This window comes from Salarias fasciatus, assembly GCF_902148845.1.
Source record: "Salarias fasciatus chromosome 23 unlocalized genomic scaffold, fSalaFa1.1 super_scaffold_20, whole genome shotgun sequence".
NCBI classification, from domain to species: Eukaryota; Metazoa; Chordata; class Actinopteri; order Blenniiformes; family Blenniidae; genus Salarias; species Salarias fasciatus.
This window is the reverse complement of record NW_021941230.1, coordinates 13,525,511-13,649,153: the sequence shown is the minus strand read 5'-3', so window position 1 is coordinate 13,649,153 and position 123,643 is coordinate 13,525,511. Positions and strand designations below refer to the sequence as shown.

The following is a 123,643-nucleotide window of genomic DNA, read 5'->3' as shown; positions in this document are numbered from 1 at the left end:
GCGAGACGAGCCGGAGGATCCGTCAATTATTTAGCCACGGGTCTGAAAATCAAGCGGAGGACAGGCGACGCCTCCGTATCAGCCCGTCATTATTGAAAATGACTAATATATTCTGAGGAGGAGGAAGTCGGGGCGGCGCAAAGCGAGATGGATGAGATATGGAATCCGATGGAGACCGACACTCGATCTTTCTGAATAGCAATCCAGTCGCGAGTCCTGAGTTTCCTCACGGCTAATCAATTGTGCCGCAGCGAAGAAACAAATCACCATATCGCCGAGTCAATAACCGTCAGTCACGGAAATACCTCGCCTCGACCGTCGCTGTTTATCAAGCCGGGCCGGGCGCCAGGGACGAGGGGAAGGGTGACGGCGGTATGCATTGCGTGCCCCCCCCCCCCCGAGGTGGCTGCCGGTTCAGATAACGATAAGCGGGAGATAGGGAGGCGCTGCGGAGCACGCCCTGACCGACAAACAAAGTTTATCAGCTGGCTTCACACCTCCATCACGCCAGGTATGTCCTGCAACTCGCCTATCTCAAACATCAGCTTCCCCCGCTCTCTCCCAGAAGTCTCGGGACCGTCTCGTCCGCGGATCTCACGTCTCTAAACATCACTCAACACTCGGCGGGTTCCGGCTGAAAGTGCCTCGTGGGACGGCAAACTCGGCGGGTGAAATGAGACTTCAGAATGAATTCAAGCGTTGGAGCCTGAACTGCTGAGTCAGCATTTAGAAAACAACCAGGAAGTGAATTGTTTACGTCGTGAAACAGAGACGGTTAGAGCAATCGGATCCTTGACTGAAGCAGAAGCACAGCTGAGGAAACTGACCAGAACGCGTTCCTTCATCTGAAGCCGCAGGCGAGTTTCAACTTCCGGAGAAAAATTGATTTTGCTCCCACTGGAAGGAAACGGCGAGCGCACTTTACAGTTGGCCGCGACTCTTTTTGGCCAACTCGGTTCCGCCCACGTCCGAACGAGCGCCTCTCCACCCAATCTGTCCGGTCTCCATCTTCACAACTCTCACTAAATCTGCTGAAGATGAAGAGGATGTTGATGTGTGGCGCCGCCGTCCTTCGCCCGGATGATGAACGTATCTGAAACGGAGGAGCTGCTCGCTCGCCGACTCGCTGACCCTTCATTGAAATTCAATAAACGCTCCGGCGAGGGGTCGGTAGAGGCGAAACTCTGCTTTAAACACTCGTGATTGAACAGCGTTACCTCTGGGTTGGCAGGAAGCGTCAAAAGGAAAAACTGGTGTTTCTAAAGCGAGGCTTTGTTAAGCAATGAGAGAAGAAGTGAAGCTCCTTTCTGTTCCCAGATTAACAGAATCCTTTCGAGCCGTAACACCACGTCTCCACAGCCTTTAATTATCAAATGTAATTAAGAGAGCTCAACTTTCTGACTTTCTGTCAGTCTTTTCTGGAAGTGACGGCGAAATCCAGCCTGACGGGAGGTTAATGGAGGGATGCTTCTGGTGTGTTTACAGTGATATTACAACCACGCAGATTTATTTCAAGGCCTGGCCTCTTGGATCAAGTTTTTATTCATATGTAAAAGGAACACCGACAGTCTGATCTGTAATAATGGAGCAAATCCAATTAAAGAGGTTTGAAAATATCATATTGATTGATGAAAATACAAAGCTTTAAGAGTATATTTTGATAAATAGTGTATACAACAAGAAATGTGTGTTTTGGAGATAATTCTTTTGTTTTAAATAAATCTCGTGGCAGTGGAAAGCCTGATTTTCCTTCTAAATGGCGTCCTCGCTGCTGCGCAGGCCGTGCATCAAAGCACTGCGGCAAATTGAACCACTGGGACCTTCACAGCGCGACTCAGGCAGTAATTCTGAAGTTTTGTTTTTTTTTTTTAATATATGCAATAAACAAGCAGGAATAGTCCCCGATCATGCAAACCAACACTACTAAATCCAGTTCAATAACACAGCGGCCTCTGATCAAACGGGTTGCATTATACTGAACAAGCGTTCCTAATAAAGTGGCTGAATGTCATCTCAACAAACTTTGAGGCAAGTTCAGACTGATGTGCGGGGTTACACCAAAAAACTGACATAATGGGAATCTGTCCTGAGGTCAAAAGTCTCCTGAAATAATAGTATTTGTTTCTTAATGAATTATCAATTAATTAGTAATTAAAGCGGCGTCCTCAGGCGGCGAGCTCTGATTGACTGACCTAATATCCAGTTCACTGAACTTTAAAGCGGACTAAAAGCGGAAAAGTTGAGCTTTCCTGCTCGGCTCGCCGTCGGGAAGTCGTCGAGGTTGAGCCCCGTCGTCTCTCCCCGCCACCGCCGCCCGTCTGCAAACGAGGCGTGGCGGCGGCGGCGGCGGGAGCTTTTCCCGCGATTCCTTTGTGATCGGAAACACCTCCGTCTGCTCCGCCGCGGCTTCTGACCACCGGGGAACGCCGCTCAAAACAGTCATTAAAAATGTTCTAAACTGTGTTTAGTTTCAGTGTTAGAAAAAAAAAAACTAAAAAAAAAAAAAAACCAGCAATTATTCCCCAGCAGCCCCTGTCTGGGCGCCGTGATGCTCCAACCTCACAGACAGGCGGCTGCCAATTAGCATCCTCATTAGTGCAAAGCTGCTAAATATACACTCGAAATCCGGCGAGAGGAGTCTGATATGTGTCAGTGTTCGCCGTGGATACTTCTGAGAGCGCTTGGAAGCTCCTCTGTTGGCTTGGCTGGCGTGCGTGTGCGTGCGCTCGTGCACACCATCTGCACGCGGATGGCGTGCGGCTCGGCGGTGTCGAGCCCAGTCGACCCACACACACACACACACACACGTGGAGCAGAGCCGCGAACCGGGCGGCCATCTTTGAAGGAGATAATGTCACCCGAGTGAAGAAAGTTGGTTTTGAAAGTCAACTGGATTCAGAAACCGGGAAGTGTGTGTGTGTGTGTGTGTATGTGTGTGTGTGTGTGTGTGTGTGTGGGGTGGCGTCGCCTAATTAGCTGAATATTTCAACTACTTTGAAAGTATGATTGGAGGCGACGCTGCCGGACCGAACGAAACACTTTAAATGGTTTGTTCTGGTGAGAGAGTGAGCTGCACCGCCACTTTCTCTCTGCTGATCACTTTGAAGGCAAAACAACAATGAAACAGCTGAGCGTGTGTGTGTGTGTGTGTGTGTGTGTGTGTGTGTGTGTGTGTGGAGGGGAGGGGCCCTGATGCGAATGGGCCTTTCAACAGACAGCGGTGGAGTGAAGGAGGAGTGCGAATGAGAAAAGAGGCATTTAGCCTTTCTCCGGTCCTTCAGCTCGTAAAACGCGACGGCGTGCTGCTGGGTCACGTTTCATGTTTCAGGATCCGCTTGAATGGTAAAAAAAAACAAAAAAAACAAACTTCAAAACATATGTATGTAATGTATCGTATAAGCAAGTAATAATCTGTCTCCAACATTAATCCAACATTACACACTGAAATCAGTGAAGAAACTCTAAATCGTCTGGTCAGATACGCAACATCTTTTTCCATTTTCACACAGAAAAGTGGATCACAAATTATATTGTTCAAAATAATACGTTCAGGTTAATGTTAAGGACAGTTTTCTTCTTCTGCAGTTTGGGAGGATCCAGACTTTTCCCTCTATAGGTGCTTTAAATAGTATTTCATCCACTCGGCTTTTTTTTAGCGGAGGAAAAAGTGCCTGACAATCATTTTGATTGCTATATGGTAAATACCCCAACTTCACACCCTCAGCTCTTGTCTCTCCATTAAGTTTAATTTCCCCAGTGCAGAAGCATCTCTTGTACTTTGTCAAGCAGTGTCAAAATCGCCCGGAGTCATCCGCCAACAAGCAAAGAGCTCTCAATAAAAGGTGAATAAGCTGTCAGTCATGCGGCGGCGGCGTCCATCAGAGACGGGAGGCGGCGCGCCGCAAAATACAGCGGGGCGTCCAGGAGCGCTGCTTTTTCAACGGGACAGCCGGCGGGGAGCCCGATCTGAGCCGGCAGCCTCGCAGGACAAACTCCGGAGTCCAGCGCGAGGAATTAAACCGGCGTTTTGTCGAAAAATGAAAAAGTAGACTTCGCCTGCTGAGACTTGGGCTGCAAGCGAACTCAGACATATTCAGATGAGTCTCTCCACGGGAAACACATCCAGAATGAATATATATTGTTTTTAGAGTTATGCTGATGATTCGTATCGCTCTGTGTGTGTGTGTGTGTGTGTGTGTGTGTGTGTGTGTGGAAGAGGAAGAACAGCAGTTAGATGATAGAAGAAAAAAAAATCGTACTGCAAGGAGGCCAGAAAGGAGGAGAGAGAAACTGTCATATCTCCGCTGTAATAGGGGAAAGAGAGCCTTTGCTGATTGGAGTTGCCATGGTGACAGTTGGCACCTAGTACATGTGTGCGTGATTGTATTTTGTGTGTGTGTGTGTGTGTGTGTGTGTGTGTGTGTGTGTGTAGGGGGGGTGTTCTTGATGTGAGTGTGTGGAGTCTGAGGTTTTGAAAAGGGGGGATCTTGTTGTGGGATTATCGGTGTTGTCAAAGGCAAATGAGGAAGAGAGCCAGACACACACACACACACACACACACACACACACACACACACACACACACACACACACACACACACACGGGAAGAGGAACGTGTGTGAGAAAGGGATGCGATAATGCACTTAACTTTCACTTGCTGGTCTGAATGAGTGAATTTAACTGGATGACGCCACCCGTCACACACACACACACACACACACACACACACACGAGCTGGAACCGGTGAGAAAACTCTTCTCCTGGAGGCTGACTCCAAACTCTAAAAGGCCCGTTTACACGACGACGTTTCAGGTGGGAACGTTTTCTGTCTTTCTGTTTCGGTGAAGTTGGGTGTCGGTGCACTGAAATCCACGCAGAGCGACTCCAAACTCAATCGCTCGTCAAACTTTAAAACATCTCCTCGTTTGTCTCTCCAAGGATGATAGATCTTCAGAATGTGAGCCTGTAAACAGATCGAGGTCCTCACAACAGTAATGAACACACACACACACACACACACACACACACACACACACACACACACACACACACACACACAGGTAATGACTGCAACACAGTCATTATTTTCAATTCCCCATTCCTGGGTGGCTCCCGTCTAAAGGTCACGGCAATAGCTTGTAAAGTGTTGCTGGGGGTCACGCGGCGGTTTGTGGAGACGGGGGCGCCGGCACCTCGCGTGTCACGCTCATTATCAGTAATGGCCGCGGTGCTGCGGCGCGTCACGGCCCGCTCGGGGTCAACGCCGTCCCGGGTGGCGGAAAAATAAACAACAAAAACCCTCAAAGACGCTTTAAAGGAGCGTCACAGGCGTGTTTCCACAGCAAACGCCGCTGCACAGAGTCTCGGCCAATGCAGAGTTATCACTATGATCACAACGGCCGTTCAACATGTGAGAGAAGAAGAAATAAGCGACGGCTGCAGATCCGCTTCCACTTTCCCCGAGGTGGAGTTCCGGCTGCGAGTTCCTGCTGAGTAAATACAATAATCTGGCCGAGCCCGCCGTCATTTCGCTTCAAAATCCGGAGAGCGGCGGCGGGAAAGCGCTCATAAATCATTCACTTGTTGTTCTGCAGCCCAGATTCGGAGGAGATGAAGACATCGCAGTCTGCAGCTTCCCGTCCCGCGTCACGGCCGCCGTCTCACGCTCGCCGAGCTCCTGAGAGAAAATCCCAGCGCAACTTTCCATCTTCCTGGAGAGGAAACTGCATCCATGTGGCCGAGGCAGGCTTCCTATATGACAGCTTCATGATGATTAGGCCCAGAGGCAGGCGAGAGGGTGTGTGAGAGTGTGTGTGTGTGTGTGTGTGTGTGTGTGTGTGTGGAGATGGAGAGGAGGACGAGGTAACCGAGCTGATCCACAGTACACAAAGAACCAGCAGCTGCTGTAAATGATAGCAAGGTCATCACTGCTGCAGCCGCTGCATCCAGAGTGTGTGTGTGTGTGTGTGTGTGTGTGTGTGTGTGTGTGTGTGTGTGTGTGTGTGTGTGTGTGTGTGTGTGCGTGCATGACGGGAAAGTTGGCAAGTGAGGGTGTGCAGATACATTCTCATCCCACTTTTTCTAACTTCCCAATAAAATGTAAACGGGGTGCATTTTGCGGCGACTGTGCTGCTGCGAGTGTGTGTGTGTGTGTGTGTGTGTGTGTGTGTGTGTGTGTGTGTGTGTGTGCGTGTGTGAGTGGCGGTGGGTAATCTGGGCGGACGAGCCGCTGCAGACAGCTGACGGCGCAGAAGACAGGAAGCAGAAAAGAGAGAGCGACTGTTTACACGGCGCGCAGCCGTCCAGTTGCCTCCCTCTTCGTATCATTTCATGTTGTGTGGAGACTGTTGGGATCTGGGATCAGAGCCAAAGCAGCTCATCAGTCATGTTCCGTGTGTGTGCGCGCGCGTGTGTGTGTGTGTGTGTGTGTGTCCACTGAAAGCTTTAACTCCTCAATAACAAAAGGAGAAAGAGAGTGGAGCGCTTCCCGGGTGAATACAGCTTTTCTAATGCAGCAGTGCAGACAGCCTGTACCTGCATGGGTGCTAGCGCGCCAACAGAAGCTAGCATGCTAATGGTGCCACATGCAGGAGTTGCTGCTGTCGATCTGAGGCTGTGCGCTTCTCAGACTTTCCGAGAAAACTAAGGTTAGAAATATTCCCGCCGCAGCGAGCGTAATCTGCATCGCGTTTTGAAAAGTGGAGCCCTACTTTCCAGCGATTTCTCGTCAGGGTTCCTTTGCTGACATGCTGGCTGCTGACGGGCGATGCTGCGTTCAGGTCCAGCATGGAAAACCCCCCTCCTCAGAAGAGCTGCTGTTCTGGAACATTCTGTTCATCCATCGATGTCCAGGTCCGCAAGAAGAATCTTAAAAGCATTTTTTGGGGGGAAAACACACATCATTCATTTCAATTTCACGATCCTGACGTTTGGCGACGGCTCATCTGGAGAGTTTCCTCCTCTTGGATCTGACCGTGTTGTATTTTTATCATTTCTGCAGCAGCAGCAGCAGCGAGACGATTTGGCTCCAGAGCAACGCCAGGAATGAAATCCTCCCATGTAAACAGAGTGGAGGTGCACTGAAAATGTCACATTAGCTATATTTATGAAAACCTTCCCGATCGGCCTCGCCGTACTCTAGATTTCCTCGCGGTGCGATAAGTTTTTTAATGAATTGGCCGCCGTCCAGCAGCACAATATCACCGCAGCGAGGCGAAGCATCTGATGGGCTCTGCTGATGTGAGCCGCTAAAAACGGCGATGCCATTAGTGTGGGCCGCGCGGTCCCCTGCCATTATCTTAGCAACGCCATCTTGACATAAACATTTTGGAGGCAATTAAAGATTATGTGTGTGTGTGTGTGTGTGTGCGTGTGTGAGGCTGTCAAAGAGCAATTACGGTGACAATGTCCTCAATGCCGCCGCAGACGTCTAATTTTCATATCAGAGGAGACTGTGATGTTTCCCAATTTGATTAATCTGTTTTCAGAAGGACGCATTCGGAAAAACCTACACACGAAAACACACGGAGCCACAAGCACACACACACACGCTCACGCGTGTGTGTGCAGATGAGATGGATGCGAAGCGGCAAATGGCTCTTAATTGATGCGCCACGTCCTTTGTTTCATTATTTACAGGCCTGCCTCATTATTCGAACATTCCTGACTCTCAGTTCTCCACGGAGCCGCTTCCGTGACACAAACAAACCAGAACCGGAGCCGCTCCGTCACGACGGGAGAGGGTGGTGTGTGTGTGTGTGTGTGTGTGTGTGTGTGTGTGTGTGTGTGTGTGCAATCCTTTACATATGAGCCGATTCTTCGTCGCGTCTGTTTCGTGAGCGTGTGCAACGTTCGGATAAATCCAGCGCAGGAGGGCGACGAGCGAAATTCAGATCTCACGGCTGTAGATCTTAAAAAGTTAAACCTTATTTCAGAAGTCTGGGAACGTCCCCAACTCTCACACTGCAAGTCCTCGTTTCTTCAGGTGTTTTTCACATTATATGATAGTACATATTAAATGCATCCAAAAAAAAAGCGATAAAGCACAAGAATTTTTCATAAAATAACAGTTTTCAAAATGAGTGACAAGAAAAAAAAGGAGTTAAATATCAGATATCAGTAAGGATCTGTTTAAACAGAAACATATGGATGTATTTAATGAGTCCTGAAGGATCTGGATCCACTGCTGCACCGCTCATTACCCATGCACGCTCAGGTAAAACATGCAAACCGCGCTCGGAGAGAGCTGCAGGTTTCTGCTCTTTGCTCCGTCCAACAGTGAAATTACATTTCTGCCTTTGGATAGAAAACAAAGTGGGAGTGAGATAAGTGGGCTCGGCCGCGCTGTGTATTTCTAACAGCAGTCTGCTCATTTCTTCCCCCACACACACACACACACACACACACACACACACAATTTCCACATCTGGGCTCTGCGCTATGCGATCAGCCGTGCTGACATTTAAAATGAAATCCTATTTATTACAGCGACACCTCTGAAAGCGAGCCAGCGGCGCCGGTATCTTTGTCTTCCAGGAGCAAAGTTTGCCGGCTGGCAGATTCAATGAGGTTGTTGTGCGTTTGGTGGGAAAAACTCACCGTTTCAACACATCAAAAAAAAAAAAAAAATAAATAAAAAAGCATCAGATGTTCTGCTGATCAGGACGGGAGTGAAGCCGAAGGTGTTAATACGTCTCAGGTTCCTCGTCATGACCTGCGAGATCGGTTTTTCCACATGATGTAAATGCCACTTCGGAAGCCAAAGCCTGGAAACACAAAGCGAGATATGTGGCAGATTTTACCGTAAACGCGATCACGTGTGTGTGTGTGTGTGTGTTTGTGTGTGTGTGTGAGTGAGATCACACTATTCGGGCCTTAATCGAAGCGGCGTGCGGCGCCAGAACGGCCATTACGGCCCCAATCTTGATCTAATCTGCAGAGTTAGTGGCCTTAAATAGATCATGCTCCCGTACCGGGGTCCGGTCGCAGAGGGGGGGAAGCCCGGCATATGCTGCATGTGTGTGTGTGTGTGTGTGTGTGTGTGTGTGTGTGTGTGTGAGAGAGAGAGCGAGCGAGAGCGCATGTGAGCGTACACGAACAGGAGCGGACAGCTGAAACCCGGCCAGAGGCGGAACGGCGTGCCTGCAGCATGAGCAGCAAACTTTCCAGAGAAACCGAGACCCGCAGCTGGTCCCCGCAGAGCGCCGGCCCTAACGCAAGGTGACACACACACACACACGCACACACACACGGTGGGAAGGTGGGGGAGGGAGCTGGAGGATGGGGGAAGAAATGTTGAGCAAACGCAGCGGATGAAAAACAAAACAAGCGTGAGAAACGCTCCGCAGAGGTAAAACACTACCTGCCAGAGCGGCAGACTGTCAATCACCCGGCCCTCGACGAGGCCAGCTGCAGCTGATACACACACACACACACACACACACACACACACACACACACACACACACCGATGGGTCAATTACAGGCCGGCCAGGCTGAATGTCACGGCCGCACGGACACTAAACCGAAGGCTTAACCTCCTCACACCGCATCAATACGCCTCAGCTGAGAGGAGGACACACACACACACACACACACACACACACACACACACACACACACACACACACACACACACACACACACACACACACACACACACACACACACACACTGACAGCACATGCATGAAGGGTTTTAGCCACTTTTTTTCAGGCGAACATGCGAGAGTAACCGTAGATCTGCACTCCGGAGAGAAGGAATGTGATCGAGTTTCAGCTCGGGTCCGTTCGCCTCTTCATCGCCGTCGGTTCGGGATAAAAATTTCATCGCTTACTTCAGCGTCAAAGTTCACGGCTCGGTGCTGGAAATGCACACACACACACACACATACACACACATACACGAGAACAGACGCTAAAGCACAAACAATGCCTGTTCCTCTGAGCAGTCACACCACAACGCGACCTGACAGATTGGGACGTCACGAACGCAAAGTTCCACCAATTAGGGCTGATTCAGCGGCGTTCCTGTAAATAGGAACAATGAGGCGGCGCTCGCTGGGGACGTGTGGGAGCGGGGAGCGCCGTAAACTCGGGAGGAGCGAGGAGAGGCTGTGAAAAAGTCGCTTTTTTAATCGTATTTACACAAATAGGACGTGGGTGTTTTCATTGTGTAATGAAGCAAAATTAGGAGCGGCTCGGAAAGCCTGGTGTGTGAAGCTTCTGCGCGGCGACACCAACATGAAGGGAGGCTTCGGGGAGCGTATCTAAGGTGAGAACGCACGACGAGGGTGACTCTCGACAGCCGCTACAACGACGGGACGGAGAAAATCTACATCATGAGGTCAAAAGAGGCGGACACCAGTCAGAAGTGAAGGCAGCCGAACGCAGCAAAGGTTGAAAAAAAAAAAAAAAAAAAAAAACTACAGCAACTTCTTCAGCTCAACAAAAGCACGCAACGTGTCTCCATCGTATTGTTTAAACTGACGCACGCGGCAAGAAGTCCCGAGAGGCCGTCTGAGGAGTACTCTAAATTCCTACAGTGTTTCTGCTCCTGAAGGCACCATTCCAGAAGCAGAACCACTTAAAATCCGACATATCACAAAAGCAGCGTGCTCACACACTTCCCCTGTGCAAGGACACACACACACACACACACACACACACACACACACACACACACACACACACACACTCCCTCCGCTGCGCTCTCAGGAGGAGCAGGAGGACGTGACTTGCCCTCATGGAAACCGACCGGCCTTCACCCCTCCAGGCCGCCTCTGCTATTCATGCTGTGTGTGTGTTTGTGTGTTTGTGTGTGTGTGTGTGTGTGTGTGTGTGTCCTTCATGAGTCAAACACCCAGTGGAGTCAGCCTCAGGCCCTTCATGTGTCCAGACCCTCACCTCTCTCACACACACACACTGAGGCCACAATGGCAACTCTATCTGGCTGAGGATGGCCTTGTGTGTATATAAGATTCTGTGTGTGTGTGTGTGTGTGTGTGTGAGAGAGAGCTGGGAATGAAACAGAGCACACAGGGAATCCCCCCCCGTTCTTCGCCCTCTGAAGTGGGGTGGGCTGAGATAAGGCGTGTTACCAAAACAGCGTCTCTCCGAGGGTGGTCGGAAAGGCCTGGCCGCAGATCCCCGCTGTTTACAGGGGAAGTCCACGATGTGGATGGGAGACACAGCCGGAGCGAGTGAGTGTGTGTGTGTGTGTGTGTGTGTGTGTGTGTGTGTGTGTGTGTGCGTGCGTGCATGCCGGACTGGGTGGCGGTCATCTTGTTGCATCTGATGGAAAGACTGTGCACCACTCAAGCCGGGGTCTCTGCCAGCGAGTGTGTATTTAAATCAGGGAAAAGGTCACACCAGTGCAGAGGGGCGATGAGAAACCCGCCCCCTGTCGGGCGGAGTGTGTGTGTGTGTGTATGTGTGTGTGTGTGTCGGTGCTGCACACACTAAAAAAAGAGCAGCGCCGACCTACATTTAAACTTTATTTGCACATCTTTTATTAACTTATTCTGCAGAGGGGCTTTACCTCAGTGACTTGTAACGAGATCGTGTGTGTGTGTGTGTGTGTGTGTGTGTGTGTGTGTCGCTCTCATTTCCTCCCTATCACAGAGCTTATCTCTGGACTGCGGAGAATTGGGGGAGAGTGACAGAATGGAAAGAGGAGACGGAGGAGCGGGAGAACGACACACCGGCGGCGGCGATGGAAAGTGGAGCTGCGGAGTGAGAAGGGCAGGCAGTTGCTCGACGTGTGTTTCGGTGTGGAGGTCTCGCTGTTATGTCTGCGGAGGAGCTATAATGAAAGGGGGGGTGGGGGGGGCGACACTTGAAAATGACTCTGCGAAAAATCTGCAAATCCGTCTCAGAAACGGAGAGAACACTCCGCGGCGAAGGAACCAACAATTACAGCGTGTTTTGCTCCTCTGCAGGAAAACCTGCTGCAGGAAAGAGTTTTGCATAAAAAAACTGAGAAGCTGCTGAATAAAAAACAAAAACAGCAAACTTCTCCCTGTGTTTCCTCCTTATCTCCCCCAGGCAGCAGCTCTGCAGCGAACAACTGCCTCCAGAAAATAAGCCAGAGGTGGAAACCAGATGTACCTGGTCAACACACACACACACACACACTCTCTGATTGAGACAAGCCGATGAAGCAAGTTTGTCTTCACTGCAAAAAGCTTCTCAATTAGCAGCTAATTGCCCGGCGTTAACGAGCAGGACATTTCTTAGCACTAATGAAGCTGGTGGCAGGCGCAGAGAAAAACACTGTGTGTGTGTGTGTGTGTGTGTGTGTGTGTGTGTGTGTGTGTGTGTGTGTGTGTGTGTGTGTGTGTGTGTGTGTTTCTGAACGACAGAAAGCGGGGGGAGAGAGCGATCTAATGGAGTCAGGTCGGCAGCTCATTTTCAGCGAGCTGTTTGGCATTCTCTGGAAGGAATGCGTGGATGGATTACACTGCTGGCTGCTGCAGCGACTTTCCAATGAGGCTCCACTTTGTCTTCAACCTTATCTAATCCGCGGTGGAACGGCCGCGTCTGCAAAAACCCAGAGCGGGCCGGAAATCCGACGACCTGCCTGCCCGTCGACCGCAGCCGCGTGGATCCGCATGTGACGCCGTCAGTCCCACCTGGTCCAGGACCACGGAGTGCGTCCAGGCGTCGCCGGCAGGTCTGTTATCCGACGTCAACAAGGCAGGAGGACCTGCTGGGGGCATCATGACAGAGCAAAGCATCATGGGATTTATTACTGACCGGACTGGACGATGTTCCAGATGTGTCTGGACCAGGGCCGGACTCTCTCTATTACATTAATTTGTTTTTTTTATTCGAAATGACATCCAAATATCACAATGACTCTTCAGATTTCTCCCAAAAAACTAATTTTAGTCTCATGAAACTTAAAGGTGTAATACAACATTTTGATTTCCGGGTGGATCACCTAAATAATTGGTGGGTCCGTTTGTCAATCATTCTGACGAGCTGCTTTCGTAAGGCGGTTCTCCGTGCTTGCGCCCAATCAGCTTCTCCCTTTTGCGCATGCGCATTCAGAGTGTTTATGTAGCCGGTGAGCTTCTGAGCTAGTACTGACCGATGGCGAGTCTGACATAATGAAACTGTAACTGTTTCGGAAAAAAAGCTTTATTTATGTGCGAGGCGGATCGCAGAAACTGTAAACAGAGCCGTGCACGCCGGAGAAGAGGAGATCGCGCTCGTACACTTCCGCGTTTCCTGGGAGAAGCAGGAGAGCCGGGCGGATGGTCTGGCGCATGCGCGTTGTTCAAAAAGTGAGTAACAGACTTGGGGCTTCGTCTTTTCGAGAAAAACGTGTATTTCACCTTTAACTTTGGTGAACTCTTCTTCTCCTGCTCATGTTTGTCTCACCCGGAGAATAAAAAAATAGTTATTTCCCCCTGTTTTAGTCTGTTTGTCTGAATCTATCCGACATTTCAAACTGAAATATTTCTCGAAAACAACACAGATCTTTAGCTCCGCTCACCTCCGTCGCCTCTTCCTCTCCGCGGCTGCGCTTCTTCTTCGTGGGTGTTTATCTTGACTGCCTCGTGCAGTGGCAGCGCCTCCTAGCGTTAACTGTTGGAACTGCTCCGAAAACTGAAGCATCGTTTTATTTCTTTCTTTATTTTTTTATGAGACACGCATAGTAAAATCTCATGAGTTAGAGTATCATAGATTAAAAATGAATTTTTTAATGTATTTTTTTTTTTTACATAAATAGTCACAGACAACCCATTTTTTTAAGGATGAAAACAAACAGAAAAAGAGATAAAAAAAATTAGAAGAAATGAGATTAAAGACTGAAATTGTGACAACGTTGCGCACAAAAATGAAAAATAAAAAAACATTCTTAAAAGAAGTGAAATCAAACAGGGTGAATTGATGGGCTGTAATACCACAGGTGACCACTAGTTGGACAGTGAATCCTCTGACAGAACAGAAAGCGATGCAAACTATTGATTATGGGGCAAAGATCAGATGAGGCTCAGGCATTACCTCTAAAATTCATATTTAAGTTGAATTTACATCAGAACTGATCTGCATGCAGCTGCTGCAACAGGAGACGAACGCCAGTCGGTCTCAAAACTGACTGCAGCACTTTGTAGCTTCATGTTTGACATCCAGGCGGAGAAATGAGTTAACCGGAGAATAACGTTGCCTCATCGCTTGAAGTTTTCATGGCATTTGGGAAACACCCCCAGTTTATAGCGAGGATGATTCATCGCCTTGGAGTTCGTACAGAAACCAAACGGTGTGTAATCCCCCGCCGCGCCTGGCAGCGCTCCATCTTCGCCGGGCGGCCGAGCTAACAGGGACACGTAACATATTAGCGCCATCTTTTTCCTGCCGCTCGTCGCGGCCCAACCCTCCCAACACCAGCTCGCCCCCTCCTGACCGAGCGTCCCCCGGCTGCCAAGCAAAACACCTGGCATCTGCATGAGAAGGGCGCCAATTTCACAGTGACTGCCAGGCGGTCAGCTGAGCCGCCGCCGCCGCCGCCGCCACACACATACTGCTGACATGTGTGTGAGGGCAGAGCGACGGAGGGGTGCTCTGCCACTGTGAAGACGATCCGTGTGTGTGTCGGAGCTGACAGCAGGTGTGTGTGTGTGTGTGTGTGTTGGGAAACCCACAGAATAAGAACTTAATACAGCAGGAGTGTGTGCATGACAGGCAGCTCGGTCTGGACGCCTGTAAAACTCTTTTTTTTTTTTTTTTGGCAACCTCAGAGCTTCTGGAAACAACTTTGCGTTCACATGCAGGGGCACACTTGTGTTTGTACAAAGTGCATGTGTGTGATTTTCTGTGGTTCCAGTGTCTCGCTGACGCTGATGCGTTTCCCAGTCGCGCGCCTCCCGTCCGCTGGCAGCGGTTCGGTGCGTGTCGGCGCTGAAAGGCTGACGGACGGGGTCCAGGGGTCACGGACTTCAGCCGTCGCTGGCCGCATCGCGGCCCCCGCGGACCGCGGCGCTTTCTGCCGTCTTTTCGGCCGAGAGGGAGACGGCAGATGCAGAAGTAACCCGGCCCCAAAGAGAGGAGCGGAACTCCTGCCTCCTTCCCCGTAATGGGATGTATGAACCTTTCATTGTTGCCACGACGATGTCATCAGCTCTGAAAGGGGGCTGCTGTGCCAGGAGCGGCGGCCGCGTTGCCATGGCGACGGCCGGTGTAGAAGATGGTGGTTGGTTGGTGGCTTGGCGGCGGTGTGTGGGCGAACAGGAGAGGCAGCCGGAGAGCCGGCGTCGCTTTTAGGGGTAAATATGGTCCAAATTAGCAGCGCGGCTGCGTCGCGTTCGCGAGGAGGAGGAGAAGAAGAAGAAGAAGGAGGGAAAAAAAAAAAAAAAGAAAGAGACGCATTAAGTAAAAAACGGAGGTCTTAAACACAACACAAGGTGAAACCAAGCAAGAATATTGCACAGGATATGAAATTATTTCCAATATCAGCCCAACTGTGGAAATTCAATTTCACAGTTGGTGAACAATATCAAACAAACACACTGGCTGAAAGAACACACTCCAGCTGGAGTGACGCTGAATGAAACGGCGGCGCCGAGGCGGGTGAAGGGCAGGCTAACGGCGAGCGCCAATCCATAACTGCACCGATCTCCATATTCGGGGCCGTTTAAACTGCACATTAGCCACCAGCTATTCCCATGGCCTGTCTCAGACCTGAGGGGGGGGGGGGGGGGGGGGGGGGGGGGCTTTGTAATGAACTGTATAATTAAATGAGGAGCTCCGCTCGGACTGCACTCCACTCCGAGAGCGTGACGCCTTAACGAGGGCCGGATTGAAACGGATGGCGGCGGGTGAAGGACGGAAGGACGGCGGGCTAATGCGCCGGAATGCGCCTTTAATGAAGAGGATGAGAGGGGAGGGGAAGGCGAGCGAGCCGGGGGTCACCGGGGGGGGGGGGGGGGGAGCTCGCCGTACCTCCATCCACTGTACGCCCCCCCACCCCACCCCCACCCCCCACGCCCCTCCATCTGCCTGTGCAGCAGAGAGATAACTGCGGCGCTTCTCCTCTTTGGCCTCCCCCGAGCTCGCCGTTTGATTGACACATGCTAACTAGCCGAGGTGTCGGACGGGGGCGCCGGCAGAATAGGTAATGCTAAGAGAACATAACCGGGGAATTCTCCCACAGCCCCGCGGTTCATGGGCAGTCCACCGGGGAACACATTTGGGTGCATGCATTCCTTTTTCCAGCGCTGCCTAAAAAAAAAAAAAAAAAAAAAAAAAAAGAAAAGAAAGAAAAACCTGGGCTTATGAAGTGTCACATTAATTCATAACAAACCACAGCAGGAAGATGTAAGAAGACCGTTTCCTCCAGCAGACACTTCAAGGAAGGATGCTTTAATAGCCTTTAACCCTTTTTTTGATTTTACGGTTGTAGAAGTGTCAAAAAATTGCGCGGCGGCTGAAGCGTCTGCCTCTTTTTTCAAACTTTAAATCTCTGGCAGCTGAAGCCGAGGCCTCGTTTCCACGACGACGGTCGCTGAAAACACTGCCCCTGCGCACGCCGTGCGGACAATAAGACGGGTGTTTGTTGTCGCGTAAACAACAGGAGAAGCCTCGCCTCCTGACAGCCGCTCCGCAGCTTTTGCTTAACGGACGTAAAACGCAATTAATTCTGGGATATTCGGCGGCGGTTGTTTATCGCCTCTGGCAGCGGACTGACCGCAAGCGCTCGAAGGAGGCTTGTTTACAGCGCCGTGCACTCCTCTAAGTACAGCGGACGGACGGCGAGGGCGGCTCCGAGTGCTGGCTCGGCGCGTGAACGAGAGAGGACACGAGCATCGCCGTTAAAACAGAGGAAGTGGAGCTCCCAGGCGGCCAGTCCCTTCGTCCAGCAGGAATGTGACTGAAACACAGCTAATTATGACGCCTGTGTATCTGGGAATTTCTTTTTTCCAAGCGTTTTTGGCAGAAACGTGTGATCTCGAAGCGGACTGGTTGAAACTGGGGGTTTATTTCGGCGCCCTGGCGCCTCGGCGGGACCTTCGTCTCCACAGGACGGTCTGCGGACAGCTGCCTCTTCCCACACACGTTTGTCCACCTTTTATCTCGCCCCTGTTATTGTTTCGAACAGGAACGTTTTTATAAAAAGCCTCCGATCGCCGACAGATTCCTGGGCAAGCGGATCCTCTGAAAAGATTGATCGCGGCTGCTCCGGGAGGTTTATTCGGACGGCGGCGGGTCAAGGCGATGCGGAGACCAGACGCGCCGGCGGAGGCCCGGTCCCCATTGGCCCCGGCGCTAATTAAACATTAACTGATAGAAAAAGCCTTCTCCACACTCTAATTATTCCCCATTTCAAGTCTAATTTCACCAATCAGTGCCATCTTTTACTTGGGAGAGCAAATTGGGCAGTAATCATTTTGCGGAGGAGATTTCCCTGCCTCTAATTGTTGAAGATGATTTAGTCATTATCAGAACGCCGGCGACTCTTATCAGTCATCTCACAGGGCGCGCTCATCCTCAGATTGAGCTGAACTCTGATGGATTTTTGAAGCGATGACTCACGTTGCCGAGGAAGACGGAGAGGAACCAGGCGGCGTGGCACGGGGGCGACATTCTGTTTTATTGCAAAAAAATAAACACAAGTGTATAAAAATTCATGCACTTTTCTTTGACAGCTTGTTTAAGCAAACCGCCGTTGACACGTTTAGTTTTCAGTGCAGTGACTCTGAGCGGCGATATGTTTCAGGGATCAAGGTAAACGCCTAATTAGCTGCGGAGTTGTCTTCTCTCCGGCGCGCAGATCAAGGATTACACATTTTATTCCAAAACACCACGAAAAACATCATTAACAAAGTGATTTGCGATGTACCTACACACACACACACACACGCACACACGCACAGTGAGTGTATCCGAACCATCAAAGACAAAAATACACAAAAAAAAAAAACAAACCGAACAAAAACCCAGCAGGACGTGGAGGAAGTCCCAGCGACAAAACATGAAGGTGGAGAAGACACTTTGATGGGGGGGGGGGGGGGGGGGGGGGGGAGCTTCCTGTGTCCTGTTTGTCCATCTTCCACGTCCGTCCTGTGTTAAAACAACCTGCCGGCTCAGGGCGATCCGTCCCTCTTTATTTCCTTCATTTTGATCAGATTGTGCAACAAAAAAAAAATCCAGTCAATCTATCCAATCCCCGGCGCCGGGTCGACTCTGTGGCTCTTCTGCTCATTTTTATCTATTCAGCTTTTAATCAGCTTTACAGTGAAGACTCGATCCCTCCTGCAGGTATTTACAAGCTGTACCAACATATACAGGAATCACTCACACACGTATTTTAAGTCGGGATGAGCTCGTCTCTCTTCGCTCGCCGTGTTCATAATCACATAAATTAACGTGGAAGAACCTGATTGGTCGGCAGCTCGGCTGTCCTCAGACCGCTCCGACCACCGGCTCCTTCCGCCTCGCCGCTCGTTCCTCGCCGTACCGCCCCGGGCTGGCCTGTCGCCGGTAGGCGTCCACCCGGCCCCCCGCCGCCTCGTAGAAGTGGCGCCCCCCCTGGCCGGCGCCGGGCGAGGGGGGGACGTCCTGCCTGGACGTGGCGCGGTGCTGCTGCGGGGGCTGCTGGGGGTGGTAGCGCGGGCTGGAGTGACCCGGGACCGGGGGGTCGTGGTAGCGGCCCGAGTAGGGGCTGGGGTCCCGAGGGCCGGCCCTGGAGTGGGTGGGGTAATCGTACGGATCCCTCCTGGAAGACAGAAGCCAGAAGAGGCTGAAATGTGAGATTTTTCTGTCTGAAGGACCCGTCAAACACCCCCGAGTCACACACAAACACAAGGATGCTTGGAGGCGTGGGACATGGCAGCGTGTCAAACTAGTTTCAACTGGTTTGGAGTGGAGGCCGTGCCAGAGCCCCCCCCCCCCCGTGTGGAAAGCCTCCTTCTGTTAGTCGGTTTACACGCTGAGGCAGTGGCCTTGGCAGGATCCAGCGATGGGGGGGGGGGGTCGAGGATGGAGAGATGCCAAGAGATAACAGCAAATGCCTTGGTAAGCATATATGAGGCTGTGTGTGTGTGTGTGTGTGTGTGTGTGGGGGTGTGTGTGTTTAGCCCGTGTGTGTAGGAATGCCAGTGTGTGTGTGTCCCCGGGGTCCGCAGTAACGAGGCAGCCAGCTGGAAGTCTCCGGTTCCCCCCCCCCCCCGAGCGGCGGGTGATTAGGGGCTAAACCCCGGGGTAAGGCGACACGCCGGCCTCGGGGAGACGCCGCGAGAGCGCAGGGGAGCGAGGAGCAAGAGGAGAGACGGGAGAGGGCTGCTCGCCTTTCATTCAGGCCCAAATGTTTTCCGTCTTGTGTTCAGTTTCCACCGTGGGCTGACACACAAGACCCTCCGGAGCAAGTCGGCGAATCAGCGGGAAGGAAACTCTCCTATTTTTAAAAGTGGTGATCTCTAAGAGTCATGTCAACATCATAAATGAGAACATTTGGCACATTCGAACGCTTCCCGACACACGTCTTCCCCTGCGGGCGATCCGCCTGGACCATGTAAGGCAGCGGCGTGGAACACGCTTCAGTTCAGAGGCCGCATGCAGGCCAGCGCCATCCTGAGCGGGTCGGACCGGCGGAACAAGAGACAGGATAACCTTTAAATTAAAGCTGCAAAGAGAATATGTACTGAAAATTACTCTGACCTTGGCGTAAAGTAGTTTTAATGATGCAAAATCCAGTGAAATGTCCAAAAAAAACTGTTGCATTCTGGGTGTTTTTCCAACCCTCCCAAATGCATCTGTAAATCAGGGGTTCCTTCATACGGCCCTGATCCTTCCATCCCAGATTACATGCAGTACTGCCACCAGCCACCAGGGGCGGGGGACATATTGAGTCGGGAAAACCTCAGAAAATACAGATTAGCGTTGGATATCAAATAATTTGAGGCTTTCCATGTCTCATCCTCAGTCCGATCGGGTTCTAAACACTAAAATACCTCACTGCATTGACTGTGATGCTTTTTCATTTCTACGTTTTCACATAATTGTTTTATTTCGTGACACAAAGCACGTGGAGAAGTGTCTTTAAAAAGCACGACGTCAAAAAGACTTCACTGCATTACGTCTAAATTCAATAATCCCTTCGAGGATCATGACTTCCTTGAATCAACTCCGCTGAATGCAGATGCTGACTGCTAATTAAAAGCACATGAGCGCATTTCCCTCTGCGGTCTCGTTGCGCGTCCGCCGCCGAAATATCAAGAGCGTCCAACCTCTGCAGTATATCAATCGGCGGCGCACATGTGGATGTTTACTTCCCGCCCTTCAACAATGGCTCCCACTGCAGCGGCGGCTCCACAGAAGCCTTGAGTTGAGCCTCTCCCCCGTTCGGTAATCATATCCTGCGTTCCCCCCCCCCCCCCCCCCCCCCCCCCCCCCCACCACGGCTCAGCACCTGTTGACTGGCCAATTAGAAGCTCTCACTCGCCACAGATTAGGTGGCGCAGAGCGTCGGTCTGTAGTCCGGCCTCCGCAGACGTCCCCCGAGGATATTCGCGGACCGGTGACGCACATTTCTATATGTGTGTGTGTGTGTGTGTGTGTGTGTGTGAGTGTGTGTGTGTGCGTGTGTGAGGCCTGACCACCCAAACAGAGCTGCAGGATACACAGGTGGTCCCAACAATGAACAGCAGCAGGAGGAAAATGACTGGAGGAAGCAAAAAAAAGAAATGGGGATTTGAGGGACGGAGAGAGAGAGAGAGAGAGAGAGAGAGGAGGGGAAGGTCAACTTCCTCATTAATCCAGATTAAATGGCGAAGGCCACCGAGGGAGGCAATGAGAGGGGGAGAAAGAGACGGGGTGATACGTGGGAACACCTGGGACCTCCGGCCGACTCGGAACACACGGGAGCCGTCTCTTCCTCCACATCCCTCCCAGCCAGCCGTTCATCTTCCCCCCTTCCTCCGCTCCACGCTCCGCTCGTCTCTCCGTCACCTCCGCGGCCCGGCTCCGCCGTCTCCCTCCGTCACCTCTTCACGCTCGCCCCGATTTTAAATGACTTCCTCTCCTCCTCTTGGAGGCCGGCTGACGCTGGAACGCACATCTCAAGCCTTCAGCTGCAGAATGCGAGTACGCGCGCGAGGGAGAGAGGCGGCGCTCCTCCAAACCGGTACGGAGAAGACCGTGTTGTGCAGTTTCGAACATCGGAGCCCGCGTGTCGCGTTCCCGAGGACGGCGGCGGAAGTTTCCCTCAACAGCTGCCGCCCGCGACGCCTCATAAACACGGCAAACATGGCAGATTAAAGCGCCGTTCGCCGTCGGTAATGACAATTAAAGGAGCTCCGCCGGCGCCGCTAATCTACTTTGAAAAGGGTTTATGACAACGAGAGACAAGCAGACAGTAGGTGTGTTTTCATTCAGCTGTCAGGCCGGTTTCACGTGCACTTTCTCAAACGTCAAAACAGAAAATAAAGTTGAAAACACTGCATGCAAATGAGCGGTTTAAATGAGAGATAAATAGGTTTGAAAGAGTGTCAGCAGAGGAGAATTAGTGTTTAGTCAGTTGTTATTTTTACTCTGTGTTGTTTTACTCGCTGACTCCAGCTATTATTAATAAAACCAGCGTTTGCCTCAGTGGGAGCCGCAGACGTTAGAAGAAAACATTTCGAAAACTCAGTTTGGATCTATTTTAAAATGAGTATTTTGGTGTCATTTTAATGAAGGGGCGGGTTTTAATCGTGATGGGGGCTTTAAAAGTGATGCGTTGTGGATTCAGAAAAGCCCTGAGAGGGAAAAAGGAGATGAACATATCCACAGCCACGCGTGTGTGTGTGTGTGTGTGTGTGTGTGTGTGTGTGTGTGTGTGATTACAGAGTGAAAGCAAAGTGTCCATCTGGGACTGTGTGTGTGCTGTTGTGTTAGAAGCTCATGACAGTGAAGAATTTAGTGTGTGTGGCGGTCCGGTGGAGGGTTATCCTGCACCTGCCCCCCAGGAAACGGAAGGAGGAAATGAGTAACACTCCCCCCCCCCCCCCATTAGAAAGCTCATGATTCCTTATTACCCCCCCCAACGCACCCCACAAATACCCCCGGTCCTCATAAGTGCTTCACGCTAACCAGCTGGAAAACAAGCATGTGTCTCTGTCAGACACACACTCACACACACACACACTCACACACACACACACACACACACACTGATTAAAGTGGGAAAACCAGGCTCAGACGGAGAAGTGGAGCTGTGAGGAGCTGGAAAACACGACACATGAACGCAACATGAAACAAGTTCAGTTCGTCAAGAGTTCTGACCGATCACTGCGGCTCTGATCAAATCTAAATATTCACACGGACAACGCAGTTCTCAGGTGGAGGCGTGGAGACGAACGAGCGGCGTTTGCGCCGAACTGCAGAGAAATCGGGGCAGGCGGCGGCGTGCACCGCGGACATTTAACTGACACGAATACCAATTAACAGCCATTTGCGGCCCGGATTCATTATTGCTGCTGCGATTGGCGAGACGAAGAAAACATGCAGACGCACATGTGGGCGCATCTGCCCGACGCGCGTTCACCTGTTAGCCGGCAGACACGCGTCGCATGCAAAATACATTAATTACACGGGGGTAGGAGAAAAAAAAAACCAAAAAAAAAACCCCCCAGCTGCTGCACCTTTCTGTCAGTGCTAATGGTGGCGTGCTCGCCCAGCGGCTCCGGAGGCTGCAGAGGAAGCCATTAGCCGTCCAGCCCGCTCCGCTAATCAGCGCCGCCTATGTCAACAGCGGCGGTGGAAACTGGCTCTCCCCCCCCCCCCCCCCCACCTCCTGACATTTCAATGACGCCACTGAGCATTTAACTTCCAGCCCTTCTCTTCATTCCTCTCCCCTGATTTCACGTTTCTCTTCCCGGACGGCCCACAAATCACCCGAGCAAAGGTGAAGCGGCACATTACGACGGGGGTGAAAGGTCGGGCGGGACCGCGTAACAGATCCGTGTCGAGGGAGACGCCGGGACGTGATGGCTGAACCAGATGCAGAAACGCCGAGGCCGTTTTCACTCGTACACGACAGTCCTCGTATTCCTGGCTGAGCTCTCCGGGAGCGCCGCGGCCTCCGAGTGGATCTCTTCTGTTTTATTTATAAAGCCGTGATTTCATTTTCAGGCACACAAGACGGGAGAGACGGGAGGCCGGGACGGAGCACGGCGAGACGACGTAAACACAAGCGACAGAGAAAGCGCCGACGAAAGGATTGAAGGAATCAGGGAAACCGGGGGGAGAAACGGCTACTGTAAACAGGCAGAGCCGCCGGCGCCTCGGCCGCGCATGAACGAGAGCCGGCTGAAGCCCCGCTCGTTTCCCGCCGCTGATTCCATCACATTCGGCCGTGTCTGAGCACAAACCCCGCTCGCTGGACAAACATGGCCGCCCGCCGTCGTCACCGGTCGCCTCGCCTCCGGGGAAATCAGAGCAACGCTCCACGTGGAGCGTCACATGCTCTCCTCCAGCTACTGTTCAGCGATGAAGAAGCGTCGCTTCAACTTTTAAAGCAATCATCTCCGATCCTGACGAGTTACCAGCTGCTGCGGCCCGAATTCAGGAAAAAAAAACTACCGCGGCAAGAACGCCCACCGAGCGCGCCAGAAATTAAATGACTTACGGAGACAATAAGTTTAGCCGAGTCGAGCAGAGTTGAGACTGAGTCATTCGACAGCTGGACAGCAGCGGGGGGGGGGGGGGACTTGATCACTTATGAAGCTGCCAGGAGCCGGATCGGGCTTTAATAAAGACGAGGCGAGCGCAGCGAAAATCTGATTTCTCCGCTGACCTTGAAAAAGCCATCTGAATTCATCCACGGCCCCAAAACAAAAGTCTTAACAATATTACCGCACGGAAAGCGGTAACAGAGCTCCGCAATAAACACAGAGGCTCAACCACCGGCGGCTTTTACCGACTTCAGTCCATCCATGGAAGAGCGTCAGTATTTCATGTTGCTTAGTCTTGAATTTCACGAGTTTTCAGGCTGATTAAGGCTGAACGATCGACCAGAGTGTTCAACTTGACTGTCCTGAATCTGAAGAAAGGACTGTTTTCCTCCTCCATCCTGAGTTTCTGGATGTCGCTCATTAGGACCGCGGTGAAAGGTTGGAGAACGCCGAGCGGCTGAGAAGTCCGGGACAAGTGAGCAAACACTTTTCAGGAAGGTCAACCGAGAGTCCCTGACGAGCTCTCGACATGCCGGGGACGGGAGCAAAGCCGCCTCTTGTTTTTTAAAGAGGGGGCTTTAAAGAGCGCTCCATGAAAACGAGTCCGTCAGACTTTAAAACCGCGAGAAGCTCCTCCGAGTGACTGACGGGCAAACAGAGCGGCAGTCCTGACGGAGGTCGTCGGAGGTCAGCCAACCGGCTCTTCAGAACTCTCAAAGAAGCGGGCGATCTGACCGTACTTGGGTCGGTGGAAGGAGCCAATCAGGACGGCCGTCCTCTGTCCGTCTCGGCGGGTCGTCCCCATTGTTCGCATGTGACAGAGCTTTGCGAGGCTCCCCGTCGCAGCGCCGAGCTCTTCGCCATCAGCTGCACGTTAATCAGCCAATTATCAGCCTCGGCCAGCGACGACTCCCAGCCAACCTGGCCCCCTAATCCAATCACCTTTGGGGAGCGGGTCACGGGGTCCCTCTGATTGGATAACCTGGGGCCGGGTCGCCGCGCCCCTGACCCGCTGCTTTGAATTGGTAATGACGTTAATTTTCTCCATATGGCCGAGTGTGTGTGTGTGTGTGTGTGTGTGTGTTTGTCCCGAAGCGGAAAGCCTATCCGGAGGCTGAGCTGCACCCCGGCGCTAATGGCTGCTGGAGAGAGAGGTAAGAGCCAAAGCAGCACTATCACCCTCCCTGGGGCAAACCCCCTCCAAAACCCTCGGCCGCTCTCTCCACCGTCTTTCCAAATCCCCTCTCTCTCTCTCTCTCTCTCTCTCTCTCACACTCCAGCTTGTTGGCTGCGGGACAGCTGCCTTCAGCGCTCGGCTCCACTCCTTCCCATCCAGCGCTTTGGACGGAGGGAGACAAACTCTCGACTGCAGAAGTGGCAGATCTTGATTTAATGCAGTTGCAGATTGCAAAACAAGACCGATTTTCCAAATCTGAACCGAGGGACGTTGACTTTCCGGCCGTTGCGGGAAGAGAGGAAGTATTACGTTTCTTTAACCTTGGAGGCTCAAGAAACAACGACCTCCTTCCCAGCTTTTCACGGGGAAAACTCTGATGTGTGTTGACATGCAGATGATTAGCGACCCAGTCCTGAGTGTGCAAAAGTCTGATTTCTCCCCGAACACTTTCTGATTCTGCCATGATATCATCCCCAACCCTCGGCCTCTTACCTCTGCCTCCATATGTTCCCATCTGTGAGATGCTAAAACTCCTGCACTATCCACACACACACACACACACACACACACACACACACTCACCTCCTTCACTCCAGCTGCAGCCTCAGCCGGCTCCACACAAAAGGCAGGCCAAATGTATGCTAATGAGAGCCAGGCCAATGGTGGAGCCGCACTCATTTTGAGAGGAAATGGCTTTCAATAATGGCGGCCCCCGGGGGGATTTTGCACAAAGTTCAGCTCCACTTTGAAAAATGCATTCAATTCACTGCTGTGTCTGCTCTCTCTCCTTTTCTCCTGTTCCTGCCCTCCTCCCAGTGAAAAAAAAAAAACATTCCCGGAATATATTTGTGCCCCCCCCACACACTCCTCCTCCTCCTCCTGCTTCAGTATTTATGCTGGAGATCGTTGGGAGTTTTGGTGATTTATCTTTGCAGAAACAAGAAGACAAACATGGGAGTGCGAGCGGGGCTCTCACTCTTTCTGCCTTCCTGCCGAGGCCGGCGTCCCCAGAAGCGTGTTAAACTGTGCCATATGCATTTCAAGTGGCTCTTATCCGCCGGGTCCGGGGCCTAAAAATACTTCAAAGAGGAGATGAAGAAGAGTTAAATAACAGCGCGGGGGATTTGTGGAGGTGAGGAGCATTCTTGGTGTCTCCTCACTGATGGCTGCTGCTTCAAAACATTTACGCTGTCGATATTATTTACATAATGGGAGACGCATTAGAGGAAGAGCTGGAAAACACTGCGGCCGAACTAATGCCTTCATTATGAATTTGTTTACTTGGATCTCTTGGAAATCCGTTGCCCAACTCGCAAGACTGCAGACAGGGGACCTCCTCTGAAATGGACGGAGCCGCAAACTAAAGACCGACGAAGAAAAACGCAAAACTTTTTGAAAACGGCGCCGTTAGCATGCCGGGCCCCAAGTCGGCGCTGTGAGGCTCAAACCGGGAGCCTTTCCCTCGCGAGGCGGCACCGCTCTGACCTTCTTATGTGACAAATTGAAACGATTAGTGGATTATCGGGGAAGACGGAGACGAGTGAGCGTAAAAGACGGAGAAGTCGGGGTCTGAGCTGTCGGAGGTCGTCCAGCTCTCCTTCATCCCGCCTGTCTGCATCTGCCTCCACAGCTGGATGAGCTCTCCGTCCCTCCATCAGTCCCCCCCCCCCCCACCCCCGTGAGCCGGTGCTGATGTCTGCGCTCCCTGGTGCCTGTCATATCAGGAGGGGCAATAACCCGTGAAATGACTCCTCTCTTTTTCTCACCCTCCTCCTCCTCCTCCTCCTCTCCTCCGGTGTCCCCTCTTTTCCTCATTCCCCTCCTCTCGCTTTCCACTCCACGCTCCACTTACCTGCTGGGCCGTGAACATCGCAAATGATGGCTGTGGATGTACGTGTGCTTTAGCGTTTGACAGGGAGGCCGGTTAAACAAACATGGGGTGGGGGGGGAAATGTGCAGTTTCATTAAACCCGCGGTGGAGGTTACACATCCTCCAGAGGAGCAAACCCGCCGCCGCGCGCAGCCACGGATCCCGCCGCTCTCCTGAGAGCCGATCAGTCCTATTCCTGGGATGAGTAGACACTCCCAAGGCAAACACTCCAGATTTAATTATAAGCTCCAAAGAGGATTAGTCTGTGTGTGTGTGTGTGTGTGTGAGAGAGAGAGAGAGAGTGAGTCAGTGGGGGAGACACAAAGCGAGGGAGTGGCGAGAAGGTACCCCTTCATTTCCTGCACATAAAACACGCCGGGCGGTCTCACCTGGGCTGCGTGTGGCGTGTCCGCTCCGCGTCGTCGTAGCGACGCTCGGCTCGAGGCTCGGCTCCCCTCGGCGCCGCCTGCGAGGAGAGACGGGACAAGAGGTCTGAGTGAACCGGGTCCGCCACGCCACCCTGGACTCAGGTGGACGAGAGAAGCGGCGAGATGAGCCGCCGGCAGCAGCTGAGAACACACACACACACTCACACACACACACACACACCCCGAGGCTACATGTTTAACCTCAGCAATATTTCCGGAGCCCGACGGAAACCGAAGCGGCTGGGTGAAGTATTTAAGGCACGCGTGTTTTCACATGTGCAGCCGTGTGGTTTCAGGAGAAACTGACGGAGGAGAGAGCGGCGTGAGCAAACCACGTGTGTGTGTGTGTGTGTGTGTGTGTGTGTGCTTTATGCAAACATGTTTTTTAAAAAAAAAAAAAAAAAAAAGGCTTCCAGAGCACGTTTCAGATGTGGGCTGGATGTTTTTTTTTTACCACAAACAACAAGTAATGAGAGACTGGAGCGGTGTGCACGCTCAGAGAGATCACACTTGAACACAGTCATCAATTAACCTCAAACACACTTCTGAAGACGTCCAGAAACGAGCCGGATTCCATCCCACTTGAACCACTGCGCCGCCGTGTCAAACGCCGTCTGCTTTTCATTTCGATAAATCCAACGTTCCACCTGAGAAACGTCGGAGAACTCTTGATGTTTAGAGTCTAAAAATAACTTCTCGTTTCCTTTGAAGAAACTAGGCTCGAATAATGGAAAGCAGCAAAGTTTTAGAGCCTGAGGCAATATTTGTACTCGTATTGTGCCAAACTTCTGAGGTGTCTAAGATGATTTCATCTTCACGTGTGTTTTATTGGTGTTTCGCATCAGAAATCCCGAGAAATTAGACTTGTAATGCAATTCTGTACCAGGAGGTGGTGTAGTGAGTCACTTTGGCCAGAACTGACCAAAATACTGAGAGCGAACTTCCAATATTAACTCGTACCCACAATGCATTGCACTCTTCTTATATTTGAAGAGAATCAACAGGCTCGAGGAAAAGCTGAAAGCGAGGACACGGTGGAAGCGTCCGCTGGAAACACTCGTCCCTCAGAGGCCGGAGGCTCGGGAGGCAACACGCAGCTACAATTATCTGTAATCTGGGTTTTCAAACACAAACACGGGCTGTTTGCCCAGCGGACGTTTCTACGGTCAGACGCGCCGCGCGTCACGCACACACCAGCCCACGCTGCTCAAACACACGGACAGCAGCCATTACACACACACACACACAAATAACGCACAATAACCGACATGTACACAGAAAGCAGTGGTCACAGCTATGACACACACACACACACTCAAAGAGGCAAACAGACATTTGATCCAGGCTATCAAAGAGATACAACCCAGCGAACGCCCACGTGCGCAGTGTTTAATATCACAAACGCATCAAGAGTCTGAACGACTCCACGCAGGACCAGTCGATTGCCGTGTTTTTCATGCACGTACGAGTTCGAGCTCATTGTGCACGTCAGCGCGGCGGCGGCGGCGGCGCATTAGCAGATATCATTAGCATGTCTCTGTAATGTCGGCGCTCTAATGCGAGCCTGAACGGGAGCCAGGAAGCGAAAGCACATCAGAGCCACGTCTGGGGCCAGGCTACCACTCTGCTCACTGGAGTGGACCAGTGCGTGTGTGTGTGTGTGTGTGTGTGTGCGTGTGTGCGTGTACAGTATACTTATGCTAATATTATGCCGGTCATGAGGGATGTGTGTCTTTGTGTGCAGTTTTATTATGATGTCAAAAAGTGAGTGCTCCATCTTTGGATGTTGGAGAAGAGGCCATTATGCAAAGAGATGCATAATGTGAGGTAAAGGAGGCATTAGCCTCAGCAAGGAGCTGGGACTCAGGTGGAGGACCGTGCGTGTGCACGTGTGTGTGTGTGTGTGTGTGTGTGTGTGTGTGTGTGTGTGTGTGTGTCTGTAATACATCTTCTGAGGTCGTGACTGAAAAAAACAAGGACAATGAGAATACATGTTTGGATAAAATGAGTGAAATCTTTTGTCCATTGATTGTATTAACATAACAGCCTGCAGCCAAAGGTCTGCGAGATCCCTTTATGAGGTTCACACACGCACGCACGTACGCACGCACACACGCACACACACACACACACACACACACACACACGTCACATGGAGGCCCATTTCCCCTAAATTGGACAGTCAGCTTTAGTGCCAGATGATGTGCCTTGAAATACTACTGTGGCTGCGCGCACACACACACACACACACACACACACACACACACGTACTCGGAACACATCTTGTTCTCACCATGGCAACTGGTAAAACAGCAATATGAAATGCATCCAGGTTCGAGTGGTGGGACGTGTGAGGAGGCGGACGGCGAGCAAAGAGCGCGGAGTGTGATGAGACGCTCTTCTTCACACCGAACGCGAGATCACGTCCTCGCCCTGATCCGGGCGACGACACCAAGACCGCCGGCGAGTGAGAGTGTGTGTGCAGAAGTGCCTTCTGCAGACAAGTAGCCGACAGAAAACCAGCACTGCGCACACACACACACACACCTGACGGGGAGTTTCCTCTGCTGGCGCGTCTCGTGGTAAAAGTGTGAAGCTGAAAGACTTTGTAAATCCTGGAGTTCTTCTCATCTTCGAGTTTTTTTTTTTTCTTTCTCATCAACGGAGCGTCGCCCTCGCACAACGATCTCTTTCACAAAAAAAAGCGCATAATTGTGTCGAGTCGGTGCGATCCGCCCGCTGACAGGCGCTCTGACAGGACGGCTGGCACGTGTGCCAGCGTGAATGAGCGGAATGTCACTTTCCCATTTTTCCAAACGAGAACGCTCTGCCTCGACAGTGCCAGATGATGCGCGCTCAAAACCCTCGCGCTCGCCACTCGGCTCTGGCAGCACAGCTGTCGCATTCATCACCCGGCGTTGCCAGAGCTCAGGAAATGAATTTCTTGGAGCGGTGCGCTGTAAACTCCTAATGCTCCTTACTGTATATGCAATAAGCCTGCGGTGAGAGGCTGAGAGTCTCCGACACAATGCCTGAGCTCATTCTCCCTCCGAGGTGCTGAGATTTACTCGCTTTACGCCGCCGTCGCTTTTCAAACGGCATAATTAGCCTCCTGCACTCCATCCATCCATCCATCCATCCATCCATCATTCAGCATGCGTCCCAAAATTGTTCTATTTGAATGTACTTCATCTGAATTCCCCACCCTGTTGCCGTGGTAACCATCAAGCAACCAACACCTACTCAAAAAGGTCAAAGCGCCTCTTTCACGTTAGTCAAGTTCGACCCGCTGGCACATGTGATTAGGAAGAATTAGTGTGTGTGTGTGAGAGTGTGTGTGTCAAACAGGAGGCTCCCTTGCCCCCCCCCCAAAGTGTACACTAAACACTCCCACACCTGGACCCTGCTCACTCTGAGCTCGTTAGCAGCAGATGGCGCACACACACACACTCACGGGGACCAAAGGTGACACACACTCAGACTGGAACGCGCTCTCTTTTGGTAATGGGCCAATCTGCTGGTAATTGTCTTCATTGTTCGTGTTTGTTTAGGCCTCGGCTCTTGACCCCGCAGTGGCCTCTTTACATCTACATACAGTTGGGCTCGCCCTTCGACTGGACGCGTGTGCACGTGCGTGCACGCTCACAGTTTAATCCCTGCGATGAAAACAGGTGGAGGGGAAAAAAGACTGTTTGCCTTCTGAGATACGAAGAGTTCACTGCCTGTGTTAAACTCTCAGACCGGCGCAGACGGACAGGAAGTTGCTGCAACGCTGAGATTGTTTTTTTTTTAAGGTTTATCAGGAGTCAAACTGCTCATCAGAGCCAAACTGTGACTCTTTAAACTCCTGGAAAACAGCCCTAAATGTCTGACCAGGAGCCTGCGTGAGTGCAATCTGTTATCTCACCAATCTGCAATCACTGAAACCTGTTCCATGTGTGCCAGCCTGTGTGTGTGTGTGTGTGTGTGTGTGTGTGTGTGTGGCCGTGGCAGTGGCCATGGGGTGCTGTTTATTTACTGGGGCCGTGTCCCTGTTCCCGTCTTCCTCGGCGAGTGTGTTTGCCTCCCCACTGTTCGCTGAAATAACATCCAAATGCCCCGGCGAGGGAGCCGATGTGCACGAGAGGCAGGCTGCATTCCTGCCGCTCCAGGCTGGGATGCCCCGAGAGCAGCCTCACGAGGTGTGCAGGCTTATTTCTTTACCAAGCTGTGTGTGTGTGTGTGTGTGTGTGGGCACAGCTTGGATGTCACGCTGCAAAGCAGAATCCAACTTCTTCTCGTTCTCTCTCTATTCCGAGTGTTTCAGGTTAAACAGTCCGCCGCCTTTAAGTCCCAGATTTGCGTACGTGGCGGTCGCCGCCGCCGCCTGCAATGGAGGCTTTGATGAGTGGCGAGCCCCGCTGCAAAATGTCGCGGGGCTCGTCTGCTTGACCTTCACGTGCTTTGACGAAACTCGGGCCAACTTCGGCAGCTCCCGGCGAGCCGCGGCCGCTTCCCAGGGTCAAGGCGAGCCGGCAACAACAGTTCCTTCTCATCTGTTCTCAGGCCGACCGCCTCCACAAACTTTCCACAAAGTTCACCAAAACTAGTGTCAAACATGAGGACCGTGGGCCAAAAGCGGCCTGCAAGAAGCTCCAATCAGGACAAACCACCAAGGAAATGGTCAACATTGAAAAGAAATTTTTTTTTTTTTTTTTTTTTAAATGAATTTCATCAAAGCAGGCTGTAATTCAGAATGTGTTTGTAAAAACACCCATAATGCAACGTCTGGAAGAGTGTTGGACGGTATTCTGCCCCAGACGGTTTTTTAAAATTGATTTCTTGTGGAGACTGGAGTCAGTCTCCACTGTACATGTTTGGTTTCATGAAAATAAAGACATTTTCATCATTTTAGTCAGGTGTTCACTGCACCACAACACAGAAACACTTCAACGGGATTATATTTTATATCACAGGCTGAAACGCTTTCATTTAAAAATGTTTAGCTATGGTAGCTTCAGCAGTTGTTTTCTTCTGAGAAACAGAAGATTTTATCTATTTATGCAGCATTCAGTGTCGTTTTTAAAGTTTTTTATTGTTTCATTAAGTCAGTTCATCATTTCAAGCTGCTGTTTGAATTCAAACCAGCTCAAAAAAAAAAACAACTAGTGGTGAAAAGCGGTACTGCAGGACCACACAAGCGGAAGCGTTTCTGCTGATTGTTAATGTGAATTTTTAAAATTCAAGTGTTTTTTTGGAACACATCAGCTTCAAAACCTGATAGTAAACTATTTAATTCAATTAGGAGCTTCAAAAACATCCCGTCACTCTTCAGAGGGTTCAGTTTGCGTCGGTTTAGCAGCAGTATGTCTTCGATCTGATCTCTACACTAAAGAATTGGAACCGGCAGCTTCCCTGCGAGTCGTCCTCCCTCCCTCCGCTGGATTCAGCTCCCGCTCATGTCTGCAGCCTCGCAGCCTTTTGGCCCAGAAGGTCTCTCTGCCTCCGAGCTCACCGCTGGCGTTGTTTTTACTTCCTGAAGTACCGACAACAGAGAAACGTCCACATTTGTCAAACATAGAGTTTCGTTTCTCGTGTGAGGAAGCGGTTTATGAAATCTTTCAGCCTCTTTGTTTGTGGGCAGTGATTATGAATATGTTCAGTAACTGTCTAAGAGTTTTTTACACCCAATTAATCTGATTTTTACGACCTTTTAAACAATCCTCAATCAATCAGGCTGCTGTAAACAGATGTGGCAGAACCAAATCGATGCCAGGCCTTTTGATCTGTACGCTCGCCGCCTCAGATGTGACCCCTCAAACTGTCCCACAGGCCTCCTAAAGCCCGAAGAGCACTCTGTTTTGCATTTTTTTGCCGTTTCGTCATCGAACCCCGGTGAGTAAAGGCCAATAAAACGGCTGAATTTATGCAAATGACACAGAAATTAGAATATAATGACTTAATTAAAAGTAAAGGTTGGATATTTCCTGTGTTTGTTTTGGGACCGTCGTACTCCCGTAACCCGAAAACAACCAAACGAAGACACGCCTGACCCTGTCCAAAACTCTTCTTCCACCCAAACAGGCGCGGCGAAGCGCTTTGAAGAGAAAGAAGGCACAAGTAAAGAGGAGAGCGGGAGATTTCTATCAACCTGCAGACAGATCACACTCTGCAGTTTGCCCGGAGGCCACAGACAAGCTGTGGGGATAAAGACAGACACCAAATAAGTCCCCGAAGGCCTTTGTTGGCCCAGATGGAGAGGAGGGAGAGGAGGAAGGGGGGGGGTGAGGAAAAAGAAAAAAAAAAAAAACGCCGCTCGCCGCGCAGCATTGGAATGAAGCGACTTAAAACAAAAGCGAAGCGAGAGGCAGAGAACGCAGAGCCTCGGGGATGAGCTGAGAGACAAGGACAGAGAGGAGGAGTCCGTGGACGGAATCGCTCATCGTGACTTTGCAGAGAGAAAAGAGAGAGAGAAAGGTGTGGAACGTGCGCGTGAAAAACTCTTGATAGCAGTCGGTGGAAACATAATGCCGAGAAGAGATGTTCGCTCTTGTCTCGGTCTCCCAGGAGGACGAGCAGGAGTTCAGCCGCGCACGAGTTCCAGGAGGGCGGAGGAAGAGGAAGAGGAGGAAGAAGAGCAGCAGCAGCAGCAGCAGCTCAGGTGAATGAAATGATCCGTCAAAACGAAAACAGATCCACCACCAAATGACGGCGACACACACAACCTGCAATCTGCAACACTGTACGAGCAAAGCGGCGGAAACCGCTTCACCGCTGAAATACACCAAAATAACCGTTAAATCCAGTTTATTTCCATTTTTCTTCGCTGTGATGCAGATTATGTTTTAAATAAAGTCCAAAAAATGACTGCAAACTCAACGTGAGGCCAGTTTTAGTGATAAAAAAACAGTGAAACGCCCAATAAAACACGAAAAACATGCATAGCCGCTGCATTTTGCAGCCTTCAGCATGCATTCTGTAAAAAACATGACACTTGCGGTTCGGTTTTGGTCCACAGGCCTAACCTGCCTGGTCCAGTCAACACCTAAAATCAAAATCATATAAAAGGAGATGAAGAGAAAGACTCAGAACAGCTGTGAACTGCTGCATCTTTCCATTTTCCTGCACCTGAAGGGAAACAGAGTCATTGCGGCTCCCGTTGTCCCTCAGCAGCTTCAGTATTCACTCATTTGGTAGGAATCATTTCTGACCTCAAGACGAAAAAAGAAAAAACATCAATAGACAAATAGCAAGAAGATAATTCCAGTTGTTTCAACAGGGAATCGATGCGTCCTCCAGGACATTCACACTCCAGCCTTCCCCGCTAATGTGGTTCGTTCCAGAACATTTCGAGGCGTGAGCGCGAGAAGCAATCATCACATTTGCATGATGAAATATGGAATTATCTCACCTCACTGGACCAGAATGAAAAAAAAAAAAACATCTCACAGGACTGAATCCTGGCCTAAATGGCTTGTAAATACGGACAATCTCTGCATCGGGACTCTCGCTTTATAATTATCACCTCGACCCTTCCATTAGAACGGAGGCCCGACTCCCCTCCCGCCATTCTCCTCCTCTGTCATTTCCCCGCCGCTCCCCGCTCTCCGGCGGCGGCCCGCGGCGGCTCGCTCGGGGTTATTCTGAGGTGCCTGATCCAAACACTCCCTTGTGGTGGAGAGTGTGTAATTTTACAGGCCGGAGCGAAGCTCAGCCCCGGTTCTCAGACCCGGGACCGACGGGCGGCCTGTAATCAGCACCACTGCTGCATGAGGCCAGTGTGAGTGTGTGTGTGTGTGTGTGTTTTATGCATTAAAAGGGGAACAAGCCTGAGCTCAGAGGGGGTTGAGAAGAAACAGGATCCGGAGACGGCGTTTCTTGTAATTACAGAATTTGGGGATTTTCCTGAAAAAGGGGTTTCGATGTGTGAAGCGGCGACGTGGATTCGACTGGAGCCTCCTGCCGAGACGGGAACTCTGGAAACGGCTGCAGTCGGACAAAACCCACGTCTGCAGCCCTTTGTGTGCGTTTTAATGTGTTAGTGGTGTGTTACCTCGTAAAGTTTAGTCATAAAATGTGTTTGAGGGAGTGTGCGCTGTGCATATTATGGCTCTATTTTGGTGTCTTCATGTTTCACTGGTGTTTATGGAAACATACGGACAGAAAAAAAAACTAGAGTTTCTCTGTGGAAAGTCAGCAAGTCGACGATGTGTTTTAAAGTTCGACCACGGTTAGTAACGGCGGTTCGTTTCATCCCACACAGACGCTCGAACAGCGACGCGTGGCATGTATGTGTACTTATACAACTGCCTCTGTTACTGCTTTGAGTGTGTAAATATGAACAATGATGCATTTATGAATGGTTCTTAGACTGGTTTTTTGGGAAAAGGTGCGAAAAAGACTCGGGTAAGAAATTAAAACTCCCAAGCTATCTCTGCATTTTTGAAATTTCATTTGATAAACATACCCGGAACAGAACACCTGGAATGGAAACAAAGAAAAAGAAGTGTAGTGGAAGCCGAAGCCTCCTGTCGGAGGGAATTTCTGGCTTCGTTCTCTTTCTCTCTCGTGTTAAATCAAACTAAAATCACTCAGAAGTGACACGCAGGTGATTTTCTTGGATGTATTTTTAATAGGCTTGAAAGGGAGGGCGCTGTGAGGGGGCGTGCTCATGAATGTGTCTGACTGACAGGCGAGCCGGCGGGAGGGCAGAGGCACAATATCCTGCAGGCTGCGGCCGGCGAGCCGAGGAACAACCCAGTCCGGAAGATTGTTTTTAGCATTAGAGCGAGCTAATAATGTGAGAAGACTCGTCCAGTGCCTACGAGTAGGAATGCAACAATATCACTTTTATAAAAGATGAGTACGAAGCATGAAAGCAGATCGATTTGCAGCTCCTGCCTGTAAAACCGTCTTTCGCCACCAGGTGGTGTCGTGAGCAGTTCCAAAGACTCACCAGGTTTCAGCACAAGCTAATCTCGTGAGGCGACACGGTAAACTCAAACTGTGGAAAAGCTTTTGGAGCCGACTCGGCTCATTCTGCTGTTTGGCCGTGAGCCAGCGCCGCCATCAGCCGATGACACCGCCGCCATGTTTACTGCTGGATCCCAAATGAAATGTTCTGACTGGCTGCAGGCCAAAGCGTATGCAGGCAGCGGCGCTGGGAGTGGTTCACGTACCGGAGGAGGCTAAATGTCACGCTGTATTTTGGCGGGAGGGTTTTCTTTTCTTCAAAAGATCCAGGGAAGCTTGTAGGTAATAATTTGATGAACGACATGAACACAGAGCTGGCTGGAGACGCAGGCTGACTCGTCCCGGTCCGTCCCGTCAGTGTGGTGTGTGAGCCGGAGAGGCCCGCACACACGCTCAGGAGTGTGCGATCGTCACGTGTTGGGAAACCGTTACCGTCTGGGCTTCGCAACTTCGCTCGCAATGAGTGTGTATTCATGAGACAGTGGGTGCAGAGGACCGGTGGGGGCTGCAGCCGGTGGGCACCGAGCGCCACACACAGATCACCAACCAGTGTGAGTGTGTGTGTGTGTGTGCAGAAGCCATCTATCACCGTGACAGGCCGGTGTGTGTTTACTTAATGATGTGGGGGTTTATTTATGAAGTGATGGCCGACGTGTGGAGAGAGAGAGAGAGAAGTGGGGGGGGGGGTATGGGGAGGATTGAGACAGCCTGAGGATGTGACATTAAAATATCATCAAGGTGATGGATGTCCACACACACGACATTAGAGAGAAGTACAAAAAACAGCTGCGCAACGGATGACAAGTCGTATCTGGACTTGTGAGAGTGTGTGTGCGCGCGTGTGTGTGTGTGTGTGTTCCTCTGACTCCTGTGTTCATTAAGGTGTCACATGTGCTGCCACTGTTGTTTACGATTCACAGGGTAATGAGTTGAAGATAAGATGCATGAGTTTACTTGTGTGTGTGCGCGCGTGTGTGTGTGTGTGTGTGTGTTGGTCCTATACGGTGTAGCCGTGTGTGTCTGGCTCATTGTGGCCGGCTGTGTCACACACACCCGGTCTGACCTGAAGCCTGATTTACATGATAAAAAAACGCGGCGTGCGCGTGCAGGGCGGACCACCGGGGAGGACGGAGTGTGTGTGGAGCTTCTGGAGGCGCGGCGGCGTCGCGGCTGTGGTCAGCTGGCCGTTACGCTCAGATGACAGTCATGAAAACGCCGCTGAGGATGCTGGGTAACGAACAAAGCCGTCAGAAGTTTCCGTCTAATCCTCACTTGAATCGTTGAGACTGAACACGGTGACGAGGCCGTCGGCTCCCGGAAGGCCGTCGGACCGGGACGACGTCCCCCTTCAGGACGAGCTGGACTCGCACCGGCGTCTCCTGTCAGGAGACCTTCCCCGCTCGTCCCGGAGAACAAAAGAAGTCTCGAAAAAGAAACTTCTGCGGCTTAATTGGCCGTCGAGACGTCCCGGCCGGCCTGTCATTAGCATATAAAGAAAGCGAGCGGGACAGTGTGATTGGCATAATTACAAGTGTGACCTATCCAGTGGCAGGAACATGGAGGACGGGGCAAATTAGAGACGGGGAGACCGCCGAGGACCGAGACTCCCACACCCCGGCGGAGACCGGCACCTCCAGACGACCGCTGGGGGAGTAAATAGAGACGTGAAGTATCGCAGCCAGCCTTTCATCCCTGCTTCTGTTTACGTCGGCTCAGGTTAGCGCGTTACCCACGATCCCTCTCTGCTCAGGAGAGCCGCCGCAGACACACTCATCGTCTCTTTCAAAGCCGCTGGCGGGAGGAGAATGGAGCCCGTGGCCTTGTGTGGAGAGCGCAGGAAGAAAAGAAGCGAGAGCTTTTTTAAACATCCCAGGCGACTGAAAAGAGCGAGAGTAAAAGAGCAGCGCGGCGGCGGCGAAAAGGCTGATCAAACAAGGACGAGGTGAGCGAGCGAGCGCGCCGGCGCTGCGTTCAAGTGCTCGAATACGACGCCGAGAGAGACGACGGGTGAATTCAATCTCATTGGCTTCATCAGGAGCCTCGGCAGGAACAGGACGACACACGATCACCATTAAAACGTCATTTAAAGGCTGAACGCCGTCATTTTGGTCTCATGGAGACGCCGCTGATCCAGGATCAGCTCACCCGTGATGAGCCTAGTCTGAGTTCACCAGAAAACCAGGCGAACTCGACGGTGAGAGTTTTCCCCCCCGACAGATCACGTCTCGGTTGGTTTCTTTTCTCCACGTTGAAGTTGAAATGTGTGGAGATTCACACTCTTGCTATATGTTAACAACACCATCTATTATCGCCTTCTTCTCTTTTTATAAACTCTGTCCAACTTCCCCATGTTTCACTGTCTCCGTGTTTCTTCTTGCACAGTGTGTGTGTGTGTGTGTGTGTGTGTGTGTTAGTGCGCCGTCGTGAGCGGAGTGTTTCATTATCGGGCTCCTCGGGGGAGGAACCCACGCTGGGTTTCACCGCGCGCTGCGGCCGTCTGTTTTTTTGGACGGAGACTCGCGATGCGATCAGAGGCGGCGCCCGGCGCTCGCTGCGCTTTAATTGCATCAGACTCTCGGTTACCGACCGAGCGGCGGCGGAGCCCGGGCGCAGACGGGCGCCGCGCGGGGACCTGCGATGAGTGGCAAAGCCCGTCTGGGGCCTCGAACACGGCGGCCGCGGCGCGTGTCGGCGAGCGGCTAATGAAGGCTGGTTCGCGGAGCTTCGCTGCTCAATGAACACGCGGCGCCATAAGCGAGGGAAGCGAGCGCAAGCGGAGAGGCAGGTGAAACACCTGCCGAGCGGGGAGCGGCTTTCCCAGAAGCCTCTGCCTCTGTCTTTGCGCAGTTGATGAAAAATAAATCTGGCTGGGAGGAAATGCCTCGGCAAATATCTGCGCGGAGACTCGGCTGTTTTGATTTGGATCAAAGTGTGATTTTCTGCATCTTTGAGCTCGCCATTAGAGAAGATCCGCCGTTAAAGCGGGTGATGAATGGCGATCGATCGCCGCGGAGAGTTCGGGAAGGCAAATGAAATGATTCCTCGGGCCGGATCGATGCGGGTTCAGAGGCGTTCGGCGGCGGCGGCCCGGCCGGGCTGCTTCTGCTTCTGCTGGAGCCAAAACCAGAGAGGAGGCGAAGACACAGGAGCGAAGGATGGAAGGAACGAGATAAAGCGGCGGCGCAGCGCTGGAGGAAAGGGTGGGTGGATGGAAATGTCACCGGTCTAATAGATCTCTCCATAAACTAAATGAGTAGGAGAGCAGGCACCACCTCGACGGCTCCCAGCGCCTGGAAATGTTAACAAGAGAGCCGAAAATAGCGGCGGAAACGTACAAGCGAGAGAGGAGAGGAGAGGAGAGCGGCACACGAGACGCTTCGCTCTGACATTTCGGTCCTTTAAGCCGCCGTCTGCTCCGGCTCCCACAGGCCGCCCGTGCGTCTTTGGTCTTTTCAGATTGTCTGGGACGTGTGTGTGTGTGTGTGTGTGTGTGTGTGTGTGTGTGTGTGGAGGACGGCGTGCACACTCACCCGGTGGGGGTCGTGCTCCAGGAAGCGGCGGCGCGCCGCGTCCAGCTCGTCGTAGCCCGGCGCCGCCCGGGCCTGCTGCTGCTGCTGCTGCTCCCGCCGCGGCGCCTGGACCCGCTGGTCACTGCGGGGAGACAGAGAGAGAGAGAGAGAGAGAGAGAGAGCGAGAGAGAGAGAGAGGACGCTTCGTCAGGACAGAGACGAAGACGCAGAGACGAGACTCAGACGAACTGAAGAGGAGGAGGAGTGACACAGCAGGCAGGTGGAACACGGCGCTTTGACTGTGAACTTTTGTTCAATCCGCCGCCGCTCTTTGGCTCGGCGATGACAACCCCTGACACCTTGACGGCGGCGGCGGCGGCGCCCTGACAGGCAGACAGATAATATCCACAAAGCGCCGCCTGTGAGAAGGCATCAGCGCCTTCCACTGAACTCTCCCCGGCCGACGAGGCGGAGGGAGGAAAAAAGCCCGACGCTTGACGGACGCGTCTTTTCTTCTGGGGCTCTTCATCGCGTCTGGACGGACGCACCGACACCCCGAGGGCGGCGGCGCCGCGCTCGACCTCCGCACAAAGTAACCGCAAGGTGAAAATGAAAAAAAAAAAAAAAAAAAAAAAAACAGAGGTGAGAGAGAGAAGAAGAGATAAGAGAGAGGACAGAATGGGGACGGAACGTAAAGAGAAGCATCATCATGCTCACTGGACCTTCCTGTTAGATAAGCGACACACAAACAGGGAACCACACACACACACACACACACAAACACACACACACGGCAAAACAGGGCAAACAGCTCACGCCTGAGCGAGCACAATCCTTCAGAGTGCTGAAGACACAGTGCTGCTGTTTATCTGTGTCTGCAGAGGAAGCTGCTATCTAATACCGACACTGATATGACGCTTCGTCCACAGAGGACCCAAACGGGGGGAACCGTCCTCACGCCGCGACCCGCAGCCAGGCGTCGGCCGGACGCAGAGCTGAGGCGACCCCGCGCAGAGGCTGACAAACACCGTGTGCCAACAAGAAAAAAAGCTGAAATTTCATTAATGCGCTCGACGATCTGCAGGTTTATGTAGAGACGCACAGAGCGGAGCTTTCCTCCAGGAGATCCAACGGTTTCCGCTGGCCGAGTCTCGGCCGACGCCCGAGAAGCGGCGGCGTCGCCGTGAGACGTGTCTGCTTTATGAAGACGGATCTGCGCGGCAGCGTGAGGCCCGGCGTGGCGCTGATTGTTGCTCCTTCACTCCGGTTTAACGGCTGGTTTCAAGGCGCAGCTAATCAATACTAATCTCCGTTTCCCCGCACGAGCGCCGCGTCCCGCGGACAACTTCCCTATTAAGATATTCACACTTAATCTCTTGTATTATTTATTTATCCACTTGCTTTTTATTGCTAACCCTCTACCGCCCCCCACCCCCCACTCCTCGCAAACAAGCAGACAGGCCCTCGGAGAAGACGAGCAGCAGAAGAAGTTGCAGGGTTTCGTTTTCCTGCCACCCGTCTTGGAGCGATCCCATTAGCCAATCCCAGGGCCCGTAATTAGGCCTGCCACTTTGATTGAGCGTGCGTGTCGCTCTCCGAATGAAACAACGCTGTAATTATCTCATTATGCCGCGGCCTCCATCACTGACGACGCCAAATATTATCATATTAATGGCTGAAGGCGCCAGCCGACGCCGGATGAGACGTGAAAACGCATCGTTTTTTGTGTTTTTGTCTCCAAAGAAATACAGAAAACAGACGTTTCTCATTGAAAAACCCCCATTTCAATCAGATCTGAGAGCGTGAGACGACGCAGGTTGATCTGACAGTGAAGTGAGGGAAGACCGGAGGAGGAGGAGGAGGAGGAGGAGGAGGCAGATGGAGGGAGAAGACGAGGGGAAATGAAAGACGCGTCGGGAGACAGAATGAGAGCAGAAAGCAAACGGCAACAAAACGGGAGAAGACTGGAAACTTGGAGAAGAGTGAAAGAAGGAGCCGGAGAACAGAACAGAACTGCGTGGGAGAGAGAGTGTGTGAGGAAAGCATCCTGCGGTGTGAGGGCAGACTAATTAGGAAGTGTGCGCCGCCGCCGCCGCCGGCTCTGGCCACCTCGTCTTGCTGCGGCCGGCTGATTCAAACACAACACGCTGGGGGGAAGCGCTCGCTCAGGCAGCTTTTCCTTTTGCTGCTTGCACGCTGGAGGTAAGCACACATCAAAGTGCACGGTCAATGTTTGGTTTCCCCGCGCAGACAACTGAAAAACAGCGAGCTTCTTACTGCTGCACCCCCCCCCCCCCCCCACAAAAAAAAAAAACAAAGGAAGAAAGAGGTTGATCCTGCAGCAGGTCAGCAGGATCCTTCAGTCCTGGACTGAATATAACACGAAGGCCCCAAAACACGACAACACCAAGACTTTGCGTCATTTGCAGCCGATCGTTGTTTGCAATTCTATTTTACGCCACAAGGTGGTGTCAGGAGTTAATGTAGCGCTGATATCAACAAGAGAAGAAGTAGAAGATTATCAAACAATAAATCTGAATGAATATTTGTTCTGCTACTCAGAAAATAAAAGTTTTCAAGCATTACAAATTCATCAAAATCATAGAAGTTACTTTGCTTCGGGACATTTTGATAAAACAGAAACTAAACCATCAGCTGTGTGTTGAATGTGAAGTTATTAGACGACTTCATTAACTTCTGAGTCTCCATCAAACCGAAGTTCGACCTAAAGCAGGTGATTTTCTGACCTTTCAGAACCAAAGGCTTCAGATTCCATCAAACCCAGAGAAATCCCTCCTCCACACTTCAGAAATCCCCCGATCTGAGCCGCCGCCGCCGCCGCCTACGTCTGAGCGGCTGTCAATCCCCGAGCTGAACTCGACCCGACGAGCCCCGAGCCGCACGGCGGCCCATGACTCAGCACGTCTGTTCTCGGCAGCCTGCAGACGCTGTGGACAGAAGAAGAGCTGCGAGAAGAAGCGTTCTAACTGCTCCGACCGAGCAGCGAGGAAAGGCGCTTTCAAGGAGCCCAGGACAAAAAAAAAAAAAAAACAGCTTAATATGGAGTCGAGGCTAATGATGTGCTGTTTTCTCCTCGGGCTCCAGCTGCCTGACTGTGAAATCCCGGGCAGAAAACAGGATGATGTGTTTTCTCTGCGCGATACGGGGAGCGTCTTTCCACTGAACCACCGACACCCAATAAATCCTCGACCGAAAATACCGTGTTGCATCTTTTGGAAAGTATTTCAACAATTAGTCAGGCCTGTCCGGAGCCATTAAAGCGCCGGACCCTGTCGGTGTCAGCCAGACTTAGAGGCATGTAATCCTGGTGCCACGGTTCGAACCCGGGAAAGGCGCTCACAGATGTGCCGCTTCTTCCTCGCCCTTTTCTTCCTTTTTTTTCCCCCCTCCGTTTCACAGTCGTGCTCCTCCGGCCTCCCTCTCCTTTCATCTGGTCTCTCTTGTTTCTTGCTCCGGCTACAAAGCCCGCCTCCCCGCTAATAAAATTTGACAAGCATAGCTAACCTTTTTTCTCCACAGGTCAGCCTCCGGCGCGCCTCTAATCGAATGTGACGCTCATCACGCCGCACACCTGCCATCCGAGGCCTAATGAAAATGTCCGACAGTAAATTAGGCCGACAGTGCTGGAAGTCCAGAGTTGAGGGCCTTGACAGGAAGCCGAGGGGGGAGGAGTGGGGGGGGCGTTATGCAAATACACACCGTCACCCTTAAAAACAACACGCAGGAGTCTATATTAGCTAAAGGATTTCACACCGCCTTTTTTTTTTTTTTTTTTCTTTTATTCGGCGTCATTAAAAACGAAGCGGCTGCAGAACAGACCCGGCGTTCCTCGCAGAACCATCAGGAAGGCGGACGCCTCTTTACTTTCCCTCAGCTCTCCCGTAAATCTCGGCGGACCACACAGAGAATAGTTGCTAGGTTACGCCGGGCTTCCTCGCAGAAATATTACATGTGGGTGGCACCGTGTGTCTATTCCTGCCCGTGTGTGTGCGCGTGCGTGCGTGTGTGAATGGGAGGCGAGGAGGTTCCGACCTCGTGGCGAGCCGCATGTGTTTAAACAGATGCACAGACTTTGTGAATGAGCGTCCTCGTCCAAGCCACAGGTGGCGGAGTGAGGCGCAGAGAAGAGGAGAAGCCAGCCAGCGTGGAGGGTGTGAATCGTGTCAACGGGGTCAGAGAGAAGAAAAAGGAAGAAAAAAAAAAAAAAAAAAGTCCTGCCTAATACGCCCGACCCTGGAATCAGCTGTGAATTTTGTTGAAAACCTGATGAGCCCCGCACGCCGCCGCTGTTCTGGTGAATTCGAGGCTGTTCAGAACGTTCTGCAGCCGCTGCGCCGGGCTGCCCGCCGCACTGCCCGCTCCTAAATCCCCTGTTCAGACCCCCGCGTCGCTCCTCCACCTTGTTTGCTCTTGCGTTGTTATCGACTGTCGTCTTTTGTAGTTGGCGATCGTGGAGCTGGTCTGGTCTGATCCGATCCGACAAGCTGCCGTTTTTAAAACGTTGGGGGTGAACGTGGCGGGCTGGCGGCGGCGGCGGCGGCGGCGGCGGCAGTGTGGAGGAACACGACCAGCGGATCAATTCTCTCTTCATTTTTGGGGTGTTTTCTCTTCATAACACGAGATTTCAATGAGGAGGAGACCTGGGGGCGGAATCCATCAGAAAACACCTTGAGATGCTGAGGGATTACCCATAAGACTTTGTGCTCTTGTGGTAGCTTATTGAGAAAAACTGGAAGCTCTTGATATTGGTGCCTGTGTTTACTAACTGCAACTCTTCGTTAATGTCTGTTTTTGTTCTTTTCTTTTCTCTTCTGTAAATATCCTCCAGTTGTATTCGAACGTATATGTCAATTCGTGGAACAGCAACACGGTCAGGCTGCTGGAGGAGGAGCTACGCTGCATCGATCTAATTTGATTAGAAACATTTAATTTAGCATGTTTTTCCAAAACAAAACAAAAAAATGAAGAGTGAAATCCCACCACGGTCTGGTAAACCAATAACGGATGGATTATATGATTATGAAACATGTGCAGATCCTTCAACAACTTTATGAGATATTCGTCTTTTTGTCTCCACTCATCATGCTAATGCTAAATGCTGTGTGTGTGTGTGTGTGTGTGTGTGTGTGTGTGTGGGGACGGTTTAACGCTGCGGCGGCGGCAGCAGCAGTGTGTGAGGCAGAAAAGCTCCCGGTAATGAAGTAGCCAGCGCCAGTGGATGAGAGCTAAAGTGGTCTAACAGATCTGTCAGCCTGCTCGACTGTGGCTAATTATCCCTCCTCCTCCTCTTTTGTCTGCATCCTCTCCTCTGTCACTTCTTCTTCTTCTTCTTCTTCTTCCCTCCGCGCCGGCTGCGGCTCCGCTTCCCGCTCTCTTCTCGCCGCTTCCTCTCGTCTCTCCTCCCGCCGTCTGTCGCTTGCCTCCGTCTCCATCTGCCCGCTCTCCTCGTCCAGCCTCCCCTTCCTTCTTCTCTGGATCCTCTCGTCTTCCGGATCAGACCGGCCGTCTGCGGCTCAGGCTTTCATTTGCAAGTCAATCGCGGGTTTTCTGTCTGAGAGTTTAAGTTGAGGGAAGTTTTAATGCGGCGGGCATTATTCCATTTGGGAAGCGATACATTTGCATGTGAAGCCTCTTCAGAGTTCCTCCTGTCGGCTCTCAAACGGCCCTCACAGCCTCTGTCTCGCGAGGCTGCGCGCCGGCGACCGGCTGGAATAACCGTTTAACGTGATCGATAACCGGCGGACGACAGGAGCAGTCCCGACCCGAACGCTGCGCGCACGCTGAAACAACGGAGAGGACGAGAGCGGCATGAATCATGCATGCCGCTGGCGCGCGCGCGCGCGCGCGTGTGTGTGTGTGCGTGCGTGCGCATGCGGCGCGAGGGCGGAACCGCGGCGTGAGCGAGCGGCCATGTTTAATGCATCATCCTGTTTGGCAGAGCATGAATGCAGATATGAGGAAACACTCTCTCACTCATGCCAGGCGGGTCACGGTCGCTGACCTTGTGTGTGTGTGTACACACACACACACACACACACACACACACACAGTTGGCTTCGTGTATCTACACATGCAAATGTTCCACACACACACACACACTGGAAAAACAGAGAAACGCACAGAAGTAGCCGTGAGCTGAAATCAAGACGGCGGCGGCAGCTGAATGCTAATGGCGCCGGTCCGGCTCCCACGCCGGCCTCTCACCTGTCGGCCTGCGTCTGGGGCGGCGGGCGGGGCTTGTTGACCTTGGCGTAGAGCCCGTCCAGCTCGTCGGGGGACGGCGGGGGCGGGTTGGCCGGGGACGGCGTGCGGGCGAGGTACGACTGGGGCGACGGCGGCGCGCGGAAGTTGTTGATGCGGGCGTAGTTGGGGTCGCTGTCGTCGTCCTCCATGTCGGGCGTGGCGTGCCCGGACTGCGCGTGCGCGTAGCGCGGGTCGTAACTGAGGAGAGATCGTAGTTTTTAACAGCTGTGTGTGTGTGTGTGAGAGTGTGTGTGCGAGTGTGTGTGTTTCGCCCGGCTCACCCGTCCAGGCGGCCCGGGAGCCGCTCCAGCTCCTCCTCGCTCAGAGCCTCCAGTTTGCTCTTGGACGTTTTGGCGCCGTCTTTGCTCTTGTCTTCTTTCTTCCTGCCAAACCTGGACGACACAGAGGGGACGAATCAGAGCTTTCCCCCCCCCCCGGCGGACCGAACGCCGGGCCGCGGCCGATCGAAACCTCCCTCAGACACTCCCAGCTGCTCTCAACTCGCCGAGCAAACATGCAATCAGAGCGCGTTGCAGATTTGCTGAAATATTGCCGAAAATTTAGTTTTTTTTTCTCCCACACCAGATAAGTCAAATTAACCGAAAATCTGTTGCTGATTTGACTTGCCTTCGAGTTGTTGAATATTTTTGGAATCAGACACAGAAGGGAAAAAAAAAAAAAAAAAATGTAATTAAGACAAAATCCTTTACGATAACGCGGGAGTTTTCATCCTCGTGCTCGGCAGTGAAACGGCTTAAATGAGTCACAGAGAGGAACTGGAAATCTGCATAAAGAACACAGAGTAACAGCAGGTAATCTTTCACTATTAAAATGCAAATAGAGTGATAAGTGTGCGCGCACGTGTGTGTGTGTGCGTGTGTGTGTGTCTTGTATTTCTTCAAAAGTGTAATTGAAATTTGGTTTCGTCATGGGTTGTGAATACAGTTGGGGCTGTATCGGGGTTATCAGCGGTTCACGCTCCGTTTGGATTAAGGATGAATCCTTCCCGCGTTTCAGTGTCGGGAAAGTTTCCCGTTTCCACGGCAACGCTGTTGAAACAATGTCAGTTTCCATGGAAACGGCAGAACAACAACAACGTTCTTGTCGTCCATCGACTGAAACGCTCAGGGAGAACATGAGGACGTCCACGCCCGGTCTCGAACCGGGGTCTTCCTCTCGGTGAGTTTACGGCGCGAAGCACTGCGGCGTCGGGCGGCCGCGAGTTATTTCAAAGGTGAAGTTTAGACGAGAGTCTCTTCGTGATGAAACGCGTCGATCAGACGCCGGAGCTGACAGGAGCGGATGAAAGAGACACTCGGACTGCCACAACACTGCACACACACCACACACACACACACACACACACACACACACACACACTCTCCAAATGTTGACACGCTGGTGCACGCTCACCCACTGCGTGCGTTCATTAGCGGCTCTGCCTGGAAAAAAGACTGCTTAATGACAGATATGGTTATAATGTCACAGCAGGCGCTGACGATCCGCACCGTGTGTGTGTGTGTGTGTGTGTGTGTGTGTGTGTGTGTGTGTGGGCACATGAAAAAGGGCTATAGCTGTCACACGGCATATGGAGCATGAATATTTCAGCATTGTGTCCAATAAAGTAGCTGTTGCGCCGCAGCGTGTTAAGCTGTTCTGATCAACTTTGCCATTACGACCGTCGTCATTATCATTCAGAGGAGCGTCGCTCCCTCGGTTTGCAGGAAGAAGAAGAAGAAGAAGAAAAAAAAAACACACACTCGTCACCTCGACTCCAGCTATAATGAAGCCGCCGCGCACTTTTCAGGAATTAGCCGAGTCTTTAGCTGTAAATATTTCATATTGCTCCATCTCTGCTTCGCGTCGGCCTCTCTCATCCCTCCCTCTCTCCCCGCTGCTCCTGCTGAGCCAATCTAATGTCTGTGTTTATCTCATTAACAGCGAGGCACTTCTCATTACTGCTACAGGTGGATACGTGGCCTGAATGGTAACCCGCTGGCCGGGCCAAGTGGAAACCTGGACAGGGACGCGGCGGCGGCCTGGCAGCGTCCTCCAAAGCAATTAGTGCTGCTTTTTTTCGCCTCGCCTCTACCTGCTGCCGCCAGCGGCGGGTCAGGCGCTCGCGCCGCTCGCGCTCCAACGGGAAGAACGTAAACTCGGAGCAGAGATCGTCCAGGACGATCTGAGTCTTCACGCTGGATGCGGAGCTGGCATCTCCCTGATCTCCGAGCCGTTTTTGGGAAGTTTAAGCCCGTCCCTTGTTTTATTTCCTGAGCCGCTGTAATGTTTTTCCACCTCACTTCCTCCACAGAAACAGTGTGGGCGCTGCTGCAGCAGCTTCTTCTTCTTTTTATTTATTTTTTTCCCTTTCTTGGATCTGTTTGGATTCTCTAAACACTCCCACATTACAGCAGAGCAGAAAGCAGACTACCAATTAGCTCTCTGACAAGCGTATAGGAATCTGCATGAGGGGAAGGAAACATCAGCACGATTCATCTTCCCTGCATCTGCAGACAGACGATTATGATAAATATATGATTAGATTAAAACCTGAGGTTTATGTGGCTGCTGCTCGGCTCATCCCACACGCACACACACACACACACACACACACACACACACAGAGCCCCTTAATCAACATTCTGAGGGGGCAGAGGTCCACAGTTGGACCGATCATTATATCTGCATTAATTAGGAAAGCCTCTTGTTCTCTCTGCATTGTCTTGAGAGGAGATGAAGAAAAGGGGGGGGGGGTGGGGGGGGCACGGAGAGGAGACGAGACTCCCAATTAGAGACATGTACCTGCCATGAGAGAGCCGGTTGTCCCCCCCCCCCCCCCACCCCCGCCTGCTCTCCTGCTTCCTGCTCTGGTTTCCACCGCCGTAACGCCGCTGGGAGCCAAGTGTTTGTTAAAGATGTCGCACTGCGTATCTTCTCTCCTCTGTTTATTAACTCCGTCTCTTCTCAGGACACCATTCCCCCCCCCCCCCCCTTCTTTATTTATTTATTTATTTCTTCTGGAATCTGACAGTTAATTTCCTGTCGAGTGCAGCTGGATGGAAATCCGTCACGTTCACGCCAATCGAGGAAGAGATCCTCACACACACACGGTCTCATACAGCAATATACATCAAGCCAGGAAACACACACGGGAGCTCTGTGGGGACGAGCTGGCAGTGTGGCGGAGTGGGACGTCTCATTAGCTTAGCAATACCCGGCGACACAACCAACCACTCCATCAAACTCTCATTAGGGGGAAGTCGGGGGTCCGGACGACTCAGGCAGGCTTTAGTGTCCCACTTAATACACTCCCCGCTGCCGTGCGAGCTACCAGGGAGCCATTATTAGTGTGGCGGTGTCATCATTAGCCCGGCGTCACCCCAGCGGGGCCCGGGACGCCGGCCCGCCGCCAGCCGATGAGTCATTTAGCGTGAAGCGGCGTGGAGATGGCAAAACGGCACAAACGCAGACGCTTCGCGACTGTACGTCAACAAATGTCTCAGAGACAAGCAGCCGAGACGGAAATAGACATCGTGAGGAATCAGACGGATGTTTTTATTCTGTTTTCCACTGATTTAAAGAATCGTTCAGGATCCTGCTCCAACTCCACATTTTAACAAGTGTATTTGTGGAATTTTCCGGACTGAATGTCACCGAAAACACGACAAAAACAGCAAAGAAACGAAGAATGTTTTTTTGTGGAAATACTGAGAGTTTTACCTGAACTCCGCATCGGGGAAACTCTGGAAAACAAGTGCAATCATATCCGCCGGGTTATTTCGCCTCGTGTCGGATATGATGGGATGTTTTGATAGGAACGAGGACACACTGAAGGCACATGAAGGCTTTTCGATGCCTCAACTGGCTGCAGCCAGATTTCACTCCGTCTGACTGAAACACTGCTTCTGCTGGAAAATGTCCCCAAATAGTCTGTTTTCAAATTGTCTTTTCGAAAAGTGAATTTTAATGGTCTTTTGACCCAAATGCATGAAAAACAAAAAGCAGGAAGCAAAGAATTTTTGCATGGTTAAAAAGGTCAGACACGATTGTGTTTTCTGGGGCTATTTGACTGTATTTTACATTCTGTCAGAGCGGTTTTTTCCTTTCCTCCTGACGTGCCGACGACCTCTGCTCCCGTTCCTCTCTTTCAATTTGCCCAAATTTCCATGATCAACGATGACGAGCGCCCGTTATGGAAATCACAAGAACGACGGCGGGACGAAAGCAGCAGGAATTCTCCGCAGCCGGAGAGAAAGTGGACGGCGGGTAATTACCACGGCCGCCGTCGCTCTCGTTACCGTGGGAGGCGGGAGAGCGCCCGTGCTCGGTTCGCCACTCTCTAATGAGGCTCTATGTGCAACGGCGAGATCTGAGGCGGCCCGCGCGCCCATGTCACAGACCTGACCCCGGCAATTAGCCCGACAGGAGGCGGCGCGCAGCTCGCCCCGCATCAGACACGCTATTACACTCCCGTTTTCTCTGCCAGCGCCGCGGCGTCCGTCCACCTGCAGACCGGACGGCCTCGAACCGCCTCGTCTGGAGCGATCTGTGGAGAAACCAACGCTCCGCGCCCGCCGTTTGTTCTCCGGTGAAGCCTTGTGTTTGCCGGGATGACGACGATGTAATTGACGTGTGTGTGTGTGAAGTGTGTGATTACTTGTGAGTTCGCACACTCGCAGATTTGATGACACTTGTAGACACCTTGCCATGCGTTGTTTGAGGTGAGACACACACACACACACACACAGGTTTAGGATGGCGTCTGCTCCAGGGATGAAAACAAAGAAACTAACGAAAAAAAAAACAATATTAATCACCGATTTGATGAGAATCAAATCATCTGGAAAAGTCTGATGAACTCGACTTCCTGGATTCTTCAAGAACGGACTGAGATGAGTCTGAAGACACACAAACCAAGACCTGGGGTAAGCTCAAGGTGTGGCGCTCCGGGTCTGAGCGGCTTCCTGGGCGGAGCCAGAACGCTGAGGGGAAAACTGGAACTGCTTCCAGAGCTGGTTAAACGAGGCCCGTCCACCTCGGAGGATGGAAGAGAAAGAGCGGGAGAAGAGGGGGTAAAGAAAGCAAAGCGGCGAGGCGGACGGGTGAGCCGGAGCTCGGCTGGGAGTAAAGGAGCTTCGGAACTATATAGAAGGAGCAGAGAACAGTTAATCAGCCAAGCAGAAATGTTATCGCAGTAATTAGACTGCTCTGCATGTTATCTGGAGAACAGCGAACGTTCCTCCGCCGAGTTTTGCAGTGAAGAGAGGAGAGGAAAGAAAGGCAGAGGGAGAGAGAGCAGGCGGAAACTATTCCAGGCTCTAAAACAGACAGTTGGGGCAGAAAGCAGACAAGAAGCGCTCTTTAAAATCAGGGTGGGGTTTCCTCCTCGGGGAGCAGCCGATCGGGCAACAGGCGGACGGTCGCCCGGCGACGAGGTCGCGGCGGGTCGCCAGCCAATCGCAGCCTCCGCGCCCTTCCCACCTTCTCCTCAACGCAGTTTCCCCCAACGGGCTTCATTAAATCTATTTACCCCCCCCCCGCCCCTCCCCTCCGTACGCGCCGCGCCGCAGCTTATCCTGGCAATTTGGTCCAAATCATCTTCCGTTAACGGGCTGATAAGACGAGGAGGTGAGGGATGAAACTGCAGCGCCACGATGCTAATCGTGGTTAAAACAGCTTCACTTAGGGGGTATTAATAATGCAGGGAGGAGGATATATCCGTTTACTCCCCTTTTAATATTCACTTCTTTAAAGAGTATCAAGAAGAAAGTTCAGAACACATGGAGGGAGGGAGGAAACGGCATTACAAGCTTTTCTACACTAAATCCAAAGTGATTCTCACATGAAATTCTCCCAGTTCATCTCGCCAGAGAAGCAGCGGCGCAGTCAAACGCTCCAAAGGATAACAGTGGAAGAAAAAAAAAGAGAAAAGCAAAGGGAGGAATTGCTTTAATTTCCTCTTTAAATGAGTCTAATTTAGCAGGCGGCGGAGAGCCGGCAGACGCAGACAGGTATGAATGCTCTGCGAGTCGCTCTCCCGGGAGAAGAGGGGAGATACGGGGAGCTCGTCTTAATCAGCGGCCGGCCGGTCCCTGGAGCGGCGATGCCGGCGTCAGACAAAAGGAGGGAGTGATGAAGAGGAGCCCGGAGGAGCCGGGAGCAGAGGAGGAAGGAGCGAGGACAAAGGAACGACGCGAGGAAGTGAAGAGAGGAAGACAAAAGGGAAGAACGAAGGCCGATTACTGCCGTTTTACGTTCCTGAAAGTGAACATTTATCCAAAAGCACACACAACAATAAAACACAGCGTCTAAATGTTTCCTCGTTAATGTCTCCTCGTGTGTTTTCTGCCTGAGAAACGTCATTTCTGTGGAATCCACTGCGTTTAAAAAGTACTTCATACTTTAAGGAGATCTGGAGTGCAGCCATTCCTCACATTAGTCGATCTGAAGTATCGATTTTTTATCCTCGTCTCGCGAAATTCTCGGCACAATCCAATAGATGAATATTGAGCCGCGGCTTAAATGCAGAACTCACATTTTCATATTTTCCTCGTGTTCAGTTTCAGGGAAGAGAAAAGATATTAAAAATGCAAAGAAAGGGAATAAAAAGTGAGGGGGGAGGAAAAAAAAGGAAAAGCAGGGGAGTGAATTCAGGCGAAGAGGGGTGCGGAGCGTCACTTTAATTGTTTGCATTCTGATTTGTGGCACACTTTAGCGATTCCACATAAAAACCCGTCGCCTGCAGCCATTTGTCTTGTCTTTCGTCTTCCCTCCACTCTTCTGTCAGGAAGCGCATTAATATTTAACGAGCGCGCCGGGCCGTAGACTCGTCCTGCCGCTCTCTGTGTGGAGGCTCGTGCACGCCCGCGTCGCCTCTCTGAGTCGGAACAGTTAAATACAGCAGCGGAGGCTGACCTCTGACCTCTGGAGACCGTCCCTCGGATCAGACAAAACCTCATCTTCTCTGATTCAAGCCTGATTGATGGATTTCTTGACTGAAGAGCATCCATCGCGCCTGGTCGGGACGCGGCGGCGTCCACCGACCGGTACGACCGGACGCTCCTCGGTCGTGACCGTTGCCTGCGGTCACTTGAAGGCCCTCAATCGTCCGCTGGCTGAACTGTCCGGCCGATACGAATGAGTCTAGACTCCGAACGCCGCGTCTCTCGGGGTCGATCCAAACGTCGTAACGGGACGGGGCGCTGATGGATCGGGAAGCCGCTCGACACAAATGGACGTCTGGGCTCGTTGGCTGATGTGGGGATCGTGTTTCTCATCCGGATCGGGGGGAGGGGGGGGGGGGGGGGGGGGGGGAAGACGAAACGAGCTCCTGATCAGATCTCCGTCCGGAGCAAGTCGCCACAGAGAGAGGATCAGGACAGACCCAACCTGGGCCGTGTTGATGCAACACGGTGTTAATAAATCCCGGCTCGACCTGCCAGGACAGCAGGCGTCACGTCTTCAGCTCATGAGTCTCACGAGCGGAACAGCCAGGCGGCTTCTCCGGGCGCACGACTCTTTTTCACTGCGTGTCATCTGCACAAGAAAGGCTCGTCGGAGTTCACTCCGACTGTTGCTCGGCGTATAAAGCAGAGGAGAGAAGAGAAGCAGAGAGGCTGAAAGCGGCTGCCGAGGTTTCCGTGTCGAGCCCAACAACTTTTTCGCAAACTCTCCTTCCTTCGTGTCTTCGGGCGAGCGAACTCCTGCCGCCGCGTTTAACTCGACCGAGGCTGCTGGAGATCAGTCGGGAAGCGGAGTTGAATCACCGTTCGAGTAAATGAAGCGCAGTGAGAGACGCGGAGAAGAGCCGCCGTGTGAAACACAAGGAACATGAAAGAGAAGGAGGGATTTCAATGGGAGGACGACAGAGGGGGGGGGGGGGGGCGGCGTGTTGTGACTGCCCCTTTTATCAGCTGATATATATGCATGAGGATTTCCTCATCATCTCCGCCGTCGATTTTCCCCGGCCCTCTCATATTTGACTGACAGCTCACATCAACACCAATAAACCTGCACATCATTTCGGGAAAGCTGCCCATCGCGCTGAATGGAGGCGGAGAAAAACGGAGGGAAGAAAGTTAATTTGTTTTTTTTTTTTTTTTTTCCCGGCGGCTGCCGACGGCGATAGCGGCCGTCTCTGTTTGCCTCCCGTCGCAAAGTTGTAAATTAGAATTGAGGCTCAGTGGTGAGCACGGGAAACGCGAAAGCTCATTTTCAGCGGCGGCGGAAATACTTGGCAGCTTTTTATATTTAGGGTGTCAGGAGTCTTGCGGGGAGCAAATTGCGCACAAATGTGAATTATGGAGAGAAAAAGGAAATGGCTGTCATTTTAAGGCTGCTTTTTCCTCCAGAAATGTTGACTCACTGCTCATCTCGGCGATACGGCGGCTTTTTCTTTTTTTTTAAAGACACACAGAGCTCCGTATTGTGATGCTCTGAATAAACGAGGAGCGACTTCATTAGAGGAAAGCGATGAGGCCAAGCAAACCGAAGAACAGCTCTTCCCACAGCGGGAACGAGGAGCTGCTCTAATTGCAGGTTATATCAACACTCGATCCCCGTTCCAGCTCTTCTAACCTCCGCCTGATGGCGACGAGCGCGGAACCCTGCGAGCGAGTGTTTAACTGGTAAGCCGAGGCCGCCTGCCCCCCCGCACGTCAGCTGTTGCAGACGACTTGATTTGCGGTTTCGCATACATTATTTAAGCAGCGATAAAGAGATGAATTAAGAGACATAATGCTTATCCGGACGGGCCCGGGCCGATCCAGAGAGCTAAATATACGGCCCCTAATGCATATTTTACATAGGCGAATATTAATAAGTGCTCTGCTGAGGACTGCTAACAGCCAGACGAGATGCCGGATCAAAGAAATCCACCTGCGGTGCCTGAACCAATGGCGGGATTAGGCAGCGCACCTCCAATTTAGCCCCGTCACAGCTTAGAGTCACTGCTGTAAGACACCCACACAAACATGTCAGGGGGGATTTTTGGTTTGCCTTCCAACGCCGGTGACAAGCAGAGGTCTGCACGCGTCCTCGCTCTCAGGCGCCCCAAGTCTGACGATTCGGAACCGACGCGACATCAAGTGAGTAATTACTGTATCAGAGACGGGCCGGAATTGAAAAAGAAAAAGAAACGGAGGATTTAGCCGGTCTCGTCTCCACTTCGACTGGCAGGAGGTCTGGGCGACCTCGCAGTGCACACATTAGCGCGCTTAATTGCAGAAAATCGCGAACTTGTGTGGATTCATGCAGGACCTGACAGCTCATTTTGTCCAACGCCGCCGAGCCAAATCAATAGTTCGTTCAAGGACGGAGAGAAAAGGAGGTGGCGGAGGAACCCTCCAGCGTGTTGGGCTAAGTGGAGGGGTGGAGGAAGAGGAGACAAGGGCACGCCGGAGGACGGCGGGGGGGGGGGGGCAAAGATGCAAAGATGGGAAATAAAGAGCAACTGAGCAACCGAGCAACGAAAACACGGAGCGATCAGCGGATGTCGCTTCGGAGCGGCGGCGGCGGCGGCTGGATGACACAATCAGAAGATGTTAGTCACAAGCTGTATCCCTCAAACCCCCGAACTCCCCATTAAGTCAAGTCGGATAAAAGCATGACGTCTAATCCTCGACACGAGCCGGAGAGCGAGAGCCGCCGCGAGGAGGGACTTGTAAAAAAAACACCAGTTTGGGGCCAAAAGGGAAGTGGAGAATTTACTTTCAGGAGAAGGAAAACATCTTCAGTCACAGCAGAGAGAGAAACCCGGTGGTTTGGGATCTGAGAGTCCAGCGGGTCAGACGCCGCAGGAAGTGGCAGAGTCTCCGCCGCCGTCGGCCGCATACAGACGAGGCGGGCCGAGGAGGAAGGTCTGAAGGGCGCCGCCATTTGTCTCGGCTTATTCAGCAATCAGGGAGCGGAGAGGAGCGGCGATGGGAACGGGGGGGGGGGGGCGACACAGCGGGCTGCAATTTGCAGCACCTTTCAGGCTATTAACCAACATTATGTGTCATTTCATTGGAGTCGTATTTTTCCCACAATTCATCCCAAAAAAATTGGCAGAGCTCCAAAAAAACAGAGCGACGATGTGACGGTAATACCAAACCTGAGAGACGACCTCGCGCCGGCTTGGCTGGAGCGTGTTCCCCTCACATCGGATTCACAGACAAAAACCCTGCTTGTGTCGCGTTTGATCATCGGACGCAAACTGAAATCGGACAATTAGGTTTACTGAAGCGGCTTTAAAGAGACTCAGTGATGGAAAAGTGAAGCTCAGACTTCAGCTGATCACAGAAATCCATGAACGATCACACTGGAGAGATGCCAAATCCAAGGATGCTGGCGTCAAATTACACATATTCGATGCTGAAAATGGCCGACCGATCAGGGGAAACAGAATGAAGAAAGAGTTATTGGGTTATTCAGAGAACTGAGGCCCAACATGTGAGAAAAGCCTCAAATATCACAACAACGTCAATTTAAAAGGTTTGTTTCCATCCAGCCGGATCTTTCCACAGAAAAACAATATGAAACAATAAACCTGGTGAAGCAGAGGATTCAGACCTGAATCCTGCAGAGCTGAAACCTTCCTCCTCCATAAAAAGGATCACATATGGATTCAGCACAAAAAAAAATAAACAAACGTTCCCACAACAAATATTGGGTTTGCAGAGGTCACCTTAGACCCAGCTGGTTGCGCCGTACGGCCGCCAAAAACAACTTGTTCCTCAAATACTGGCGCGGTTTAAACCAAATATTTACCGCCGCCGAAAGGACGGGGAACGCTTCCAACATTTGTCGTGCGAGCTGTTGTTGTGCACGCGTTCTCTGCGGAGGAAAATCGAGGTCACGCGTTTATGATGTGGCCTTTTTCCTAACGCCGCCATCGGAGGGTAACAACACTTGAGAGCTGCAATCAGATTGAACAGCGCAATACTCCGGCTGATTAAGTCATATTTCAAGCTCAATAACAATCACACTGGCCAAATAAAGGCCATGGAGAGAGAGAGAGAGAGAGAGAGAGAGAGAGACCTAGAGGAGAGGCAGAAGCTTCCACAGTGTGAAGGAGGAGCAGGTGTTTCAGCGGCGCCGGTTTTTCAGGGTCTCTCGCTCCTCTGAGAAATTCAAAAAGCCTTTTTTTTTTCCCCCCCAGAAGCCCTCCTGTCTGCCTCAGAAGGGTCCGCAGGCCTTATGTTTGAGGCTGTCCCAGCCGCAGAGCGTGTCCTGCAGTGCAGTTTATGGCTGTTGTGGAAGGAGGAAGCAAAAAAGTGGGAAAATAAAGTGAGGAGAGAGACGCGGCCGCCATGCGGTACAGATGCTGAGATTTCCTCGCCGTACTTCATACAAACACAATCTGTCACGCGGCGGCAGGCTCCGCTTCTCCATATTTGTCTGTTTCTGCCGCTCTTCTTCTCCTCTGGAATAAATTCAGCCGCTTAAGACGAACCCAGAGGGTGAGCACATTGGAGGGGAGCCTCCTGAGTTTGGGCGGCGGCGCCGTCCTTCATGTCGCCCTTCCCGCCGCCGGCCGCGCCGCGCGAACATCTCCTCCATTACTGCCCTTGACACCGCGGCCGATTGGATTCTTATCTGCCATCTTGCGGGCCGCCGCTCGGCCCGCGCTATCGCTCGTCACGGCTTAATTGAATCTGGAGTGTTGGAAGTGCGGTGATACACTGACCGCGCCGTGTCACCGCCGATAGATAAGGACGGCCGCCGCAAGGACCGAGACCACCACCAATCACGATGGCGACGCCGCGATAAAGCGCTGACAGGCCGCTCGGGCCGGCCCCGAGTCCGATCGAGAAATAATGGATACCCTCCATTACCGGGAAGGTGGGGTTCATCCCCAATAATCCAATATCTCCCATAATCCTGCAGTGCTTAGCCGGGTAATTTGCGGGGAGCTAAATCAGGGGAAAGTAGGGCAGAGTGCCGCCTCATGTCTGCTGTTTACGAGAAGGATGCCTCTGACGCTGCACAGCGAGAGGAAAGCAGGAGGACCCTGACAGCACAGATCGCCAAATCTGCTCAGTTCGGACGGCGTCCTACCGCAGCAGACCGAATCCCTTCTTCTTGCTCTTCTTCTCGGGGTCCTCCGCGGAGTCCGCCTGCTTCTTCTTCCCTTTGCTCTTCTTGGCCTTCTTCTTGCCTTTGCTCTTCTTCTTCTCGTCCTCGGCGTCCAGGTCCTGGCGGGACGAGCTGCTGGCCGGCGTGTCCCGGCCGGAGCTGTTCTCCGACAGGTCGTCGTCTGAGGAGAGCCACATGTGGATTGTTAACACGTGTCAAATCCAAAACCCACAGATCTTCAGGTGTCGCTTTCACATCTGCACGACTACGAGTTGGACGGTTGGGAAAAACGCTGCTGCAGGGATAAAGTTGTTCCCGCAAGTTGCTGAGTGGGTGAAACGGCGTGGCATTTCATTAAGGCACTCAGGCTAAGCGCTGTCCCTTGGCAGGCCCGGGGCTCGTCCCCGGTGCCAGGCCGTTATAAAAGCTAACGGATGTGCGCTGGCAGCCGGCTCGCTCTCCAAATGGAACGAGACCGGATCCGGGGCTACAGCTGCGCGATTAGCGTCTCCTCACCGTCCTCCGAGGGCCCCTCGTACGACTTGTCGATGGCGATGCGGAAGCTCTGGTTGCAGCCGCGCCCGCGCACCACGTGCGGCCGCGGCCGGTGGAACGGGACCTGGACCTGGACCCGGCTCTGCTTGGCCTCCGACATGGCCGACTGCAGGCTCTCCAGGGAGCTGGACTTCCACAGGCCCAGGGTCGGCCCCAGGGCGCCTCCGGCGGCCGCCGGCTCTGGGGGAGGAAGAGAGGGAAGAGTGAGGACGGAGGGAGGAGGAGGACGATGCCGTCGCTCAGGCAGGGCGAAGGCCACCGCTGATTCAGCAGGAAGGAAGGAAAGACGACTTCAAGACAAGAGGAGAAGACAGGAAGAGGAATCTGCCCGATTTTCAACACAAGCAAGCTCCTGTTCGGTCGTGTTTCTACGACAACGGGTCAGCCGACCCCCCCTCTTCCTCAACTCTTCCTCACCTGGTGCCGCTCGCTCCCGGCGCTCCAGAGCAGGAAGAAAAGAGGAGGAAGTGAAACTGAAGCGGCGAGTTTGAAGGAGGAGGGGGGAAAAGTGAGCGGAGCGTCGCCGCCTTTTAAGTCCCAAATTGACTTTCTGAGAGGAAGAGGGATTTATGGGGAAGAAGGGGTTATAAATAGAGAGTCGGGGGGGTGGGGGTGGGGGCGCTCAGGAATAAAACGCTCAATTTGAGAGGCAGGATTTGTGTCACAAATGTAATTACGGCTGTCCGGCTCGAAGCCTGATAGAATTAAGCTCCCTGCCAGTGCAGAGAGAGAGAGTGTGTGTGTGTGTGTGTGTGTGTGTGTTTTTACAGCAAACTGTGGGAATTCTGTTCCAAGTTAAGAAATTAAAGTCGTGATACTGGCGGTCTGAGATAGCGGTGTGTGTCCTTGACCGCCTGGGATGAAACAGCAGACGCAACATGAGCTCGGGTGGCTGTTTTCTCAGGAAGCCTGTGTGTGTGTGTGTGTGTGTGTGTGTGTGTGTGTGCGCGCAGGCCAGCCCGAGCCGCCCGTCCCGCGTGTGTCAGGCGGCTGAGGCCGGAGGTAAATGAATAATGAGGGTTTAATGGGATGGATGAGCGGGGAAGAGGTGGCTATCATCGCCAGCTCGATCCAATGGAGGGTGAAATCAGCGTTTATCACATATCGCCGCCCGCTGCGCCGGCAGATGCTCTCGCCGAGCCGCTCGCCGCGCCGCTGCCTGATTGCCACCGATTCAAGCTGCTGCACGGATTTGACAAACAGCCTAACAGCCAAGGAACGTGGCGGGACGGAGGGCGATGCCCTTCGCAGCTGTAACACACTCACGCCGACTCCAACGCCGGCCGGTCCGGACGACGGACGGACCGGCCGCATTCAGAATAAGACTTCACAAACTCAAAACTCAAACTTAAGCAGCTGAAAGCATGAAAAGCATCTCAAACCACTTTTACGTCGTTCTTTGACAACCACCAAAACAAAACTTCCTCCAGCTCCGTCCAGCATATCTGATCAGCGGCTGATGTTTTTAATCCCCCCCCCCCCCGCCTCTCCCGCTGCGCCTCGACACAATAACGTGTCTGCTTTTGTTTTCCTTACTCCAGTCGTGGTGGTAGCTCATTTAAGTTTTATCAGCGAGAAGTCAGCGACTGCAACAATCCATTTTATCTTATTTCACTTTGTCCTCTTTACATAATTGACTGCAGCAGAGAAACAATGGCGCTCTTCCATTTGGTGGGGCTGTCGCTAGAGGACATCTGCAGCGAGCCGAGCCCAGCCGAGCCGCTCGCAGCTCCCGCGTCAGCGCCTCGGCCCACTTTCAGCTCTCGGCACGCCTCTCTGGATCCTGGACGTTTTCATTTGCTGTGCATGAAGTAAGAACGGAGAACAAAAAAGCTGCATATTCAAACACTAAAGCACAAAGAGCAGCATGAAGACCCCAAAGATACTGAAGGTTCTCCGGTTTAAAGTTACGATGTAAATCAGCGAAAAGTCAACTTTAACTGTTCCGATCACCAACATCCACTTGAACAACGCGATTTGGCTCGCCAAAAAGTGGGAGTTAAGTGAGAAAACAGACGGGGATCAGAAGCAAACAGTCATTTCCAGAGGTAACTGTGTTTGTTGCTAAACAATGCGTGACTTTTTTTCTTTTTTCCACGGAGAGAAACGCAGAACGTACCAATTACCTGCACGAAAGAGCCTGCATTCCTCACTAAACACATACACAGCAACTCCCAGGGCCAAGGCCACACCCGTGTGCACACAAACACACATCCATGCGCACACAAACACACCGCTGTGTGACCTGGAGGCTGGGCCTTCGGTGAACGTGATCGTCATGATCTCCAAAGGTTCATTCATGATTAAGACGTTCATATTTGTCGTATTTTTTTGTATTTTTTGTGATGCACTTCGGTCACTTTCACATCAAACGATCGGGATTAAAACCTCCGCAGCTTCTTGACATTTTGGACTTTCGAAGCCAAAAACCTGCTGCTAATTTCTAGACTTTTTTTTTTTTAAGGATCTACACACACACACACACACACACACCTCACACACACACTCACAGCAGGACCTGAGCGCTCACCTTTCAAACTGGACCGCATTGTGCTGCGAGCAGCTTCGCTTCAGACTGGCAGAGATGTTGCCAAGGTTACGAGAAATTGCCCCTTTCCTTTCAAACTGCCGGCGGGTGACGATGGCGGCAAAGTGCATGTGTGCGTGTGTGTGTGTGTGTGTGGGGTTGAGTTGTTGTCAAGGAGACACTTCAGTCTCTGGTGCGAAGGGGGGCTTGGAGCTCCTGGCCATACTTCTTTAAATTGGGTACACAATCACACAGGAGCCAGATATGTTTACACACACACACACACACACACACACACACACACACACACACACTTTTCAATCTAGCATCCAATCTCAGGATCAGCCAATAAAGCCTGACGCTGTTGTTCTGCAGACCTGTAAAACAGCCCCTGACCTGCACTCCGCTATAAAAAAAAAAAAAAAAAAAAAAAAGCAGGCGGACAGAAACAGGCGAACCTGTAAAGAGCGAGCCGGATCTCGGCGTCACCCCGGTCCGTAAAGGTCGCCCAATTCAATCCGACACGAGCATTAAATACGGCGCTTCAAGGAGCAGAAACGTTTAATTCAATGCGCGAATGAAGGAATGGGCTTAATGATCCCGTCTCAATAAATGTTTATGAATCCACGAGAAATGCTTCATCTCATCCCTGGACAACTGCGAGGCTGTGAAAGGTTTCCTGCAGCAAACATGGGAGGATGAATGTCTGGAGGGCTTCAAAACAAAAGGCCCGAACTCTGAAGATGAGAAGCGGCGCCTCGTGACGTCTCGTCCTTTCACCGAGTTTGGGGACTGTGAGAGAAACGCTAAACGTCATTATCCGCCATCGCTCCAGGAACGAGGACGGCCGTGGAGCCGCCATCGTTTCCTAATCATCTGACAGACCTGCCTTCAAACCGAATCAGTCCCGACTGCTGGAGGGGCCACTCAAAGCAAATCCAATCCGTGTAGCGGCCAATCAAAACTCTCCTCCGATTAAAGCCGCGTTCGATCATGAGGCGTCCGCCGTCACGGGGTCCGAAGACGGAGCCGGGCGGAGGCGCGGCCCTGCCGGTAATGTGTTTAGCTGTTTAGATATATGAGTGGACGTATGGGCTGTTTGTATTTCGCCTGCAGCCAGATGAATGGCTTTAATAACCGGAGGGGACTTAAAAGGCCATTTCATAATTACTGCCTGCTGCTGCTGCTGGATCACAGAGAGGACGGCAGCGCGTGGACCAGGGAGGCAGGAGGACCAGGGGCACAGGGAGCTTCATTAATTAAAACTGGCTTCCTGTTCACATTGTGGTCACTTCCAAGAGCGATTATTTGACGTTATGAAAATATCGACATTTTCATCACGTTCGCTCTGCAACACAACAACGAAGACCTTCCAATCTAAAGGTCGTGACAGCTCCAGGTCACTGTTCCACCGGACTGAATGTGACTCCTGATCTGAAACCGTCTTCAACCGACGGTGGGAAAAAACATGGCCGACCACAGTCCAGCTGAAGCAGACTGCAGGCAGCAGTGTGTGTGTGTGTGTGTGTGTGTGCGCGTGTGTGTGTGTGTGTGTTGGACGAGCTCCCAGGTGTGTTGTAAGAGAAAGGGTAGCTCGCTGCCAGGGGAGATGTTAAGACTCTGAAAGGGAGAAATGGAGGGATGAACGGAGGGATATCTGTCCATTACTCTTCAAGCTGTCTGCGGGGCGCATGTACACACACACACACACACACACACACACACACACACACACACACACACACACACACACAGCCGGGCCGGGCATAGCAGGGTAGAGGAAGCTCCGAGGCTGAGCATGTTCCCCATAATCACATAAAGCTGGAACAGGCACAGCTGCAGCTGAGCGGGGAAAGAGAAAAGTGAAGATTACAGAGAGACAGAGACTAAAAAAAGGATCAGCCTGTTGAGAGAGAGAGAGAGAGAGAAAATAAGTGAGTGATCATGAGCGGAGAATTGGATATGGAGAGAGACGGAGACGCGGGGATGAAGTTTTTGGGATTGAGAGGCGGCTGGAAACCGGGGATGAGCCTGGCAACAAAGAGCAGGAGACGGAGAATAATCAAGGGAGAGGCGATTGGGAAGAAGGACGAGTGGAAGCAGAGATGAAAGCGGCGAGGAGGGAAATGGAACTCAAAGCTCGATTGAAGACGGAGGCTCTTAAAACTGGAGAGCGGAGACGGCCGAGGAGGAGGGAGGGAGGAGCGAGGCGCACCTCGCAGGAGCTTCGGCCACAGAGAAAGAGGGTTTTAGCCAGATTAAAGAAGCCAGCAGGCCTCTTAAGACCATCCCGCTAATGAAATATGTCAAAGCCCATAAAGAAACACTGAGGCCACTTAGGAAAGGAGGGCGGCGGCGGCGGCGGCGGCGGCGGGCGCAGGAAGCTGGGGCAAATCCGCCGCATCAGCAAAAATGGAAAACACGCAAAAGCCCTGTCAATACGCATTAGCCGGGACGTCAACTGCGAGAGGAGATGAAAAAAAAAATACACACACACATAAAAAAAAATAAAAAAAAAACCAAGAAGAAAGGAGCGCTGCAGCTATAAGAAATGGATCGCTTTATTTACCGGGGGCTGGGAGGGTTATGGAGGTGCTTGGAAATGCCGGGAAAGTCAAACCGTGAGAGGTGGAGGAGGGCGGAGGAGGGCGGAGGAGGTGGGGGAGGGTGGGGGAGGAGGGTCCACTTGTGGGAATGCTGAGTGCGGGGGATTTGAGGTCAGCGGCGGCACTCCGGTCGTTTGTATTCCACCTGCAGAACGCTTCGGAGAGGGCTGCCGCAGGTGGATTTAACAGATCGCTGCAGCGCTGTGCGCGCGTGCGCGTGCGCGCGCGTGTATTACAAAGTTGGACAAGATAGTTTTGGCCTTTTAACGAGACACTGAGTTCAATAACACTCCTGAGGTGAACACTTAAAACGGGCGGGAAGCAGGAGGAAGAGGAAGAGGAAGAGGAGCGTCGACTCGTGGGGTCCGTCTTACCTCTCCTGGGTCGGATCAGCGAGCCCACGTTGCTCTCATCCGCCACTGAAACACACAACGGCAGAGGAAATCACATCACGACACGGCGTGCGGGGAGAGTCTGGTCCCTGCTGCCGCCGGGACAAAATGACAGAAGACAGAGAGGAAATGAAACAGAAGCAGAAATGAATGGAAACCAGGAGAAAGTGAGATATTGTGATGCTGGGAGAAAATGAGAACAGATAGAGGTGAGACAATGGGAGAAAATAATAAAAGGAAAAAAGAAAAGAAAAAAAAAAAAGACGACTCCAAACAGCCGCCTCGTCGAGCGGGAACTGCGGTCGCTACCACAGGCAGTGCACCATGGGATACAATAATGGGTTTTCATTACGCTGCTATTTCTCTTAAATAATCCTTTTCATTTTTTATGAGGTCAATTTTCCCGGCGGACAGATGAGGGCGAGGGAGGGAGAGAAAATGAGAGCGAGGCAGAAAACTGGAGGGACAAAGCCAAAGAGGCGAAAAGTGACAGATGCAGAGCGACCGGCGGCGGCGGCGGCGGCGCAGGGAGGGGAAAAAAAAAAAAACAGTCCACAATGAATAAAAGTGAAGCGGAAATCAAAAAAGCATGGTTTATATATAAAAAAAAAACCTGCAGCGGCACATCTGTAGCAGCCCAGACAAAGACACAGCAACACCTTTTTTGGGGAACATGTGCCAGATAAAATAAAAATTAAATATTTTCAAACAGAGAGAGAGCGGCCGCACGACCCTGGCAGATAATGAAAAGGCCCCTTCTTGCTGCGGAGGGGAGATAAAAGTCTGAATGGCCGGCGGCCAAGTTTGTTTCTGCTGCCGGAGAACAAAAAGTCTTTTAAAAGCTTTTCGCTCCAGATTTCTGTGTGTTTTTTTTACCCTCAACGCCGTTTAACTGCGACACAACAGAGGCGACGGAGCAGCCTCGGCCTTCGCCGGCCCAGACCGGAGCCTCTCGCGGGCCCCGTTTTGGCCCGAGGGCTTTATGTTTGACAGCACACACGGTTGAGGACTTGTGACCGAGGCGGCTGACGGGACTGCCAGATCCGACCTCTGACCCCCCGATGCGAAGGGTCGGCGTCGGTGAACGACGTGACTGCGGCTGAAACAAAGCAGCGGGTTACAAGATCATCGGCTCGGTCCCACGAGGAGCAGAGTCACTGCCGGGGGGGGGGGGGTTCAGGCTCCGAAACATGGATGTTTCCACTATAAGCATCTTAAAGTCGACCCCCCCACCCGGCGGAGAAATGCATTAGTGGAAGGAGCTGACTGGCAGACACTTACTGTCAGATTATATATTCTGAGCGTCTCACTTTATGTTTTTCTACTTGAGAGCAGAAATCCTTCTTTCTGAAGCTTTCAGGTGTTTCGGGTGGAGGGTGGGGGGTGGGGGGTGGAGGGAGGGGGGGGGGGCTCTGACTCTCCTTCCCGTCTCGGGATCAGTTCATCCCAGCGTCGGCTTTCTGTTTGACTGAAAGCTCTGAGTCAACACGCCGCGCGTCGAGGCGCTCGGGGTCAACGCCGGCGACTCGCCTCCTCGTGTCAAGTGGCGTTTAATAAGAGCTAACCTGTGAGGCGCCGACGTGGGGGGAGGAGGGGGGGGGGGGGGGGGGCGTCTCTTTCAATACAAACGATATGGGCAGAATAGCCTTCTGAGCACACACACACACACACACACACACACACACTGCTGCTAACTACCTGATTTCAGCCCCGAAGTGAAGCAGAGATAACACAAAGGAAGAGGGGAAAAAAAAAAAAAAAAAAAACAGATTGAAATGGAAGATGGCCAGAGATGGAGATAGAAGATAGAGAGAAGATGGACGGCGGAGTGTGTGGGTGTGTGTGTGTGTGTTTGCGAGTGTGAGTGTCCACGGTCCATAATGAAAGCCAATCAGTTTGGGGCGGCGGAGACGTGCGGTGCAGGAAGAAAGCCAATCCGCCGGACCTAATGAACCGGGATTGGAAATGAGAGAGAGAGAGAGAGAGAGAGAGAGAGAGAGAGAGAAGGAGGAGAGTGGCTTTCAGGTGAGACACAAGGAGACGGGAAAAGATGAAGGGAACACAGAACAAAAGCAAAGAAAGAGAAACGGCGCGGCTCCCTAAAGAAAATACGAGGCGGAAAAAAAAAAAAAAAAAAAAACTGAGATGAAAAGACTGAAGGAAGAAAGAGAAGAAGAGGAGAGGAGGTATGGACGGGTCAGCCGGGTTAATACCAGGAAATCAGTCTGTTCGCGCTCGCCTTGCTCACATGCAGCAAACCGAGATTAGAAACCTTACACACACACACACACACACACAGTGTGTTGATGCAGTTCAGTGGAAAGCCCCTGAGGTTTATGAGTTCAGCGGGTCGAATCCCCGCCGGCCGGCGATAATAAGAGAGGGCCGCATATCGCAACGGAGACGCGTCCTGATAAGGAGCACGTGACCGCCGCCGCGCTCGTGTGTTTTGTGTGATTGCGCCAGCTTCCCCGTCCGTGCGAGCTCACCCATGTCCATGCTTTTGGACGCCCTGTTCCGCGGGACGTCGTCTCCGTCGCTCACCAAGCGGCCGCTGGTGTAGAAGTCCGGGGCCGGGTGGGGGAGCGTCTGGTACCCGCTGGAAGGGGGGGGGGGGGGAGGAGAACGACGACATTTAGCGAGCGGCGCTTCGTTACGGCGGCCGCGCCGCGGAGAGCAAACAGAGGCTGTCACTCTCAAACTCACACACACACATCAGATCACTTCATTTCCTCCCATCCAGATGGCTCCATTCAGTAAAACAATAGAACGCACTGTCTAACGACGGATGCCAGATTCCAAACACACACACACACACACACACACACACACGGCAGATTTCTAAACAGTCATGATTTAAGACTTTTCTCTGTGATTACACCCGTCGCGCTCTGTTTGGGCGAGGCATGTTTTACAGATTACATAACCGCGGCGATTTATCCGTAATCTGAACACTTTGATTCTGCTCGATGACGGAGCGGCTGACACGCCGCGCTTCCACGCGTTTCTTGGCCTCTCGCCCCTACGTCAAGGTGGACGACCGACCTTTCTCCAAAACTCATCACAACACTTTTAAATGTCACGTCTATTTTTTAGCAAATTTCGACTTTTGACTCGAATCTCTGATCCATTTTTATCAACTTCGTGCCCCCAAAACAAAAGGTGAGATCTATTATTAATAGCAGTTTCTATGTATAAAACTTCAAATCGGCTCTTTTCAAAGGCGCTGTCAGCCCGCTCGCTGAACGTTTTCCTTCAACAGATGATCCTAATGAACCCCGGAGGAAGCCGCGGTTTGGATTCACGCAGCGCCAGAGCGACTCCGACTGCAGCTGGAACCCAACACGAGAGTCACGGCTCCTTCAAACTCCCGCTGAATTCACACCATTATGCCAACGCCGTAATTACTAATGCATAATGCAAATAGGCCGCCGCAATTAGGCCGTATAATCTAAATATTTCATATGTGCGCGGTAATATTTAGCGTAATGACTCTTCTTTATCTCGTAACACAGAGCGCCATTAGAGCATAATGACCTCTGTGTACTTTAATGGGGTGTGTGTGTATGTGTGTGTGTGTGTGTGTGTACCTGCGCTGCGGGGGACCCGGAGACGGCAGCTCTCGGTTTATTTGCTCCACGGTGCCGGGGGAGGGCGGCGGGGGGAAGTGGCTCTGCTCCACATCGTCCTCGTCGTTGCTGTAGTGACCGGAGCCGCCGTTGGTGGCGGCGGCGGGATGCAGGGCTGAGGAGAAGGAAGACACGCAGATTTTGTTTGTCATCGACTCCCTAACTCTGTTTTTATCGTGGATTGGGGGGGGGGGGGGGGGGGGGGTATTTCTAACTTCATGGCTCTAAATGTCTTCGGTCACTTCAACGAATCACTTGCGCTCATGAGAGTGAAGCATCGGCCGTCCTTTAGCTGAGGATCAATACAACCTGGAACCATCATTCCTACTCATCCCAGCATTTCCATAAACGGTGCATCGCTTCCCCTCCTTAGAAGAGAGAGAGAGAGAGAGAGAGAGAGAGAGAGAGAGAGAGAGACAGGCGGCAGTGATGGAGAGCTGACAGAGGGAAGCATCTCCAGCTCCCTGCTTCCCAGGGGGCGAGGCGAGGCGAGGCGAGGCAAGGCGGGAGATAAAGAATGAATTTAAAACACTTTCTTGTTTCTTTTCTCCGTCTTTTTTTTTTTTTTTTTTTTTTCTTCTTCTTCTTTAACACAACATGCTGCACAATACCCCGCTATGCAAATCCGGCCCACTTAGGAGCCGTTTCATCAGCGTAATGATTCCAAGGTCAGATCTTCTGCACATGAAAAGCGAGCGCGGCGTTCGGGAAAAACACAGCTAATGACTCCTCTTTCTCCGGAGATAAATACGCAGCGGCGAGAGTGAAATGAGACACGGAGCGACGGAGCCGGATGTTTAATGTGATTCTTTAGAGTGACCTTAAAGAGAGAGAGAGGAATCACCCCGGTGTCAGGAGTCTGGGCTGTCTCTCACACACACACACTGTGTGTGTACACATCAGCTGCAGATAACCAGAGCTAATGTTGACTGTTCAGCAGTGTGTGTGTGTGTGTGTGTTAGTGTGCTCACCACCTCTGGAGCTGCTGGCGCCGTTCAGGACGGGCTCCGAGCTGGGGGGCCTGGACGGTCTGTGGTAGGCGTCCTGCGGGGGGGGGGGGGGGGGGGGGGGGGAACAGGCGAGTCGGGGGTTAAACGCCGGACCGGACTCACTTCATGTCAGCGCAAACATTTCTTCAATCCGTCAAACACAGATAATCCAGTTCCAACATGAGCGCACGGACTGCCGAGTTTCACGTTTAACCCCCGGATGTTATTCTGGCTTCTTCATTAATCCACCGCCGATCGATAACCTGCGCCGCGCCAGCGAGCCAGTGCACCTGGCTCTTAAAGGGACGGGGCATGAACGTCGCGGACGAGCAGGAGGAGACGCTTTGACGGAGCGCTCCCCTTTAACGTCTCCGCCGCTTCCGGCGTCGCTTTCGCACAACAAACAAAATGACAAACCGAAGAGGAGGCCTGTTCAGGCTTCGCCAAAACCCACAAAAAAAGTGTGAGAGGCGAGATGATCAACCAGCTCCAATTTTCTTAAGTGTGGGAGAAAAAAAAAAAAATCACTCCTCATTTGAAGCAATAAAAAAACAAAACGAGGTTTTTTGCATCGATTGTGACTCACCTCGGAGAATGAGCACGAGGGGGGTAAACAAACCACCACAAATATTCAAAATGATCATATTTTTTAAGCTAATTTGTCCACCAGTCTGTGTATTTTCTGTTTGCTTCCAAACTCTTTGATATTTACTCGATGCAGGTTTGTGCTGGGGGGTTAATTTGAGACATTTTGACACAATTCTACTGACGAATACTGATATGGATCCACTTCCAGATACGTTTATGATAATAATACAAAAACAGGCTTCTCTTTATGTGCACTACGTGATAATTACAACAGTCCTGAGAGGCTGACAGGCACATCATCCAGCAGCACTACAAAGGACCCCAACCCCACGGCGCTGATGGGAATCACAGCTGCCGGATGAAAGATGCTTTCTCTGGACTCACACACACACACTTTATACACACACTTGTTTAGGCGTAAAAGAGACGCGGCGCTTAGCAGGAGCTTAAATTAATGAAAGGTATCTTCCTGATATCATCAAAGCGCCGAGCGGGGTGTGTCCACCGTGTCATGGCGTCTCCGGGGGATCGTTAGCCGCCGCCGCCGCCCCTCCCAATGTGTCGCCACATCACAGCTGTCAATCACTTTGAGCTCATATATGTGCGTCGCGTGAATCCGCAAAGCTCTGACAGGCCTGCCACGTGTGTCACTGACACATAAAGCCCCCCCTTTCCTGTGCCCCCCTCCCTCATCCATCCATCCACCCATCCCGCAGTTCGCCGGAGGCTTGAAAAGCAGCCTGGCAGACAGGCTGATATCTTAATCCCACAACAATAAGTAAACAGGGGGAGGGATGGGTGGGGGGATTTGGAGGGGGGGTCCATCTACACCTACAGCTGCATACAAAAGGCTTGTGAGAGGCTTAACTCTGCCTCGGCTTCACGTGGAACCAACCAGCCGATGGAGTTTCACAGCTGAAGTCAAGCAAGCCCAGAGGTCCTGAAGCAAGGGAAGGTCAAAGGTCAGCATCATCATCTCCCGTCAGGAGCCTTTACACTCTTCCTCACTCTCTGTGAAATTCAGGTAACAATGTCTTTAGAAATCTTCAACTGACCTCTGAACTGTGTTTGATAGCAGGACTGGATCAACAACAAAGCCACACACACACACACACACACACACACACACACACACACACGTACGCACGTTCCACACAGCTCAGCTCCTCATCGGCCCGCCCACCCAGGACGTCTGTGACCGACTGAAACGTCGCTCGCTCGCTTCCCACCAGGGATTAAAACCCGATCTTGCTCCCGTAAACTCGTCGTCCCGGCGAGCGTCTCCGCGCGACGGCACTCCGACGCAGAAAGAGGTAAAAAAAAAATAAGTAAAAGGTTAACGCGCCTCGTGACGTTTTAACACATTTATCACATCTGAGAGGAGCGAGCGGGTTCGCAGCGGCGCTCATGAATAATTCCGCTCCCGAGATGATTTTCATTAGGTGTTCTCGAAACGCCTTCATTATTCCACATGTGACGGGAGAGTGCCACTCACTGGGGTAATTTTACATTTCTGATAAGCTGGCATGTGTTTTTTTTTTTTTTTTTCCATATTTCTCAGACACGTCTTCACTTGTGTTAAGAGGAGCTAAAGAGAGAGAAAAGAGGAAAAACGGAGGCGAAAACACAGCAAACCAGAAAAAAGTAAACGGTGAAAGTGGGAGGAAACCCAACAGAAAGAGAGACAGACAGGCATGCAGGAGGTTTCACATCGGCTTTATTTCAGAGAGGAAGCAGGCAGGTGAGGCAGGAAAGCTGGAGTACACTCCTTTTTAAAAAAAAAAAAAAAAAATACAGAAAAAAAAACTAGAAGGAAAAGTTACAGAAACACAAAGAGGAGAGAATTGCAGCGGTTTGGAGAAAGAAATCAGCTGATTTCCACTGCCGTGACGGAAGAGAGGGAAGAATTCAGTGCAGATCTGAGTCACTTTTGTTTTTCAGAAGCAAGCTGAACACTTAGGGGGCGACAGTTAGTGATGCTGGCAAAGGGAAAGCTTTCAGTGGGATTAATAAGCTGCTGCAGCATCGATCAGGAGAAGCGGACTCACAGGGTTAGAATTCAGGCCAAAAGACAAACTGCAGAAAGATTTCATGAAGTTTTCCTGAGAAAAATGTCATTTATTTATTTTTTTTTTACACACACTGTCAGAGGCCCCAGTGTTGCCGGGTCAGAGCTCGGTTGTGTGTGTCGTTGTGCGCCTCTGCGTACGCGTGTGTGTGTCTGCCGGTTTGAACCCTGCGGCCGAGCTCCGGCGGCTCGCCGTACATCTGCCCCGCCATCGCCCGGATGTTTTCCGTGTAGCTGCTGCCGTGACGGTCGTGTGCCGACGGCGCGTTGTCGAGCGCGCGCGCGTACCCACGCTCGTTCAGATTGCGTGCGTTTAGGTTGGCCGTGGTCCGGCCGTCGTCCGGCCTGAAGCCGAACGTGTACGCGCTGCGGCCGTCCCTCTGCTTGGCGCCGTAGGTGTATCTGGTGTGCGTCTGCCGGTGGCCGTGCGGCAGCGGCTCGGACGCCCGCCTCCTCAGCGTGGGGAGGAAGGAGGAGGAGCGGCGGGGCGGCGGCGGCGGCGGCTGCTGCTGCTGCTGGGGGCGGCCGGCGTCGCCTGCTCGTACCTGATCGGTGGAGGCCGGCCGGACGTCGGGGTGGCGGGCGGCCGCGACGGCGCCGCCGCCCGTCTGTCAGAAAAGAAGAGAATCAGAGACTCCGATCACCGTCTGAAATCACTTCCTCAGACTTCAGCTGCCTTCGGTCTCCGGCCTGATTTCCTCCTGCCAGCTGATATGTAGGACAGCTCCTCTCTGGATAAACCAGCAGCCTCAAACACTCCGCGGGAGCAGAGAGTCTACATTTCAGTGATTCTGCCGTCAAACGACTCGGGATGTGAGTGATCTGCGAACATATCGGGGGCTGTGCGGAAGGCTTCATAATGCATGAGCAGCCCTGAATCTTTCATGGGACCAAATTCATCAAAAACCAAACTATGAATTTTAACAGGTCGCCCCAAATCCACACGCAGATCGGCGGGGTGGAAGGAGAACCCGGCGTGGGCGCTACCTGCTGGTCCTGTCTGGACGCTCGCAGCACCACCAGCTGGATGGTTCCTCTGGCGTTCCCCTCCGACGACATGGAGCGCCGCAGCGTCTCCATGGCCGTGTGGTTGGAGCGGCCCAGCAGGGACTCGCCGTTCACCGCGATCAGCTGGTCGTTGACGTTCAGACGGCCATCCTGCGGAGGGAGAGGAGTTAAGGCGTTTCGACAGAACGTTGGACTCTGTGCCGTTAAGCTCGACAGGAGAGAGAGACGCTTGTTCCATGTTTCACCTGTGAAGCCAGAACACACGTTCAGCGTTGAAAACCAGACACTTCCTGACAGTTTTAGCTGCTTTAGCACCTTCTACTGTTTCACATCTGTTCCCAGCTTTGGCTCTTTTATTCATTCTGAGTGATTTCAGTGTTTTTATTATAGCTCTCGAAGCCATTTTTACTTTCTCTGACAATTTGGCAGTTTTTTTCAGCCATTATTTCTGTTTTAAGAGAGAAGAATTCTTCTGAAAAACTGTTAATTCAGACCGAACCGGTGCATGTTTGTTGAATCAGCAGAGGTTGATCTCTGGAGGCTTCACGATAAACTCAACAATGACTGAAACTCTCGGCAGGTTCGGCCGAACGGATATCGCAAAAAAACTTGTAATACCAGTCTCTACCACAAGATGGTACATCGAGTCTTTAAATGTCAATCTGTATGCTGATGACTTTACAGTAAAATATCCAAACAAGTCAAACCTTCGGAGTGCGTTAACTAATGATGGTATCAGCGTTTCAGAGACAAAGAGCCAACCTACGTACAGTCTGTCTGCGATCTGCCGTCAGGCCATTAACACTTCATTTATCGAACTAATAAAAGAAAGAAGAAGAAAAAAAGGCAGAAGTAACAAGTGTTCACACCATTCCTGCTAATGTCACAAATGAAGTCAACAACATGGAGGGGAGAGGAGGCCAAGTGTTACATAAAGCAAGACACACAAGGCGGCCAGACGACGACAGTCAAGAAAAGAGCGAGAGGTGCGAAGTGTGTGTGAGCGAGAGAGAGAGAGAGAGAGAGAGAGAGGGGGTGAGAGAGAGAGAGTAGAAAATGGAAGAAGGGGGAAGGCAAGAAAATTGTAGAGTTAGCAATCTACTGAGAGTAGGAGAGCCATGATAAATACATAGAGCAGCTAATGGAATAGCCTCCGCGGGCACTAAATCACTTCTAAGTGTTTTAAATAGCAGCCTCTTGTAGAGAGGCAACGTAGAATAGAGCCCTGGAGGGGAGGGGGGGGAGAGGGAGAGAGAGAGGAAGAGGGAGACAGAGAGCGAGAGCTTAAGTAAGAAAAGCATAAAGAGACTTTTAGACACGCTAATGACACTGGTTGAGTGTGTGTGGAGTTGTGACAGTGTCATCCCGGTCAGCACTGACCTTTGACCCCGCCTCATTAACTCGGCACCGCCCGGGTTGACCTGGGATGCATGCTGGGAGAGCAGCGAGGCTCATCTCCAAATGGATGTCTGTGCCGAACGTCGGCGGGCGTCTGTGATATTCCAGATTAATTTGTGTGTGATTTTAATTAGCTTGAGACGGCCGTGTGACGGATCAGGGGCGGAGTCACAGAAAACGCTTTCATGAAAATAGGTTAGCGCTCGCCGTGTCTCCCCCCTTCCTGCTGTGTGTGTGTGTGTGTGTGTGTGTGTGTGCGTGTGTGTGTGAGAGACTTGTGGGACTCCCCGGTTCCCTCCTCTCCACCGGACTCACTGAAAACCCTCCTCAGGTCCCCGTCGGCTGCTTTTCATCAGCATGCATCAGCGCCGCCGCCGCCGCCGCCGCGCATTGTGCTCATGCTGAGTGTCTCCACTTTCCAATTTCATATTTCTGCTCCGGTCCCGCCTCTTTCTATCCCTCTATTGTGCGACGGCTCATTTGCTCGCCGCTGTCTTTTCTTCCTCTCTCGTGTTATCCTGTACCGGAGATCTGACCGGGCCGCTCTGAGTCGGGATCCCACGCCGACCACTTATCTGCGGCGCCACACTCGTCCCCGAGCGGCGGCGAAGGGGCGCGAGGAGGCTCGCCGCGTCGGGAGGGGGCGGGGCATAAATCCAGGCCAAGCGGAGGACTCTCCAAACTGATGAACTGGGGTGTTTTTCTTCCTGATGTGCTTCACAACTCGAAGTGAGCGCTGGGCGCTGGAGATAAGAGCGCAGCAACGCGCGTGTGACCGGGCCACTCGGGGTCAACCGGGGTCAGAGGTCAAGGGAAGCAGAGAGGGAGAGAAAGACGGGAAGTGAGAAAAGACATCAGAGAGGAAGGAGTCAATGAAGCCAGAAGAGGTGGATCAATGAGAGCCAACACAGGGAGAACATGCTAACTCAACACTGAAGCCACAAAGGAAATGATGCTGGGGTCAAATTACAAGCAGACCTTACACTTCACTGTGTTCTGACCTGATCCCATCCAGAGCAGACATTCTGCCTTTTGAAGGAGAAACACAGATTCCTGCACTCGCTGACCTGCGAACGCAGACTCTGCGTACCTTGTAGGCGGCCCCTCCGTGGATGATGGACTTGATGAATATTCCCAGGTCCTCTCCGGTCTCTCTGGACTTGTTCCCCTTCAGGCTGACCCCCAGGCCGGCCGAGCCCGTCTCGTTCAGCGGGATCTCGTACATCAGCTGCTCGCGGCCGTCCTCCAGCACCAGGCTGCCGGCCTCCTCCCCTTTCTGGCGGAGGGAACAAAAGACGCCACGTTATGTAAAAAAAATCCCGCTCGGACACGCAGCTAATGCCCGCTTTACATAATAACCAGAGTGTGTGATGACTGAGCTCCGAGCAGCACATCGAACTGCAGCCTGATAAGGCAGGAACCGACAGAGCGCCGATTAGACTCAACACCAAAAGCCCGAGGGGGGGGGGGAGAATGAAGGAGAGCTGGATTAAAGAGAGACGTGGCGGGAGAAGGACCACAGGGATGAAACATGAAGAGGAGGACAGGAGCAGGACAGCTGTGTTCTGGAAGGAGAGAGAGACGGAGGAGAGACGAGGGGAGGGGAAGAAAGCCGCTGCAGAGAGGTTCTTCCATTTGGCGATGAAAGGCGCAGACGGAGAGCGAGCCATTTCTAAAGGAAAGATAATAACCTTTTCATACCTGTTCCTGGAGCAAGAGGGGGGAGCATTTAAAAGTAATAACCCATCCCTGAGGTACACCCACTTCTCCTCTCTTTACACTAATCTCTCCATCTCCCGGAGCATCTCCCCTCCACCCGCCTGGCTCGTCCAGCCGTCGGACGTGGGCAAAATAACCAGACCTCCAAGAACGGGCAGTGAGAGAAAGGCAACAAAAGGAAACTATCTGCCATTATGAGACGGAAAAATAGAGAGCAGGGGAGAAGAACCGCCGGGTTCAGTCACCCGGGGGAAAGAGGGCCTTCGGGGATGGGAGGTTAACGGGGGTCGTCCCGCCGTGGAAGCGCCTCGGAGGCTCAAACCCACGGAGACGACGTCGGATGGAGCTCCCGTCCGGCGCGGCGGAGCGAGGAAGCGTCACGCTGAATTTTACAGGAGCGTTCTCGTCACGGCTCCACAGATCTGAGCCTCTCGCGCTGGGATTGCTGGAGCCTTACGTCAGGCGTCTCGCCCTCCGCTGAATCAGGGCTCGTCGCTTTCCTCCTCTCATCGCCGCACAAGGATGCTGGAATCGAACAGTGTGTGTGTGTGTGTGTGTGTGGGGCGGGATTGACTTGACAGAGGTTTTGCCCTGGTCGCTCTCAGACCTTCAGCTTGGGAAGGATCCAAAGAGTGAGTCAGAGGTAAAGAGGCTCCACCTGCAGCACACTCCGAGCTGAGTGCCTCTCCATCACACACTGACACACACACTCCTCGCAGAGTCACGTCATTTGTCAGAACCCGGCGCTGACGTGACCTTGGTTCAAGCTTCCACAAGCCGCAGACTCAGGTTTACACCCGACAACTGGCAATATCTCAACATGCAGCGATTTCTGGTGTGTGTGTCTCCCTGCCGGTGTTCATGACGTTTCTCACATTCGAGGGGGATCGAACCGTCTCGAACAAGTCTCAGTTTAGTGTGTTTAGCAAACCGTCGGGCTCGGACCGCCCACGCCGCTCGACGGCATCGGATTTACCTTCCAGACAGGCTTAAGCACTCTTCTGGTGCGTGTGGCGGAGATATTTAAAACTCTAGAATGAGGACTTCGCATGAAAACTGAAGTGGCGTTTTTCTTTTTTCGCTGCAAAGCAGACGACTTCCTATTTTCCTCTCAGCTCCCATGATCTGATAATGAGAAGCCAAGCGAAATGAAATGTGTCCTTCAAAAGTCACCGAGTCTATTTCCCACTTCAGTATAATCTGAGAATGTTCAGCCGGGGCTTATTTTTATCAACAAAGGCGTTTCGGAGCGCCGTTACTCAAAACCAGAGGCATTACAAAGACGACGCGCCGCTTTCCTGCACCGCCGACGCTCGAGAAGAGTCAGGTGACAACCTGGGAGGTTTGAAACGCTCCTGCGACGAAGCCGCGGCGGCGGCGGCGGCGGCGCGCGAGGCGAAGGTGGCCGAACGAGAGGGAACCGGGAAGCCGTTAAGGAAGAGGAACGTGTTTATTTACGGTTCCTCACTGCTGATTTGCATCTATTTACACAACCGAGCGAGTCTCAGCGGTGGTCCGCGCACACACACGCTCTCAGATATCTCCTCTAATGCCCCCTGCTTGGGGCAAGCTTCATCCTCGGGGCAACTGAGACCCCTTGGCTCCGGTCGGCGACCCCCCCCCCCTTTCCCCTCCACGGCTCACCCTCTTTAACAAGCTTTTAGCCAGAGGAGAGACCACCCTCTTCAACACCCAAATGAGGAGACAAAAAGGAGCCTTTTCCTTCCCCGGGGTGGGTGGCAAGAGGAGTGGGGGGGGGGGGGCGCCGATACACAGCGATTACACACAGAGCCTTTTGTTGCTGAGGATTTCTAAATGGGGGGTTTCAAAGCAGGGGGGATTAGCGGTGAGAGCGACATTCAATTAAGATGAGATCTCGCCGCGCTCGGCGGCGGCGACGGAGCTGCCAATTAATCGCCTTAATGTCTGGTTCTCCGGCGAGCTTCGCACCTTTACCTCACAATGAGGAGGAAGAGGAGGAAACGAACGACTGGAGGGTCGTTCGGGGGGGGGGGGGGGGGGGGGGGACGGGCAGAAGGAGAGAGAGAAAGTAAAAAAAGACGATTTTCCGCCGGGCGGCTCGTCTTCCTGCGACCTGGCTCCAGCAGCAGGTCAGCCATGTGCAGACTGACCTCCCATCCTGTAACAACTCTCTGACACACACACACACACACACATCAAGCCCTCCACACACACACCCACACACACGCAACAAAAGAAAAGCTGAAAAAGCTCTCTAATCTCCACACTGAAACAAAAAACGAGGCCCCGCGAAATAATGAGCGCGTCAGGAGGAAGAGACACGGAAATGCTGACAGGAATGAAAGTGTGATTAGAAGTTATCACTTTTTAATTACTCACAGAGTGAGCACCAGCGCAGCAGACGGGCGAGAAAATCGCCATCTTTCTGGATCCTGATAACGAGGCTAAATTCTCCGTCTTTATTGTGATTCTGCGGACCGAAAGGCGAGCGGCCCGCCTCGCCCGCTTTCTCAGAACCACGCCGAACGTCAATACCCCTCCATTGAAACTAATCAATCGGCGGCTCGGCGACTTCCTCTGAAAGTCGACTTCACTCGTACGGGGGGGAGATAAAGACTATCTGAGAGCCGCAGGGGAGGATATGAATCCCGCAGCAGCAGCAGGGGGACGGAGGAGGTTAAAAAAAAAAAAAAACTGCCGTGAGGTGAAGTGAAGCAGGTTCGACCTGCTGTGTCAGCAAAACACTCAGCTGGAGCATCACTGATCCCAGACCAGCTTCAGGGCCGCTCTCACGCGAGTTTTCTCCGGCAGCGGCGAGCGCCTTCACTTCTGGCGTCACTTAACTGTCAGACCTTGGATTTAATTATTTTGGATACAAAACACACACCGCTGTGAGCACTGATCTGCTCTTTCATCTCGGCGTGCGGCTGTGACGGCGATAATGAAGTGTGTGTCGTATATGAAACGCTGAGCCTGGAATTCAACTCGTTTTCACTTCCAGGCAAATTTCACCCGGTCGACAGATGTATGGGACTGTAGCTGCACCGAGACCACGAGGTGTTAACTCCAGCTGCGGGGGTGTCTCGGCCAGGCCTCGCTTGGAAATTCAATAATTCAATCATTGACGTCAGGAGGATGAAGATATTCACACCAAGGTTAAATAAATGGAAGGAAAACTGAAAAAAAAAAAAACGACAATTAGGGGCCGGGTGGATGGTAAACTGAAAAGAAATGACTGTGTGTGTGTGTGTGTGTGTGTGTGTGTGTGTGTGTGTGTGTGTGTGTGTGCGTGTGTGTGTGTGTGTGTGTGTGTGTTTAGGGGACATCAAAACGTCCTTTGAGCTGGAGGGCTGTGCTGTAGATAAGGGCCAGATCTCAGGGGGCAGCAACAACTTCAACAGCAGCGATAGAGAGACAGGAGTGAAGGCTCTCTCTTACAAGCCCCCCCCCCCCCCCACCACCACCTCCCCCTCCCCCTCCTCCTCCCCACCCCTTCCCTCCCTCCTCTCCTCCCTCTTTAAGTCTCTCTCTAAAGCACAAATACAAGCAAGTGTTAGATGAAGACTGTAGAGGCTCTTCAAAGTGCACTTGTTATGCCAAGACTGCTGGGCCATTAATGAGGGCAAACTATTTTAGGAAGCAGTAACTTAGCTGTTTAAAGGCTGCCGCGTGTGCGTGCGTGCGCGTACGAGCACTTCCTGTCGGGAGTTTTTAATCAAGTCCTGGGTGTTTCGGCGGTCGTTGGGGGGGGTGTGAACGTGCCGCCGTTCACTGCAAAGCGTGTCTTTCTGGCGGCGCTTTGAAGAGCCGAGGAGGGAATAGCGTGAGGAAGACGACACAGGTGCACCGGGACAAACGCCGCTCAGCGGCCTCGTGACCCCCGACCCCCGACCCTGCTGCCCGTCACAGGTAAAACGGTCACTTCACACCCGCGGGGCCGGCGTGCACGACTTCCTCTGGCACCGCTGTGTCAACAGAGCGGAGCGGTGACAGGAAGGCGGCGGCGCGGGTTGTGCGTGTGCGGTGCAAGAGGGCACGGGCGTGAAGAGGCCTCTGCTCCCGGACACAATGCGAGGAGGATGTGTGAACAGGGAGAGGAGGCGCGGGCGCGCTTTACCAGCTCCCGCGGCAGGAAGATGTCGTCCTGCCGGGCGACCACCACCGACACGCTCTCGCCCTGCTTGGTGCTGCGCAGCATGGCCACCAGCTCCTCCTGGCTGCGGCCCGTCATGTCCACGCCGTTCACCTGCGGGGGGGGGGGGGGGGGGGGGGGACACATGGGGGAGTAGATTAACCGGCATCCTGCCAACACGCATCGGGTCAGACGCTCGCTCTCCTCACCTCCAGGATGCGGTCCCCGGGCTGCAGGCGGCCATCTTTGATGGCGGCGCCGCGCTGCAGGATGTTCTTCACCAGGATGGGGCTCGGCCCGTTGGCGGGGGAGTCCCTGGTAACCACGGTGAAGCCCAGACCCTCGACGCCTGCGGGGGAAAGAGAGGCGCTGGAGTCACAGTGCACGGCGGGGGGACGTGCACGCCTCCCAAAAACATGACTTGGTGATGACTTCTCAACTTCTTTTAATTGAATTTCCCCCTGGTCTCCCTGCTCCGCCACCTTCCTCCCCCTCCTCCCCCTCCTCCTCCCCGTCCCGCTGAAGCCGATCTCTGCTTTTAGCATCGTCCTCCACATTAACTACCGTTAAGTGCCTGTTCTCCTCTGGGGGGCTGCTCGCCCGGCTCAGCCTCCGAGCCGCCGGGAGCGGGCTTCTCTCGCAGCCGGATTAGACAGACTCTGCCTTTAATTTCACGTGTGAGCAGGCCGAACGGCGGCTGACGAAGGGAGGCGGAGGGAGAAGATGGAGGGAAGAGAGACCGAGACAAAAAAAAAAGAAGAACCTGGGAGATATTACTCCCTCCTCTGGCTCCCCTCCCCGGGGACGGTGGGCCATTTCCACCAAGATTTCTCTTGTGCTTGTGAGCCTACATTTACTTTCTCTGTGTAGTCACAAGTGTGTGTGTGTGTGTGTGTGTGTGTGTGTGTGTGTGTGGTCTCCACAGACACACACTTGCATGCATGAGCCATCAACCCACAGAGCCTCCACCCTCTCCCTTTTTCACAGCCTCACAAGCCCCAAGCCATGAGTGAAATGTGCCACGCTCAGTGTGTGTGTGTGTGTGTGTGTGTGTGTGTGTGTGTGTTGGCGTAGAGAGAGTAAAGCCGGCGTGGCATACTAAAGGCGGTGAACGATGCTATCTGGTCCGCGAGCTAAGCCCCTGCCTGCCCTACATTAGCGCACCTTAAACCCCGCCGCCTGTCAATCAGGCGGAGAAAGGAGCCTGTTGCCGGGGGGAGAGGGTGTTAGAAACCCCATAATATCCTCCGCTCTGATCTCACGTCAGCTGAAAGGGATGGAGGAAGACGGGGAAGAAAGGGGGGGGAGAAAAATAATCGTACAAAAACAGGATGGAGGGAAGAGGAGTTGATGGTGCTCTGGATCATCACAACAATCTTTGCTGCTTCAGTCTGAGCAGCGACCGAACAGGAAGTGATCACATCCCGAGCACCGTGACCATGTTTACCTTTCTTCAGGTCTATCCTGATCTTCTTGCCCCCCTTCTTGTTGGCCAGGTTTGCCAGGGCGGCCAAGACGGGGTTGTTGCCCTCGGGCTGGTCCTGGCTGCCGCTGGTGAGGGCGGGGGAGGAGCGAGCGCCCCCTGCAGGATCCGTCGGAGAAGCCCTCTCTATGGAGCCGGGTCGAGACCGGAGGTCTGCCGGAGGGGCCTCCCGCAGGGCCGGATCGGGGGTCCGGGCTCGCGAGTCCGGCCGGGCCAAATCTGATCTGGAGCCGGGTCTGGGCTCTGGCTGCGAGTCCGCCTTGGCGCGGGCCACCAGGGGACTCTTGGTTCTGGAGGCGGGGTCTTTGATGTCGCTGGTGAAAAGCTGGCCGATCAGGCTCTTCTCGTAGCGAGACTTGTTGGCGGCTGGAAGGACCTCCAGACGCACCGAGGGGGAGCCCATCGCCTGGCGAAACACCTCCTGCGACCTGAACAAAGATTATGCAAACGATGGGTTTAAGGTTCCGGCACCGGCAGAAGAAGGCATCTGGGGAGAACGCTGATCGCTCTATCCTGAGCTGAAGTGTATGACAGCAAAGAGAGCAGCGAACTCGAGCAGGACGCAGACGGAGAACACAGACAATGCGTCGTTAATGGAGCCGTATTCAGCCTGGATCAAGAACAGAGCCGGTCCTCCAGCTGGTTTGGGACTCTGCGGTCCCCATCAGATGGGGAGACCTTACAAGCGAGCGCCGACTGGAGCTTTATTAGACTACTGTCGGCGCAACATCCACACAGAACAGACCCACGCAGCAGGGATGCAGTTAAATGGACCAATTCAGACACAAGAGAGAGGACAGGGACGGAGGAGAGGAGGAGAAATTCACTTTGGAGAGGGATAAGATGGCCACAGTCTGGCTGGTGGAGGAGGCAAAGTGACGGAGCGAGTGGGCGGATGCACACAGGACAACGGGCAAACGGACATTTTGCATTTGGATGAAACCAAAACTCACTGGAGGTTTGATGTAAGTGTTTCCAGATAGTTTCAAAAATGAACCCACTCAGCACCAGCTGGGATGTCAACTCAACAATTTCTGGTGTTGTGATCTGAAAGTTAGCAAACGACGTGTGTCTTGCAGTACCGCTCTGCACCACCAGATGGTGTAGTGAGTCACTTGAGCCTGACGTCACTTTCTAATCCATTAAAAGAGAACAAATGAGCACATATTGAATTATTAATGTCTAATAATGACTTTTCTTTATCACCTCTTAACACCTATTCTTGAGAAAATGGCTGAATGAAACACTGCGATGCATTTCTGTTCTTTAGTCAGTTTCATTTCAGTAGTTTCCACAGCGGATCCTCCGCCTCCTGCATCCTCACTCTCTGCCACCACATCCAGATCTGGAAAATGATCTCAAACCCTGGTTTCACATCAAATATTTGCATTGCATTTCCTCGCTTTGCCCTTGGCTCCTGGCGCGCTCGCCGGCCTACTTACTGTGCAAAGGTCTTGTCCTGCAGCGGCACGTCGTTGATCTGGACGATGCACTCGTCCTCCTGGAAGAGACTGTCCCTCTTGGAGCGGCTGTTGGCCTCGATGCCTTTAATATGGAGGCCCAGGGTTCTAGCAGCACACGCACAGCAGAGCCGGTGTGAATCCACCGAGGTAAACACGTATATGATTACACTCCAACACTTGAACTTTTTCCCGCATTTCGACGAGTCAACATCGCCATCTGCCTTTTCCTCATGAATGTGTGATTTATTACAAGTGCATGCGGCAGCAGGAGGATGCAGAGTGTGTTTGCTCACACTGTGTGTGTGTGTGTGTGTGTGTGTGCTTACCGTCCACTCAGAGAGGAGCAGTAGGGGACTACGTGGATGCCCAGCGGCCCCCGGTCGGCCAGGATTTCAACCGACCTCGTCATGTTTCTGTCAACAAAATACACAACCCGTCACTTGATATCCCAAACATTTCTCTGCGAGATTTTAAGACGACATCACGATGACGAGTGTGTGTGTGTGTGTGTGTGTACGGCCAGGATGCAGGTGGCTTACTCCACCTCTTATCTACCTGCGTCTCAACTAGCCAATCTCGCTGGTGGACAAAAGGAGCAGATAAAAGAGGGAGGCAGATGGAGGGGCAGATAGAGATGAAACAGAATGAGCCCCTCTAATAATCTCTGCACGGCGCTGAACTGTGGCTTTAACAGCAGATAAACAAGGACAATACCGCTGAAGATAAACAGCGGAGCGGCCGCTGCTCGGTACGGGCAGGCGGGGGGACGGCAGGTCGGCGGAGGGAGATCACAGCGGACCCTCCGACTCCGGCTGCCGCTTCACAAAGACCAATGACATGCATGCTAATGAACGATGAGCGGAACGATACGTTTTGGGAAAACCAGAAGAAAAACGCAGTCTTGAAATTGCAGGGTTCTGCCACCGCTCGGCCCTTTTCGCCTCCAGTGAAGTCTGACTTCCTCCTCGTCGGCGCCGCCGTGTCATCAGTGAAAGCAGGAGGGAGAAGATGAGTTTCGAGCCTGTGAGCCGACTTCTCCGCTCGCCTTTTCACCGGGGATTATTCCGGCGCTCCGGGTCGGAGCAGGCACCGGAGTCCTGAGTCACGCCAGAGGATGGAAAGTGATGCAAGCCGCGGCATCAAGACGTTCTGCAGGTTTGATGTCGGCGGCGACAGAAATCTGAAGCTGAGCTGCTTCCTCAGACCTGCGCTGCAATGCGTCCACCTCTCCTTCATCCGGCAAATTGCAGGAGAGGGGGAAGTGAAAAACGGTCCAAAAAAGAGGAATCGCAGCAGGAGGCCGATAACACCGAGGTGTTTTTCTCTTTTTTCTCCTCACGCTCAGCGCTTACGGAGCTGCGACACAACAAAAAAACAAGGTGAGGACTTGTCTTTGTTCGAGTTCATGAAAACAAAACAGAGGCGCTGAAGTTCAAGGTTTATGTGCTTCACACGTGCACGCCAGCCAAGGACTAGCTGGGATCATTATCCGCCGCTCCTCCGTCACTGTCACCCGGCTCTCGTTAACCTCTGGCAGGGTCGCGCACCGTAATGTACGCACGCACACACACCCATACACAAATGTACACACACATCCAATTTGCATTCTTATTGCTGCGCCCATTGCGCGCTCACAAACACCATCAGTCACATTCCTCCAAATTGAAAAATCACAGATACACACATGCATCACATTTACATGTATTAGAGAGCACAGTTACATCTGAATTACATCAACACACACACACACTCCGCTCTGTGGATCCGGACGGGGAACATACACACACCAAACACACAGGTAGGAAATCAGCTGTAAATGATATATTGGCAGTGACGTGACTGCAACACACACACACACACAGACACACACACGCAGCTTCGGTCGATTTACATTCATACAAAAAAAAACAAACGGCGGCGCAAACAAGCTCATCAGAGGCAACTGTAGCTTGTTAGCGCCGCGCGCTAATATGCAGAATAGCTCCACTCACCCACTTCAGCTTCCCACTGACACAAACACAAACAAACCCAGTGGTGCTGCGGGGGGGGGGGCGGGGACGGACCGAGACAGATGGCGCTCCCACTCCTGGTTGACTTCCTCTACATCAACGGAGACCGAGCGGCGAGCGAACCGCCGGCCTCCTGAAGACGAGCCCCCGCTCGCTCGCCGCCGTTTCTTCCGCTGCCAACCATCTGTTAACCGAGGCGAGCCGCGCGTGAGAGCCGGGCCCCCATTGTATCGCGGCGCCGTCGAGACGCAGCCGTACTGTGAGACACCGAAGAATCGCCGTCTGCCGGTCCGGCCAGGCGGACGCTCTCGGAGGAGTCCAGTCACCCAATGCCATCGCTCGCCGGATCACACAGTTGAGGGGCTGGTCGTCGTCACGGTTACCAGGGTTGTCTGACCGGGATGACGGAGTGGAGATGAAGACGTGACGATCGTCAGGCCAGCAGACATGGCGAATCGGAAAGGTTTGGATGTTAAATCTACGTAACTCCGTCGATGCGTTTCAACTGATCTTCCGCTGTTGCGCGATATTCCGCCATGTTCTGTGTCCGTGTACGTTCTGCTCTGTCCACCTGCTTCTGAAAGAGAGCGAACGCCGGAAACTCTGATGGGTTTCTCCAACTTTTCGCCCCAAAACTTGACCGAACATCGATCTTTAATCAGCAGCAGATCGAGTTCCTGCCCAGGGGAGGAGGAAGCGAAGACATCGGGTTGAAAACGGGACGGGAAAGCGAGGAAGAAGTGCAAACTGTGCAGACAGCTGAGCGTTCGTGTTTACTGACAGCTCAGTCCGAGATAAGGAACGCAATATCTGGAGTTTCTGCTAATAACTGCAGCGCTGACATTTTCAATCCTATTAGAAGACCGCGGCTGCTGAAGTCCGCAGACTTTTTGTTTTCATCAGGATCACGCTCCTCCTGTTGATGATGAGTTGTGTAAAATCCTGCTGACGTCCTGCAGGCCGCCGTAAAGGTCTGCTCGTCCGCTCCCAGTCTCCTCAGACGGCGGGACGAGCTCGGTTTGGTGCGACCAAAGGAAAAAAATGTGGATGTTTTCTGTTCGATTCAAAGTGTAGCCCGAGGTGGAACATGTCCCCGTCCCTGAATCATCTGGACTTGAAAACACAGCTGTGTATCGCGACGCTCGGGGCTAATTTCACTACTACAAATCTGAAATGAGAGCGTTTCCTTCTCTCAGTCCACCGACTTGTTGTTGTCTGAAGTTCTGTTTTAAAGCCGAAGGAAAAAAAAAAAACCAAGGTTAGTGGAGCGACACACAACTTCAAATGTAGAGGAAACGGAGGTGAAACCACACACACACACACACACACACACACCGGTGTTTAATCCGGCAGCATGTCAGGCTGTCAAACAAAGACTGGAATATTAATCCCAGTCTCCATCTGTCTGCCGCCATTAGGACCAACGTATACACACTGGAACAACGGACACACACCTCCACACACACACACACACACACACACACACACACACTCTGTCGCCGTCCTACCTGAGGTGGACGTGGCTCATGTTCTCAGAGTTCTGCTCGTCCGACAGCCGGTCAAAAGCTGCTCTCAGTTCATCGCTGCTTTCCTGTAGAAAAAACAAACACACGGTGTTGCTGAGGGAGGGATCTTCTACCTTCACACACACTCGGCAGGCGAGAGTCGCTCGGAGAGCGTCAGGAGGCCTCTTCGCCAATTAGCCGTCCGAGCCGCCGCCGCCGCCATCCATCACCTTTGCAGAGAGTGATGGGAGAATGGCCGCCGGACGCCGAGCTCCCGCCGCCGCCGCGCCGGCGTCCCGTCCTTCACTCTGTGGATGCTTCTATCTATCTCCCTCTCCCTCCCCCTCCCTCCATCCCGGCCCCGTGCCAGCCACGGCTCTATTCGGAAAAAATATAAATAAATAAAAGAATCAACAACCTCGGGGCAAACGAGTGCAGAAAGAAGGGGAGAGAGGAAGCCGGTCGTCAAACTGTTGCCATGAACGCCGTGGAGGGGCGGCGACCGCGTGATCGCCCCAAATCACCGAGGACAAGAAGGCTCCAATTAGGTCCTTCTGCCCTGTCACTTTCATTGTGTCACCAGCACTAATGGCTGAGAAGCTCCCGCCCACCGGCCCCCCCCCCCCCCTCCCTCCACACCACACCCAGCAGCCCCCGCCGACCCTCCCTCCCTCCTCCTCCGGCAGGGTAAATACATGCTCCGCCACCCGCGCACGCCCCCGCCAACACACATCCTGCCGCCGCTACCTGCACCCGTCACGTGAGGGAAGATGATGCGTTCAGGAGCACAACAGCATCAACACTGCCGGCACAAACGCTGACCCACTTATCCGGCCAGGGGGAGATTACCCCCCACAATGGAGCGCACGCATGTGTGTGCGTGTGTGTTGTGTGTGTGTGTGTGTGTGTGTGTGTGTGTGTGTGTGTGTGTGTGTGTGTGTGTGTGTGTGTGAGCGGCAGGCTCCCATTGTTGCTGTGCATCTTGCTGCGACGCCATTCGCTGCAGCGGGCGCGGCTCAGGCGAGGCGAGGCGCCGGCACACAGCCTGTGGGGAAACACACGGCTGGCAGGTGAACACATGTAGCGCCAACACACCCGTAATGCAGACACACACACACACACACACACACACACACACACACACACTCAGCGACTGTAGCGTGAAACTGAAGGAGGCGCAGGAACAACTAAATCCCCTGTTTGGACGCTTCTATACAGGAACAGCACATGTATTATGTAAGACACACACACACACATTATTCTGTACATCTCTGGGAACACAACAGTATCACCACGTGAGTGATGCATCTACATCGGACATGACAACAGCTCCGCTGAGGTTATTCGAGTCGGCCCGGCAGTGTGTTCCTGTTTATAGCGCCGTTATTACCGTTATTACCAAAGATCTGACTGCAGCCTGCAGAGCATCGCTGGAATACCTTCGTGCACACGTCAGTAAATACTTCAGCCTGTGACTTCCTGAGAGACTCACATGATGCGCTGGAGGATTCACCAGACTCTGTGTGTGTGTGTGTGTGTGTGTGTGTGTGTGTGTGTAATAGATGCTGTATTAGCGGCGGCTCGCACGTCTGCTTTGGCGCACGAACCGACAGCAAATTCTCTCATCGCCCGCGACTCGAGAGGCTCTCTGTGTTTACACTTTAAATACTTTCATCGCTTCCACGACAGCTGCTGCCTCCGTCAGGACTTCGACCGACACCCGAGCGGTGAAAGAGTACGGATACGTGCGCGCCCACACACACACACACACACACACACACACACACACACTTGCAGGTATACACGACATCCCGCTGGCATCGAGCGGGAAAACGAAGCGCCACAGCCGGAGGAGCAGCACAGTTCAGTCTCGCCGGCGAAGGCGACGGCTCGCTCCTTTCCGGCTGAGCGAGCCATCAGCGCCGGACACGCCGCAGCGCATTAAAGCCGCAACTTTCCGCTGTGTTAACACGTATTGCATCACAGCAGCTCAAGGTGCTGAAAACGGGCCGGGCGGGAGGGAGGAGGTAGCAGGAGACGGCGGCGGCGGCGGCGGCGGCGGCTTCTGCAGTTAGCGGCTAGCCGTAATTGTCTCATTTATTAGCTTCAAACATGGCAGGAAGCTAAAATCAATTAAAGCCGCTGACTGCATGTTTAGCACTGCTCAGCCGTGTGCCAGTTTCATTAGCCGCCCTGATAAAAAAGAGAAAGGCGGACTAAGTGAGGTCTGTGCATAGATTACACGGAGAAGGGAGAACCCTGGCCTTCCTCAAAGCAGGCAGCAAAATCAATTAAAGGCCAGGACGCATATTTATCACTGTAACGGGCCGAATTACACTTTGTCTGATTTTAAATACCTGCAAGACAAAAAGAAAAGAGAAAAAGAAAGAGTGCGTATCTGAAGGGGTTGGTGTGTGTGGTGGCGGAGGCCCGGGGTGACCGGAGGACTGGCGCGGTGACGGAGGATGGAGAGGTGGCGTATCGATCTCTGGAGTCCATCAGGAGCGGGACTCGATATGTCCGCGAGCTGTGACGGCCTCCAGCCGTCCACACACACACACACACACACACACACACACACACACACACGTTGTGTGTTTCACTGGGTGGAGGCCGCGTGGCAGGCGCTGCGCCTCTCCCAGAATCCCCTCTGCCTCCGACGATTTCAGAATGATGTGGTTCTCATGACCGTTTTAGGAGTGAAACCAACACGAAACGTTAACAATGGCAGGTGTGTTTTAGCCGTTTCCACGGAGACGGAGACTGTTTCCAGTGACTCCTTGTACCATTGTCAAGTGAACAGACGCCCGCAACACAACCGCAGTTTTGGTGTAAACACAGTCTCGGTCGTTTCGGCTGCTTTCCACCCGTGAGGCGAACTACAGAGGACTGATTTATTCGACTGTAACTTCCAGAGCTGAACCTCTTCAAAGTGAAAAATCGCCGGATGTCTCTTTTTTTTAGGACTGAATGAGTCTGAAAAGCCTTTTCTTCGTCAACAGGGGTGTTTTATCCGGCCTGTAATGAGTCCGCTCGCCGGGCTCCGGCGGCGCCGCTTGAAGCCGACGAGCCCCGGCGTTCCCCGGACAGGAAATATGTGCTGTGTCACTGTGTTTACACGCCGCCTGCTGATGCCTCTGTTCTGCTGAGTCACCGCCGAGCCCGGCGCAGCGGGGACGGACGGCAGGACGCCTTCGCTCACACACACACACACTGGGGTGACCTTACACTGCCTCAACAGTGCCCACCACACACACAATCACCCATGGAGGGACAAGAAAAGGCGGCACACAAAGTCCTCCTTAATGGCGGCTGCGCTTGAAAAAAGGCGGGCAGCACTTTAGAGGCCAGCCTTTCAGAGTGCCGCCCGGGGCGGACGGCGCAACGCGCCCGCTTCCAAGCTTTTCAACGAGGGGGACGGCGTGCATCACACATGGAATTGGAGACGCAGCACGTTTACCTCTGCTATTTATTTACCGTGTCTTCGCTCCATCCAGACAGAAAGAGCTGCGGGAGGCCGGTCGATAGCGACCGAACGCCGTGGCCTACTTTCTGCGCCACTCACAGAAATCAATGTCTTCCCCCATACAAGACACAGAAGAATACTGACAAAAGAAGGGACGTTTCTGGAGAAATTCTGGACGCGGGTTGTGAGCGGTGTGAGGTTCCACCGTCAGCCAATCGCACAGCCAAGAGACGAGCGGACTCAAAATGAAAGTTCTTGTTTAGAAACTACTCGTCCAATTCGACGGCCCACTTTAGGGGGGAAAAAAAAAAACAACAAAAACCATCCAAACTGCGACTCACCGGATCAGGAGAGGCGTTTCTGCGGTGCTCGGCTGGCCGGGCGGAGGTCATCTCGAAGGGCGGAGCCAGAGCGGAGTCGCTGCTGCTTCTCACCAACAGCGGCGTGTCTGGAAGGGAAAAGTCACACTCAGTCGAACCCTACTGATAGATGGCTTAGGGAGTGGGTTTACACTGGTTTACAGACTGGGTTAAACTGGTTTATGGACTTGTGGGAAGAGTTGCCAGTTTGATTCCCTTTTATTGAAAAGGTTGAGTCACGGATCGTGAGAGCGAACAGGCCTCCGCCTCGTCGCCTCAGCCGAACGCCCGAAACCCCTCCACCCCCGTCCCGCAGTGAACATACGAGCAGCTGTTGCCTCCAGGCAGCCCGGGCGCGCACGTTCACGCGCACGGGGCCTCGCCGCAACTCTTCCCCTGCAGCCGAGCGGGGAGCAACCCAAAAGAAGCTAATTTGGACCTTCAAGCCGCCTCTCGCCTTTAATTTCCAGCCCGAACGGGAGCAGGCGGGTATTTGTGGAAGTGGAGCCCGGAGCGGGGCGTTTCTCAAATCCGACTCGACGGAGGAGAAAATAAAGAGGAGAGGAGGCAGAGAGTGAGATCAACGGAAAGTGAAGGGGAGAGCCGAGAGATGGTGACAGAGAAGGAGGAGGGTGAAAACCTCCAATAACCGAGAGACACGGAAAGGGAAGGCAAACAAAACTCTCCGCTTTCCCGTCATCAATCTCTCTTTGGAGGGTCAGCGACAGGGTCCTGGTCTAACGTGGTCAGAATGGAGAGAGCAAGGGGGGGGTGAGGAGGAGGAGGAGGGGCGGGGTCGCAGTGTGAGTATGTGTGTGGTTAGTGACTGAAGGCAGATGAAAAATGGCCGTCGCACGCAAAGCGGATACGGTGGACCACATGTTCGGCTGTTCCCGTCCCGTGTTCGGGCTCGCCGTCATCATTTCTAATAATCATCAGGAGTCATCAGTTCCTCCCCCGACGGAGGAGGTGTCAGCCCGGTCCCGTCCTCCATCTGTCAGTGTTTCACACCTTCACTCCACCTCCACTAACTGCCGGAGCCGGAAAATAGTCACGCTGACTCACCGTCGCAAACGCCAGAACTTTAAATTTAAAAAATAAATAAATAAAGAGCACAAAAAGTACAAAAAGCTTCAAGATGTTTGCTTCTTTTGATAAGAACTCAAGTTTTCCTTCACTTTTATTTTGACTGAACTGGGGGAATAAACACAATGTCGTCTCATCTTATTCAGAAAAGCTCAATTCCTGTGAAGCCGAACAGGAAACGGTGTGATTTGCTGTAATGAAATGTCTTTCGATTTAACAGAGAAACAACCAGAGGAAAACAATAACATTTCTCAGCTTGCATCAAAAGACATCAGGGGAGGGGGAAAAAAAAGAAGAAAAAAAAGCCTCCACAGTATCAGTGCTTCTCTTTATTTCTCCGTGTCTGACTATCTGTTGGGTTTGCGAGCATCTAAACTAGGTCACACCGTCTCATATGTGTCTTTGCTGTGAGAGGAAGGGAAGGCGTCTGCAGACGCAGCAAGACGGGGACGGTGGAAGCGGCGCGACGAAACGCGTGCAGGTAAAATCACAGAGCAGGACGTCGGCGTCTGTTTACACGGCAGATCAAATTTATTCAAAGATTATTTTAATGCCACAGAAATCTGGTGCAAAGTACAAATAAATGGCTGCTGGTTCCTGCAGTGGAATAAAACCAAATTCTCATTTTCCTGACTGGGCTGAACTAGACTAGTCTGGTTTAAACTGGATCAATCTGGTTTATGACTAGTTTGAATTGGGTTTCAAAACTGGATTAAACTGAGTTATAACAGTTTGAACTGGGTTTTAAACCGGATTTAACTGGTTTATGACTGGTTTGAACTGGGTTTTAAACCGGATTTAACTGGTTTATGACTGGTTTGAACTGGGTTTTAAACCGGATTTAACTGGTTTATGACTGGTTTGAACTGGGTTTTAAACCGGATTTAACTGGTTTATGACTGGTTTGAACTGCGTTGTAAACTGACTGGTATTCATTGTCTGGATTTTCTGCTTTAAGTTCAAGCACAAGAAAAATCTGTTGTCTGTTCTGGCTTATATATTTTTTCTGCACCGAGTACGAACTACATCTTGGACTGGGTCTAAATGCTTTTGGGTCTTGATTAATTCTAGTTCTCTAAATGAGAGCCTTCGCTCGAACTGGGTTAAGATTAGTTCCTAATCAAAAATAAATAGGACAACCAAAGTTTTCACTACACTGACACATATTTTGAGGCATTTTCAAGCTGTTAGAACAGAACAACATTTGAAATGTGTGAATATTTCACGGGGGAGGCTGAATAACTGCGGGGATTGTTTCATCTGAACTGCTCTGTTATTTTCAACATTACTGGGCTGCAGCATCCATCAACTCAGCATGAGGGTCTGACGCACACGTTCATTTAAACCATGAAACCACAGAAAATAACCTTGTTCTGAAGTGCTTCCAGACCTGCACATGTACTGGTAAAGTTTCCAACTTTAGAGCAGCCGTGTATAGAAGCTGGTTACACCCAATGACAGGTTCACACACTGCACACACACAATGCTGGGAATCAGATTTTACTTTTTTTTTTTTTTTTTTTTTTTTAAACGGCAAAAAAAAAAACAAAGAAGTGAGTCCAACTGGAAGGACGACGGGAACATTAGGCACCGAAACACCTTCAGCTCGCCGACGGCGGTGTTCCAGGCTGCATCGCGGAGATTTTACACCCAAACTGATCAAACGGTTTCCAAAGACGCAGTAATGGATTTGCGAAATGAGGTACATCATTGAGAAAATCTCAGTCTCTCTCTCTCTCTCTCTCACACACACACACACACACACGGTTCGACTTCACCACAATGTCAATAGTGGCACTTTGCGGCGTGGCTCCACGGTCACAGTCAGGCTCCATTAGCCGGCGGTCAGCCTCATAAATCCTCCTCCTCGATCCACCCGGGTCTCGTCTGACCCCATCAATCCTCGCGCCACTTAGATTCCTCGGGCCCAGCCCGGAGATGTGAGGGAGCCTGAGGGTCGCCGGCGTTGACCTCTGACCCGCGGCGGCCCCGGGAGGGTCAGGCGGCGTCAGCGGGGGTCAGAGGCATTGATGGGAGTGACAGTCGTGACTCCCTCAGGTCAGCCGCCGTTTGGACGCCTCAGAAGGATTTCTGATCCAAGCCGACGGGATTCAAGAGAAGAGATGCAGGATATCTTCATCTGATTATTTTATTGACTTCATGGGAAAAAAATATGAAAGATTTCAGCCAACCGAGCTGGAGTTATCGTGATAAAAAGTGCTTTTTGACCAGAAGTATAAAACTTGAATCCTCTGTGAAGGCGGTGAAGAAGGACGGCGGCGTGGCATCTGCCGCCCAGCAGATGGTAAACTAACAGGTTTTTTGCCCTTTCGGCAACATGAAGTGAACTTCTCCTGCGCTTTCTGACATGAAAGTGCAGCCTCACTTCTAAAGCAAAATAAAAAATAAAAAAAGGAAAGAGACAGAATCTCAACAAGTTGGACGTATTTTAGTTTCGGGAGATGACTGAAGACTTTAAACAGACTCCGCCTACTGTATCATCTGGAGGTCCACTTCAAGGAGAAAACCGCGACACACACTCATCACACCCGAGCGGCACACTTCCTCCATCTTCCCGTTGAGACGTGAGGAATTAGAGAGCCGTGGAGAGGCCGACTGAACTGCGGGAACGCTCCGATTGTTCCGGGAGTTTCCTCCAGTTTTACAGTCGGATAGAAACGAGGAAGCGGCGCGTTCCAGGCGGACCGTCGGGAGTCGGCGGCGGCGGCCCTTCACCTGTGCGTACACTCATGTTTGTGTGTGTTTTGAAACCTCAGGCCGGGGTGGTCTTGTTTTCTCTGGCGATCGATGGAGCGGCCCGGCTCAGGCTGCCGGTGGGATGAAGCGATAAGGACTCTCTTCCTCCAAGTGTGTGTGTGTGTGTGTGTGTGTGTGTGTGTGTGTGTGTGTGTGCGTGTGAAGTGCAGGGGGCGATCAATGCAGGTCTAATCATCCCACTGGGGCAGTGTGGAGTCCAATCACCCCGTTCAAACAAGCGGGCCGACCTGACACACAAACACTCCGACGCCTGACTGATTACTGGATGACTTGTGGTCCCGTCCAGCGCCACTCACTGCCATCTCACACACACACACACACACACATATAGACACACACACACACACAAAACCAGATTATTGTGAGAACGAGATTAAGGTAATAGTCTGATTAAACCTTTCAGGTGGTTTGCAGTAATCTAATTGTCCTAGTGACCACAGTTTACACGATTTGCTGATAAAAGGATTCACGTCCGGCAGGATGTTTGGTCTTATCATCAGAACTACTAGCTAAATACTAGCACTACTAATACTAGCTAAAGCGCCGTCACCTAGCTGTGGCGAGGTCCTTCAGAAAAACATGTCATGTCAATAAAGGGGCAAACGAGGCCGGTTCGAATCTTCATCTTCCAACAGTGTTGTGTGTGTCCTGACTGAAAACCGGAGGAGAGAGAGAGGCCTGCTCCACATGTCCCATTAATTACAGATCCCGGAGCAGCAAGACACCGTCTCGGGATCTTCGTCACGCCTGGGGAGATCGCTGTGTTACATTGTCGCTTCGGTAAAACCTCACGCGCTGTGTCGGCGCAGATTGATGCCGGGAGATCGAGTTGCTGGACACCGGAGAGGGTCCGAGTGAGGTCCCCCGGCTCGAGTCCCACGAAACCCAGTGAGAAACACAGCTCCGTGAAACCCAACACCCAGCTGAGCAAACACACACACACACACTCTCTCTCCTCTCACCCATTCGGGTGCAAGTGGTTGTTTAACTTGCATGGAGCTTCTTTTTGTGTGTGTGTGTGTGTGTGTGTGTGTGTGTGTGTGTGTGCCTACTCTTGCATGTCCAGATGACAAAAGCAGCCTTTATTGCATCAGTCTGGCAGTGTGTGAGGGGCGTCACGGGGTCACTTCATAACCGGGTTAGTCAGGGTTGAACTGGGCGGGGAGCCGGCTGGGTGGTGGGGATCAGGACCGGGGGGGGGGGGGGGGGGGGGGGGGAGGACCGGGTCCCGCTGGGTTAAAGACGGGGCGGGATCAGCCCGCACACGCTTGGCTGCATCTTGAGCATGCTAACAGGCTACGGGGCTAATCTGGTCAGAGGTGGGAGCCACGCAGAGAGCGAGAGGGCGGGGCCGGGCGACGGGGTGGAGGTCCTGGACGACAGGTGGCGGAGGCTGAATAGGAGAGCAGGAGGCAGATGATGGACCACGAGGTGCACGCGGGACGAGGGACGGCGCACTGTTCTTTTTAGCAGCCAACAGATGGAGAGAGGGGAATGAACGGAGGCGACGGGGCGGCCCTCATTCACCTTCTTTCATCGTTCATTCAAAAAATAATCAAACTGAGGTTCAGGACGACACAGAAACTCCGCTTTCCATGAGGGACAGTGAAATATGTCTGCAGCCTGAACAGTCTGAGCCCAGACTGAGCTCGGATTTCCCCCGAGGCCCCCGCAGGCTTCTGACTGAACACTCCTGTTATGATGCTCCTGCTGTCGATGCACCGTGACCCACTAACTTCCCCACTTTCATTTTCCCCAATGCATGCGGGTGTAGTACAGGATAACGCTGCTGTTGGCGACATCGCACATCATCGCCAGCACAGAGCACGCGTGCACACACTCTGCACACACACACACACACACACACACCAGCCCGGGGAAAGGATCAATCCTCCTCCGCCAACTCACTGAAGTTCCAAAACCTCGCCAGGAGTGGATTTTAAACTGTCCGTGAGCTCGGACTTCATTCAGAAAAACAGATTTTTCCTGAAGCGGGCCCTCAGGTCTCAAGAGTTTCTCTCTAATCCACAGCAGAGGAGAGTTTTCAGGATTTAAGGTGGCCGTGTTTGGCCATTCTCGAGCCTCCAAGGGACTCGTGACGCCATCTTATGGTAAGAAGTCATATTACAGGACTAGCCGAGCAACGGCGAGCGTATTAATCTGCGGGGACAACTTGACTTTCATGGTTGGAGTAAACAGACTTCATGTTACGATGTATCTCTGAACGAGGAGGCCGAGTATCACAGCCGAGTGGAGACGGATAAAAAAAAAAAAAAAAAGAAGAAGAGGAGATAAATGATTCAGAACAGCAGGATGACACTTTGCATATTAAAACAGTTTTTCAAGGATATTCTGGGATTCGTCAGCCCACATTTTGTGAAAGCAGGTCCACACGTCCTCCTACTGACATCTCACTCGCTCCACATCGCCGTTCGGATGATATTTTGAACCAGTAGTGAACGGAGTCAGCTGTCAGCTCCTATCAGGGTCAACTTTCGTCACTTTTACCGAGCTCACTCATCAACTCTGGCTTGTCTGAGAGCTCGCTGTCACACCTGAGTTATCGCTGCAATATCAAGAACAAAACTGCAGCAACACACAAACTCGATGGCTTTGAGCCAATCGAGGGCAGAAATTACATTTTGCCATCAACTCAGTAGACAGTGAGGAGATTTCATGTTCTCGTGTTTCGAGTGTTTTCCGTCCAAACTGAGGTTCATCAGCAACTCTACCAGATGTGTAATTTACACTTTTACTGAAGCTCTCTTTAATCCACAAGATTTAAAAAAAAAACAGACTTGGTGGCTCTCACGATGACTGACGTGTGAAAACAGGAACGTAAAGGAAAGAAAGAGACGCTGCGTCGACATGCCGTCTGTTTTCACACGCTATCAACTTTCTCTTTGTGCAGTACGTTCGCTTTGCATCACACAAACACACACACCTCTCAGCGCATTGCACTGCTGTCTCACATCCATGAAAAATGTGTTGATTGAGGACGGTTTCCATTTCTCAGGTGTTTTTTTTTTTTTTTAACTTTGTCCCACAGGTTTTTCTTGGAGATCTGCAATCTGTCCTGAACTGAATGTTTCTCAACGTGGCGCAACTTTGAGCTGTAATCAAAAAGTCCATGGATCGATCTAATGCAGGCCTACAAGTAAATAAATCTGGGTCAACTTTTTCTCCCCACTTAATCATAAAAAAGTCACCAGGAGTGTCCAACGCAGGGCCACAGGAGAAACCAGCGACGCCACCATGAAAGCTAGCGTTTAGCATTAGCTTTAAAGCCATGCTGTCTGTAAAAACGCCCATAATGCACCAGTTTTTTGGGACATTTCACTGCATTTTCATCATTACATTTGATTTCATGTCGAGATTCTTGTCATTTTGGTTGTAATTGTTCGGTGACGTACGCTCTGCAACATAGCAAAGAAAAACATTAAATTTTAAATTTAAAGGTTAATATGGCACTGTTTTAAAGGTACAGCCCACTCATGATGAGACTGATTGAATGGATGGATGGATGGATGAATGGATGGATGGATGGATGGATGGAGGATTGGTAATGTATGAATAGGTGGATGGATGGATGGGTGACAGATGGAAGGAGGGAAGGATGGCTGGATGGATGAATGTGTGGGTGGATGACGGATGGAAGGATGCATGGATGGATGGATCGCTGAAGGATGGATGATGGATGGATGGAGGAGTGGGTGATGGATGGATGGATGGAATTGATGGAAGGATGGATCGATGACGGAAGGATGGATGGATGAATGGATGTGAGTGGATGACGGATGGATGAGTGGGTGACGGATGGATGGATGGATGGTTCAAACAATGACGGGTGGATGATGGATGGACGGATGGTGGAGTGGGCGATGGATGGAAGGATGGATCAATGAAAGATGGACGGAAGGAGGAATGGATGGATGGATGAATGGGTGAATGGATCGATGACGGATGGATAGACGGATGAATGGATGTGTGGGTGGATGATGGACGGACGGATGACGTACTGGCTTTGAGGCTGGCCTCGTTGACCTCGATCTCCCCCCCGCTGGGCTCCTGGTACTGCAGGTGGGAGTAGTAGTGCAGCGGCTCTGGACTCGGGGCGTCGCTGGAGAACCCGTTGGACAGGCTCTCCCTGGGACTGTCCGTCCGGCCGTACGGCGCTTCCTGGAACACCGCCACCAGCTGAAAGAGACACGCGCCACGTGAGAACGAGGCATTAAACATGTCACATGCAGACGAGCTGAAAGGAACACGCTCTCCTGGATGTGAAGCCTTTCATACCAACAGGCTGGAAACGCACATCAGCCTCTACAGCGTCTCCTCTGAGCCTCCATCACAGCCAGGCTTTTATGCGATTTATCCTGCCAGCAGTGAGGATGCAACCTGCTTCATTCTGCCAAGCTATGCAGATGTGTGCGTGTGTGAGTGTGTGTGTGTGTGTGTGTGTGTGTGTGTGTGTGTGTGTGTGGATTCACGGCTCAGCCGCTCTCTAAGCCCTCACAGTGCAGACGCCTCTTTAGCAGCACAATAACTTTCGAGGAGGGGGGGAAAAAAAAGTGACCCGCTGCCGAGCGCCGGGTTCAGAGGCGGCGAGGCGCACGCGCGTGTACGAAATTAACAGTCAAATGAGATCTGACGCGAGAATGAGAAGCTGTCAAACACAATGTCACGGCTGCCACGATGAGGCGGCCCGGAAGAGACGGGGGCGGCCAAATGAACAGGGGATGGAGGGCAGGAGGGACGACAAACAATCCTAATTGAGACAGGGACATGATGGCAGATAGAGGAAGGAAGGTGTGTGTGTGTGTGTGTGTGTGTGTACTCTTGGTCACACCACCAGGGCTGCGTGGTTTGATAAATGGGCGCGTGGCGGCGTGACGCTCTCATTAGATGGTGCCGGCGAAGGAAATGACCACTTAATGAAAAGCAATAACCGCAATGGAACGAGGGACAGAAATAAAACAACGGAGGAGTCCAGAACGTCAATTAAACACGCAGGGGGAGCGCACGTGTGCGTGCTCGTGCCGCGCGCGCGCCCGCACGGGGAAACAATAAGCGGCAGAGGGGAGGTCGGACGGATCCGTATCATCCATCACGTGGCGACGCCGCCTCTCACCTCGGCCCGCCGTGATTCAATATCCTCCTGACGCCCGGCCAACGCCGCGCACGGCAGATCCGTCAACTGTATTCGTGCACGGGGAGGATGAGGAATCGAGGGGCTGGCAGATGCAAAGAAGAGAGAGAGAAAGGAAAAGACGGAGCGGCGAGAAAACAATCTGATTGCGGCGGCTGATGGATGCTTCTGGAGCTCTTTCTCTCTTCTTTATCTGCTTCCCTCTCTCCCTCCTTATCGCCTTCCCTCCCGAGCCGCCGTTTCTTTCTCCAAACTCACTGACAGCATCAATCAAAGCAGAAGTCTTGGAGCGTAATGTGATGTGCTCGCACACTCACACACACACACACACACAAACACACACAAAGACGAGGCGGCGAGCTCGTCTCCAAAATGATTTATCCCTCATGAACAACAACAACAGCTCCTTTTAACGCGTGGAGGGTGATGATGATTTGCTTCTGCGGAGTTTATTTTTTTTTCTGCGGCTGACAGAGGCGGGGAGTGATGCTGATGAAGGCCGTCCCGCCGATTCCACTCATCGCTCTGTCAAACACCAGCTATCAGCAGAACGAAGCACAGATCGCTTCATTTGGAACAAGTTCAAGTACAGGAAACCGGACCTTTTGAGGCCCAGGAAGACAATCCTGACGAAGTCACCGACGCTCTGCCGTTTTTCCAACGTGGCCCTGCAATACAAACACCCACCACAAGGTGGCGTATTGAGTCAAAACACAACCACCACCCAAGGCAATGCCACTGGCGTCAAATTACACACACGTGAGTCTACTGAAATGGAATTAATCTGTGAATTTCACGTTTTCTAAAAACCGATTCAGATTCATTTGCTTTCAGCTCAGTACAACGTTTTCAACGAACACGGAGCTAATATTAGAGACGCGGTGGACAAGCATTCAGCCTCTCTGCATGAAGGCAGGCCGTGGTGGGAAATCCACGTGCTCAGCTGCAGCCCAGACGAGCTCTCTTGGCGGAGCGTGGCCTCGCTCGGCTCCCGGTGTGTTTACACGTCCGTCTTGACACTGATTAGCATGCCGGAAAACAAACCGCCTGATTTCTCCTGCTGCGTCCATACGGGGACATTGATATGGACCTGCGAGCAGCGACGGCTGAATAATGTGACCCCTTTGTCTCATTTCCATAAGACACACACACACACACACGTGTGTGTGCGTGCGTGTGCGTGCGCGTGAGGTAAGCCAGCCGTAGCGATAACCATGACATACATGAAAGCCATGTACAATAGCAAGCGTGAAGCGCGGCGAGAGATAAACACTGTGTCGGTGTGTATTCTCGCCTGCTCACACAGCCTCAGGCTCGCACTCGCCAAACGTTACCATACATGCGGTCGCGGCGGCAGACGAAGCACATCCAGCTGAAACGAAAAGACAGGCAAGCGCGCGTCCACCCACACCCATCCGAGACGACGACCTACTACAGGTTAGAGCCGATGACTTTGGGTTTGATCGTGCAGATGCAAGCATGAAATTTGACATGAATGTCCGTTAGAGGTCATTTCTTCAGGAGACAGTACTAGCCACGAAAAAAATGAATAAATAATAAATAAATATGGTGGCCATTTTTTCAAGATGGCCGCCATATGGGCCACTTGTTTGTGGTTTTGCTCAAAAGTAACAGTGCAAAATGTGATACAAGCATGAAATTTGGCAAGAAAGTTCCCAATACGTCATTTTGTGAGGAAAAATGGCTGCCATCTTGAAAATATGGCAGCCATGTTGAACGTCTTTCACGGCCAGCACCACCAAACACATTAAGTAAAGAAATTAGCAAACATGCAGAATATTTAAAAAGAACTTTCTGGATGTTCTGAGGATGTCCTCAGTCTTATCTGGCATCGGCACCGAACAGGCTCGCCATAACTGGTCCTGCGCCACATTAGGTGGCCGATGGCTAGCTGCAGCGGCAGGTTAGCATAGCTTATCTCTGTGGTAACCACGAATAAAGAGCTGAGTCATTTCATGCTTCATAAGAATTCACTCATTCATCCAGGAAGACCTCTAAGGACCCTACAGGGAGATTATAGAGAAATGAGAATGAAAACACACACCAAGATGCAACACACACTTTAAGATGCCCTTCTTTGAAAACACACACACATATCACCATAAGTGGAACACACGCTCACACACTGCCTTTCGGTTAGAGGATGAACACTGCCACCTTTCTTTACTGGATGGCTACTGCACACGAGTCCCACTGAAGCCTCCAACCTTTACATAAGCATCTCTCTCACACACACACACACACACACACACACACACACGCATACACACAGACACACACACTCTCACAAACAAACATACACACTTCCCTTTTCCATCCGCTGGTACTAATCAACCGATTTTTCTTCTCCTCTCTCATCGCTGTCTGCCAGTGTGTGTGTGTGTGTGTGTGTGTGTGTGTGTGCGAGGCACCAGCCTATTGAGATGCTTTTGTGCTGTTGTCATTTATCTTAAGACGCCCCCCCACCCTCCGTTTTCTCCCTCTCATGCTCTTCTTCATTCGTTCTTTGAACGAGAGATGCATAATTCAGAAGGAGAGCGCAGGATCCTGACAGTAGTATGGGAACCCAATCATCACACACACACACACACATATATCTCTCAACACACACACCGTCTGACTCACACTATCCTCACTAAAGTGCAGGTTTATAAAGACTATTTTAGACATGTGCTGTTTTTTTTCCAGAGCTAAAACCTGAATCACAGAGAATAATCCTCCTCCTCCTCCTCTTCCTCCTCATCCTCCTCCTCCTCACAGGCTGATTTGAGGTGGGTATTGATGACGGGAGCTGAAATCATTCGAACTGCAGCTTATGGTCAACTGAAGCAAACACTTGATTCCCGACCCGCCGTTGTTTCTCGCCGGCTGAGTTTCGCGGTGACGAAGACTGGTTTCTGCTCCGCGTACGGATTAAACGGCGTTCATCCGACAGAGAGCGGCGCCGGGGGTGGAGAGAAAGGCTTTCTCCACGGCTATAAAGCGTGATGAATACCGACAGCGAGCAGGTACAGAGAGGTGAAGTGTGTCACCGGCTGAGCGGAAGCCCGGCTCCTCATATCCGTGACATCCCGTTAGAAACGCCAATCAATCAAGAGACGAGGCCGTCTTGAAGCTAACTGTGATTACAGGTCGCCTCGACAAGGAGGAAAGATGCAGCTCCAGGCTGTATGGAAACATACCAACACGGACGCCGCTTTATTCCTCAGCTGTGGAAAATGTGAATATTGATGATCGCGATGTCGGAGTGAGGCCGGGAGTCGCTCCAGTACGGCGACTCAACAGCTGATTCTCGGCCTCCCTGCTCCCTTGTTGGTTTCTTTCCTGTGATGTTTTGTCAAATCAAACGTGGGGAGGTAATCAGAGGCCTCCGGGCCAGAAAGGTTGCGGACCTTGTGTCGGGGACGGCCGCACTGCAATCAAACGCTTCTCCTGAAGATGAGGGTTAAAAAAAAAACAGTCCGACTGGAGGACCGGCGGCTGCTGATTGCGTTCAAACTCTATTACCGCTGTCAACCTGAAGCATCTGGGTGACGCCGCGCTGTTATGATTGGTCAGTCAAGCAGAGGATTACAAAACTACATCAGTAAACAAACAACAGGTGATGGGAATCTTGAACCGAACACACACACACACACACTGCAGCTCAGTGTAACTCTCTAAATGAAAGCTCACATTGCTCTGGGACTCACTGCACACAGAGGACTGAACCACTGAGACAAACACACACACAAACACACACATCTTATATTTCCAGAGCAGCGTGGAGCCATCAGAGGAATGTTTGGTCTGTTATTTAAACAGGTGGAACATTGGTTGTATTACCGGAGAGAGCCGGGCTAATCCTGCTGCGGTTCAATCTATACAGCACACCTACCAGATGAGGGGGAGGGATTAGAAACACACACACCTGGCTCTGGGCCTGGCACACACACACACACACACACCCACTCACAAGTGAAGCACAAAAAGCCAATGTCTAATTGAAATAGTCGGGCTCGTGTGAAGAGACGCCTTAAAACTGAGGAGCCGCACGCCGACGCGCCGCCACTTGAACCCCTAAAATGTTTCTTTCTTCCCGTCTGAAGCGCCGCCAGCAGCTCCGAACGGCGGCGGCGACTTCCACAGTGAACATAATGCGTCTTTGATGCCTCTGACAGACGGATCTAAACGCTCGCGCACCAAAGCGAGAAGCCTCGGCGCGTCGGACCGGGCGTCGGGCGCGCGTTCAGACATGGCCGACGGTGACCCGGTTCCCACGGCGCCGGGGGAGGCGTGTCTGCAAAACACACGAGGTCCAACTCAAGAATCACAAAGGAGAGTTGAAGAATAACTTCCAGACACAGACTCAGAGCTCTGCACAGATCCGACAGTCACTCACGTTTCACACGCCGTGAAGAAATTCGCCACTTTTACTCTTTTGAAAGTCTTCCATAAACACATTCCTAAAAATACCAGATGATCACAGAACGACTGTTTTGTGGCTTGATGACATGTTTTCTACTCTCATGTCTGACAAGTTGAACGGATTTCCAAACAAATGACTGGATATGCTTGACACAGACCATAAAACAGACACCGATGCTTGAGATCTTCTCATTTTCTCAAATTACGGCTGATTTAATTACAATCCTGAGCTCTGCGGCCAAGCAGAAGCCCCAAACAAACAAAACCTTAACCTGGATTTAGAAACCTTGATCACCGTCGTTCCGTTCCAGGTACTAGCCTCACACACTCACGGCTTTAAATACCTGCTTTTATCATTTCCGCAGCACTTAACATGCACAGATGACACTTCTTAAAGCACCATAGCTCCTCTGACACCCACTGAGCTGCTAACAAAATACCGTAGTATGAGAGTTTTACATTCAAGAACCACAAATTACGGGAAAACCGTGCAAAGCCGAGCAACAAATTCTCAATAACTTCCAGCCTCTCGCTTGAACGACTGCACAGGCATGATTTATTGAGCTTGTTTTCGCAGATGAAGCCTCCAAAACTGTGACGCTGAAGGAGACTCGAGTCCAGGAGTGCAGGCGAGTTCCAGCAGTGTTCGCAGGACGGAAAGTACAGGAGTGGTCAGTCGGGAGCACCTCAAACATCTGCATCTTTAAACAGCAGCGCTACTCACATCTGTGGAGGCATCATCCAGAGTGATGGAGCACGTAACACACACACACACACACGCACACGCACACACACACACACACAGCCAGCCACCAGCTGAGGGATTGCATTACTGGCTATGCTCAGTGACAGGCCACATTATTATTTATGCAGACTCATAAAGGGAGAGGGTAAACTCTTCATAAATCACACATGGCCGAAAGGCCGGGAGAAAGATGGAGTGAGGGAGGAGGCGGAGGCGGAGGAGGAAGAGGAGGAGGGGTGGGGGGGGGGGGGTGAAAGAGCAGGGGACGTGGGTGACGGCGGAGCTCCAGGCCTCGTATTTCTCAGGTCTGCAACACAAATATCAAAACCAGCTCGTTCATCATTCCCGCAGCGCCGACATATCGGCCGCGGATACGCTGCGTCCGACGCCATCTCTCACTTACACACACGCACACATGCGCACACACACACAGAAAGTCATAACCTTTCTCCCTCATAAAAAAAAAAAAAAAAAAACACACCAGCTCGGTTTCCCCCCCAAAAGTCTGAATCACCGGCTCATAATCAGCTTTCTTTTCCCCGCGGCCACGAGGCCAGCTGCTCCCTCCGCCCCCCTCCACCCCCTCCGCCCTCCACCCCCTCCGCCCTCCTCCAGCAGGAGTGATTAACTCAGACCGTGAGGCTGGGCGCCCTCTCACCTGTGGCTCTCCCCCCCCTCCCTCCTCCTCAGACCTCCGTTCACACATCACCTCCCTCTGCCTGCCGGTCGCCCGGCTCTCTTTGTGCACACACATCATGAAGTGTCTGCTCTCTAAAGATCATCTCCACTTCTCTCTCTCTTTTTTTTTTTTTTTTTTTTATTACGCAACACATTTTCAGGCTCATATTTTCCATTTCCGAGTGCTTCAGATGCATGAAAAGTCCCACAATCCCCCCTGCCTCCCCTCTCCTGAGCCGATATAGATATACAAGCTATACGTCGCTGACATTTGGCGCCCGCCGTTGCCATGGCGAGCCAGCATTACTCTCAGCCCGGAGGTGCTTAGAAAGGGAAAAAAAAAAAAAAAAAACACCTCACCTGCAGTTTTTTTTCCACCCATCAACATGCGTGTTCCCACCAACACGCCTTATTAGATAGTTATTGACTCGACATGAAAGCCTGCAGGGGGAAAAAGTCTGATTCGTGCAGGCCTCACAAGTACGAGGCACCGTGCACGCTCACCACGCACACTCACTGCGCACGCTCACCTTTCCACTGTGCGTGTGCGCGTGCACTGATCGATGCATGTAAACCGGCACTGGTCTGACACCCGAACACTCATCTTATTAAATCAGTGTGTAAAAAGCTGTGACTAACAGCACATGCTAACCATCCCCGAGCGCAGGCAGTGGCAGCAGCAGTGACAGCGACTCACGACACCACCTAGTGTCTGAGAGTGGTACTGAGAGACTCAAGGCCGGTACACACCGCAGGATGATCGGGCCGAATTCAGCAGCGATCTTCTCCTCCCGATTGAAGCCGGCAAAGGTCCGAACAGAGCAGAAAATAGGATCTTGATTCTCAAAAAAAAAAACTGTGGTAGAATAAAGTATAAGAATAAGATAAAAACAAGCAGCCTAAGATGTTCTCCTGATATTTATGATTCACATCCACGGCACTAAAAAAAAAAACGGCCTTGTTTAAATTTGATTAGTGAGGATTCAGACATTTTTCAAGGCCGGAGTCGTGCTCGGCTAAATAAGAAGTGAAGAGTTGTAAATGTCTCCCTCATTACAGTTATTCTTCCTGTTTAAAAAAAAACATTCGCACCGTTCATCCATCTTTTACCGGTGAAGTAAAGACAATAAGCGCTCCTCCTGCTCTCCATACGCTCCTCCGGCGTCACGTCGAGTCGCGCTAATAATTCGAGTGGCCTATTCAGACACATTACTGTCCTCGCAGCTCCATTCATTAGACCAATCAGCGCGTCGGCGAGGCCGAGAGGCAGACGGCGGCGCGGCAACAATATCGCCGGGACGCGTGCGAGCGAGCGCCACCAAACCCACACAGACGTGGTTACAGCTGTGTGATCGCAGCGGGGATCATTAAATATTTAACCTCAATGAGATGGATTCGGGATTGGCAAGCATTTATCCTCCAGTTGAAGAACACACTGATGCACGCTGATAAACCACACACACACACACACAGACACACACACACACACTCCTGAGTGTGACTTTCGGCTGATTTGAGTTATTAGCAGTTGGAGTGAGCAGAGACTCTGTGAGCAGAGGGAAAACGCAAACACACACACACACACACACACGCACACACACGCACACACACGCACACACACACACACACACACACACACACACACACACACACACACACACACACACACACACACACACACACACACACACACACACATACACACACGCACAGAGTCTGGGGTAGTGCGATGGAGAAAAACAGATGGCGTCAGGCCAGTAAGGTCAGATTTGCTGTAAACAAGTTGATCTATAATTGATCATTAGCTGCTCTGCAGCCGAGCTCACGCCGCCACTAGCAGGTGAAGCTAACATCACAGCTAACATTTGAAGCTACCACCACCGCCAACAGGTGAAGCTAACATCACAGCTAATATTTAAAGCTAACACCACCGCCAACAAGTGAAGCTAACGCCACAGCTTACAGGTGAAGCTAACACCAAAGCTAACAGGTGAAGCAAACGCAGTCGCTAAAAGGTGAAGCTAACGCCAAAGTTAACAGGTGAAGCAAACACAGTCGCTAACAGGTCAAATTAACACCAAAGCTAACAGATGAAGCAAACGCAGTTGCTAACAGATGAAGCTAACGCCACTGATAACAGGCGAAGCTAACATCACAGCTAACAGGTGAAGCTAACATCACAGCTAACAGGTGAAGCTAACACCACAACAATAATTATTAGGGAGAGTAAACTCTCTGTGGAACATTTGGTACAGGTCTCCAAATAGAGGAGAAAGTTTTATTTTGAAAAACGTTTCACCTCCTTCAGCATTTCTTAACGCATTCAGGTTAGTTTTGTTTTGTTTTGGGTTTTTTTAGTGCATCATTACACCCTTGTTGAGGTGTTTTACATGCAGAAAAATTCATCTGTAGTGAAAAAGAAGATTGTGCAGCATTGTCTAAAGTACCATTTTAATCCTTCCGGATTTAAACATTTGTGGTCATTTCTCCGACCCGATCGGCCCCCTCACGTTCGTCCTGCCCGACGGCGGCAGGAGCAGGAAGGTCAGGTTACACTGCAACCGTCTCACTCCATTAGAAGCTAATGGCTGGTGTGATGGTGACACAGAGGGCAACACTGAATACCTGTGATTAACAGAGGGAGCGCAGAAGGAGATCCGAGCGGGAGATGACCTCCCGCAGACTCGGCGGGTCACACGAACTTATGCAGAGAAGGCAGAGCGGGGCCTTATCCTCGGCGAATCCTCGTCTGCCGCTTCACTGAACTGACAAATCAGCCCGGAGAGGTGCCATTACTCAACGTCAAAAGGCAGAGCGATGGATCATCCACAGGAATTAAAATCCCGAAGTGCAACTTTATGAGAAAAATCAACACGCGTGCAGCTAAATGAAAAGCAGACGGGCAGAGCGAGAATTACCTCTCCTTAAGCCGTCGTTGAGCTTCCTCATCGTAATTACAATCAAGCCAGGTTTGGCTGCGTGTGTGTGTGTGTGTGTGTGTAGGGGGTATTGTTAATTGAATATAATCAGATGAAGAGCTGTTGTGGCGCTCAGATGGGAGGGTTGAGTCAAGGTCGAGGCTGATGAGATACGATCAAATCATCTGAAGTGACCGAATCCCGTCGGGCGAAGCGGCGTTCCTGATCTGATCAGATCCGATCGGAGCCGCAGGCCACACTCTCTCTCACACACACACACACACACACACACACAATCCAACTTCAATCCAAATACTTGGTTTGCTGCATATATGAATATATTCATGTTTGACTCAAGTTCATGGGAAAAGGCGCTTTCCTCTGCAGCCAGTTGTGTTATGAACAACAACAACACCAGAGCAGCAGACGGCTTTAATTACAGAGCAGGACGGAGCGTTTCACATGTCACACCTTGGAAATCCAGTTCTGCAGAGCTCAGACCAGCGGAGGGAATGCCGTTTTCACTCATCTGCAATTTCCTGAGGACTTCTAAAGATGTGCTCACGCTACCAATGGACTCAAACACGAAAACCTCAGAAAAAGAAATCTAGAAATGGGAGAAATCTAGAAAATGAGCTCTACCAAATCAGAGGCTGAGGAAGGCGGGACATGGCTTCGCCATCCTAGGGAAAAAAATAGATACAGCCGAGTGGTGCATCATGGGGGATTTGGAAGATTTTGCACACAATGCCGAGTGAAGATTCATGCTCACGCACTGTAAACCCTGAACCACACCGCTGCATGTACAGATGGTGAGGCAGGGTTCAAATCCGCCTTTCAAAAAGTCAAACATGAGAATCCGTTAATGCAGAAACTAAGCAGCCGGATTCAGATTATTTTCCAGGTCCTGTACTTTTCTCCTACTGAACTACACCAAAGTGCTGTATCTGTATTTCCCTCAAGTCGGCTGGAACATGGACGTACAAATTGGCTTTAAGGTCATAAAGGATATGAATAAGATAGAGAAAAGACGCATAATTGAGCCAATTTGAAATCTGCAGCCAAGACTGGAAAACAACTTGTTTCCTGATGTGCAATTTAGCTTGAGACAATCCCATTTGTGGCGGCGGACATGTCTGGAGCCTCCGGGCTGCAGCCGGCGAGCCGACCTTAAGAAATAAAACTGAAATCAATTAACAGACGGCAGCAGGAGGATAACGACTGCAGGTGAACTCCATTTAAAAAGGCAGGAGCTGGCGTGGCAGGTAAGCCTGTATGGATCATGATTAGAAGGTGGGGCGTGCGTGTGTGTGTGTGTGTGTGGGGGGGGGGTTATAGATTATGATTAGGCCTGTGACATTTTCTCATCAGCACACACTCGAACCTCATGCCCCGTTCATCACCGGCCATTCAGACGGCGCCGCGCCGCGATGCCACCGCTCAGACGCCAATCAGGGCCGGCGAGGGAGCGACGTGTCAGGCTAATCACCGCGTCTGCCGCCTCGCAATCACGTCCCCATTCACTAAACTTTCCCCCTCCCGGAGGGGTTAGCACATTTTAACTAACGCCTTATTGTCGCCTGTCGGAGGGGCCGCCGTCTGACACGCCGTAAACGGCTCGGGGTGAATCTCCACGCGTAATTCACAGACAGGCGAGTTCTCCGGAGAAGGAAATCTCATTTCACCGTGAGCTTTGGAGAGCAGAAGCTAAAGACTGTTGTTCTCATTCTTCACCTTTCGCAGCGCCGCGCGCCCCGCACGCTTTTAATTTGCGTGGAGATATTGCCGGCCTGAAAATAGGATCCGGGAATTCAAGTGTTTACCTGTCGCAGAGAGAAAATCAGCTGTTTTCAACATGAGAAGTTTGAGAGAATTGAACATAGAGATGGCAGAGGTGGACGCTGGGAAATGGCCTCGTGCTCAGACGGCTGACATTTCAGCAGGAGATCAGTTGGGATGCGGATCGGGGGCGGGGGGGGTCACGGACGCCTTGTAGGCACAGTGATTAAAAATGGCTAATTAAAGAGAGACGGAGGAAATCATTCCACTTTTATTTTTCTACCCATTAAATTTCCCATGAAATTAGATTTTTCATTTGCCTGCAATGGGATGGAAGGTGGTGTGTGTGTGCGTGTGTGTGTGCGTGCGTGTGCGCGCGTGTCAAATGTTCACATTTCAGCTGCATGCAGGCGAAGCAAGGCATGATGGGAGATGAGGTTTGCTAATCGGTGTTGAAAGCAGCCTGCGTCCGGGGTGTGAGCAGAGGGCGTGTGCAGTGGACGGCACCACTGACGGGTCCACGGTTTGAGGTATCCAAAGAAAGCGACCACATAATGCTGCATCTGCATCCCGTGGTCGGTCCCCCCCCCCCCCCCCCCCCAACCCCCGCCCCCCTCCGCATTCATCAGCCGCATTAATATTCATGAGGAGGCTGGTGGCCGGCGTCTGCAGACGGGGGGCTAATGAACGCCGGTCGCAGATGCGGGGGGGCAGAACTGTAATCAAATCACAGCCGCCCCCTCATCTCCGCCCTCATCAACCACCAGTGGCGCGCCTTCCTTCCGTACGCGCCAGCACGCCGCGCTACACGCTCGCCTGCGGTTCGGCACACAAGCCAGACACAAGCTGGAGTACGACTGTGTGTGTGTGTGTGTGTGTGTGTGTGGGTGTTTGTGTGTGTGTGTTGAATAATAGTCGGGGGGCTGGCCCAGATAAAGAGGTCTGGACTCTCGGCTAAGCTAATAGCTAGCCATTATCTCTCATTAGCATCCGTGGCTAACACGGGGCCCACGCTGCGCGGCGGAGGGCCCGCACAATGGGAACACTCCTCCGTGATTGATGGTGGAACAGCCTCGGCCACAATAACGGCGCAAAACCAGAGGCGCTAAAGATAGAATCTGCCAGCTGTGGCGAGGTAATAAGAGCGTAGGCAAACAGAGGGAAGTCGGACTAATCACCGACGCCAGGCACAGCTCATTAATCCGCCGCAGACGACGGCGTTTGGAGGCCCCGAGATAAGTCCAGGGGCTCTTTCTATCTTTCTATCAGCTGCTAAAACAAAAAGGGCGGAAATGAGGACCGAGTTGAGGACTGGAGTGAGGCCTTGGTGCAGATTCCAGTGACGACAGCCGATCCAATCCAGTGGCCTCATCGGCAAAAACGACTCATTTAAAACTCTTCTGCGCAAATTAGACGCCGATCTGATGACGATGATTCCATCACCCCCAGAAAATGAAGAGTCTGCTCTGCGCTGATGATTCCCACCGACTTCACACACCTATTATTTACTTCCATCCATCGCTTCTTCCCACAAAGAGGATTTTTCACGACTGACACGCACACTGATTGTTCCAGTGCCGTACGGGGGTCACTGAATATTTCATTTCCATCGTATTTGCCGTTTCTTGCTGACTCAGCGCCGCTCATTCGTCACTCATTCGGCGCATGTGGTTCATGAGTCGGGGCTCTGGGCAGATTAGCAGCACATCTTAGGAATGATGAGAGGAAATTAGAGACACTTGCTCTATTTGTAGAAGCTAACCACTGAAAACCGTGATTGTGTGAAGTCCTGCAATGTGCACAAGCTGGCATTCTTTCGCGTTCACTGGATTTTAGGAGTCATGATGGGCTTGACGCGGCGACCTTTGACCTTCCCGCTGTCCTCACCTTGTCTCGGTCCTCCACCAGGTCAACCAGCAGGTCGTCCATGTCCAGGATGCCTCCTTCGCTGTACTCCAGGTGGTGCGTCTTCACCTCGCTGCCCCCGCTCTGCGCACACACACACACAAACACACACACACACACACATTAGCGGCTATTGAGGACCAAAAGAGCAGAAATGTGAAACTTCAACAGCTGATTTTGTCTCACATCCCACAGTTTGGGACGCAGCCGACGATACAGCGCCTGAAACAGAAGTTAAAAGAAGGTGGAATTCCTCCTTTTTCAGGATAAATATTGGCGGTTGGCGACCAACGCTCCCGATTAGGAGCAGTTTGTAGACGGAGGCAGGAAGTCTTTGACGAGTCTTATCGTTCCGAACAGTGTGTGCAGCAGAAAATGGCCCATTAGGAGCCGCCCGTACCAATAAGCAATCTGTCCGCACAACACAAGGCGACATTAGCGGCTGAATTAACGGCTGCAGGCGATGAGCCTCGGAGGCTGGAATGAGTTTGGCTGAGGCCCAGGGAGCGGCTTTCCTGTCCCGCCGTCAACGGCCTCCTTCCTGCTCGGCTGCACCCCGACGGGGTTTACAGAGAGAGGGTGGAAAACAGAGGGGCGTCTGCCTTTTACGACGGGCCAAGTCCATTCTCCTAAAACCAACGGAGGGATTTCAATCAGGGGGATGAAGCCGGAGAGACGCAGCGGGTGGAGAACTCCAACCACAAGAACTGTCAATGAAGCACTTTAACTTCCAGAGACAGACTGACTGACTGTTTTGAATTCTGAAATTTTCTGTGTCCACAAAAGATTATCGGAAGTTTTTTTTTTTATGTGAACATATATTGATATTGGTAAATATCACGTTTCATATTGGAGCATCTTTAAAACCAACTATTACTCATGAAATTGTGGTCATTTTGCAAAATATATGGGACATTAATCATCACATTGGACAGCTTCAAACTGTATTTTGGAAAATTTTAATATCTAATAATACATAACTGGCATGATGAAACATATTTGATGTTTTTTCTTCCATTTGATTATTGAAATTTGAGTCATTTCAACTCAAATTTCACAGTTTTGCATTCGATCTTAATTGAAATCTGCTTTGCATCATGTGCCCACTGCTTTTAGGACATTTTGGTCATTCTGTGGTGATTACATGTGAATGCTTCATGTTGCATTTTGGATGATATTTTTCAGTTTGGCATTTGGGATCAAACTTTCACCTTTTTATACAACAGATTTCTCACATTTCGATACATTGCAATGTATGCAATCATTGCCCGATCGCTTTTGATCGTGTTTCGTGACATTTCGTGACAGTCTCTCGCACCAGCGTTTCAAACGTCGACGGTGGCGGCGTGAGCGACGTTGATGAGCGTGAAGTATTTCCACGTGTCCTGACCAAACCGGTCCGACCGGAGCCATTGCACACATTCCTCTGCCGCTCACACACATACACACACACACACCGCTTGTGTGTGTTTGGACGGACGCTGGCGGGCTCTTACAGGTGATGTCAGGCTGAAAACACACTCCTTCGCGGGCCACGATTTCCTCTGGATCGCAACTCAACGCCAAGTGTTAATTAGCTTGAGAGCACCTGGCGCGCTTTAACCCCAACGCACAACAGGACGAAGAAACGCACACTCTCTCTCTCTAACGGGGGAGAATGTGCGGCACTTCGGAGGGGAAGTAATCTGTGGGGAAGAATGAGAGCAATAAAAAGAAGTTCCTCTGAAGTCCTGCGCTGCGATTCCCTCTCGCTCTGCGTATGAAGTAAATAACAAAAGAGTCGGGAGTCAGTCAGTCAACAGCAGAATCACCACGGCAGTAAATCACCTGCAAATTACACCATTAAGTCCCCAATCACTTAAAAAAAATCAAAAATCACCCCCCCCCCCTCAGTAAACATGACACTCGCTCGAAAGCGGCGAAGCGCCAGGACGATTTGAAAAGTGAAATTAAGCGGGCGGCGGCAGGGCAGGGTGGAGGGTGACAGGTGGAGGGTGACAGGGTGCCATTTCACACTGATCCAGGCTAGAAAGTGTAATTGCAAAGCTGCAGGAGCACAGTGTGGATTTGCCTGTGACAAAAAAAAAAAAAAAAAAGAATAATAACAATAATGAGGAGTCGTCTTCACGTGGGATTTATCAAAGAAGGTGAGAGGGAGGAGAGAGGAAAGCTGTGAACATCTCCGTCTCCACCTGGCTGCCGTTCTAATCAGCATTCGAGCCAAATGAAGCTTTGAAAACATTCACCGTCACATAGAAATTCATTCCTTCTCACTTCACAACTCTCTTTTTTCAAGTCTGACTCCACAGCAGCACAATAAATGAAGATATATCAGTATATGCGTCATATAATCCTAACTTCAGGGAAAACTTGTATAACATGACGAGTATCAGAAAAGTTTCCCATTTACATGACAAAGTTTTGAAAACAACGCACATTACACAACAGAAACATGACCAGGACCAGAGTTTAAAACAAAACGAAAAGAAAAAAAAGTGTTTTCTGTTGATTCCACGGAGACACAGTCGACACATTTTCATAAAGTTCCACCTTTGAAAACGTTTCAAAAACAGAATGTCTCACTTTAAAAAGTGGTTACGTAACGTGGTCCCAGTCCTGACCACACCTTGAACAGGCAAATTCTAAACTACATACAGAGAAAAGCTTCTGCACATACAGACAACCAGCCCTGCACTGCCTCCTGTTTACTCAGGATGTTTCTGAGACCAGCGCTGCGTTTTAAAGCTGAATGGAAACCAGGGTGTTCCCCCAGGGTGCGCCCCCCCCCCCCCTTTCCCCGAGGCCTACCGAGTCCCTACACACACCCCTGGTAACAGAGATCAACACAGCGATCCCGTCCCTCCCGCACACAGTCCACGAAGAGGGCAAAGTGCCGCGGGCTGTTTGGAGAGCCGTCGGCGCGCAGCTGCGGGCGTACGGGCGGTAATCTGAGCCCCACCTGCACACACGGACCATGAGAGAGTCTCGCTTAGGCGACGGCAGCTCCCGTTTCCCCTGAGAATTCACAACACTCACAGGCTACACGCCGGCCCCCGAGGCGACGGGCCCTTTCCAACACACTCGCTGGGAAAAAACAGGAGTCGCTCAGCCGGGGTTACGACTCTCCACCGCCGCACCTCGACACTCTGCTCAATCAGTCCGCCCAGGACTCCAGGACGTCAGGCTCGCGCTCGATTTTCCACTCTGTTCTGACCGTTACTTGGAGTTTTCATCCAGATTTAGAAGAAGTTTGGAGGTGTCAGAATATGTCCACACCTGGAACTGTTCCATCATCCAGTAATCCTGATGAAACTGGTGTCTGACTCAACACACCACCTGGAGGCACAAACTAGTAATGCACGTATAATCTGGCTAAATGGTTAAACTGGTGGCTTTGGTAGGTAAAGCAGGAGAAGTGTGCTTTGTCGGCGGCCATTATCCTCAACGAGGAGGCGAGTGTGTGAAATGTGCGGTTTGTGTGTCCATTAAGTGGACCGTGGCGGCAGCAGGATCCGTCGGGCCTCCTCTGGCAGCGGCCGGAGTTGGCCCGTCCTCGTAATGATCCGCCTCCATTAACAAGGAGGGGGCCGCAGAGCCTGACTGCCGAGTCAGCGGCCAACGGCGGCGCCTAATTAACACGCTTTGTGAAAAGCAATCAAGGCCCGGCTGTGGTCTAATCACCGGTGGCGTTGAGCCTCGGCGGCCTCCCGGGAGTCCGCCGGGACAGAGGACGGCCCAGCTCAGGTAACTCTGGCTGAGATGAGCTCCGTCCCCGAGGAGACGCCATCCATCCACCCGTCCCCGCCTCTGGAGGCAGGCGGGGTAGTGTGAGGAGGGCCGGCCGGCTGATAAGACCGGGACCTGTCACCAATCCTAATCCCCAATCAGTCACAGGACAAAGCCCGCCGTCCGCCACGCGCCTCGCCGGCCGCCGCCACATTGAGGACGTCCAGCAGTAAACTTCCACCTGCCCGCCGAGATACGGCGCCCCGAACAGGAAGCTTTTGTACAGGTAGACAGGCCGGGCCGGAGCCAGCGCCGCTCGCAGACAAAACCCTCACGAGCACGCTATCGCTGCGAGACAGCGTGCACACGAAACGCTGATTAATAAAAAGGTCACTTCAGCAGGATGATTAATGTTGCGGTGATTGGAACATCGGGGAGCAGGGAGCCGGGGGGGGGGGTGGAGTCTCTGTGTACATGAGCAGATCGACACTGTGTCATGGGAAAAACATCCGTCCACGCCGCTGGATCCTTCACCTGATCGCTTTGTTTCAGATATCATCCCAAAGAACACAACACAACACAACACAACACAACACAACACAACACAACACAACAACACAACACAACAGCTGGATCTGAGGTGAACTGGAAAAGTTGAAGCATAAACTTTCAACTTTCTACACTATATTTCACACATTTCACTCTCAGCATTTGTGGACTTAACACTCATTCTCAATGTGCAAAAAACTGTATTTTCCAATAGCTGTAATTAAATAATAAAATATATTTAGTATTGCATGTTTATTCTACACAAATTGAACCTCTGTGTCATGAAAGTCAGACAGCATGTAGAAACAAACATTTCATAGGTTCAGATAAATAAATGATTGAAATCTGTGGTTGAAAACAACAAAACATTCATTTTTTACTTATATTCTATTTTTCATGTATGTTTGTTCAATTTCTAGATATTTCAGCCATTTTTGAAACACTTATCTTGACATTTATTGCGTCACAATCTTCCTCACATTTTCAGTATGTGGTAGAATATCATTTGGATTTTCATTCTGGATAACCTGGGCTGGGTTTTTCCTGTTTCCTTAACATTCTCAATCAATTCTTGACATTTTCAGATGATTCAACATGATTTGACTGTCCCTTTTTCGGTGTAAAGTTGCAGAGGTGCTGGATGAAGACATTATCTGATACTCAGATATATTTCTCTAACTGTCAGTTCTCTGTCATTCAGTTCTTTGTTGTTCACCTGGACGTTTTCCATAAGGTTTGTGTCATTGCAGCTGTTTTACTGTCTGAACTCACATGTCGCTTTCGGACTTATTCTCGCCTGATAAAAAGATTTAAACATTAACAAATTATATAATATTACAGATACTCGTTTCCGGTGTGACGTCACGGTGCGTGAAGCTTGAAGTCTACCGTGTCACGTGACCCGCGGTCCTCCAGAATAAAGCCCTAAAAAGAGCGTTTTCTGGCTGGAATCGGGTTCAAAAGTGCACTTTTGAGGAGTTTGTGGAGACTTTACCTGCTCCAGGGTCCGGCGGTACCTCCGCGTGGCTTGTTCCGTTAAATCCCGCACCGTCCAGCCGGACTTACAGGGGACGACCACGGAGGTGTCCCCGAACGTTACTGTCACCTTCATCTCCCGATTCTCCTGAATAATGTTAATTTAAAAAAGAACAAAAAAAAAAAGTCCCCGAAAAGTTAAAAAATGAGTCCAGAAACTCCGCGGTGGACACACGGAGCTGCTCCCGAGCAGACAGCGCACCTGTCCGCCCGCAGGAACCGGAGCAACAGGTGTCTCCGGTCGGTCAAATGACGGAGGAACGGAGCAGTCCCCGGTCCCCGGGCTCAACAGGGGCGAAGCGGCTTCATCCCGGAGGTTTATGGAGGGCAGGCGGGGAGCAGATCACCGGAGCAGAGCTACTGTCATGTGGAGCTGATCGCTGGTCCTCCCAAACAAAACAAACCCGAGACAGGAACCCGGAAGAAATCACGGCGACTCTCCAGGAAACCGCCGAGAGTCCGACCGTTCGACAAAACAGTAAAACTAACTTCAAACAGCTTGAAAACATCGCAGAGTCAGTCCTGGGATGTTTATCTCTACAGGTCAATACAGCTCAACAGTTATCCATGAACAATTAACTTACTACAGATTAAAACAACTGAAAATAATTAAAAAAAAAAAACTTCTAAAAGCAGTTCACCTTGTCCACAGTTTAAAACTTTTAAAAAATAAAAATGTCAATAATTCGCCTCATCTGCAACTTAAAACTGTTCACAGTTCACAAATGTAAAATGTTCTTAAATGTATTCACTTTTCAAAGTTACTTTCTTTTCTTCACTTTCTTTTAATTTTTTTTTTTTTTTGCACTTTTTCAACACCTTGTTTTTAGAAACTTCTGTCACTCAAATCACTTTTTGTGTCAAAGCAGAACCAAAACGACATTTACTTCACACATTCACATATTTAACATGTATATATGTGTTTATATTTCAAAGTCTGTATCATATTTACTGACAGGGATTGTGAAGTGGCGTGGAACATCATCGTCAATAATATAGAATAAAGATCATCATTTCACTTGAAATGCTTCAGACAGAAGAAAGTGCATCTGCGTGCATCTGAATGCAATTGAACACGGGTACTTTTTCTGTGAGATGGACGTGCGAACCACTGCCCACGTCATCATGTATTATTCTTCCTACATGCAGCGTTTAGTGCTGCACGCTCTTTTAAACTCTCATCGTTTCACAGCGTAAGACAGACGGACTACCATGTAAACTGTCTCCCTGAATTTACAGAAAAATATATTAACTCAGCTTCTACACACACACACACACACACTGCCTCACCTCCACTCACACACCTCACATCCTAATTATCCAACTGTTATTGTCTGTCATTTGATGTCATTAGGTGTGTTGTGAATTTTCCTTTATGGATATTAATGGCCGCTGACACGCTCCCGCGCCTGATTCCCTCGCATTGTTTGCTCTTCGCTCTCGGGAATTTCCTCCCCGTCACGTCAGAAAGCCGCCACGGCAGATGGATTTATAATTGCGACAAGCAATTATTTCCACCGCCGCTGCAATTCATCCCAAATGCGGGGAAGGGGAACAATGCAGGGGGGGGGGGGGGGGGGGGGGGGGGGGGGGGGGGCCAAGGGCTTCTTCTGCCGCTCGTTTCCAACGAGGTGAGTTTGGGAGGGTTTGAGCTAATGGAGGGAAAATGAGAGCGGCTCTCGTTAGCGCCTGTGATCCTCCCGCTTTTGAGACAAAACATCACTGTCCTGCTCGACTTTCTGCCTGGAAACACGGCGTCCACTGCCGGGTCGGCGTGAGACATCTGTATGAATGAAACCGTTAAAAACCCACAAACAGGAGTCCAGGTTCTGTTATGTTCTGTGGAGCCGAGGCCTCACTTCTCGTTCTGAGTGTGTGCGTGTTTGTGTGTGTGTGTGTTTTGAGGAAGCTCCTCTGTTTGTTTAACTGACGCCGGTATCGCCTCACAGTTTCAGTCGGAGAGTGTTTTGGAGGTCGGACTCGGCGCGTCGTCGCGGGAACGACGAGCTGTCAGAGGCGGGAAGAATGCGGCGCTGCGAGGCCGAACGCCTTCCTCATGAGTCAGACCGCGAGCCGCTTCCTGTCTGCCTGCGCTCGCCGCGCGCCCCACCTTGTCCTCCTTTTCTGGAGCTCACCTTTGAGCCGCCGCACACCGTACGTCTCTGAACGCTCTATCAAGCCTTTTCAGCCTTTTTTTCCTCGTCTGGAAGTGCGGCGAACGAGCCCCGAGAGCCGCTCGTCAATAAAGCCCACTGATGGTTTTTGTTGTTTTGTTCGTCTCTCCGAGTGCAATTTACAGGGCTGGCTTGTCTGGGTCGATAGTCGTGTTGATTTGCTTTCAGTCTTCAAGCAGTGCCCCTTTTCTAAAGAGCAAAATTGACATGTTCTCAGCGGCAGTGCCACCACCCCTGTGTTTTAGCTCAGTGTGAGACTGGAGCCGGTCAATAACAGAGACTTGCTTCACTTCCTGCTGCGCTGCTTACAATTACAGGCCCTGAATCAGTAGCGAGGATTACCCATAAAAACCTCACCGTGTGTGTGTGTGGAGCAGTGCAAGGCAAGACAGACGGTGTTTGCAATCACTAAATATGACTTCCATTCAGCGTGAGGACTTCATTTCAGACCTCAGGTGTAATATTCACGCTGCACAATCGCGTTTCTTTTGTTCGCCGCCGCCGAAAAGCTCCAATCAAACAAGCTAAAGGTGCTTCGCCCGTGAATCACAAGACGCCCAAGGAGTGCGGTCTGGAGTGATCGCAGCAGGGTCGTGCATTTGTGGCATGAAAAGTGTACAGCTTTTTTTTCATGCAGGAGACATTTTAATAACTAGTGTGTGTTGTGTTTTTATCGTTATTATCGGGAGCCTCTTTGCATTGAAACAAAGGGAGACGTCAGCGGTTGCTGTTAATGAAACGGTGTTTCGCTCGCGATCCAGACCCCCCGAATCTTCACATCTGCGCACAGGAAGCAGGAAGTGGGAACATAATCAGGGGAGCAAAAAGGGGATGATTTGAGTGTTTGCAGCAGTCGGGAAGCGATTTCTAAAAAAGTGAGCTGAGGTAGCTGAAAGCTGAAATCCCTCTCTGAAGTGTTGCAGCATCTCTCGGCGAGGGACGCGCGCTGGAAAGCCGTCATGTCACGCTCGTGTCTCACGCCCGCCAGCGGGATTTGTCTGCAGCGCGCCGGATGTGATCTCTTAAACCCTTCTCAAACCGACAAGTGACCCGGGAAGCGCCGGGCTTACCGCCGTAACCCCCGACTCGCGGGCCGGCGACCGAAAAGCAGGTTCTGCTCTCAGATAGTCTGGAAAACGTCGATACACGATTCCAACAACACGACGGCGTTTGGACTTTTCCTTCTTCCGCTCTCACACGTTGGTACGCATCGTTTCTGACGGTGCGCAGAACACACACCTCGCCCTCACAGCCGCGGGACGCCCGGATCCGTCGATCACGGCATTATTTTTGGAGGAGGAAACACATTCTCTCGACGCGCGGCGGCTTCATCTCTGACTGTTGCACACACCTAATTAGACTAATTAGATTTTTCTCAGCTGAAGCTGGAAGTTTAACAAGACGTGTCTCCGCACTGTGCTCACTGATGGGTGAGAATGAGACTTTATATTCAGCAGGCAGGTAACACGTCACACACTTTCTCTCTCTCTCACTCTCTCACACACACACACACACACACACACGAGTTCTCTAATGGATCAAATTAGTGCTCTGGCACATAAACCCTGTTTTCCTCTCCTTCTTTCACCTTCTCACTTGTTCTCTCTCGCTTTTCTCCCTCATTCCTTCTGTCAGAGACGAGTCGCAGCGTAATTAAAATCTACATCCAGACAAAAGTTGCTTTAATTTAAGTTCATTATACCGTGCTCGTCTGCAGGGTCTTTTTTTTTTTTTTTTTTTTTTTTTATTTTAGAAAAATCCACCCGCCTTGAAACCATGGAAACTGCTGCATAAACTCATTTTCCACCTAATCGCAGCAAGAGAGACTGCTGAACATTGATTTGGACAATTACGGGGCTACACTTGCAACAAAAGCAAACAAGGCAGAAGAAATGGTGAGACTGGGACGGGGCTAAGTGAGACTTAAGTGCTTATGGGGGAACAGAGGCGGCTCGGGGGGCTGCAAGTCTCTCAAAAAAAAAAAAAAAAAAAGTATAATGGCTTCAAATTGGTCCCTTTTTCCCGTCTGTCAGTTTGTAAAATGTCATTTTTTTGACATGTATGAACTTTTCGTCAGGATGATGATCTGCCAAAGAGCACCTCGGTGTTTATGTAGAAACCTCCCCATATCGGTCACTTCCCGAGTCACCCATGATCAGAATTATATGCTTCCCTGCCGGCGTCTCTTGAAGTAAACGGTCCCTTTATAAGAATCGCAGATGAAGGGGAGTGTCTGTTTTATTCAGAGAGGTTCGCTGCAATGCATTGTTGGTCTTTTGTTCAGGTTTTGACCACAGCTGGATGCGACCGCAACTTACAATAACTCAAAAAATACACAAACTGTAACCTGGGCACCTCAAACCATGGGAAAAATTCAACACTGTGTGCTTTCTGAGCATTTTCTTCACGAAAAGGGACAAAAATTCACAAAATATTGCACAGTTTTATTGTAATAAACACTAAAATCATGCAGATTTCACCGTTCTAAGCCTGAAAATGTGATTCAATGTTATTCAGCATTACATTCCAACAGTATAATGTGTTATTTGCATAAACATGCCTCTGCAGTGGGTGCTTCATTCGAATTCTTTACATTCAGGTGTTTTTCTGAGGGAAAAAGGAAAAAAATGCATCAGTGTTTGTGTTCGTTTAAAGCAGAGGTGTCATTATTTACGCAGATTCCTACAATATGAGCCCAGAAGCAACTACTTTTTCAAATTTTCTGTCATCGTCAAAGCATTTCTGAAGTTACTGAACGTCATGTTGTGCAAACACTGAAGACGAAAAGTCTTTAAACTCAGGATCTCCCGACACTTTCAGCAGTGTAACTTCATTTCTAAACGAATGCGCAGATCTCTTAATGTGTCGCATCATTTTTTGCAGCTTGCAGACTGAATTCAGCTGTACCGTACTGCACATCTCCTCCTATGTAGAGACGGAATTATGCAGCCGCGAAGCGAGGCTCAGTATGTGACGGAGTTAATCCACCGAGCCGTTAGAAAAAGAGCCCGCTTTCCTCCAAAACCTGCGTGCACAAACAACCTATACAGAGCTAATTTATGCACATGTAAAGCAGTGAGTCATCTGTAACCTCGGGTTCATATTTCCCAGCATGCACAATACCGGCAGCGGGCATGCCGCGCGGCGCCGACATCTGTGTAAAGGATTCTTAAATAGGAGATTTAGCCTTTTTTTTTTTTTTTCAAGTGCATCAGATGTAAAATTCAGCTGCTGAGGGCGTTTCAGTCGATGTGGGATGCAAACACGGGCAAGGCTGAGCTGAGAAAAACAAACCGAACGAGTGCGCGGCTCATTTTTCCACGAGAAGAGACGATGTGTGGCTGGAAATGTCGTGAATGCGCGCCGTGCGTCACTGGCTGAGGCCCTGAGGTCAGAGGTCAAACCGAGTTTGATCACCTCTCCCTTTGCTTTGTTGCTGTTAAATGATCCCAGCACAGAGGATTCTGGGTAACGGACACCACGACCGGGGCCCACGCGGAAACAGACGGCAGACGCTCTCAATTAAATCATGCAAATGCGCTAATTGCGAACGCGTCGCGGCCCGTCCTCGCCGCTTAACCCGCGCTAACCCGTCCAAAGGTTTCCGTCGCAGCGTTCGGCTCAGTGGAGGATGAATGGAGGGAGGGTTTGATGAGAAGAGAGCGTGAAAAGGGCGGACGCATGTGTGTGTGCGTGTGTGCTGCATGTACATGCGGAGATGGCAAAGAAGAAAAGAGAGATCAAAATTGCCCCTCTGCCAATCAAAAAACCTAATTATCATTCTAAATCAGCGCGGGGAGAGGCACAAAGACTCCGTCTCGCACAATGGATCACCGGTCTAGACCAGAACAATTACCGCATAATTAGTTCATCAGACGATCCCACATCCATCCAGCGTCGATTTGCATGCGGAATTGGGTCGGGGAGCAGCCGGGTTGGAGTGGAGCGGTTCGACGGGGCGGAGACGACAGAGCGAGGGGGAAAAAAAAACGCCTGAGTTCAATCACAGGAGACGTTGGAACTTTGGCCGGGAGTTTCGGGCTGAAGATGGAGGATCGGGAAGTGGAGAAATTACTTCTGTATCCCTTCGAGCTAGCACAGCGCCGAGCGATAACGCATCTTTTTAACCCTGAACGCCCCCAATTTGAATCTTCCTCCGCGAGTGCAGATTTGGGAGATGAGGGTGTCTAGGCCGCCGCCGCCGCCGCCGCCGCCGCCTGGTGATTGCCAGACCGAGGCTGTTCCTCACTTGACCGGCCCGGACCTGATTCTCCCCAGAAAGAAAGAAGAAGCCCCCTGATCAATGACGAGGAGGAGCAGGCGGCGTGAACTCGTGGCCGGGGGGGGACGGCGTCACGCTGGGCTCCTTTCAGAAAATCCTGCTTTCTGCAGACTGAATAGACGCTGATTGCCTGAGATACAGACAGACGGGGGCACAGGTAATGACTGCGCTCTGACAGACGCCACCCAGCAGCGGCGGCGGCGGAGAAGGCGCTCGCTGCTACCCCATTTGATTTCGGAGAAACCGTCGCCATGGAAACCACACTATTTGAGTGGCGCCATGCTTTTTTTTTTTTTTTTGCGGGGGGGGGGGGGGGGGGGGGGGGGGGGATCGGGGGGGGGGGGGGGGCGAGCTGATTTACATTTTCCTGATTCTGGGAAAAGCATTATTTTAACGGCAAAAGACGCTCATCCACTGTGAAACTCGTTTAATTTAACCCCATCTGGAGCCGAAGTGGATCTAAAAATCAACTTAAAAGTAAATTTGTGCGAAATAAATGAATCAGTTGACACAATATTCGATTATTTGAGGGGGGGGGGGGGGGGGTTAATCTCATCAGCAGCGCTCGTTTCAGGGCTGTCAGGAACACGCTTCTGTTTTTAGACCAACAGGAAACGAG

The 123,643-nt window shown here is 51.7% G+C and overlaps 1 protein-coding gene across 5 annotated transcripts; it reads right to left on the bottom strand.

Annotated features, from left to right (window-relative positions):
- Positions 1-17,575: 17,575 nt before the first annotated feature.
- LOC115384101 (partitioning defective 3 homolog B-like) lies at positions 17,576-116,971 on the bottom strand. Of its 5 annotated transcripts, none has more exons than XM_030086400.1 (25): positions 116,771-116,971; positions 116,528-116,656; positions 111,241-111,342; positions 97,676-97,853; positions 89,775-89,881; positions 85,971-86,053; positions 82,780-82,866; positions 82,433-82,558; positions 80,955-81,418; positions 79,717-79,856; positions 79,493-79,621; positions 74,765-74,950; positions 72,256-72,426; positions 71,814-71,876; positions 68,595-68,667; positions 67,585-67,738; positions 66,484-66,593; positions 63,977-64,021; positions 58,431-58,649; positions 57,897-58,095; positions 46,139-46,249; positions 45,819-46,055; positions 39,615-39,735; positions 27,094-27,170; positions 17,576-18,721 (listed from the first exon to the last, which is right to left on the bottom strand). In XM_030086400.1, the coding sequence occupies exons 2-25, from the start codon at positions 116,642-116,644 to the stop codon at positions 18,409-18,411; spliced, it is 3,612 nt and encodes a 1,203-aa protein (XP_029942260.1). In that variant the 5' UTR covers positions 116,645-116,656; positions 116,771-116,971; the 3' UTR covers positions 17,576-18,408. The 5 variants fall into 5 exon arrangements, with proteins under 5 accessions (XP_029942260.1, XP_029942262.1, XP_029942261.1 ...); XM_030086402.1 differs by having other exon boundaries at positions 68,598-68,667; XM_030086401.1 differs by having other exon boundaries at positions 116,528-116,653.
- Positions 116,972-123,643: the final 6,672 nt, after the last annotated feature.

Excerpts from the sequence above, each read along its gene's own strand:
- LOC115384101 (XM_030086400.1), bottom strand. The coding sequence starts at position 116,644 with ATGAAGGTGACAGTAACGTTCGGGGACACCTCCGTGGTCGTCCCCTGT. Across the intron at positions 82,867-85,970 it reads ATGAGCCACGTCCACCTCAG|AAACATGACGAGGTCGGTTG; the intron begins GTAGGACGGCGA and ends TTTTGTTGACAG. Across the intron at positions 58,096-58,430 it reads CGAGGGGCCCTCGGAGGACG|ACGACGACCTGTCGGAGAAC; the intron begins GTGAGGAGACGC and ends GGCTCTCCTCAG.